A 123,343-nucleotide genomic window follows, 5' to 3' on the forward strand; every position below is an offset into this window, starting at 1 on the left:
ATTTAGTGATAACTGAAGGATTTTGGGTAGCATGACAATGATAAAACATGATAGTATATTAACAAACAAACATATTAAGAAGTATTTAAGAAATATATAGGAGTTGTATAAGAAAGTATACATTTAGTGTTAATTACAGGATCTTGGGTATCATGATAATGAAAAAACATGGTAGTGTTTTGGCAAGTAGATATAGTAGAGGCAGTTTTGGATGTGCATATAGGAGTTTATATTTGTTGATCATTGTTGTATGCCTTGTCAAAGAGATGTGTCTTCAGTAGAACTCGGAAGTTAGCTAATTCATAGGTCGTTTTTAATGTGCGCGGCAGCGCATTCCAGAATTGTGTGCTCAGGTAGGAAAAGGTTGACGCATGCGTTAGTTTGTATTTGAGACCCTTGCAACTTGGGAAATGAAGATTGAAGAATGTGCGGGATGATTTTTTAGCATTCCTGGGTGGTAGATCTATCAGGTCTGATGTGTAGGTTGGTGCGTCTCCGTGAATAATTTTATGAACTAGGGTGCATACTTTGAACGTGATACGTTCTTTAAGTGGAAGCCAATGCATCTTTTTTCGTAGGGATTTAGCACTTTCGTATTTTGTTTAGTAGGAAGCAAAATGTCACTTACTGTACAGTATTTGAGATTAGCGCTTCAGGGAGTCTCAGGGTTCTGAAGGAAGTGAGATAAGCTGGTCCTGGACAGAGGTGACATCCCCAGGAAGTTGGTTGCTGTGCATTGCTGCAGTACTATGCACATCCTCAGAATGATGTTCCAAGACCCTAAGTACAGGGCCCTGGGCACTCAGCTGGAATTACACAATGAGGCATATTTTCAAAGCACTTAGCCTTCCAAAATTCCATAGGTTTCAATGGAACTTTGGAAAGCTAAATGCTTTGAAAATGAGCCCCAATATGCCCAACTTCTCTCTCACCACCAAGCTCTAAGAGTGGGTGCAACAGATTTCCCATTTACACTGGCCCACGTACAGCGCAGAGCTTGAGCAGCTTCTGATTTCTGTATCTGCTCCTAGACTTCTCCTTATTGACTGCCCTTGTCAGGGTAATCAGGTGTCTACCACTAAAATTGCATGGGTTTAATTAGTCAGGGCCTTAGGCCAGAGGCTTCTGCTTTCATATGTGTGGTCAGAGGCACTGGAGGCAGACCCTAGACAAAGATTTGAAATTTACAGTGGGGGAAATAAGTATTTGATCCCTTGCTGATTTTGTAAGTTTGCCCACTGACAAAGACATGAGCAGCCCATAATTGAAGGGTAGGTTATTGGTAACAGTGAGAGATAGCACATCACAAATTAAATCCGGAAAATCACATTGTGGAAAGTATATGAATTTATTTGCATTCTGCAGAGGGAAATAAGTATTTGATCCCCCACCAACCAGTAAGAGATCTGGCCCCTACAGACCAGGTAGATGCTCCAAATCAACTCGTTACCTGCATGACAGACAGCTGTCGGCAATGGTCACCTGTATGAAAGACACCTGTCCACAGACTCAGTGAATCAGTCAGACTCTAACCTCTACAAAATGGCCAAGAGCAAGGAGCTGTCTAAGGATGTCAGGGACAAGATCATACACCTGCACAAGGCTGGAATGGGCTACAAAACCATCAGTAAGACGCTGGGCGAGAAGGAGACAACTGTTGGTGCCATAGTAAGAAAATGGAAGAAGTACAAAATGACTGTCAATCGACAAAGATCTGGGGCTCCACGCAAAATCTCACCTCATGGGGTATCCTTGATCATGAGGAAGGTTAGAAATCAGCCTACAACTACAAGGGGGGAACTTGTCAATGATCTCAAGGCAGCTGGGACCACTGTCACCACGAAAACCATTGGTAACACATTACGACATAACGGATTGCAATCCTGCAGTGCCCGCAAGGTCCCCCTGCTCCGGAAGGCACATGTGACGGCCCGTCTGAAGTTTGCCAGTGAACACCTGGATGATGCCGAGAGTGATTGGGAGAAGGTGCTGTGGTCAGATGAGACAAAAATTGAGCTCTTTGGCATGAACTCAACTCGCCGTGTTTGGAGGAAGAGAAATGCTGCCTATGACCCAAAGAACACCGTCCCCACTGTCAAGCATGGAGGTGGAAATGTTATGTTTTGGGGGTGTTTCTCTGCTAAGGGCACAGGACTACTTCACAGCATCAATGGGAGAATGGATGGGGCCATGTACCGTACAATTCTGAGTGACAACCTCCTTCCCTCCGCCAGGGCCTTAAAAATGGGTCGTGGCTGGGTCTTCCAGCACGACAATGACCCAAAACATACAGCCAAGGCAACAAAGGAGTGGCTCAGGAAGAAGCACATTAGGGTCATGGAGTGGCCTAGCCAGTCACCAGACCTTAATCCCATTGAAAACTTATGGAGGGAGCTGAAGCTGCGAGTTGCCAAGCGACAGCCCAGAACTCTTAATGATTTAGAGATGATCTGCAAAGAGGAGTGGACCAAAATTCCTCCTGACATGTGTGCAAACCTCATCATCAACTACAGAAGACGTCTGACCGCTGTGCTTGCCAACAAGGGTTTTGCCACCAAGTATTAGGTCTTGTTTGCCAGAGGGATTAAATACTTATTTCCCTCTGCAGAATGCAAATAAATTCATATACTTTCCACAATGTGATTTTCCGGATTTAATTTGTGATGTGCTATCTCTCACTGTTACCAATAACCTACCCTTCAATTATGGGCTGCTCATGTCTTTGTCAGTGGGCAAACTTACAAAATCAGCAAGGGATCAAATACTTATTTCCCCCACTGTACATAGGGTTTTATACTCCTAAGCAGTTCTCTCCAACACTAACCTCCTCCCTAATTAGAACTCTGGATACAGGAGGTCATACCTATGTTTCTAGAATCTGTTTAGTACTGGAAAGGTCAACAGAATAATGGTCCTGCCCAGCAACTAGTGATATCAGTGTAAAGTCCAAATGATACTGCTTCTGGTAACGCCTTTGGAATTCTCTGCAGACACCCCTATGGCAGGATTCCCAAGGATTCTCTCTCTACATTAGCTTACATCTGTGGCATTATTTATACAAGGAGTGGAGGAGTGGCCTGGTGGTTAGGGTGGTGGACTTTGGTCCTGGGGAACTGAGTTCGATTCCCACTTCAGGCACAGGCAGCTCCTTGTGACTCTGGGCAAGTCACTTAACCCTCCATTGCCCCATGTAAGCCACATTGAGCCTGCCATGAGTGGGAAAGCGTGGGGTACAAATGTAACAACAACAACAAAAAAAAGATGCGTGTGTTGTGTACGCATACCCTCCGGCACCTTAAAATCATCTCTGCTGCAGTCCTCACCTGGGCAGTGGCACTCATAGGCTGCCTGTGGCCTCCACTGGGAATTTCTCTCAGAACCATCCTGCCGCCTCTGATGTAACTTCCTGTTTTTTGAAAGGCCTATGAGTCCTGCTGCCACAGCCCAAGTGAAGACTGCAGCAGAGATGATTTTAAGGTCCAGGGCTGGGGTGGGGGGGGGGGGGGGGGGGGAGGAAAGCATGCAGAAGACGAACACCCTGTAAAAAAAAATCCTGGCTACACCACTGGCATACACACACATTAAGTACACACTCACCTGCTGCATATATGCTAACATGCCACCTAAGAGATGTGTTTTGCATAGCACACATATGCAAATGGAACATATACATGGGCAGGACCCAAATTTACACACTTATAAAACATTAACTTACACGTGTTCCTGCAGCACTTAGGCACTAACCCCTTTGCACCAGCGCTGTACGTAAGTGACTGCACCTGTTAAGCACAATACCTAGTTAAGACAATATTTTATAACTGAATATAGGCGCCTACCTTCCTTCACAGAATAGGCTTCTACAAAGTGCCCTAGGGGCATTTCATTGCAGGTGCCCTATTATCTTATTTGCCCTTGTTATGACTAATTTAAAAGGCCAGAACCTTCTTCCTCAGGTCAGGATAATATGAACAAAAGATGAAAATATCAGAATATAGAAGTGAACATAAATTGGTCTCTAACAAAAGCTGTTACAGTTTTAACTTAGGTGATATGATGTCGTTTCCAGGCTATTGTACTTTCTAGGGCAGAGATTAATAGGAATCTAGTAAAAAGACTTCAGTTAATGCAGAATACTGCGGCATAACTGATTTTTGGATCCAAGAGGTTTGATCAAGCCGACACCATTGTTGAGACCTGTACATTGGCTACCAGTTGAAGCCTGCGTAGAATTTAAGGTTGTCTGTATGGTCTTTAAAATTATCCATGGTTTCTGTCCGAGTACCCATTTACAATTATTACCTATTACATCTTTTAGATTAACATCTCGTTTTTGTTCTACTTTTAATTTAGGTTATCCCATAGTTAAATGAGTTTTATTGAAAAAATGTCATGAAAGTTCATTCTGCTATCAATCTACATAAGTATTGCCATACTGGGACAGACTGAAGGTCCATCAAGCCCAGCATCCTGTTTCCAAAGGTGGCCAATTCAGGTTACAAGTACCTGGCAAGATCCCAAAACAGTACATTTTGTGCTGCTTATCCTAAAAATAAGCAGTGGATTTTCCCCAAGTCCTTTATAATAATGGCTTATGGACTTTTTTTTAGGAAGCTATCCAAACCTTTTTAAAACCTCACTAAGCTAACTGCTTTTACTACATTCTCTGGCAACAAATTCCAGAGTTTAATTACATAGTAACATAGTAGATGATGGCAGATAAAGACTTGTATGGTCCATCCAGTCTGCCCAACAAGATACACTCATTGTATGTGATACTTTATATGTATACCTGTCCTTGATTTGTCCTTGCCATTTTCAGGGCACAGACCATAGAAGTCTGCCCAGCACTAGCTTTGCTTCCCAATTACTGGTGTTGCTGCTCAATCTCCACTAAGCTTCTGCAGATCCATTCCGTCTGAACAGGATTCCTTTGTGTTTATCCCATGCATTTTTGAATTCTGTTACCGTTTTCATCTCCACCACCTCCCATGGGAGGGCATTCCAAGTATCCAACACCCTCTCCTTGAAAAAATACTTCCTGACATTTTTCCTGAGTCTGCTCCCTTCAACCTCAATTCATGTCCTCTAGTTCTACCACCTTCCCATCTCTGGAAAAGGTTTGTTTGTGGATTAATACCTTTCAAATATTTAAACGTCTGTATCTTCATCAGGAGAAATACATAGCAGTGCATAAAAACTGCTTTACAAATTATCCATAGCAAACAATGTGCTCAAAATGGCTAACGTTTGTATGAGACGCCTTCAGAGAAACTCCACTCATAGATGACATCACTCACTTACACCATTGCTAGCCTGCTCAATCTTAAAGCAACCACAACCTAGCAGACAGAAAACATTTATTTCTCTGATAGAAGAGAGGAACATTTCAAAATGTATAATGTCATTCAATAAAATGCCTCCCATTCCATAAGTCCATTTAATCATTTGGGAGATACAGTTTGTAAGTAATAAATCCACTTTTGTTCTTTTTGGTGCAAGACCCTAGATATATCTCCTCTTCTGCAATTAGGTTCCAGATATTCTATAATCACACATCGCAACTCTGCAAAGGCATGATTTTTTTATGTACTGCTATGTATTTCTCCTGATGAAGATAGCAAAACAGAAGGGTTTCCTACTGTCGAGAAACAAGGAAATTGGACATGTTTTGCCAGAAGGATAATATGAATTGGACACTTTAATTTTGGCGAAACCCCACAGACTGTGAAAATCCTATGAGGCTGCACTTCTGACAGGACAATTTGGATGTTCTGAGCTAAGTAAAGTTTACTTTTTGTCAGAATTAGAATCCATTCATTAGTAAGGATGGAAGTTTAAGCAATTCTAGTAATGTTATAAGAGTTTTTGCTCTATTTTGAGTTTTCTTTACTTGCAGGAATGCTTCTCTGTTTGAATGAGGATTTTAGTCTAGTGAGGGATTGCTAATTAGTTTCTATTTGGGTGATTTATATTCATAGTGAGATTTAGTGTTGTGGGTATTTGGATCTGTATTGTGTTAAATTGTGTTACCCTCCCTTCTGTTTTTTAAACACAGATTTTTCTCCCACTTCTTTAGAATTTTTGAAATATTCTGGGAGTTTTTCTCTGTTTTTTTTCAGAAGGTGGTGGAAGCCTGTGATGGTAATATTTACAGTGGAGCATAAAAGTCAGGCTCCCTGTTATACTGAGGCTATTTTTTTAAATTTAATATATTTTATCCTTCAGATCTGAATCCCCAGTGTGACACTATATTGGAGTGATGTGTTTGATAGTTTCTTTCCAAAACTGAACACAATACTCCAGGTGGGGCCTCATCAACACCTCCTTTCTTCTGCTGGTTACACCTCTCTGTATGCAGCCTAGCATCCTTCTGGCTTTGGCCACTGCCTTGTCACACTGTTCCGTCACCTTCAGATTCTCAGATACTATCACCGCCTAACACATACATCTCCCATGGATTTCTACACCTTAAGTGCATCACTTTGCACTTCTTTGCATTGAATTTTAATTACGAAACATTAGATCATTCTTCTAGCTTCTGCAGATCCTTTTTCATGTTTTCCATTCCCTCCAGGTTGTCCACTCTGTTACAAATCTTGGTATCATCCGTAAAAAAACTAATTTTAGCTTCTAACCCTTCAGCAATGTCACTCACAAATATATTGAACAGAATCGGACCCAGCATCAATCCTTGAGGCACTCCACGACTTACCTTTCCCTCCTCCGAGTGAATTCCATTAACCACCACTCTCTGGCGTATGTCCATTAACCAGTTCCTAATCCAGTTCACCACTTTGGGTCCTATCTTCAACCTGTCAAGTTTATTCAAGAGCTTCCTATGAGAAACCATGTCAAAGGCTTTGCTGAAATCTAAGTAGATTACATGTATCACACATCCTCAATCCAATTCTCTGGTCACCCAGTCAAAGAATTCAATGAGATTCATCTGGCACAATTTACCTTTTGTAAAACCATGTTGTCTTGGATCCTGCAACTTATTGGATTCTAGGAAATTCACTATCATTTCCTTCAGCATCGCTTCCATTATTTTCCAGTAACCGAAGTGAGGCTGTAGTTTCCATCTTTTTCTCTGTCATCACTTTTCTGAAGAGAGTCCATGTCCACTCTTCTCCAATCCCACGGAACCTCCCCCATACCCAAGGATTTATTAAACAAATCTTTAAAAGGATGTGCCAGAACCTCTCTCAGCTCCCTCAATATCCTGGGATTGATCCTGTCCAGTCCCATGGCTTTGTCCACCTTTAGATTTTCAAGTTGTTCATAAACACTCTCTTCTGTGAACGGTGCTATATCCGCTCCATTCTCATATGTACTTTTGCCAGTCAATCGTGGTCCTTCTCCAGGATTTTCTTCCATGAAATCTGCACTTCCCCAGCTGTAAAGGTCTTAAATACAAGCTGATACATGCCTCCACCTTCTCTTACATGAGCACACGGTTGTGGAATGCATTGCCTACAGCCCTGAAAACTATTGAAGAAATAACCAACTTTCGCAAATCCCTGAAGACACATCTTTTTAACAAGGCCTACAAAGATAACCCTTAACTGTATAAAACTACCTTACCAACCCATCCAGTTATTAAAATCCACCGTCTATATCACCCAGCCTATCACCTCCGCTCTCTCTTCCCTTACTTAACTTGGCACATTATCAATTGTATCTGATTTAATCTTTGCACATTACAAACTGTATCTGATATCCTATAGACTATGTCATAACCACACTCTGTAAGCCACATTGAGCCTGCAAATAGGTGGGAAAATGTGGGATACAAATGCAATAAACAAATAAGGATTTATTTAGCACATTTGCATTTTCTTCATCACTCTCCACATAGCGGTTCGTAGCATCTTTTAGTCTCACAATTCCATTTTTAGTCTTCCTCCTTTCACTAATATAGCTGAAAATTTTTTTGTTGCCCCTCCTTACATTTCTAGCCATTTGTTCTTCCACTTACGTTTTCATCATATGTATATTTCTCTTGGCTTCTTTCAGTTTCATCTGGTACTACTCTCTGTGTTCCTCTTCCTGAGTTTTCTTTGAGTGAATTCCTTCAAAAAGGCGATAAATAAATCCTAATAAATAAAATTTCATGAACGCCAACTCTTTAGCCTTTATTTTCTCAGCCACTTGCTAGGAGAACCATATTAGTTTGCTTTTATTTACTCTCCTTACATAAAGGTTTGTAGCTATATTTATAGCTTCTACAGGTTGTGAAGAAACATTTTCTCTAATTCATTTTAAATTTACTACTTTGTAGCTTCATTGCGTGCCCCTTAGTCCTAGTATTTTTGGAAAGTAAACAAGCCATTCATGTCTACCCATTCCAATTATTTTATACACCTCTATCGTATCTCCCCTCAGCTGTCTTTTCTCCAAGCTGAAGAGCCCCAGCTGCTTTAACCTTTCCTCAGAGGGAAGTCATCCCATCCCCTTTATCATTTTCATCCCCCTTCTCTGTACCTTTTCTAATTCCACTATACTGTATCTCTTTTGAGATGTGGTGACCAGAATTGCACATAATATTGAAGATGCAGTCACATCATGGAATGATACAAATCTAGCAAGATGTGGAATAACCTTCCAGTATCCATAAGAAGTAAACTTAATTATTTAGCATTTCAAAAATTGCTAAAGGCCCATCTATTCAATGAGTATTTAGATTGATTTCATTAGTTCTTTGTTCTATTTAACTGACTATTTTACTTGTAACCTGCTTTGATTCTCTGGTTGAAAAAGGCAGATATAAATGCTGGTTTGGATTAGATTGGATTGGATAAGCAACCATGGTCCACAGCCCAGTCGGGTTTTCAAGATTTCCACAATGAAGATACATGGGATTCATTTGCATGCACTGTTTCCATTATATGCAAAGAGATCTCATGCATATTCATTGTGGAAATCTTGAAAACCCAACTGGGTTGTGGCCGAGGACCCTGGTTGCCCACCACTGTTCTAGGGATGTTACTAAAGTATGCCATGTGATTAGCATGTAAATTAGCACACATTTACCACACTCATCTGCTAACAGTTACTGTTACTATACTGACAGCACACCCTAATTCAAATGCTAATTGCAATCCATGATATGGGGCATGAAATAGGCTTGTTTTGGGGGAATGAGTGTGGACTGCACATTGCAATTAGAGCATGGCACCATATCTCATGCTGACATTACAGGCGGTGAGTGCATTCACATTGTTAATCTTACCGCACAGAAGTATTTTTCTGTGCTGTTACACCTCCAGCAGGTATCACACAGATTTTGCACTTACTGCATGGTAATTTGGACACTTACCCCGATTCCATAAAAGCCGACTATAGTTGCAAATGCAAATTAGCGCATGTAGCCAATTTGTGCACACAAATTAATTGTTCAACAAGCTAATCAGCACCGATAATTGGCCACTAGCCAACTTTCTACACATATTCTGTAAAGTGGTGTGCATAAATTCTAATGCGTGGATCACAAAAAGGGGTGTAGCCATGGAAGAGTCATGCATTTCTAAAAATTGTGCACACTGTTATAGAATACACATGATCTGTGCCTAAATTAGGCACAAGTATTTTTAGTTGGTATAAAAGGTTGCGCCTTTTAGTCACGGGGACAGGTGCTATATGTATTCTGTATATCGCACCTAACTTTAGGCGAGGTTTCTAGAACAGCGCTGTACTTTTCGGCACTGTTTATAGAATTTGGTCCTTACCATGTGGTAAGTATAAATGTACTTGATCATTATTAAAGGGACCCCTTAGATTATTTCTAATCTTATATTTCAAAATAAATTACTGAAATTATTGTCTCTGCTTTTAAAAATTGGGAAAGCATAGATGCTTAAAGCAATATTTATATTACAGTATACAGTGCTGTCCGCTAAGCAGTCCAAAAAAATAAAGCCACAAAGTTGCTTAAGCATTTAGGTTTATCTGGTCTACCTCATGGATTCCTACTGGAACACTTCAATTAATGTAGTGATATAAAAACCCATTACCTCATTAGAAACGCAGCTGTCCCAGTATGATACATTTTGATCATTTGATCTTTTTTTTTTTTACAGGCACTTAATTACTATATATATAAAGTACAAAGCAGAGGCAAAGATAAGACAGGAGGCAGATAATTCTATTATAGGAGATGAAGTAAGGAAGAACTTGCATTTGGCTGATAGTGAACCATACAGTAAAAATATTTGTCTGAAATATGTTATTCAAAAAGAAACACAACTGTTATGTTTAATGATTGTCCCTAAATCCAGGAATTTTTATATCATTTTAAAAACTTTTTTTATTGTTCCTTTGAGCAATAAACACACATTACAAAAATTTTGCAATTGGATTAATACATGTGGAGAGCAATTTTTACATCAGCTAGATCAGGGGTTATAAATATTGTAGTTTGGAGAGGAACTAAATGAAGCTGCTTAGCTTCTCTAGACAGAAATAATTAACTGCAGGCAGGCTTGGGTATGGAGACTAAACTATGCTTGTAAATTGACAGTTGAACTTTCAAAAGTAATGATTTGTCCAGGTAACTCTTGAAGTTGCCCAGACAAATAAAAATGTCAACCCCTGAATTTTCAAATATACTCACATAAGCCACCTTCTGCTAAGCTGCATTAAAATATTAGTTACCATGTTACTGGTAAAAATTAACTGTGCAGTAACAACAAAGCCTCTGCATTAACTGTTCAGGGACATGCCCGGCATTATCCCATATAGTTAACCCAGAGATAATGCAGTTGCCAGTTACTACACATTAAGCACATTATAGATAACTCTACCTACCGAGTTGGCATAACACAGCATTATCTACTGCACTAACAGCTGACACATAGTACTATATATAAGTGTATGGTGTGGTCCCTAATCAATCCACGCTCTTTCCCTGCACTATTTCACACTTGTCAACTAATGTAGGAATTAGGATACAGTAGGAGGCATGTTTACTAATCAGTGCTAAGCAGCTAGTGTGGGTGTTTGCATGTGGTAGCCATTAGCACAAACTTGTGCCAATGGCTACCGCATGCTAGAAACAAACACTGCGTTACAAATACCAAGCTAGCTGCTTAGAATGGGTAGGGGTGGGATTTGGGCAGGTTATGTGCAGAGATGGTGGGGCTTTGTCACAGCTGTACACCACCTCAAGAAATGGTGTTACGTGCAGTCCCAGTAGTACGGCCACAGAACAGTGGAAAACACCTCTGATTCAGCCTAATGTAATCCCACCTGATTGAGGCCTCTCTCTCCCCCCCCCCCCCCCACCAAGGTAAGCCCCCTCAGGATCATTCTCCCCCTCTCAACAGATCCCTCCAAAGAGCTGGACCCCCTATAGGATGTTGCCACTTCCCATAAAGGATACTCCCTCACAGTGTCAAAGCCACCTTAAAACCCATAGTCCCTCCCAAGGGGGAAGAGACATGGGGGGGGGGGGTGGGGGGGGGGTTGGTCCAGGAAGTATAAAAACAAAGGACACAGCTAGATTAAGGAGGCCCAGAGGGAAGCAGCAATGCCCAACTGCATTTGCCTCCACCACCTACAGGTGAACTGCAACTGCTACAGTCAGTTAGGCCAAATTCAACTTGGAAACTTGCAACTTTGGATTTTGACCCAAGTAGCTGCTAGAGACTATATTGGTAACTCCAGGGAACCACACAAGAGACAAGTGTACTTCCATGCTGAGAGACAGTAACATATGCCATGACCACCCTGTAGGAACAGGACCCCTACCTAATAATAAATAGTAGTTTCCTTTATCTGCAGCTGTTGTGTGGCTCCAGTTTGTCCATCCTGGCTCCAGGCCCACCTTCGCTCACATTACCACACTCCTCAACAGAAAAAGCTCTGGAGCTGAAGCTCCCCACCATGCACATCATCACAATCCCTTTTGGGAACTATGAACTCTTTAAATCACAGATCAGGAACCTTGAGTTACAGCTGGACTCAGCATTTACACTGCTCCCCCCAAATCCAGACAAACTTAAGGAACTGCCTCAAACATCTGTGACAACTAGGCTCTCTCCATACACTGAGAAAGGCAAACGTTTTGCTGTACTGGCTCAAGCCATGATAACATCAAAGCTGGATTACTGGAATGCATTCTGCATCAGCCTAATTACAAAGGGTTTGTAGCTAGGGCTGTACATCGATTAAAATTTTTAAATCGCATGATCAAAACACTTCTAGCATGTACCAATAGTTGTTTATATATTTATTTTTATTGATCCTAAACATTCAACCAATAACTTTGATTCCAGTTTCCTTAACAAAACACAATTCCTTCAAGCATGTGAGAGGCAATTCTATAAGCTTGCACACAGAGATGTGTGCCAAAGTGACTTGTATGAATAATATATTTTGGGGATTGAGCTGGCATTTTTCTCAGTAGTAGCTATAGGTGAGATACATTCAGGTACACTAGGTATTTTTCTAATTTTGTACTTGAGGCAATGGAAGGTTAAGTGACTTGCCCAAGATCACAGGGACCAGCATCAAGATTTCAACATGGCTTTGTTGGTTGTCAGCCTGGTACTGTAACCACTAGGCTACTCCTCTACAAAGCTGCACTTACATGATTCAAAATCTCAGTACTGCTGTCACAGAGTACACTAATGAATTAGTTACCCATTAAGCCAGTTACTTAGACAAGAATGAAAAGCAAGAACAAGGAGCCTTCAAGAGCCGGGGGCATCAACACAATATTTTATTGAACAGACCCAACATGGTCCATGTTTCAGCGAAACTGCCTGTGTCAGGGGTCTGTCAGATAGAGTAGTGAAAGTCTGCCAGCATGTAATGAACTTTAGAGAAGTGAAATGTGGATTCAAGTCAGCAAAGGAGCTCTTGGATGCTCTGTGGTAAAGTGCTGGTCAAAGCAGTTGATTGGCACTCTCAGGGAGCTGAGCTGACCTACGTTTGTCAATAATAAAGGCTGCTTTTGAGAACAAACATTCTCATGGAACTGTGGTTGCTGGAGTACAAAGATAACGTCTTGCCAATTTTGAGAGAGCTGGGTATTCCGTGAAGCATCTTATTTATTTATTGCATTTGCATCCCACATTTTCCCACCTATTTGCAGGCTCAATGTGGCTTAGAGTTTTGTTATGACATAGTCATTCCAGGATGTCAGTTACAATTTGTAATGTACTGAGATTAAGAAAGAGAAGTGAGAAGGAGAGTATTAAGCAGGATAGTATAGAGGTGGACATTAATAGCTGAGTGAGCTGGTGGGTAGTTTTGTAAGGCTATGGGTTCTCTTTGTAGGCCTTGTTGAAGAGATGCGTCTTCAAAGATTTGCGAAAGTTAGTTACTTCATCAATAGTTTTCAGGGCTGTAGGTAATGCATTCCACAACTGCGTGCTCATGTAGAAGGTGGTGGCGTGTATCAGCTTGTATTTTAGTCCTTTACAGCTGAGAAAGTGCAGATTGAGAAATTTGCGAGCTGATCTTCTGGCGTTTCTCGGAGGCAGGTCTACGAGGTTTAGCATGTAGATTGGGGTGTCTGCGTGAATGACTTTGTATGTAATCATGCAGAACTTGAACGCAATGCGTTCCTTGAGTGGGAGCCAGTGAAGCTTCTCTCGTAGGGGTTTTGCACTTTCATATTTAGTTTTTCCAAATACGAGTCTGGCGGCGGTATTCTGGGCTTTCACCTTACAATAATTTTTTGGTCAGGCACTCCAGGAACCAAAGGTTTTGATGAGTGAAAAGGATGTTTGCTTTTAAGGTGGTAGGTTAGAGTAGTGAGGCTTCAATGGTATTTGAAATCTTTACCCCAGTATTTGCAAACAACAGTTGTCTTGTCCTTGAAACAAGTGACCTTTCAGCAATTGTCCATTGCCATTTTTTCTCTTCAGTTGTGAATGAACTAAAGTTCTTGGTGCAGTACAAGGGACCCCACAATTCACTTGAACAGTCAGTTCCACGCAGCTATTCACTCTCTCCTCCTCTTGCATTAGTAGTAATGGCAGCTTTGAGTGGGGTTGGCAGCTCTGAGGAAGGTCAACAGCAAGGATGGCTCTCAGTTGTTACCTTTGAGGGTCCTGTAAAGAAATAGTCAATCTATGACCACAATATATGAACAAGCAGCTCTGTCACAAACAAATGCGATATGCTTAACACAGTGGTTGCAGTTTTTCAGCTTTGGGATGGAGGCATCTGCAGTGGGAAGCAGCAACACACAATGTAAGTGCCTCCACCCCGAAGCTGAAAAACTACAACCACTACGTTCTACATATCGCATTTGTTGTGACAGAGCTGCTTGTTCATATATTCACAGTTTCCATACAGGACCCCTGAAGAAGGCTATTGTGCCGAAACACAACCTTTGTCAGGTTTTTTTCCTGTATGTACTATTGATGAATAAAGTTTTGAACACTAAAATTGGATGTCCTCAGAACTTGTTGTTTTTGGACTTGTGGATTGGTGACTTTTACAATTTTTGCTTGTCATTTGCAACTCTCTGTAGAAGGCTTTTGTTCTTCTTGTTTTTTTTCTATATACACAAAGCCAACAGAGATACACACATAAGGATTAGAAAAACTTCCATGAGCTATGATTTGCATGCTATCTTCATTTTGACATATAACCTGGATTCTATTTTTGTTGATTGACTAGTCTACAATTCTGACATGTGTTCAGATTTTGTATCATGTAAATTCTCTTCACATTTTTGAATAGTTTTTAGCTTGTAGCTCTGTAAACTAATAGAGGAAACCTTTCCTCCATGTTTTTCTCTGAAAAATCTACACACAGTTTGATCATACTTTTTCTATGATACATGCAATGCTCAAACACAGCATATCTTTAAAAAGACTAAGTTTTTGTGTGTTTTTTTTTTTTAAACAAAGTTGTGTTTGCTTTTTGAAAATTGATGTGGTGCCATTTGTGGTACAGAAACTTTTTAAATCATTTGCATTTTATTTTACTTACATATAATTGATATACTGCAAGGGCCTAAGAGATTGCGATGTGGTTTACAGACAATCTAAAAAGGAAAGAGGGGGGTTGAGGGGAAGAATCATGATGCATGATTAAATTATATACAATAGTACAGCCAACTCTGCGATACTTCTGATATTCAGAAAGGAATGGGAGAGCTCTATAGTCCTAAAACTTATCAGGCATTTTGAAGTACTTGACCAAAGTATTTAATCAAATAATTTTTTTTAAAAACATTTATTAAAAATACATTACAGATATCAAAAGGCAAAAAACATACATACACATCTTCAACACACAAATCAGTACATCCTGACATACATATATTAAACAATGTCAATTAAACCCTAGTTATTCCTACATGCTGAATGTCACTATGAGCTTCCTCATAGGAAATTTAAAAACCAAAACTTCAACCACCTAATTAGGTCATAAGCATTTTTATAACCCAAACCCTAAAGAAACTGCCACCTTCAAAACAACTTGAGAATATTACAAATGGAAGTAAATAAATATTTTACTTGTATTTCTTACATGTCTCAAAACAGTGCATGTTTACTAGAAAAATTGTTTTTATCATTGCTTCATCAGGCATGAAGGCTGGCTCCTGGTCTGCCAGGGTTTCAAGGGCTACCCTTACCCATTAAAATAATATTGTTAGGATGTTGCACAACAGCAATACTAATATTACTTAGCATAAGCATTACTATGCTATACTGATGTCTTGCTGCACTTTTTTCCTAGAACAGTGGTTTTCAACCCAGTCCTCAGGGACAACCTGGCCATTCATGTTCTCAGGATATCCAACAATAAATATGCATATGAAAGATTTGAATAACTAGAAAACAGTGCATGCAAATCTACCTTATGCATATTTATTGTGGCTATCCTGAAAACCCAACTGGTCAGGTAGTCCCTGAGGACTGAGTTGAAAACCATTATTCTAGAAGACCTATTAGATCAACTTTTATCCTTTAAAAAGGTTTCCCACTACTGGAAGAAGTACCAAAGAAGTCCCTTGGGGACACCTGCTCGTATTGTAAGCAAGATGCCCAAAAAAGTCAGTCTAAGCAGCCACCTCCATTTTCTTTTCCATGTAGTCATGATACTAAAAAGCAATCTAAGGAAATCTTCTGTTTGCTCATGCTTATGTGATCTATAGACAGCCTCCCTGGAGTTCAGAGTTTGTTGAGAGTCATCCAGCTCCCCTGCTATTAACCACAGTTAAAAAATCATCTTTATTAAACCACTCTTATGCTTCTAACAGATTTCAGAAACTTAAATTGGATTTTATTTCAGAAGTGTTCTTGAATAACTTTTCAATCTGGAAGCTGCATAGTTGGGGCAATTTTCAGGTGCACCTAATTGCAGGGTAAGCAATTTAGCTGAAAATTATTTGTATGCCCATACAAATGAAACAGACATGCTTACTTTACACCTATTTCTGTAGGTCTCTGATCAGGGGGAAAAAAATTGAAAACGGTAAGTTATATATGTGTAGTTTATTCCTCTGATCTAAACACACCCCAAAGAGTCTTGTAATTCACATAAATGAAGTCTGAGAATACTTTTAGATGGACTAAGGGCTAGTTCCAGTCAAATCAATTTCAGAGTAAATAGGTACTGCATAAAAAAAAATTACTCCTCCCCCATTCAACTTCCTTCTCTTACACCCGTCAGCTGTTGGTTGACTGGCTGTTCTTCTCCCTTGGTATTCCCTGTTTGCCCTGCTGGTTTTAAATTTTTTTTTAATGAAAGGTTTGTTGGGGGGGGGGGGGGCATCATTGAAAGGATTTTTTTTCAGCTCTGAAACTGAGGATATAAATAAATCACTGAAGTGTTCCTAATCCCACTCCTATATGACTTGGCAGGGTTTAAGTCACCCCTAAGACTATGCAAAAAGTGTGCCCTTTTAACAGTCATAGTGCTAGTCGAATAAAACATGATATTCCCCTTCTAAATATACAATTGCCCTATGCAATCCTGAAACCTTCAAACCAGTTATATTTTTAGGATAATCTTAATGAATAAACATGAGATATATTTGCATTCAATGCATTTATATTTCATGCATATTCATCAGGAACAATCTGAAAGCCAGACTGATTTACAGCTCTCCTGGACTACAGATTGATACTCCTGACTTAAAGGTTTTCCTTTTCTTACGGGGTCCTTTTACTAAGGCGCGCTGTAAAATGGCTTGCGGTAGTGTAGGCGTGGGTTTTGGGCGCGCGCCAATCCATTTTTTTAGCGTGCCTGTAAAAAAAAAAAAGAAGGCTTTTTTTTGCCAAAAATGACGTGTGGCACAATGAAAATTGCCACATGTCCATTTTGGGTCTGAGACCTTACCGCCAGCCACTGACCTGACGGTAAAGACTCATGCGGTAACCAAGTGGTAATGATCTACATGCGCCAAATGCCACTTGGTGCGCGTCCGTTACACATGCCCGAAAATAAAAAAAATATTTCGGATTCGCGACAAAAATGAAATTAGCGCAAGAGCCACGTGGTAGTTAGGCGGTAACTCCATTTTGGCGCATGTAGACGCTTACACAGCTTAGTAAAAGGGCACCTCTACTCAAACTGAAAAAGTTTCAATGAATTCTTCAGTGGACAAAAATTAACCGCCACTAGATGGTACAAAGTTAAACAAAATAACTTTATGCAAAGCTTTTAATGCATACTCTGCCTATTTACACCAATTGAAAACAAAAATATTGCAGCTACAAATATTTGGACACCTTTCAGTTAGTACTTTGCAACTCTTTTGGTAGAAATAGAAGTTTCCAAATGTTTCTTATAGCCAACAAAGGGCTCCATTTACAAAGCTACAGTAGCAACTCCTGCATGACAAACTCAATAAAGCCCATAGGAATTGAATGAGCTTTGTCACATTTGCCATGCCAGAATCACTAGCATGGCTTTGTAAAAGGAGCCCAAAGTCTTTCTATCTGGCTTTTGAGTTTTTCCCACTATTCCTTGCAGAACCCTTCTAGCTCTGAAATATTCTTAGATCTTTTTGCATGACCTGCCAGATAATATTCAAGTCTGGGGACTGTGAAGGCCACTCAAAAAAAAAAAAAAAATTAATCTTTCCTATAAGCACTTCATGGTGGTTTTCAGGCAAGTTTCACTGTCTTACTGGAACACTCAGTCTCTCTTCAGATTTCAATTTCACTAACTGTGGAACATTAGTCTCTAGGAGGGTATGTTGGATTCAACTAAATATTCTTCCTTCCACCCACACAATAGTTACTATGGCACTGGCTGCCACATATTGCCAACTCATAATATGTGCCTGCTTTTAACAGCAGCCAAGGTGTTCTTTTCTCCAAATACTTTGCCTTTTTTTCCCTCCAATACATCTTGTGGTGTTGTGGCTGAACAGTTCAACTTCCATTTCGTGAAAGTAATTTGTTTCTAAAGGTTTCAAAATAACCAACATTTTCTTTTGTCCACTTTAGGCAAATTTGAAAAAAACCTCCACCCACAGTATTGTTGTATAAGTAACATTGTACTGTGGACAACTATTCCAGTACCAACTAAACTTTGCTGGGTATGTTTAATGTGACCCATGGGTTCTGTTTTGCAGATCTGACCAATTTTCAGGCAATTTATCAGATTTTCTTTTCTTAGCCTTCCAGATCTTGCCTTGACTTCAACAGTTTCACATTAGAGAAGTTGCTTACCTGTACCTATGTGTACAGCAAGAATAAATCAGCCACACGTGATTGTCATCATCCCCAACAGCGCCAGTTTGGATCCACCCTCCTAGAGCCCAGAAAAGTGCACAGAAAAGATTTCTGGGCACGCTCCAGTGTGCCTTCCTGCCCACACATAGTTCCTTCCTCTCAGTCCACCTCAATATTTAAACAATTTCAACCATAAGGGGAGGTAAGAGGGTTGTGTGGATATTTTACCCTGCTGTCCAAGGAGAACCTATGTTACAGGTAAGCAATTTCACTTGCTCCATGGACAAGCAGAATATAATCAGCCACATACAGTGGGGGAAATAAGTATTTGATCCCTTGCTGATTTTGTAAGTTTGCCCACTGACAAAGACATGAGCAGCCCATAATTGAAGGGTAGGTTATTGGTAACAGTGAGAGATAGCACATCACAAATTAAATCCGGAAAATCACATTGTGGAAAGTATATGAATTTATTTGCATTCTGCAGAGGGAAATAAGTATTTGATCCCCCACCAACCAGTAAGAGATCTGGCCCCTACAGACCAGGTAGATGCTCCAAATCAACTCGTTACCTGCATGACAGACAGCTGTCGGCAATGGTCACCTGTATGAAAGACACCTGTCCACAGACTCAGTGAATCAGTCAGACTCTAACCTCTACAAAATGGCCAAGAGCAAGGAGCTGTCTAAGGATGTCAGGGACAAGATCATACACCTGCACAAGGCTGGAATGGGCTACAAAACCATCAGTAAGACGCTGGGCGAGAAGGAGACAACTGTTGGTGCCATAGTAAGAAAATGGAAGAAGTACAAAATGACTGTCAATCGACAAAGATCTGGGGCTCCACGCAAAATCTCACCTCGTGGGGTATCCTTGATCATGAGGAAGGTTAGAAATCAGCCTACAACTACAAGGGGGGAACTTGTCAATGATCTCAAGGCAGCTGGGACCACTGTCACCACGAAAACCATTGGTAACACATTACGACAGGATTGCAATCCTGCAGTGCCCGCAAGGTCCCCCTGCTCCGGAAGGCACATGTGACGGCCCGTCTGAAGTTTGCCAGTGAACACCTGGATGATGCCGAGAGTGATTGGGAGAAGGTGCTGTGGTCAGATGAGACAAAAATTGAGCTCTTTGACATGAACTCAACTCGCCGTGTTTGGAGGAAGAGAAATGCTGCCTATGACCCAAAGAACACCGTCCCCACTGTCAAGCATGGAGGTGGAAATGTTATGTTTTGGGGGTGTTTCTCTGCTAAGGGCACAGGACTACTTCACCGCATCAATGGGAGAATGGATGGGGCCATGTACCGTACAATTCTGAGTGACAACCTCCTTCCCTCCGCCAGGGCCTTAAAAATGGGTCGTGGCTGGGTCTTCCAGCATGACAATGACCCAAAACATACAGCCAAGGCAACAAAGGAGTGGCTCAGGAAGAAGCACATTAGGGTCATGGAGTGGCCTAGCCAGTCACCAGACCTTAATCCCATTGAAAACTTATGGAGGGAGCTGAAGCTGCGAGTTGCCAAGCGACAGCCCAGAACTCTTAATGATTTAGAGATGATCTGCAAAGAGGAGTGGACCAAAATTCCTCCTGACATGTGTGCAAACCTCATCATCAACTACAGAAGACGTCTGACCGCTGTGCTTGCCAACAAGAGTTTTGCCACCAAGTATTAGGTCTTGTTTGCCAGAGGGATTAAATACTTATTTCCCTCTGCAGAATGCAAATAAATTCATATACTTTCCACAATGTGATTTTCCGGATTTAATTTGTGATGTGCTATCTCTCACTGTTACCAATAACCTACCCTTCAATTATGGGCTGCTCATGTCTTTGTCAGTGGGCAAACTTACAAAATCAGCAAGGGATCAAATACTTATTTCCCCCACTGTACATGGGTGATTCCCAAGCTGAGGGTGCAAGGGTGGGTGGTATATTGAATAGGAGACCCTTGTAATCCAGTTGCTAGAGTTGTGGAAGGTTAAACAATTAGGTAAGCATCTGCGACATGACTAGTTGTTCATGTGAATATGTTGTAAAGCAGATTCAATTGACTAGATGTTCTGGCAACTACAAGAGCAAACAATTCATCTTAGCCTAGAAGACAGCATTTGCTGCAAAATCCCAAATGAAGAAGACAAAACGCATTGTATTGGGAGACTATGGACAGTTTCTAATAGTTGAATTTGCTAGGTGAAAGTGTTTAGAGATTGTTTTTTTCACAGTCATCTGCTGCTTTGTAAGAATGAATTGCCTTTATTTTCAAATGTTTCAACAGCTAATAAGAGCAGCCCATGGTTATAGTAAATAGAACAGTTTCTCACAGAGATTAAAAAAAAAAAGATTAAATGCATTCAACTATGAAACAACTGTTTTTATCTAACTGAAAAGCCTACTGATCACCAAATTTTTGGACCTTAATTTTTTTTTTTTTTAGTAGTAAGAATCATCTGCATGTCGAACTGTTTGAACTGGACACATTCACTTATTTTCAATCTGTCAAAATCAGCAAATAGTAGTTTTCCATTAAAATATGCAGAAAGATGCATATTTAACTTTGTACTATGGTGCCAGCTTCTATTCATTAAGGGATTCACTGAAATATATAATCTACCCAGGGTGCTTAAAACTTTGCACATAACAATCAGAAGTTGACTTACAGTGGTAAGTTAAGTTCCAGTCTTTGTAGACTTCATTCTGCTTTGGTTGTCAGGATACCTAGGATGCATAAGATTAACCTGCATACAACTGAAACAGTATGTCTGAAAATCTCTCATACATATTGTTATGTTTTCACCTTCCTATCCCTGTGAGAAATTTCTTCAATAAGTTACAATTCCTATATTAATTCTCCTTAGTAACTAAGATATTCCCCTCTAGCCATAGAGGGGAATTGGATTCCTAATCAGGACAATGAAAGAAAGTTTCACCTAAAAAGTAGAACAAATTGTGAATCCGAATGTGTTATATATGCAGTTCAATGCCCGTGTGGCTTAACATACATCGGACAAACTGTAAAGAAAATTAAACACAGAATTGCACAACACCTCAGCAATATCAAATTGGGCGAGAAGCCCCATTGGTGGACCATTGGATTCAATCAGGACACGAAGTGGAGGAATTAAAATTTGTAGTGCTGGTACAATTAGACACCACCAGGGGGCGGGCAATATAATGTATAATATGTTAAAGATAGAGCAATGTTTAATCTTCCAATGGAAGACAGTTTCCCCCACAGGATTGAACAAAGCTAACGAGTGGGCGGGGCTATAAGAGAGGAAATGATATCCACAGGGTGAAGGAATTGAATTGTGGGAACACGCACGCACGCACGCGGCATCCCAGGAGAGTTGTTCTTCATTTTCTACAGGCGGGTTGGCGTTCTGACCTGACCAAGCTGTAAAGCAGAGCAAGTTTTAATAATGATAAGGTATGTGCACAATATAGATAAAATATATCATATTTGAGTTAAGTGTTAGGAAGTAGGAGAGAATTCCTCACTGTTTGTTCTTTTTGGATCACAGTCATCGCCCCTGATGACGCTTAGAGCGAAACGCAATTGTGTTGGACTTGATTATACAAATCGCTGAGTGAAGCGCACAAACAGAAGAGGGATTGATAATCGAGGAACTGCTTGGCCGGAGTTAATAGAGCAGAGCTCAGCATGACAAAGTGAAACGGCATAAAGAGCAGTCCTTTGATTGAAGTCCTGTGTATTGGAAAAAGGACAGAGTCTGAGAGGAGGAGGCAATTAACAACTCGATGTGAATTGAACAAACAAGATAAGAGCTTGTTTACAAGACTAAGCAGAATTTGACTGTTAGATTTAACACTGAGAATTGTGGGCTGTATAGAGAATCCCAGCGGATATAACAGAGACAGGAATAATCAACAGAGTTACCAATGCACAAGTTGAATTTCAATCATGAATATGAATAATTAGGATTTATTCACACTGTGATGTTGATGGATTTTATGTTTGAATGCAGTTAGTATGAAGAGAGGTGTATGGTATGTATGTACTAGCCGTTAAGCCCGTTAAAACGGGCGCGTATTGGAATGTTTTTTTTTCCCAAGGCCCCCCTCCCGTTGCAGCTGCAAGGCCCCCTGCCATCCTCCTTCCCTCCCAGCTCCAAGGCCCCCTCTGTCCCTCCCTCCCAGCTCCAAGGCTCCAGTCCTCCCCCCTTCCCAGCTGCAAGGCCCCCTGCCCGCCCTCCCTCCCTCCCTCCCACCCAGTTCCAAGGCCCCAGGCCCTCCCCCCCAGCTCCCAAGGCCCCCTTCCCTCCCTCCCAGTTCCAAGGCCCCCTGCTCTCCCTCACAACTGTAAGGGCCCCATTCCCTCACAACTGTAAGGGCCCCCCTGCCCGCCCGCCCTCCCTCCCAGTTCCAAGGCCCCCTGCCCCCCCCCCGTGCCTTCTTCCCAGCCAGCTGGAAGGCCCCCTTCCGTCCAGCCCTCCCAGCCCCAAGGCCCCCCCTCCTTCTGAGACCTCCCATGTCCCCTCCCCCCCCCCCCAAGGTAGCCGTTACCGCCCCCCCCACCTCGGAGTCGCCCCCGCCCCCCCCCCTTCACCCAGCCCGGGCCCTCTCTTCGTTATTCAACTTACAGCAGCGCCAAAACAGCAGCAAGCAGCAGCTCCCGTTGGCCTTCCTTCACTGCCTGTGCCTCGCCCTCGTGTGACGTCATGTCGGCGAGGGCGGGGCACAGGCAGGGAAGGAAGGCAGACAGGAGCTGAAGCTGAGCTGCTTGCTGCTGTTTCGGCGCTGCTGTAAGTTGAATAACGAAGAGAGGGCCCGGGCCGGGTGAAGGGGGGGTGGTGGCGACTCCGGGGGGGGGGGGGGGGGCGGTAGCGGCTACCTTGGGGGGGGGGGAGCAGTAGTGACGTCAGCGGTTCCCTCCCTCCCCTTGCGCGCAGTTTCTCTCTCTGTCCCGCCCCCCTCCCCCCGTCATCACGTCTTGACGCGGGGGCGGGACAGAGAGGGAAGTCTCTACTGCGCATTTGCAGGTGAGTCGGTCACTTGCCATTTATAGGTTTGATGTGATTGAAACAGTGATAAGGAGGATTTTAAGATTTTGTAAATTGTAAAAGAAATATTGAATAAAGTTTTGTTAAACATTGAAAACAGTTAAAGTTACTAAGGAGAATTAATATATATTGTATGGAGATCCTGACAAACCAAGTTCTGATTTATTGCTATGCTCTTTGTCTAATTGATATTCTTACTGTACAGTTTTGAAAATCAGACTTATGTTTAGGGAAGAAATGTCTAAGAGGCTGATTCTCAAAACATACTCAAAACCCACCTCCCCACTCCCCCCGTTTTCTGTTGATGGCTCTCTCATTCTCCCCGTCTCCTCAGCTCAAAACCTTGGGGTCATCTTTGACTCTTCTCTCTCCTTCTCTGATCATATCCAGCAGATCGCCAAGACCTGTCGTTTCTTTCTTTACAACATCCGTAAAATCCGCCCCTTTCTTTCCGAGCACTCTACCAAAACTCTCATCAACACCCTTGTCATCTCTCGTTTAGACTACTGCAATCTGCTTCTTGCTGGCCTCCCACTTAGTCACCTCTCCCCTCTCCAATCGGTTCAAAACTCTGCTGCCCGTCTTGCCTTCCGCCAGGGTCGCTTTACTCATACTACCCCTTCTCCTCAAGTCGCTTCACTGGCTCCCTATCCGTTTTCGTATCCTGTTCAAACTTCTTCTACTAACCTATAAATGTACTCACTCTGCTGCTCCCCAGTATCTCTCCACACTCGTCCTTCCCTACACCCCTTCCCGTGCACTCCGCTCCATGGATAAATCCTTCTTATCTGTTCCCTTCTCCACTACTGCCAACTCCAGACTTCGCGCCTTCTGTCTCGCTGCACCCTCCGCCTGGAATAAACTTCCTGAGCCCCTACGTCTTGCCCCATCCTTGGCCACCTTTAAATCTAGACTGAAAGCCCACCTCTTTGACATTGCTTTTGACTTTTGACCTACAGCGCTGCTTAGTAAACAGATCCCTTACTGTTAAATTATCAGAGGAAGTTACTGATTTCCAATATGAGCTTTAAATAACTAGTGTACAAATTCCCACAAAATGAAAACTAAAACTAAGATTTTCATTTATAAAAAGTAAAATACAATTGAACCTCTGGTTGCTGGGTTTAGCTGAACTTCAAGTGTGATTATAATCCTTTGAGAGAAGGAAATTGCTATTGTTAAACCATACCACTGTTATGCTATATAGTGGTCCTATTTATTTATTGGTTCTTATGACACGCTGAACGGAATGAAATTCAGACAATGTGGCTTACAATGAGAGAAAGGTAGAAATTACATAGTGTATAGTTAAGTATGGAACAGTACAGCACTTAATGCAAGACTGGTTAAGCAAGTAGTCACCTCTAGTTTTCAAGCCTGATCAAAGCAGCTCTGACTACTTTATGATTTCTACATTGTGCCAAGACAAAGCTACTACAAGTTTGCTCTTATTGATGACAGTTTGTCATAAATACCAGGGACATTTTTGGACTGAACAATGAGGGTGGCATTTGCTCATGCCATTAACTCAAGACCGGAAGGATGAGGGTGAAGAGGGGTGCCTGCTTATCTCCTGGCTCCTCCTTTACTCTGCCCCCAAACTGTTCTGACAGCGAGTGCCACAGAGCAAAGCCAATATTCAACAGCATCATCCTGTTAAGTGCCACTGAATGCCAGTTCCTTGGCCATCTAGCACAATTTAACCATGCCTCTCCTGCCCAGTTAAATCACTGTATATCAACCCATGTATCACTTGAAACAAGGGGACAGAATCACCTTCCTGAGGAGTGTCAACTTGACTATAGCCAATTTTGTATGCCGAACTGGTTGAGGCCATATAAAAAAAATGTTCATGGAAATCTAGCTCCACAGCCAGTTACAAAAGAAGAGCAATATTCTGCTACTTCTGTGTTGAGTTTTGCACTTTATTACTATATCTATTTTATATATTAAGTGATACTTCATAGTTATATGAATGTGACCCCTACAATCTTTAAACTCCAATAAAGATGATACTCACCTTTGATGGAATGATCAAGGCTACAAGTAACTCAGAGGGTAATTTTATAACTCTGCACAATAAAATATTGTGCGCACAGGCATACTTTCAAAATTAAAGCATGCATATACTTCTGCTTTGAAAATGACTCCAGGAAATTTATGCACTTACATTTATACCTGCCCTTTTGCTATGCACACATTTCCTGATTTTACAAGTATGTTTTATAAAGTATTTGCACAATCGATAACCCTTTCAACATTCTCATCTCTCCTGGGAATACCTCTTCTTAGTCCAGGTAAATATGTGCAAACAGGTTAGAAACATACTGTACAGGTAAATTTATAAAAGCCTAATTCAGCATGCAAAACTCCACCTGTAGGAATGCCCTTTTAAAAATAATTCTGTCAAACATTTTAGAACACAAACACACAGATTACAACAATTAGGATTTCTACATAACACAATACGTTTACAAAGGTAAATTTAGTAAAGAAAATTGGCATAATTTGGCTGAGAATGTTCAATAAATAAAGTAAAAATGTCACTATGTACATCTGCCATTCGAAAGTTCTCTTAACCAAAGTAAGTGCTACTATTCTGAACTATAAACCGTAAAAGCTGCTAATTCGATACACAGAATTAAAGCCTTTACATTTCACATCAAACGTAACTTCAAAAGACTAGAAAAATAAAAAAACTTAGGCTGTGAAAAACTCTACATTAAACAGCAATAAGTCAAAAACCTTTCAATTTCTGGAAAATAAAATGTAAAATAGTGTAACAGTATACTACAAGTTTATGTTAAATACAATTCTATATTCAAATACTGAAATTAACAATATAACACCAAAACCTAACAGGATTCCAGCATTCTGCAACAGAAAGTATCCCCAACGGCTGCAGCCATGATCACTAGCATCATTATGCAACATCTCGGGCATCTGAAGGGGGGGGGGGGGGGGGGGGGAGAAAAAAAAAAGAAGTTGATATAGATATTTCACAGCAAAACATCACTTTCTTTGGATGACTCAGTCACACCAGTCTTCATTTTATAGTCAGGCCACTACAGAGTTGTTCCAGTGCAGATGTTGCCATGCATGACACAGCAAGAGTTTTCCCTTTTCCTGAAAGTTCTGGAAATGTATATGTCCATTTGGATATGTATGGTAACTGGACAACTGTCTTTTAAATTTGCTCATCTTCAGAAAAATATAACCCATTTTATTTGCTACATACTACATGAAATAAAATTACAAGTACTAATAGATTTTTCTAACATATTTCTGGTGCTATTTAACATACTCAATTCCAAGTGATTATGCTCAACACTTCCCTGTTTGTAAAATAGTTTATGGATTGTATTTTTTTTAGTAGTGTCACATCCTTACATTAGAAAGACAAAAATATTAGCATTGGAAGTTCTATACTTACCATGTCCACAAGAGCTACATACATGAATAAGCCCGCAGTAAGTGCAAATATCCATAATGTAACATTTTCTGCATAGTGGCCAACAAGAATCCCAGTAACCATTCCAAAGTATGCCAGCATAGCTGACAATAAATTATAGAAAAATGCTTGCTTCACAGTCATGCCAGCATTTAGAAGAACAGCAAAATCACCTGCAGAGAAAATACAAATTGTATGTATTTTGATAATGTGTTAAAAACCAAGCATAAATGATTCTGTTGACAAGATCCCCTTTTTGCAGTGAAACTTAAACTTCATTAATGAAAATATTATTTAAAACCATTTAATAGCTCCTTCCTAGTCAGTCCTATCATTGTAAAACAAAACCAGGGAATGATGATGCCCATCTAAAGTCCAAACAGGAATCACACCGATACAAATAAAACAACTACAGAATAACCAAGTGAACAGTGGACCTGAGGAAAGCTTCTTTTTAAAAAATGTTTAAACAAGTATATGGTCAGAAAAAAATTGGCTGTTTTCTTTGAGGCAAGGGTGGGGAGACAACAGTTCTGCCAAATCTATGCAAAGGCTATTCCTTGAAGGACAGAAAGGAACCTTTGAGTATATGATCAAGAGAACAACTTAATGATCCCTTTCGTATTTCTTAAAATATACTGGTTAACATGACATTTAAAGAATACTTGTTTCTGCATTCCAGACCCTCTTTAAAGCAGTCATTCTCGGTCTTTTGTGTATACCCAATAAGGTTTTTAGGATATCCACAATGAAGATGTACACAATTTACAAATAATGGAGGTCATGTATGCTAATTATCTCAGCATATTCACAGTGGACATTCTGAAAATCCAACTGGCTGGAACTTCTGTTGAGAATCGCTGCTTAAGAAGTGGAAGTACCCTCCTCTGCAACATATCTTCTTCTAGAGACGGAAGATGAAGTTTGGTCTGTCTTGATCATTTCTTTTACTTGATTCCTGCTAGGGATGGGGTCATTACTTTAAAAGTACTTAAGTAAAAAGTAAAAGTACTGGCTTCAAAAGTAGTGAAGTAAAAGTAGAAAGTCTTACCCCCCCCCCCCCCCCAAAAAAAAAAACAACAACAAAATACTCAAGTTAAAGTTAGTTATTCGTACTAAGCTACCCTTTTTTTTTAACTACAAAGTAAACCACCAAATCTAGTATGTTTTCAAACAAATTTCCACACTAGGTCTTTCCTAGAAAAAAAAAAACACCCCCCTGAGCATTCGGGGAACATTACACCTACTGGAAAACAAAACAAGCTGTCTGAGTACAAATTAGTCCTACATTTGATGCTAACAGAATACCTGCCCTTTTTCACACATGAACAGAGGTAGGCCCTCATGAAGTATAGAATAAGTAACCACAAACTAAAAATAGAAATATATAGATAGAAACTAAACTGAACCCTCAAGAAGCCATACTCTGCATACAGTGCAAAACCAAAAAAACAGAAACATGCCCCTTTGTACCATGCAAAATATAAAGAAAGTAGATGTAAATTTTAAAAACATCTCTCTTCCCGCTGACATCACCAGACCTACAAAAAGCCTGCTAGTGCCTGGGGCACGGCCATAGAGCGTGGCCTAAGCTAGGCCCTTTGAGAGCCCCTTTGGAGCCATGGTAAATCAAGGAACCAGGTTTGAAGTGTCCGTCTTTATTTTAGAATGTGGTAATTTGGGTTTTTTTTTGTTTTGTTTTGTTATTTACTGCTTCTACTAATGGAGAAACTAAAATCAAACCTAAAATACTTCAAGCTAGTACTTCAGTAGCAGCAGGGCCAATGGACGAACATCTAGTGACCTTAAGTAAAGATTTCCCTCCACCTCTTTCCTTGAGACTGGACTCCAGAGCTTCACCCGAGTTCAGGGGAAAGGCCTACCCCTAATTCACTTATATCCTCAAGTCTAACCCCCCTTGGGGGCTTTGTCCAGACAGTATTTCTCCCCAGATAGGGGAGTCAGAATCGCAACAGCCGATTATGCTCTCTCCAATTTCATCACATATTCAATTGATGCCTGTTATGTTTCCCGAAGAAGTAGTTGTTAATTTAGTATTTATTTATTTTGTTACATTTGTATCCAACATTTTACCACATATTTGTAGGCTCAATGTGGCTTACATAGTACCAGAGGGCGTCTGCCAGCTCCGGTGAGAACAAATACAAAGTGATGTTGTGGTAGGATAAAGTTCATGTGGCACAGTCACATTTAGGGAAACGTACAGCGGAAGAGTTATGTCCATTGCGCACTTTAGTTTTGCTGTGTCGCAGAGATCAGGCATTTAGGTTGGATCGGCAGGGTATGCCTTTTTGAATAGGTTAGTTTTTAGTGATTTCCGGACGTTTAGGTGGTCGTGCGCCGCTTTCAAGGCTTTTGGTAATGTGTTCCAGAGTTGTGTGCTTATGTAGGAAAAGCTGGATGCGTAAGTTGATTTGTATTTGAGGCCTTTGCAGCTTGGGTAGTGCAGATTTAGATATGTTCGTGTTGATTCTGATGTGTTTCTAGCTGGTAAGTCAATCAAGTCTGTCATGTATCCAGGGGCTTCACCGTAGGTTATTTTGTGAACCAGGGTGCAGATTTTGAAGGCACTGCGTTCTTTGATTGGGAGCCAGTGTAGTTTTTCACAGAGGGATTTTGCGTTCATATCGCATTTTTCCAAATATACGCCTAGCTTCCGTGTTCTGAGCGGTCTGAAGCTTCTTTAAGGTCTGTTCCTTGCATCCCACGTAAATTCCATTGCAGTAGTCTAAGTGGCTTAGTACCACTGATTGTACCAGGTTGCGAAATGTATCCCACGGGAAGAATTGTTTCAAGCGTTTGAGTTTCCACCTTGAGTGGAACATTTTCTTTGTTGTGGATGCCACTTGGCTCTCTAGCATTAAGTTAATGAAACAGAGAATTCTCAAATATCTCCATTAGATGTTTGGAGAGTTGTAAAACGGACTGAGGCTTTGTTGCAGGGCCCAGTACAGCAACTCTGTAAATTTTCTCAACAAGTTGTTCCTAGATTGAAAACACTTGAACAGAAATCTCAGCAGTTGGATGGTTCTATTAGAAAGCTTGAATCTCAAACTATTGTATTACAGCAAGCTGGAACATCAGGGATTAAAGAGTTTGTTGTTACACAGACAGATGGCAATGTTAGAAAATCAATATAAATTCCCTAATTTGAGATTTTTGAATTTTCCTGCATGTTCTTTATTGTCTGCTGAGATTCTATTGAGGAAATATTTCAAAGTTATGTTAACAAATACAGATACTATTATTATTTCCAAACATTATTTGCCTAAGATGGTTTTGAAAGCTAGACAACTGGAAGGGGCGTCAGAGAAATTAACTATCAAAGGGAATGAAATTTCAGATTTAACTGTTTTTCTTGGAAACTACTCAGGATAATTTCACTGAGCGATCTACTTTATAGGTTTCCTTTGTTTCAGATCTGGAAAAGTTTTGGTTTTGAAAACTTATTTTAAGAAGAAAGATTTATTTTGTGGTGCAAAACTTCAAATATTTCCAGATGTGGCTAGAGCTACTCAGCTTCGGCATAGACAGCTTTTGCACTTTTTTTTTTAATTTATGAAATTTCAAATTATATGTATTACAACACATGAACAAATGGAAATACAATAGGCAAAAGGAAAATTCTCAAACAAAAATAAAAATAGTCCACAAATAACAGATTCAAGTTTAGAAATAAGATTAGAAGAAAAATAATCTAGATAACCCAAAAATATATCAAACAGCAGTGTGCAAGAGAGATCAAACTAGCCAGCAAAGGCAGATAACATTCTAATTAACAATGCCATTATTAGTTGAGGAACTTTCCCTAGAAACTTAAAAAAAAAAAAAAAGAGGCCCTTTTACAAAGGCACATTAGGCACTACGCGCAGGCAGCATGCACCAAAATGAGACTACTGCCAGGCTACCACAGCCCCTGGTGATAATTTCAGATTTGCCGAGTGCCCATAATGCCTGGATGATTTATTTCCTCCCACGCGCGGCCTTTCCAGCAGTAATCAGCAGTAGGCGTGCACCGATTGGTCACCGCACGTGTAGCGTGTGAGCCCTTACCTTAATAAAAGGACCCTAAAATCAGTTGTTCAGGCTCAAAAAATAGAAAATTAGTAGACCCACGAGTTATAAAGCATCTACATGGAAGTCTTAAGGAAAATGTTGCCCCTAGAGCCAAGACTTGAGGCCACAAGGCCATAAATCCTTCCTCCTTCTCTGGGTCTCACTATTTAAATCATGAAATACCTGTACTTTAGAGCCTAAGAAAAAAAATGTATGAACATAAAATTAAATGTCTATCATGTTCAAGTGCAAATATGATGTTCAATGTTATTTCTTTAGTCACAGCTTCAAGAGAGCTTTCTAAATAAGCTGTCAGTGCCATAGTCTTATGAGATCGTTCTTCCAGGTGTTTAATTCTTGATGACAAAGAGGTAAGTAGCCTCAGTTACTGGTGGTGAATTATTACTAGGAAACTTCAAGGCCTCCATTAAATACTTCCGTAGCATGGTCATTGGGATTGGAAATTTTTGAAATCGGAGATTCAAAACTGTACTGCGGTTCTCTAAATACTCAAATTTCTTTACCAAACCAGCTTGCACAATAGTATGAATTTTAGCTGTAGACTGAAGATCTTTAAATTCCATCTCCAACTTGCTAACTCGTTGAGGCGTGCTGGGTATGAATCACCACCAGTTCTTGAACAAGTGCACTAACTTTGCCCAAATCCTCAGAAATCTTAGCAGAAAATGATGTTAAAGAATGTTCCAAGACCCCAGTGGCCTCTCTTAACACACCTTCATCTCCTCCCGTTCTTATTCTTCCAGCTGCATCCAAACGTGGGATAGAGAACGCTGCTGGGTCTCCCTCGATGACAGGGAGACACATATCAACACTCTTTGCGTCTGCCTGCATGTCCCATGGCAGGAAGGAGAAGCTGCTGGGTGAAGGAGGGGCTACTCACTCTTTGGGGCTCAAGAAAACCTCATTCGCACTCCTCTCAGTTGGAACTGGAGACAATGAAGAGAGACAGTCCCTCACTGGAGCAATTCCATATGCCTCCAGCATCGACTGGAGCGAGGCAGTCATCGTACCTGAGACAAGAGGGACTTCTCTGGTTTTAACCCATCTCTTCTTCTCCCTAACACCGGGAAAGATTCTAGTCAGCGCTTAGATGTAAGAGAGCTGCTCAAACACTGTTGCCTATGGTGCCACCTTGGATAAGAGTCACTAAGTACAAAAGTACAGCTTAAATGTAACTTGATAAAAAGTATAACTCATTACAAGTACTGCCAATTGTACTTAAGTACTGTAACAAAGTACAAGTACTTTGTTACTACCCATCTCTGCTGCTAGACCAATCCTGACCAAATAGGTTAAGCTCCCTACCAACAGATGTAGACTGAGAACCTGAACTGTCCCAGCGACATCGCTGATATAAGAAACAGTACAGCCTAGAACTTATCTTTTTATCCTTGCTTTGGCATAAGCATACTAATTATATACCAAGATCAACATATCCCCTGAAGGGTTCTCTGCAAATTTAAACAGATACTGAGAAAGAAAAAGCAGAAGTGTAGTTATTTGCTATTCTCCGCCTTAGAATAAGTGGGTTATAAATACAGTAAATAAATGCCCACCACCCCAAACATCACAGTGTTCCCAGGTGGCCCTGGACTGGTCTACTAGGAATCAATGAAAGGAAATTCTCAAGACCCCAAGTTTCGCATTCCTTTTCATCCTGCTATACTAGTCCAGACCAACATAATACAGAAAAGCTCTACCCTTCAGGGCAGGAAGAAAAAACCCCCCTCAATCCTATAGTTCTCACAAAGGAATGCAGTGATGAACATTTGATCCAATTCAATGGTCAGAACTGAATCACTTGTTCTTAAGATATGTGTCATCTTATTGTACACTTGATGAAATCTACTCCAATGAGGAGTGGCCTAGTGGTTAGAGCACTGGTCTTGACATCCAGAGGTGCCCGGTTCAAATCCCACTGCTGCTCCTTGTGATCTTGGGCAAGTAACTTAACCCTCCATTGCCTCAGGTACAAACTTAGACTGTGAGCCCTCCAGGGACAGTGAATGATACATACCTGTAGCAGGTGTTCTCCGAGGACAGCAGGCTGATTGTTCTCACGACTGGGTGACGTCCGCGGCAGCCCCCACCAACCGGAAAAAAGCTTTGCGAGACGGTCGGCACGCAGGGCACGCCCACCGCGCATGCGCGGCCGTCTTCCCGCCCGTGCGCGACCGCTCCCGCCAGTTGAATGACTAGCAAAAGATGAAACACACAACTCCAAAGGGGAGGAGGGAGGGTAGGTGAGAACAATCAGCCTGCTGTCCTCGGAGAACACCTGCTACAGGTATGTATCATTCACTTTCTCCGAGGACAAGCAGGCTGCTTGTTCTCACGACTGGGGTATCCCTAGCTCTCAGGCTCACTCAAAACAAGAACCCAGGTCAATTGAACCTCGCAACGGCGAGGGTATAACAGAAAATTGACCTACGAAGAACAACTAACTGAGAGTGCAGCCTGACCAGAATAAATTCGGGTCCTGGAGGGTGGAGTTGGATTTACACCCCAAACAGATTCTGCAGCACCGACTGCCCGAACCGACTGTCGCGTCGGGTATCCTGCTGGAGGCAGTAATGTGATGTGAATGTGTGGACAGATGACCACGTCGCAGCCTTGCAAATCTCTTCAATAGTGGCTGACTTCAAGTGGGCCACCGACGCTGCCATGGCTCTAACACTATGAGCCGTGACATGACCCTCAAGAGCCAGCCCAGCCTGGGCGTAAGTGAAGGAAATGCAATCTGCTAGCCAATTGGAGATGGTGCGTTTCCCGACAGCGACCCCTAGCCTGTTAGGGTCAAAAGAAACAAACAATTGGGCGGACTGTCTGTGGGGCTGTGTCCGCTCCAAGTAGAAGGCCAATGCTCTCTTGCAGTCCAATGTGTGCAACTGACGTTCAGCAGGGCGGGTATGCGGCCTGGGGAAGAATGTTGGCAAGACAATTGACTGGTTAAGATGGAACTCCGACACCACCTTCGGCAGGAACTTTGGGTGGGTGCGGAGCACTACTCTGTTGTGATGAAATTTGGTATACGGAGCATGAGCTACCAGGGCTTGAAGCTCACTGACCCTACGAGCTGAAGTAACTGCCACCAAGAAAATGACCTTCCAGGTCAAGTACTTCAGATGGCAGGAATTCAGTGGCTCAAAAGGAGGTTTCATCAGCTGGGTGAGGACGACGTTGAGATCCCATGACACTGTAGGAGGCTTGATAGGGGGCTTTGACAAAAGCAAGCCTCGCATGAATCGAACGACTAAAGGCTCTCCAGAGATGGCTTTACCTTCCACACGATAATGGTAAGCACTAATCGCACTAAGGTGATTCCTTACTGAGTTGGTCTTGAGGCCAGACTCTGATAAGTGCAGAAGGTATTCAAGCAGGTTCTGTGCAGGGCAAGAACGAGGTTCTAGGGCCTTGCTCTCACACCAAACGACAAACCTCCTCCACTTGAAAAAGTAACTCTTTTTAGTGGAATCCTTCCTAGAGGCAAGCAAGACACGGGAGACACCCTCAGACAGACCCAACGCAGCGAAGTCTACGCCCTCAACATCCAGGCCGTGAGAGCCAGGGATTGAAGGTTGGGGTGCAGCAACGCTCCGTCGTTCTGCGAAATGAGAGTCGGAAAACACTCCAATCTCCACGGTTCTTCTGAGGACAACTCCAGAAGAAGAGGGAACCAGATCTGACAGGGCCAAAAGGGCGCTATCAGAATCATGGTGCCGCGGTCTTGCTTGAGCTTCAGTAAGGTCTTCCCCACCAAAGGTATGGGAGGATAAGCATACAGGAGGCCGGTCCCCCAATGAAGGAGAAAGGCGTCCGACGCTAGCCTGCCGTGTGCCTGAAGTCTGGAACAGAACAGAGGCAGCTTGTGGTTGGTCTGAGAGGCGAAAAGGTCCACCGAGGGGGTGCCCCACGCTCGGAAGATCTTGCGTACCACTCTGGCATGGAGAGACCACTCGTGCGGTTGCAATACTCTGCTCAGTCTGTCGGCCAGACTGTTGTTTACGCCTGCCAGGTACGTGGCTTGGAGGAGCATGCCGAACTGACACGCCCAACGCCACATCCCGACGGCCTCCTGACACAGGGGCGAGATCCGGTGCCCCCATGCTTGTTGACGTAATACATTGCAACCTGATTGTCTGTCCGAATTTGGATAATTTGGCAGGACAGCCGATCTCTGAAAGCCTTCAGTGCGTTCCAGATCGCTCGGAGCTCCAGGAGGTTGATCTGCAGATCCTTTTCCTGGAGGGACCACAGACCCTGGGTGTGAAGCCCATCGACATGGGCTCCCCACCCCAGGCGAGATGCGTCCGTCGTCAGCACTTTCGTGGGCTGCGGAATTTGGAATGGACGTCCCCGGGTCAAATTGGTCCGGATGGTCCACCAGAGCAGTGAAGTGCGGCAACTGGTGGAGAGGCGGATGACATCTTCTAGATTCCCGGTGGCTTGAAACCACTGGGAAGCTAGGGTCCATTGAGCAGATCTCATGTGAAGACGAGCCATGGGAGTCACATGAACTGTGGAGGCCATATGACCCAGAAGTCTCAACATCTGCCGAGCTGTGATCTGCTGAGACGCTCTGGTCTGCGAAGCCAGGGCCAAGAGATTGGTAGCCCTCGCTTCGGGAAGGTAGGCCTGAGCCGTCTGGGTATTCAGCAGCGCTCCTATGAATTCCAGAGACTGAGTAGGCTGGAGATGGGACTTTGGGTAATTTATCACAAACCCCAGCAGCTCCAGAAGTTGAATAGTGCACTGCATGGACCGGAGGGCTCCTGCCTCCGAGGTGCTCTTGACCAGCCAATCGTCGAGATATGGGAACACGTGCACTCCCAGCTTGCGTAGATACACCGCCGCCACCACCACGAGGCACTTTGTAAACACTCGTGGGGCAGAGGCGAGCCCAAAGGGCAGCACACAATACTGAAAGTGCCGTGCGCCCAGGCGGAATCTGAGATACTGTCTGTGAGCTGGCAGTATCGGGATGTGAGTGTATGCGTCCTTTAAATCCAGGGAACATAGCCAATCGTTTTTCTGAATCATTGGCAGAAGGGTGCCCAAGGAAAGCATCCTGAACTTTTCTTTGACCAGGAATTTGTTCAGGCCTCTCAGGTCTAGGATGGGACGCATCCCCCCTGTTTTCTTTTCCACAAGGAAGTACCTGGAATAGAATCCCTGCCCTTCCTGCCCGGGTGGTACGGGCTCGACCGCATTGGCGCTGAGAAGGGCGGAGAGTTCCTCTGCAAGTACCTGCTTGTGATGGGAGCTGAAAGACTGAGCTCCCGGAGGACAATTTGGAGGCAGGGAGGCCAAATTCAGGGCGTATCCGCACCGCACTATTTGGAGAACCCACTGGTCGGAGGTTATGAGAGGCCACCTTTGGTGAAAGAATTTTAACCTCCCTCCGACCGGCAGATCGTCCGGTACGGACACTTGTAGGGCGGCTATGTTCCCGTGGATCCAGTCAAAAGCCCGTCCCCGGCTTTTGCTGTGGAGGCGCAGGGGGCTGCTTAGGCGCACGCTGTTGACGAGAACGAGCGCGCTGGGGCTGTCCCTGTGCCTGACGAGGCCTTCGGGCCGGCTGGTTGTACCTACGCTTCGCAAAAGAATAGGGTGCAGCCTGCCGGGCCCGGGAAAAACGTCCACCTGTGGAGGTGGATGCTGAAGGCGCCCGGTGGGAGAGCTTGTCGAGAGCGGTTTCCCGCTGATGCAGTTGGTCCACCATCTGCTCGACCTTCTCGCCAAAAATGTTATCCCCCCGGCAAGGGACGTCGGCCAGTCTCTGCTGGGTGCGGTTGTCCAGGTCAGAGGCACGCAGCCATGAGAGCCTGCGCATCACTATACCTTGGGCCGCAGCACGAGATGCCACGTCACAGGTGTCATAGATACCCCTGGACAGGAACTTTCTGCACGCCTTCAGCTGCCTGACCACCTCCTGATAAGGCCTGGACTGCTCCGGCGGGAGCTTCTCGACCAGGTCCGCCAGTTGATGCACATAGGTCCGCATGTGGATACTCATATAGAGCAGGTATGATTGGATGCGGGTCACGAGCATGGAGGATTGGTAGGCCTTCCTCCCAAACGAGTCCAGAGTGCGAGACTCCCGCCCCGGGGGCGCCGAGGCGGTATCCCTCGAACTCCGTGCCCTCTTGAGAGCAGAATCCACGACCGCTGAGTCATGGGGCAATTGTGGCCGCATTAGCTCTGGGTCAGAGTGGATCCTGTACTGGGACTCTGCTTTCTTGGGAATGGTGGGGTTAGTTAATGGTCGCACCCAGTTCCGAAGCAGCGTCTCCTTAAGGACATTGTGCAGCGGCACCGTGGAGGACTCTCTAGGTGGTGATGGATAGTCGAGGACCTCGAGCATCTCGGCCCTCGGCTCTTCCACAGAGACCACGGGGAAGGGAATGCTGATAGACATATCCCGCACAAAGGAGGCAAAGGAGAGACTCTCAGGAGGTGAGAGCTTCCTCTCCGGTGAAGGCGTGGGGTCCGAGGGAAGGCCCGTAGACTCCTCTGAGGAGAAATATCTAGGGTCCTCCTCTTCCCCCCACGAGGCCTCATCCTCGGTATCGGACATAAGCTCATGTAGCTGAGTCCTGAACCGGGCCCGGCTCGACGTCGAGGCACCAAGGCCTCGGTGTCGTCGAGCGGTGGACTCCCGCGCCGGCGGGGACGAAGCTCCCTCCATCGACGTCGACGGGGACTCCACCTGCGTGGCAGTCGAGACCGCCACCGCAAGCGGCAGCGGTGTCGACGGCCCCGGCGCCGGGCTAGAGCTCGCCGGCGCCACAGTCATCGGCGCCGGGGGTGCTTCCCCGGCGCCGGCACAGCCTGGCGCATCAGCCCTTCCAGGATCCCCGGAAGGATGGCTCTGAGGCACTCGTCCAGGCCCGCTGCCGAGAAAGGCGGTGGGGCCGGTAGGGGTGTCGGTGCCCGGATCTGGTGGGAGCCAGGAGACTGCACCGAGGTGCCAGGACCCTGTTGCGTCGGCACCTCTATCACCGACGGGGATCTCTCCTCTCGATGGAGACGCTTCGGCGTCGACTCCTCTCCGACGTGCATCGAGGGCGACCGGTGACGGCGCTTCTTATCCTTCTTCCGATGCCCGTCACCGGCGCCGGGAGGCATGGAGGAGGAGGATGACGATCCCCCTCGGTCTCGAGGAACCGGGTCAGACAGGGTTCGGTCCCGTGGGCCACGGGCTGAGGGAGTGACCGGGGCCGACTGCCCACGCGGCCTCTCACCTCTACCCTCACCGGAGGACCGGCGGGCCGACGGGACCTGTTCTCCTGGGGTCGATGCCATCGGTGCCGATGTCTCGGGCATCGATACCGGTACCGAAGGACCGGGCGTCGATACCGATGCCGTCGAGGTCGACGTCGAGGGGCCGGCGCAAGTTCCAAAAATACGGTCCCGTTGAACTTGCCTCGCAACCTGAGTCCGTTTCCGGAGACCGAGACACAGGGGACACGACTTGAAATTGTGCTCCGGCCCGAGGCACTGGAGGCACCAAGCGTGGGTGTCGGTCTGCGAGATGGGCCGGCCGCACCGACCACACTTTTTAAATCCACTCGGGACCTTCGAGGACATCGACGGAAAAATCGCGTCGGCGAAATTAAAGTCGTCGATGGTGGCGGAAATCACACCTCGAAAATGAAAACGACCGTGCGGCCACTAGGCCGCAATGCTACGTCCCCGCTGGAAGCGAGGGAAAATGGGAGCGCGTGCTCCTTTTTTTTTTTTTTTTTTTTTAAGGAAAAGAAAAGTGGAGCGCGCGGCGATAAATTAAATATAAAAGAAAATAAAAAGGTTCGCGTAAACGCGACGGTTTTTCCGGGGCTGAAACAGAGAGAGCGGCACAGGCACGACTCTCTCCAGGCGCGGAAAAAAAGGAACTGGCGGGAGCGGTCGCGCACGGGCGGGAAGACGGCCGCGCATGCGCGGTGGGCGTGCCCTGCATGCCGACCGTCCCGCGAAGCTTTTTTCCGGTTGGTGGGGGCTGCCGCGGACGTCACCCAGTCGTGAGAACAAGCAGCCTGCTTGTCCTCGGAGAAAGGGAAATACTCTGTGTACCTTAACTCACCTTGAGCTACTACTGAAAAAGGTGTGAGCATAATCTGCTGGATTGGGTTAACATCTCTTTGTGAGGATAGTTTTCCAATCACTATGATGGAGATAGTTTTTACACCTATTATTAAGGATCTTAAAGAATCCCCTTCATTTTTGTCCAACTATAGGCCTGTGGCATCCATTCCTTTGTCAATATACTGAAAGGCTTGGTGGCTACTCAGTTTTTGGAACTTTTAACATCTTACATAGTTCCCCATCAGGGTTCCGTACTAATTACAGCACGGAAACTGTTGTAGGTTCCAGTTTTTATACAGCTAAATCCACGGTGAGAGGTGGTAAAGAGGCTGTGATAATGCAGTTTGATTTGTCATAAGCCTTCGATCTAGTTAGTAGACCATGATATATTGAAGGGTGCATGATTATCTAGGTGTCTCAGGTCATGTGTTATGCTGGTTCCAAGGTTTTCTAATCTAGAATTTATAAGGTAAAAATGAATAATAATATATTATCTGGCTACGTCATTTCATGTGGTGTGCTGCAAGGCTCTCCACTCTCACACACCCTTTTTAATGTGTACATTCAGTCTTTGGGATATACCTTGGAAAAGGCTGGCTATTTGACATACATCTATGCTGATGACATTATTGTATTAATTCCTAATCTTCTTTTGAGGCTGCTAAAGAAATTGGAAATAGAATGCATTTAATAAGTGATTGGATGGCTCATTATCATTTGAAATTGGAAAACAAAAAACAAAATTCATGTTATTAAGTAGGAATGTGAAGTCTCTAACTATGAAACCATTCAAACTTGTAATTTAGAATATTCCAGAATTTTGGGAATAATAATTGATCTAACATTGTCGTTAGATGCACAAATTAATTCTGAAGTCAAAAAGTCTTTTTTCCTAATGAGGAAATCATGAAGGGTTCGTAAGCTGCTTTTTTTTTTTTTTTTTTTTTTAACAGTGCCCATTTTAGACAGCTGGTTCAGTCTCTTTTATTGTCTCAAACTGACTACTGTAATATCTATTTGATCGTGTTTCTCCATTCTTTTTAAAACTTTACTGGTTACCAGCTGAGGCTAGGGTGGTGTTTAAATTTTACTGTTTCTTGTATAAGGTTTTGATTGGCTTAGCTCCATTATATATGTATGCTTTATTCAAATCTGTTTTGTTAGCAAGGGTCAGGTCATTAAGACAGCTGTGTCCTTTTGTACTCCCTAGTACTAGGGAGATGAAATTATTCCTGTTATTTGAATCTACTTTCTTTTCAGGCAGTGAGATTTTTTAAAATTCTTCCAACTGATTTAAGGTCTATTAAATTATAAGACTTTTTGAAGATTTTTAAAGACTTTTATTTCACAAATTTGTCACAGATCAGTATGGGAAAATTATGTCTCACCTGATAACTTTCTTTCCTTTAGTGCAACAGATGAATGCAGAAATTGATGGGTTGTGTCCATCTACAAGCAGGTGAAGATAGAGATCACTGAACTCAGCCTTATAGCATGGCCAGCACCTCCCTCAGTCAGTATGTCTTGTACCAAAGCAGAAGATAGGTCCATGAATTCCTGGCAACCTTCCTAGAAGATTTACTGCCAATTCAAAAGACAATTCAGGAAACAAAAAAGCGTACACTACCTAGGAACAGAGACGCCCAAGGGCACACAGAGCAGGGCCAGGGCAGAATCCTGGATTCATCTGCTTCACTAAAGAAAATTATCAGTTAAGACATAATTTTACCTTCCTTAGAGTAGCAGCAGATGAATCCAGAAACTAATGGGATGTACGAAAGTAGCCACAGCGAGGGAGGGAAGCCACCACCCCCGCAGAAAGGACAGCCACCCCAAAACCAGCATCCGACCTTGCAGCCACATCCAAACGGTAACGTCTAGAGAAGGTATGCAGGGATGCCCAAGTGGCCGTACTATAGATCTCCTCCAGGGTCCACCCAGGATGTCGCCATCGCAAGAGTGGAATGCGCCCCCAGTGACACACCCCACCAGCAGAAATGCCAAGGTAATTACGTCCCGAATCCACCACGCAATTGTCACCTTTAATATATGACTGCCCCATTGGGTCCTGACAGCACAAAAACATGTCCGACGGCCGGAAATCATTAGTCATCCAAAGGTAACGAGGCAAAGCCCTGCAAACATCTAAGCACCGCAGAACCCCAAAGTCCGTCAGGTGATCCTCCTCCTGAAAGAAAAGAAAGAAGATGCCAAGATGACCTTTAGCAAAAAAGACAGCACCATTCGTACAATCACTCCCGATTCTGTGAACCAAATGAAAGGCTCCTGACATGACAAAGCCTGTAGCTCCGAAACTCTCTGCGACGAGGCCATGGCCACCACAAACACCATCTTGTGAGTGATATCCTCCTCCAAGACCTTGTCAAACTAAGGTTCCATTCCGGGTAAGGCCGACAAAGGGGCAGTTTGAGAGTACTGACTCTCTTCAGAAAATGCACCACATCTGGATAAGAAGCCAGACAGGACTCCGACATGCATCACGTACAATAGGCGAGAGCCACGACCTGCACTGAATTATAGGCCAAAACCTTCTGTAGACCTTCCTGAAAAAAGGCCAATAACTGTGGCAAGGATGCTGAAAAGAGATTCCACAACCAGAAGTACACCACGCCTCAGGTGTGCCACACATGCGAATATGCCATAGTACGCTTCAGCATCTGCAACAAAGTCGCAATGACCAGATCTGAATAACCTTTCTTCCTCAGTCTAGACCTCTCAAGGGCCAAGCCGTAAGACCAAAGTCGGAAATGCCCTCCATCCGTACTCGCCCATGGCAGGGCAGATCGGAAGCTGTGGGCAAACGCAGCGCAGCACCTGCCAGAAGACGAATCAACTCTGCTTACCATGGATGCTGAGGCCAATCCGGAGTTACCAGTATCACCAGACCCAGACATCTGATCCTGTGAAGGACCATGCCTATCAATGATCAAGGGGGAAAGATGCAGAACACCTATCCCAATGGCCAAGGCTGAACCAGCGCATCTAAGCCCTCCGACCCAAATTCCCTCCTACAGCTGATAAACCGGCAAACCTTCACTTTGACTCGAGTCGCCACAAGATCTATCGCTAGCATGCTCCACTGCCGCTTGATCAGGTGAAATGACTCCACCGATAGTTCCCATTCCACCTGGTTCATTCCACATGCCGGATGAGAAAATCCGCCCTCCCATTGAGATGACCTGTAATGTGTGCCACCGATAGGCACAACAGATGCCACCCTGCCAGTTCACATAGGCCATCGCCGTCGTGTTGTCTGACCTTGAATAGTTTTGAATCATCTGCAAATTTGAACACCTCACTCGTCATTACAATTTCCATATTTATAAATATGTTAAATAGTACCGGTCCTAGTACAGATCCCTGCGGCACTCTTACTATTCACCCTCCTCCATTGAGAGACATGACCATTTAAACCTACCCTCTGTTTTCTATCCAATAACCAATTTCTAACCCACACCAGAACCTTGCCTTGAGCCTGGGATTATGTTCAAGTCCTCGAATCAATGACAGCCACCCTGGAGGTGGTACCATGTGCGAGGGCTCATATGTGTCCGCTCCAGCGTGCTCTGTTGCTTCGTTGGTCTCTGGTGTCCAAGAATTATCAACAGTCTGCCTTGGCTTCCTCTCGCGAGGACAGCATGGCCTGGTGGCTGTATGCCTCCAAACTATGGAAGGGAATGCCTTTGGCATCTCCACAGTGGGTGATGGTAGTCACGGATGCCAGCCTCTCGGGGTGGGGAGCTCATTGTCTCCACCGAGTAGCACAGGGATGTTGGTCAGAGACAGAACCGTGGCCCATCAACCGGTTGGAATTGAGAACAGTGATGCAGGCTCTCAGATCCTTCAGGAACTACTGGAAGGTCAAGCAGTTCAAGTTCTCTTGGACAACACCACAGCAGTGGCTTACATTAACTGCCAGGAGATACTAGAGCGTGGCGCTGGCCACGGAGGCGTCTGGCCTACAGCAATAGGTGGAGACATCTTCTCTGCTTATCAGCAGCTCACATTGCAGGTCAGGTCAATGTTCAAGCCGATTTTCTCAGCCGTCATCTCCTCGATTCGGCGGAATGGGAATACTGGTGACAGAAGCATTCCATCTGATCTGTCAATGGTGGGACACACCAGAAATGGAGCTGATGGTGACCAGGAAGAATGCCAAAGTAAGCAAGTTCTTCAGCAGAAGAAAAGAGGTCACTCTGCAGGACTGGAAGCTCTGTTACAGCCCTGGCTGACCTTACGCCTCCTGCACATCTTCCCTCCTTGGCCCTTAATCGGGCGTCTTCTGCATCGGATCAGACTTCATCAAGGACCGGTGGTGTTAGTAGCCCCAGACTGGCCACACTGTCCGTGGTATGCGGATTTGTTCAACTGCTAGTGGAACCTCACCTCCTCTACGGCTGCCAGTCATGCGTGAACTTCTACATCAAGGTCCGGTGCAGATGGTGGACACCTCCCGCTTTGGTCTTACGTCTTGGCTCTTGAGAGGGCGAAACTGAGAAAGAAGGGCTATGATGATTCAGTCATTGCCACTTTGCTTCGAGCCTGGAAACGTTCCACTATGACGGCTTATGCCAGAGTGTGGCGCACTTTTGAGACGTGGTGTGCGGATCGAGCTTGCCCCCCCCTGAAGCGTCTGTTTCCCAGATTTTGGCTTTTCTGCAAGAAGGATTTGGCCTATAACTCCGGGTTCAAGTCGCGGCTCTACCCTGTTTCCGAGGTCGGGTGTCCGGCTCCTCCTTTGCGGCTAATTCGGATGTGGCACGGTTTTTGAAAGGTTCACCTTCGACCTCCGGCACGGCATCCGTGTCCTTCCTGGAAGTTGAATCTAGTGCTTAGTGCATTAAAGGGCGCACCTTTTGAACCTTTGCGTTTGGCTTCTGATAAAGATCTAACACTGAAGACAGTGTTTTTGGTAGCCATTGCCTCTGCGTGCCGGGTCTCTGAACTTAAGGCACTGTCGTATAGGGAACCCTTTCTTCAGTTTTCGGAATAAGGTCATGTCAGCTTTCATTTGAATCAGCCACTTTTTCTACCTTCCTTTCAAAGGTCGGATTTTCCAGAGAACTTTTCTCTGCTTCAGCTTTTGGATGTTCGTCATTCTCTCCTCCGGTATCCGTTGCTCAGACCATCTTTTTCTGCTGTTGTCGGGTCCCAGACAAGGTTATGCTGCATCCAAGGCGACCATTGCTTGGTGGCTTAAGGAGACCATTTTCTTGGCTTATCTCATGAAGGGTTGGGTTTCTTCTGATGCATTGTGTTCAAATTCAACTCGAGCACAGGCTACCTCTTGGGCAGAAACCTGTGTCTTTTCTTTGAATGACATTTCTCGAGCAGCTACTTGGGCTTATTGGCATTCTTTTGTTGATGTGACGGCGCAGGGAGATGCCCATTTTGGGGCAACAGTACTCTCTCGGGGAGTGGCAGCTTCCCACCCTATTTAGGAGATTGCTTTGATATATTCCACCAGTTCCTGGATTCATCTGTTGTTGAGGCTAAGGAAGGTAAAATTATGTTTTACCTGATAATTTTATTTTCATTAGTCGCAGCAGATGAATCTAGGATCCCTGCCCTTTATTGCTGTGGCCGCGCGTTTCTTTTTTAGATTTCGGACTCATGGTGTCAGAGATGGTTCAAAAAAAAAAAAAAAAAGACAGAAAAAAAAGCATGTTTCGGATATTTCAGAGAAGACTCAATCTGTTCTTATGAGGAGTGTTTTCCTTAAAATTCCACTTTTGTGTGTTCGGCTGTTGCCGATTTGTTGTGAGGATGTTTTTTTTGTTTGTATTACTTCTATTTTATCCTAATCCTGTGCTTTGGGGATGCGACCTATACTGAAGTGATAAGGAGCTGGACGTCCAAGCTCACTGCTTTCTCTTCAGTGTTCTCTATCTCCACCTGCTGGTAGGTGGATACAACCCACCAGTTCCTGGATTCATCTGCTGCGACTAAAGGAAAGACAATTATCAGGTAAGGCATAATTTTACTTTACTAGTGTTCCATTTGTTTATTCATTTGTCATCAATTCTATTAAATGTGAATTTTGAGTCTCCCTTATTTGGTAGAAAACAGTTTCAGTACAGCCACAGGTTTACACATCAGGATATACTTGGTAAGAAGACCTTGTAGAGGCCTGAATAATAAATTTAGGAAAGGGTTAGTGGGTTACAAGATTTCTCCCAGAGAACTGGTGGATAAGGCGCTGGAAGAGGAGAAGTGGAAGACGAAATATTGGAGGCAATGGGAAAAGGCAAGATAAAAGGAGAGACAGCCAAAAATAGCAAAATAAAGGGAAAAAAAGCAAACAGAAAATAGACACAGGAGTTAAAAAAAAAAAGACCATACACACTATGACCACCACCCCCCTTCCGATTTATAAGGACAGTGTATATTTCAGGCTGTCTTATATGCTGGTCAATACAGTATCAAGTTGTGAAAAGCATATACAATGTCTTGTCACTGAAAATGCAGGCCCAACAGATTCTCACTCCTTATATCAATTATCACAGATTGCATAGTATCAAATACTAACCAGAATACTGACTGCTGGGGGATCACTACACTCATGGTGCAATAATACGAGTCGTCCTGGTATCTCACAGGCTGAATTTACTACTCATTCTGACCTTTACAACTATAACCATAAGGTCAATAAATAAATTTATAAATTGTTCACAATGTTCGAAATAACCTAGCGTTCTCAAAATCATTACATACCTAATTCATGAGGTAGTTCATGAAAAAACACAGCAAGAGACGTACTTAAGCCACTTGATAAACCTTCAGTAAAGGCAGCTCCTAAGAAAAGGCAAAAACAAAATGAAATTATTTTATGAGATGTAATCCACCTAAAAGGGTATAAAATGGGCAGAATAGAAATACAATAATCAAGTATCACATGAATACACTGACAACAATTTGAAAAGCGCACACACACAGTGTGACAAAATGGTCCCTTTACCCTTCCTCTATTTACAAACTTATACTACTACTACTTATCATTTCTATAGCGCTACAAGGCATACGCAGTGCTGATGTTTGGGGACTGAGAGGGTCTGCGTGTACATCACCGAAGCATCTGAGCCCATGTGCACAAGCAAACAAACCACAGCTCAGCAGCAACAAAGATCTTTATTACTATAGTTTGCATTCAAACACAAAGCAAAACAGTTTTCCTTCTCAGACTGTCAATTCAGGTTCAACAAGATTATTCAGTTCAAATAGAAGACCGGTTCCCTAACAGGCCAACAGGTCAGTCTCAAAAAGATTCTCTAAGCAATCTTTGGCACCATATAAAGCCTGTCTAACCTTGCAAATAATGAAGTTACTTACTTGTAGCATGTGTTCTCCAAGGACAGCAGGACTTAAATCAGTGATGTCACAGAGTCCCACAGAGGAAATAGCACCCCTGCAACTTTATCTAGAAGTTTTTGGGTAGGCTCCCCATGCATGAGTGTCTGTTCCAGGCTGTCTCTGTTGCACGGTACATTCTCAGTCTATTATACTAATGAAATACAACTCCCTGGGAGGTGTTGGGGAGTTTGAAAATGTAAGTATTGCTGTCCTCAGCAATACCTTCAAGTAACTAACTTTTTCTCTGAGGACAAACAGGACTGTAAAACCCTCACCTATGGGTCTCTCTAGCTACTGGTTGCCTTCAACAGAAAAAGAGAAGGAACACAACTGATACGTTTTGGTGGCAACAGGCCATATTTATCGGGAGGGGGGGAGCCTGGAACAGAAAGAAGGGGCTGGTGGAAATGAGTTGGAAATTAAACCTCAAGCAGATTCTGAAGGACTGCCTGGACATATTTACAGTTCCATCAGAAGTGATTCTAATAATTGAATGTAACATAGTAAATGTTAGCAGAGTTGAATCTGGCATTCTGCACAGGTTCCACTTCTTCATGATTTAACACTGGTATACTTAGCCTGCCTCTCCCTGCCAATTTTGGGGCACAGACTGTAGAAGTCTGCCTGGCAACGGTCCCAATTACGAGTTGCCAAAGCCCACTTCAGCTTTGATCTTTATTTTTTTTTTTTTTTTGCCATTTATGGGATCCAGACTGCCCAGCAATGGTCTTACTTCCCAACCTCTGAAGCTGCCATCAAAGCTCACTCTAGCTATGAGGTCATTTAAGTTATGCTTTAATTGGATTCCATTCTTTTTTCTATATGGTGGGAAGTACATAGGATCTCTAAGGGAATAATAGGGAGAGAAGATGGCATGGATGGGCAGACTGGCTAGGCCATATGGTCTTTATATGCCTATACATTTCTATGTTTCTTTGTTACATCAGAGGGCGGGACTCGGAGACAGTGAGGGAAGGCCGGCCAATAAGGCGATTTTTCTTATTTTACCATGAGACGCGAGGCATCGTAGATTTTTTTTAAAGGCTGGGTCAGGTGGCAGGAGAAGAGGGTTGTCTGGCGGCATGGAGTACGCCACTGAAGGAGAGACCCTGTAGGCTAGCTCGGGGGAGGGAGGAGAGCCGGCTCGCCCTCAAGAGCAACCGGCTCTTGCGAACAGGCTACAGCACACTACCGGACCTACAAAAAAGGTGCTGGTACACCGTACCAGCACGTACCGGCACAAAAAAAAGCACTACTCCTATCCAATGACTTTTTAATTTTCTCAGGAGTCTCTCATGAGGAACTTTGTCAAACATTTTCTGAAAATCTAGATACACTACATCAACCAGTTCACCTTTATCCACATATTTATTTACGCCTTCAAAGAAATTAAGCAAATTGGTGAGGCAAGACTTCCCCTGGCTGAACCCACGCTGACTCAAACCATGCTTGTCTATATGTTCCATAATTTTATTCTTTATAATAGTTTCCACTATTTTGCAGATACTGAAGTCAGGCTTAACAGTCTGTAATTTCCTGAATCACCCCAGAAACCTTTAAAAAAATAAAAATCGGTGTTAAATTGGTCACACTCCAATCTTCAGCTACTACTGACAATTTTAACAACAGGTTACAGATCACTAACAGCAGATCAGCAATTTCACATTTGAGTTCTTTCAGTACCCTGGGGTGTATGCCATTTGGGTCCATGTGATTTATCACTAACTTGTCGATTTGGCTCATTTCGTATTGCAGGCTCACCAGGATTTTCCAGTTCCTCTGCATCTCCACCCTTGAAAACCATTTCTGGTACAGGTAGATCTCTTTCATATTCTTCCATAAAGACGAAAACAGAGTTCTAATTGTTGTTATACACAGATGAATATAAATTGTTAGCTTTTTGCATCTAGCATTCGTTTCCATATTACAATACTTAATCCTAGTTTACTTTATTATTTATTTATTTATTGCATTTGTATCCCACATTTTCCCACCTATTTGCAGGCTCAATGTGGCTTACATAGTACCGTGATGGCGATTGCCAATTCCGGTAAGAGAAATACTGAGTGGTCAAGTGTTAATGATCACAGATGAGAGAGTATATTAAGTATTCAAGGAGAGAGAATAAGTTTTGTCCAGTTCTGGTAGGAGTTTCGATTGTGATGCAGGGTTCAGGTACTTAGGTTGGATCATTCTGGTATGCCTTTGTGAACAGGTTGGTTTTTAACGATTTCCTGAAGTTTGTTAGGTCGTGCATTGTTTTCATGACGTTTGGAAGTGCATTCCATATTTGTGTGCTTATATAGAAGCTGGATGTGTATGTTTTATATTTTAGTCCTTTGCATTACTACTTAATGAATACTACTCGGAATTACTTTTTGTACTGTTAATTACAATAAGTAGCTAGCCACACTGAACCTGATCTATTGGGATAATGTAGGATATAAAAGAAACAAATAAATAAATAAATTCACTCAGCTATGGCCTTGTTTTCCCCGAGTACCTCTTTTGCTTCTTCATGAACAAACAGTCCCACAGATTCCCTCACAGGCTTTCTTCTTGTGATGTACTTGAAAAAGGTGTTAGTATGAGTTTTTGTCTCCACGGCAAGTTTTTCTTCATGATCTCTTTTAGACTTCTTTATCAATGCTTTGTATCTAGCTTATGTTGTTCCTATGTTCTTCATTTGGATCTTTTTCCATTCTTTGAAAGATGTTAATTTGGCTCTAATAGCCTCTTTCACTTCACCTTTTAGCCAAGCTGGCTGTCGTTTTCTCTTCTTTCCACCTTTGTTAATACTTGGAATACATGTGGTCTGGGCTTTCATGATGGTATATATTTTTTTATATGTATCTTTATTAGAAGCACACAATGTCAAGAACAATAACATCTATTTAGAGCATGGTACTTTTTTTCAAGTTTCATCCCCCCCATCACCCTCTTCCCACCCCTCATACATTCACTGCATGAGATAAGACCACACATCATGTTTCTTCATATCAATCTCATCCACAAATAGTAACAAAACATAACCTTAACATCTTCCTCCCTTCCCCAAAGTCAATACTTCAAGTTATAGATTCAACAGACAGCTAAGAGCACGGTGTGGAAAACGATCCCACACTGGGCATCAAATTTGTTGACAAGATTTCCAGGCTCTTGGAGACCGCTGACTAGCATCCAGTCTCTCCACCTTCATTAAATTGAAAAGTTAATTCCTCCAAGCAGTAACTGATGGGGTTGCAGCCTGTCTCCAACACATCAAGTTATTTATTTTTTAGCCAGAAAGAACGCCTTATGCAGCAGAAGATTAGGCCCTAATCTCAGACCCAAGGAAACAAAGTTCGAGAACAGTTGAATGTCCGCTCGGAGAGGCAGGCATCTACCCAATATTGCTGAAAGGTGGGAATTTATTTGTTGCATTTGTATCCCACATTTTCCCACCTATTTGCAGGCTCAATGTGGCTTACAATTTTCCGTCATGACTTATGCCATTTCAGAGTACAGATACAATTGGCAATATATATAGAACACAGATATAATGAACAATCAGGTAAACAAGGGGAAAACAAACATTTGGTATCATATATTGGAAATGGATTATATAATAAAAATAGACGATACGATATAGGGAGAAAATAATCTGATTGTTAAGTAATTGATGGAGAATTACGGTTCTAATTATGAGTCATTATGTTATGTCATGTTAAAGAGATGTGTCTTCAGTGCTTTGCGGAAGTTGATTAGGTTGTGAATTATTTTCAGGTCAAGTGGTAGAGAATTCCACAATTGTGAACTCAGGTATGAAAAGCTGGACGCATGTATTACTCTATATTTTAGACCTTTACAGCTGGGGAAGTGAAGATTTAGGAATGTGCGTGCTGATCTTTTAGCATTCCTGGGTGGTAGGTCAATAAGGTCTAACATGTAGGTAGGGGCATCACCGTGAATTATTTTATGCACCAGAGTGCATATTTTGAAAGCTATACGTTCTTTAAGAGGAAGCCAATGCAAATTTTCTCTTAGGGGCTTAGCACTTTCGTATTTAGTTTTACCAAATGTAAGTCTGGCTGCAGTGTTTTGGGCAGTTTGAAGTTCGCATCTAGGAAGGTCTCATTAAGGGGCAGGTCCAGAACATATGCACTATTGTAGCCGGCTCAGCTCTACAATGCGGGCATTCTGCCATTGCCGCAATTCGAGCCAAAAGGCCCGATGACAGGAAATGCATAAATGGAGCAAAAACTTATATTGTTGTTCTTGGAAAGCTGATGAGCGTGTAAGTCGCTTCGTGTTTCATAAGCAACCGCAGCTGGTCACTCGTTACTCATTCTTCCATCGATAAAGTTCTGTTCCAAACACTAGCCAAAGCGTCATAATCAAAAGCAGGATAAAGGAATAAACTTGCTTTAGAAGATCGGGATAAGAGCAAAGTTTCAGAAAGTAAGTCTACATCATCTTCATTCAAGGTAAAAGAATCCAAGCTCATGAACATAGTGGCACAACTGATTGTTAAGAGAGCCAGCCTCCAGGTTGCAGACCCCTCCCCCTCCTAAAGCTGTTCAAAGGGCTTAATAGATCCTGCATCTGTCACCAGGTCGTGAACATAAGTTAATCCATGATGTGACCAACGTTTTAAATATAACTTGGTCCTGTCAGGATCCAAGTCTATTACCCCAGAGAGGAGCAACATGGTGGGAAGTTTCAGCCGCTTACAAATCCATTTACAAACTTGGAACATAGTTTTTAGAATAGGGTGTGCTGCAGTAATCACCAGTCGCGCAGGGTGTGAAGTATGAAGATAATATAATAGATATGTTGGCGCAAGCAATTGTTGCTCCAGTTCAGTAGGGGTTAAGTGAGCTGTTCCTTTTATCCAGTCCACTAGATGTCACACAATGCAAGCCACATTATAACATATCAAATCAGGCAGTTTTAACCCCCACCCCCTTCTCAAAAGGGAGAGAGAGTTGAGATAAAGAGACTCTGGGCCTTTTATTATGCCAGAGAAATTTGTTAAGACTCTTATGAAAGAGAGCCACATCCCAGTTAGTAAGGTACACAGGAAATGTCTGTAAGACAGAGCCATTGCGGGAATAACACCATTTTATACAAGGCTAGTCGGCCCATGAGGGACAGTGGCAATGGTGCCCATAAAGCAAAAACATCCAAAGTCTTTTTGAGCAATACAGTATAGTTTTCCCAATAGGCCTATGTCACCTTACTGGTGAAATAAACTCCCAATTCATTTTATGCTGCACCTTCAAAGGAAATTGGCCACCTCAATCAGCATATTGATACTCTCCCAGGGCCATGGCCTCAGATTTACTAAGATTGAGACACAATCCAGACAAAACGCCATGAGGGTGTACCAGATGAAAAAGCCTCCTCAGTGATCGGGCTGGATGTGTAAGAACACACAGCACGTCATCCACAAATGCCACACACTTTACAACTTCCCTCCCAATAGTAAGACCACTGACCTCTTAGTCTGCATGCAGTGCAATCAATAGGGGCTTCAAAGTTAACACAAAGAGAAAAGCAACAGAGGGCACCCCTGACGGGTACCCCAGACCAAAGGGAAATAATCAGTGTCCCCCATTGACCAGCACTGCCCACAAAGGATTAGTGTACAAAAGTTTTATGTCCAAAAAGGGACCCCCAAATTCATTTATCCAATAAAATAAATAGTCCCAGTTTACACAGTCTTTTGGGCATCTAGGTTAAGAGAGCAGGAACATTTTTAGTAGCACAATATCCCATAGCCGCCATAACCTTACGGACATTCCAAACCACTTGTAAGGATTATACAAAGACCACCTGATCCTGATGGATATCTGGCAGCACGCCAGACACCCGAGTCACTAAGATTTTAGCTACCAGCTTCACCTCAAATTAAGCAAAGAAATAGGTCTATACGAGTCCAGCTGAATGGAGTCACGACCAGGCTTAGGCACCACCACTATTATTAAACGATTTGCTTGAGCCAGTAAAGCAGCGGTAGCACAAACTCGACCAAGATATGCTTCCAGTGGTAACGAAACATGATCCTGAAGAAGCTTATAAAATTCAGTACTCAGGCCATCAGGGCCTGGAATCTTTGCCAACTGGGACTGCTTTGTGGCCTGAAGGATCTGCTGAAATCGGCTCATGCAAATGACCTACCTGTGGGTCAATCCTAGGCAAAGCCAGGGTAGAGATATAGGACTGAACCATTGCAAGTGGGACAGAAGATTTCTGATAATCAAGTAAAATATTGGGAAAATAAATGTATCACATGGTCCTTATTAGACTCAGGTTTATCCTGATGACCTATACCTTTACAAAACCGGGGACCCTCCCAGGGATGGACTAAGTGAGCTAGCAACCTCTCAGCCCAATTCCCATGTCGACATAGCTTATGCTTATAATACACAAGGGACTTAACGATCTGGTCATGAACTAGAGAACCGAGGGCCACCCAGCTGCTTGTAAATTGTATTTGGCCATCGTGGAAGGACATCTTATTTACTCTCTCTTACATTGGTCAACCTGAAGTTCCAAATACAAGTCCTTGGACCATTTCCGTCTCCTAGCAGTCACACAGGCAATGGTTTCCCCTCTCAAAACAGCCTATGCTGTTTCCCAAAATAATACAGCATGGTGCTCATTATTCGCCAAATAATGTTGCCACTTCTGAACAAGATAAGATCTAAAGAAGAATCCCAGTACAAATATGATGGAAAATGCCAAAGTCTGGGGCCCTGCTCATCCAGTACACCCTGCAGATCAACTTGGATAAGGGAATGATCAGAAAGTGTAGGGAGGTCTATATTTGCCTGTGGAAATGGGATGTCACAAATATATTAATGTGAGACACGATCGAATGTACCCTAGCAATATGGGTAAAATCTTTGTTTAAAGGATGAAAAATCCGCCAGGGATCCACCAAATCTAGGACTTTACAAAAATATCGAAGGCCCCAACTGGGTCCAAAGTCAACATGGCTCCTTACACCCTTATCTACAGAAGGATTCATTGCAATATTAAAATCCCCCAGAACTAGAAGAGGCAAATGTAGATATGGCGCCACAACTTTCATAAGTGTCTGAAAGAAGGATATAATGAAAACATTAGGGGCATAGACATTCAAAATGACCAGCTCTGAGCTCTGACCAGTCAAATGGGCCAACATATATCTACCCTCCCGTCCCACCAGCACCTTATGAATCTGATATGGTATTGATTTACTGATCAAGCGTGCCACCCCTACACTATGGGTAGTACCAGACAAATAACGTACTGTTTCCATCCAGCTATGCTTCATCATTTAGGTGGGTTTCCTGAAGACATGCAATGTGAATATGCTTTTTCTTTAGCTCTTGTAAGATCTTTGTTCTCTTAATGGTGAAATTAATAGTAACATAGTAAATGACAGCAAATAAAGACCTGAAGGGTCCATCCAGTCTGCCCAACAAGATAAACTCATTTTACATGGTATGTGATACTTTATATGTATACCAGTTTGATTTGTCCTTGCCATTCTCAGGGTACAAATCGCAGAAGACTGCCCAGCACTGTTCTTGTAAAATTTACACTCCAGTCCATCCATATCTATTCAGTTATGATCAGGGCATAGACTGTAGAAGTCTGCCCAGAACTGATTTTGCTTCCCAATTACCGGCATTGCCACCCAATCTCTGTTAAGATTCTGTAGATCTATTCCTTCTAAACAGGATTCCTTTGTGTTTATCCCTTGCATGTTTGAATTCCATTACCATTTTCATTTCCACCACCTCCCGCGGGAGGGCATTCCACGTATCTAACACCCTTTCCTTGAAAAAAATACTTCCTAACATTACTCCTGAGTCTGCCCCCTTTCAACCTCAATCAATTCATGTCCTCTAGTTTTACAACCTTCCCGTCTCTGAAAAAGGTTTGTTTGCAGATTAATACCTTTCAAATATTTGAACATCTGTATCATATCACCCCTGTTTCTCCTTTCCTCCAAGGTATACATGTTCAAGTGCAGCTCCTTGACCACTGTGACCAAAGCAGATGATGCTGGATCTGACTTGGATGATCTTTATGGCCATGAAGCCTCCCCACTCTTCATCATTTGGAAAAGAAAAAACTAAAAACAAAACAAAACAAAAAAAACCCAGATGATACTGATTTCTGATCGGGTCCTAGGGAGGGACTGCAAGCACCAAGTGTGAGTACCTGCACCAAATATGATCTTGCCACACAGCCTGTATTTTCTTACAGCTTCTGGGGGCTTGTTTCTGGGTCATGCATCAATAAAATAGCCACAACAAAAATCACATCATTCAATGTTGAGTTAAAAAAAAAAAAAAGGCAAAAGGAGAAAAACACACACAAATAAAACAGCCAAAAACACTAAGACAGACAAAAACATGGAATATCGTAGTAATTTAGATGTTGTCTTACCAGTTCTACAGCAAAACAAACTGAGGTGGCCTTGTGCAACGACAAGATGAGAGAGGCTATGCACATGCTGATAGCACCATTTCAAAGCTTCTAGAAATTGTACTAAAACTGGAGAAGATTTTTCCCTGCACAAGCACTACTGGATGAAGTCACCCAGATGTGAAGACTTGCCATTCTACTTGTCTTCAAAGGTAGTATGTTTCTCTACTTTCTAGAATTAATATTCGTTAAGGTTCATCTATGTTCTTGCCTTACCTAGTTTCTAAAAATGCCAGTCTTTGCTGTATGATAATATCTCTGCATAGCTTTCACTGTAAACTACAACAAAAGTTTGGTCAACATAAACCTTCCTTTATGTCTTATCAATGAAATTTTAATTAGCATGGGGCCATTGTTAAGTAAATCACCCATCTGCATTATGGCAGGTATCGGAGCTACCTTATTTCCACCTCTGACACTGCATATAGTTTATAAAGCAATTTGTAAAACTGGAATTTACCACCTAAAGTAAAAGCTGTCTGACACAAACAATTATAGTTCCAGGATTGCTATAGCACTTACCTATTGCCAATCCATCACTCAAGTTGTGCAATCCATCGCCCACAATCACCATCCAGGCTAAAGTGGCAATGCCAGCCTCCTTCAACTCTTCTCGTGAGTAACGCTGGGTATGGCTATGGGGGTGGTGGTTCTGGTGATGATGATGGTGCAGAATATGATGATAGTCATGATGGTGGTGAATGAGGTCATCTGACTGGCCAAGCGTGTCATGCAGATGTGAATGGCATTTGTTTTCACACCCTCTGGGCAAATATTCATTATAACTTTCTTCTGGATGGGAATGAGCAATCATAACTTCCTCCTCCTCTTCATCTACTGGGGTAGGTGTGGACTGTGACTTGCTTTGCGACTCGGGCCGTAGTAAGCTTTCAACATCTTAACAAAAGAGAAATGGTTCAAATGAGCAGAATGCAACAATTGTTACTAAACTATTATATATATGCAACAAAAAATCTATCACATTAGCAGATACTGTTCTTAAAATATTCCATTTTAGCTAGCTTGATGGCCCGATGGCATTGCTATGCACTACAGGTAAGAGGTGTGTATGTGTGTGTGTGTGTGTGTGTGTATATATATATATACACACACACACACACACACACTAATTTTACAATATATCCCAACAATTAAGATAAACAAGAAATTAAGAAAAAAGCATCAATTAAAGAAAATGTTTAATACAGGAAAAAAATAATACACATTCATCCACAATAAATTCAAAAATATCCAAGAGATAGAAATTAAATTAACAAAGTAAAATTATAGAAGTAAATCCCAAGACTGTCATTTACCCATAAAGCCCTCCCCAGTCTGCCCCTACAGCGTGCTTATGAGACTATACAATGGCATTTATTTCCTCAACAAGAAACTCTTCTAGTTGCTTGGGTTCAAAAAACTGAAATTGTTTACCCTGAAATATCACAAAGCATAAACAAGGAAACTTAAGCACAAAACTGGCGCCGAGCCAGTATCCTCGGCTGAAAGGCCAGGAAGCCTTACGCCTTATCTGTGTCTCTTTTGAAAAATCAGGAAATGCTCAAACTTTTGAACCCAAGAACTGTGTCCAAATGTCTAAAGGAAAGTTTCAGAACTGCATTGCAATCCAGCTCCAAAGCAAAGGATACCACTATAGTAGTTCTCTGTGTAATTACTTCCAATGAGGATTCAAAAAAGGATGTAAGATTCATATTATCCCCGTCTTGACCTCAAGGGGCTTCACCAACAGATCTCCCCAAGACCAGTATACTGGGCAATGAATCACCAGACATCCCCAGAACCTCAGTTAAGTATTTCTTAACCATATCTACTGGAGCAATTAAGAGGAGACCTTGGGAAATTGAGCAGTCTCAAGTTATGTCTCCTAATTTGATTTTCTAGGTATTCCAATCAAAGATGAGTAAAATTCTTATCTTTAACTGAGGCTGAACCCAAAGATTCCAGGGTTTGAATTTCAGTCTCTAAGGAATCCAATTTAGAGGACTGCTGGGCAGATGTCAGCACCTGGAGAAGAGAAGCCTCAGATAAAACCTTAATATCCTTAGTATTTTTCAAAGTCAAGGTTTGTAAAGAGGAGTGCATATCAAATGCAAGGTCCCACAGCGACTCCAATTCATAACAGCTGGTTTAACAAAAACCTGCAAAGATAAAGGAGTAGGCAAGCTGGTAACCTTGGAAAGAGTACTCACAGTTTGTAGTGGCAAAATTTGAGCAGAATTTTGCAATAACTCTTGGCCAGAGTCCAAGCTTCCAGGTGCTGTGAAAGCGTGCCCTCCCTGTTCACCCAGATCTTTACACAGGAGAGAACAGGGAGGCAGAACTATCCAGAGCCAACTACTTCTTGGTTGCAGGGGTGCCACCCATTCAACAGGGCTTAGAGAAGCCCCGTCAGTGCTGCTGCCCAAGCCAACAAGCCGGTACTGACAGAGGGAAAGGAAGCTTGTACGGGTCCCACTGCAGCCTTAAATCTGTCGAGAGTTGCTTGCTTCAGGGCTGGGGCTGTAGCGGGAGTCAAGGGAAACTCCTGCACCTTTCCTCTCCTCTTGCCCATACTCAGACAGGCAGGGAGATGCAACAATACGGTGAATCAGCACAAGGTCCAAGGAGCTGTAGGTACAATCAGTTACTACGATGCCATCTTGGATCTCCTGTTGCAGGTAAGCGTTTTAAAACTCATATATATGTACAAACACATCAGCTGTCCTTCTAGCTTCCAAGCATTAATCCAGAAGGCCAGAGACAGTTGCCAATCCCAAACTTTGAATACTAAGCACATCTTACAGGGTATTCTTGAACACTGCACCCTAGGCAAGTGCCTAATAGGCCAATGCCTTATTCTTGCCCTGCCAACAGCAACAGACTACTTCAGCATATACTTAGGAGACAATAAGAAAACTGTACGATTCAGTCGGTTTCCATAGTACAATTAAAGGAAAGGGATTTGGGGATCTAGCTCACATTTTTCCAGTAATTCAAGTCAAGTTACATTCAGGAACAGTAGGTATTTTTCTATCCATGGAGAGCTCACAAACCAAACTAGTACCCGAGGCAGTAGAGAATTAAGAGGCTTGCCCAAGATCACAAAAAACAGCAGTGCTATTGCAACCCCAATTTCCTTGGCTCTAATCCCATTGCTGTAACTACTAGGTCATGCTCCCACTGAAATTAAGAAGGAAAATAAATTACACACCAGAATGCTAACAGAAATGCTGCAAATCACAGATAGGGAATTATTTGTAGAGAAAGAGTGCATTTGTAATATGGAGCGCAGAAGAGTAGTTTGGGGGGGAATAGGCTGTGCAAACTTGGATGTCTCTCTTTTCACTGGTTTCTCCCCATGCCAAGACTCATCCTATTCTGTTTAATTTTTGGGAAGTTATTTTGCACCAGACATTGTTTAACTTCTTTTGAATAATTCTTTCTAACTTCTGTTGGGTTGGAAAGAATAAAAAGGGAGTTCCATGCTGACCAGTGACAGGTTAATGCTCTGGATCACGGCAACAAGAAGTGCTAAATTTTAGAAAGAAAAAAAAGAATTGAGGATTAACTCCAAAAGAAATTATGAAGTAGATGGAAAGAAAATGGCTGGACCTTCAGAGAAGCATGAACTGCAAAACTATTTTAAAAAACAGCTATAACTAAAGTAAAAAGACTACAGTAAGGTTTTATTTGTAATGAGAGGTGCGTAAAATTCACATTTTAAAAAGACTTACGAACTGTCGCATCCGAGTCAGATTTGTCTTCATTACTTGAAGGACGTAAATCAAAATTAGACAACTGCTTCTTAATTTCCAAATCATCTTCATTTTCTGTTTTTTTCTGATGCTAAAAGAACAGCAGCAAAGGAGTTTACTTTAGGCCATTCATGCTTAAGAACATGGTCATCTGATTAATACAGCTATTACACAAAACACAATCAGGAAGTAATCAATAAATCTGTCAAGCAGAAATACAAGTAGTAAATTAGTAATAATAACTCAGACACCAGAAAACACTAAGGACAGAGAACATTTTTTTCCATAAACCTTTTAAAAGTGCCAACCTCGTTTTTAGAGCTGTAATAAGATATACATTAACCATGGAAGAAATTATCTGCCTACATATTTAAGTAACTCACCAAATTTCCTGGCAAGGTATGGTAGTTCATTTTAGGTGGCTAAACAAGTAAAAAAATATATTGAGCTATTTAAAACCAACACCTGAATAAGTTTTAGTATGACTGCCAGAAAAAAGTTCATATGATCCATATACCATACTGGGAGTATAGTTCTGGTATAATGAGAGCTCCACCTCAAAACTTTTTTTTTTTTTTAAGACTGAATCTTTCAGCTCAACTAAACATACTGTGAACCATAAAATGGGGCCCTAACAATTATATACACAAACCTAATATTATGTGCACCCATGATGATCCAGGACTGTTAAATTTTAATTGTTACAACCCCCCAGAGGCAGTCTGGGTCAATAAGATAGTGTACTATCAAAATCAAACTATCTAGAATATTAGTAACTATTTAGACAACTGCAAAACTCTGTGGTTAGATAGAGGAAGTGTGGATGGGAACTAAATAAGAAATCCTGTGTTCTCATCCACCCAGTGTAACAAAGTTGCTTACTGGTGACTGATGTTTTCCATGGAAAGAAGGTTCAGTCACACAAGTGCATGACATTGTCTCATGACACCAGGATACTGTAGCTCTCTCAAAACTCAGAACTACTAGATAAAGCTTCAATGTTTATGTAGCTTAACATTAATGCTCGAGGAGGTTGGAAAGATTGTGTGAAATTTATCCTGTTGTCAGAAAGCACCTACACGATATTGTCCTGCACCACTCAGGGGTTGCATGCTTTCAATGGTTGCGTGATTTGGGGTTGCAAAATTGGTAAGCACTGACCTAAATACTTAGTATATACTCCTATGAGGCATGCACCCGTCGTAATCCCAAAAGCAGGTATTATGGCCCCTATTTAGAGTACTGATCCACAGTTTGGGAAACTGTGATCTAGGTGATTCGTGGGAATTGCATTTTAGCGTAAATTCTCTTAAATATCCTTTCATTGCTCTACTGTCCACTCATTCTACAATTTCTCGACATATGTGGCGCCCAGTGAAAAGATTTTATTCAGCTTAACCATCATCCCTCTGCTACTCACAGATTTTACAAAATAAGTCTTCCAATGGAGCTGATTTTCTCAGAAACCTGCCTCTGCGGGCACGTAGTGATCCAGTTGTATCAAAGAAAATACTTAGGCATACTCCCATATATACTGACAATATCTGCTCTGGATACAAAAGAACTCTGCCTAACCTTAATTAGTTCTCTATAAAACAGCACAGAGAGGGTCCAAAGCACAAAACAAAGTACAAGAAGCAAACAAAAGCATCAGGAGCCTTCAAAAGCAGGACAAGTCCTTTTATTGCACAGCATAAATCAATGTTGTACATCAATCTTGCATTATTAACCGACATGTGCCATGTTTCTCTGGTGCCTGAGATCAGGGAGGCAAACTCCTCCCCTGTGAAACAGACGCAGCACCCGAGAGTCATCCCCCTCCCCCAGAGGGAACTCACCCTCTTCCAAAGGTTCCGTATCAGTGAGGGCTTCTCCTAACAGAGACTGGACCTGCAACTGAAGAGAAACTGTTTCCACGGGATCATCCGCAAGTTCCTTCCAAGATCTCTTAGGAGCCAGAGGGGACACTCCCGGCACACACCAGAGCAACAGAGCCTGCCTGAGAAGACCCTTGCTTCAACAGACAGGCTGGCCTCCCACTTAGTCACCTCTCCCCTCTCCAGTCGGTTCAAAACTCTGCTGCCCGTCTCATCTTCCGCCAGGGTCGCTTTACTCATACTACCCCTCTCCTCAAGACCCTTCACTGGCTCCCTATCCGTTTTCGCACCCTGTTCAAACTTCTTCTACTAACCTATAAATGTACTCACTCTGCTGCTCCCCAGTATCTCTCCACACTCGTCCTTCCCTACACCCCTTCCCGTGCACTCCGCTCCATGGATAAATCCTTCTTATCTGTTCCCTTCTCCACTACTGCCAACTCCAGACTTCGCGCCTTCTGTCTCGCTGCACCCTACGCCTGGAATAAACTTCCTGAGCCCCTACGTCTTGCCCCATCCTTGGCCACCTTTAAATCTAGACTGAAAGCCCACCTCTTTAACATTGCTTTTGACTCGTAACCACTTGTAACCACTCGCCTCCACCTACCCTTCTCTCTTCCTTCCCGTCCACATTAATTGATTTGATTTGCTTACTTTATTTATTTTTTGTCTATTAGATTGTAAGCTCTTTGAGCAGGGACTGTCTTTGTTCTATGTTTGTGCAGCGCTGCGTATGCCTTGTAGTGCTATAGAAATGCTAAATAGTAGTAGTAGTAGTAGGAGAACAAACTTCAGAGAAAAGGGCAGGCCCTGATCAAGAGCGCCCCCCCCCCCCCCCCCCCCGAGAGGACCCACTACCACCTCAGCTGCCTGGCACATGCGCCTCCCGCCTTGCAGAATCCACAATGGCCACTGTTCCAACCTCCCGCTGAGGCAAGGCACTGCAACGCTGCTCCGGGGACCCAGAGCCTGATGAATCCAGCTGCTGCAATGGAGGACACCCCATTGACGCAAGCCCCAAATCCACCCCTCCACTTGGTACCACCGGCCTACAACAACGTGTGGTGGCCCAAGGAGCATCGACCCCTCCCCCCCCAACAAGAAAATCAGTGTTTCCAACACTCCATAGGGGCTGCCATGATCAATGTCAACAGCTGCGGCAGACAAGCAGTTTTTTTTTTCTTTTTAAAAACCCTGATGTGCAGTGTCCCCAATGATATCCCGAGGCCCAAAACTGGGAAAGACTCACCCCGCACATGTCCAAACTCCAAAAGCCACAGACACCCCTGCACCAGCAGGGAACAGCACAACACCCGGCACACCGAAACTCTCCGTTTTTTGTTTTGTTTTTTTTTTAAACCTGACTGCCGAATAGGCTCCCACACGGAAAATAGAGAAGAAGAGACGGGAAGAAGCTTAGGACACCACAGGCAGAAGGCACGAGAGGGACCCAGCAACACCAGGTATGTCAGCCCTACAACTTCCCACCATGCTCAACTGGGGACTAGCTGACCAACAGGACCAGGAGTCTAGGCCTCAGAACCAGAGACAGAGGTAGTCCGTCCGTCCATCTGCTGGAGACAGAAGATACTGAGGAACTGGGCTGGTAGCAGAGGGCTATAAAGAGGTGCTCAGTTCTGTATTCTCTATCTTCACCTGCTGGTCGATGGACATGGCTACCCACAAGTCCTGGAACTGTGGGAAGTAACATAATGGAAAAATAAAAATAATGAAAAAAAAAACGAAGAAGAAAAACAGTCAAATCCCACAGGGAAGGCACTAAAAAAAAAACCCAAAAGTGAACGTATTAAGGAGAGATCAAAACTACAACCTCTCTTCTCTGTGGAAAAACAAAACTGATAGTTTGAGAGGTTTACTATCCCCATTTGATCTGCATTTCCGATACTGTGGTCAATGGGGGTTTGCCTGCAGGGAATCTGCTGACTTTCCTGATCTCCTAGTTTGTTTGGGCTCCGATTCTCACATACCTCAGATGGGCTGGAAAGTGTATCCGAGTTATTTGGGGTTACAGGTGTTGCAGGACTGTGTGCTCCAAGATGAGATGTTTTTCCTCTCTGTGGTTCTACAGGAGAGACACAGTTTTATTTCTTTTTTTTCGGATAGCAATGTGTTGTGTTTTCACTTGGATATTTTGCAGGCCATCCTTTAGTTGGCTCATAAGGTATGATTTCATCTCTTTGGGTTTTTATCATTTTCTTCTTCTTGTAGAGTTGATGTACAAGTTACATACGTACATAAGCATCGCCATGCTGGGACAGACCAAGGATTCATTTCTTAGTTTCTGACTAGTGCTTTTACAGATTGTCTGCACATTCAGAATTGTAAATACTGAATACAAAGCAAGATTTCTTTGGCCAAAAAAAATAAAATAAAAAATTGAATCTTGGATTTTATTCACACATTCCCCTCTCCCTCATGATGTACCGTATGCCACCTCTTCTCTCCCTTCCCTGTGGTGTCACTCCTCTGCCGCTGCTACCTCTCCTCCCCAAACCAAAAGAGCTCCCCCTTCCTCCCTCCAAACAGAGGATCCCCCCCACACACACTACCCTGGTGGTCTAGTGGTGTGTCAGGGCAGGAGCGCTATCTCCACTCCCTCCTACCCATGCCATCTATGCAGTCAGAATGTCTGCCACAACTTGCAGCAGCAGTCTAACAAGATAAGCTGCTGCGACCTCCAGCAGCAATCTGACTGTGGAGACAGGATGGGCAGAATCAAGTGGAGATAGCTCCTGCCCCGACTTACTAGTACTAGACTGCCAGGATGGTAGGTGACAGGAGGAGCGACAACACAAGGGAAGAAGGGAGGGGAGAGGAGGCATGAGGAATGTAACATACTTAGTTTATATTCAAGTTAACATTTCTCCACTAAAAGAGGGGGGAAAATGTTATCTCAGTTAATATTTGTGTATATATGTTAAATGATCGACTACTGCTGCTAAGAATTATCTACACTGCATTTTTATTGGTGCCTGGCCATAAAGATTGATAAGAGCCAATAAAAACAATGCCATACCATTCTATTAATGCTTTGCTAAATATTGATTTTGACTCATTGAATTCTAGGCTTTGAAGGTATGAAACCGCATAAATATTAAGTCGCAATAGCGTGTCTAACCACCATTAAACAAGAATTTAAAGATAGATTATACCACTACCCATAAGTGTGACTGAACCCACTTGCTCCAATAATAAAACCATTAAAAACAAGTCAAAATTTTTCTTTATTCTAGGTAACATCACAATGCATACCTTCTTATACAGAGGAAGCTTTCCTACCTTTTGCTTCTTGTCCTTATATTGTTTGACCAATGTGATTAAATGTTCAACCAGAAACATGAAATAAAGACCTCCAAGAGCAGTCAGGCCCTTCCATGTGGCATCTAGAGGACCACCTTTATGGCCACCCATAAAATGAAAGCCAACTTTCGTACCATCTTCCTTTGCAAAGAGTGCTGCATCATGGTGATGGTGATTTCTTGCATGGGACTAGAGGGGAAAAAACATAAAAGGTTCCTAAAAAAACTGCTTTATAGAATTTACCACAAACATTGTAATGCCCATAGCATCAACCTAGAAAAGCAAATACACATTTTCTACACCACTGCAAACTTGAACCTGAGTGTTTAGTTTTGGGAAGGTGGGGTTGACTTTAGTAATCAGTAAATGTGATATATACAGACCACCTTAACCTGTAGCCATTAACAGATTCAGGACTCTTACTGTATGTAATTGTTATTAGTCTGGTTTTATTTTATGTTCTATTGTTTGCTATTTTTTGTATAGTATGGTCAAGCACTTAAAATTTTCTGCAGTAGACATCATACTTTCATCATTTACATATAAAGGTCTTTCACATTAGAGAAGTGAGGGGTTTGGGGTTTTTTTGTACCTATTTAATTTCCTTTCATACTGTCAAACAGCCCAGATGAGATGGGTTAGGTCTTCCTGACACCAGAAGACAGTGAAACCTTCACTTACTACGAGGAAAACTAGCATGTATCTTTCAGCTCTTCGGTACACCCATGTCAAAGCTAAAAACCAGGTTAAAAAAATTGAGGCCAACAAATACTGTGCTTCTAGACCACCATCAAAACAAAGCTTATCTGTAGTGAGTGCTCTTTTGACAGTAGGATACAAAGTCCTCACAGATGGATGCCATCACCTAACAATGTGTGGGGAAAAGCCTTTCCAACTAGAAAAGCTCTGGAAGCCTTGGAAAGGCCCTATTGTGCGTGCATGCAACTTCTTGCTTTGCATTATTACACAGGACCTCTTCGGTCTCTGTAAGAGCATTAAGGGGAGGGAGGACTGCAAGAGGAGATACACAGTATGTAGAGGCTTGTATCCTGCTGTCAACAGAGAACACCCGCTACAGGTAAGTAACCGGTTTTCTCTGAGAACAAGATATCACATCCTTACAGATGAGACTCCAATTACAGACTACCTTCAACTAGGTAACAAATATATATATGAGAGGGAAAGACATAATAAAGACACAGTAGGAGTGGAGGAGTAGCCTAATGGTTAAAGCACCAGTCTTGACATCCAGAGGTGGCCCAGTTCAAATCCCACTGCTGCTCCGTGTGATCTTGGGCAAGTCACTTAACCCTCCATTGCCTCAGGTACAAAATTAGATTGTGAGCTCTCCAAGGACAGAGAAATACCCAGTGTATCTGAATGTAACTCACCTGGAGCTACTACTGAAAAAGGTGTGAGCAAAATCCAAATAAATAAATAATGACGACAAAGACCTGCACAGTTGTTCTTATGTTCTGTTCTAACTTACACAGCCCGGAAACAGAGCTGAGGTGATCAGAGTTAAAAACACAACTGAAAAGATAAACATTTGGTTCTTTCGGTGAAATGACAGCTGAATGTTCAGCACCAAATAGAATTGTACAGTTGTGAATACATCTTAGTTCCTAAGCCCAGGAACACAGCTGGTGATTTTTTTTTTTTAACTAAAAATAAGGGTAACTTGACCAACTGTGGAACATGGCTGACTTTCCTAGCTGAGAAATGTAAGAGAGCTACAGTTCTGCAGCAACCCTGAAATTTAGCCACGTTTTCTAGGTGAGAAATATATCTGCTGCTGTACAGGTCTGAACTATAGCTACGTCATGCAAGGTTCCACGTTAGGAGTTACGGACCAAGAAAGGGATCTGGGTGTCGTCGTCGATAATACACTGAAACCTTCTGCTCAGTGTGCTGCTGCGGCTCGGAAAGCGAATAGAATGTTTGGTATTATTAGGAAAGGTATGGAAAACAGGTGTGAGGATGTTATGGTAAAATTATGTATAATCATACCTGATAATTTTCTTTCCATTAATCATAGCTGATCAATCCATAGACTGGTGGGTTGTGTCCATCTACCAGCAGGTGGAGATAGAGAGCAAACTTTTGCCTCCCTATATGTGGTCATGTGCTGCCGGAAACTCCTCAGTATGTCGATATCAAAGCTCCATCCGCAGGACTCAGCACTTAGAGAATTACACCCACGAAGGGACACTCTGCCCAGCTCACCACCGCCGAAACGGGGGAGGGGAATTAACCCAGCTCATCCCCACACAAGTGGGGGAGGGGAATCCGTCCAGCTCATCCCCGCGGAGCGGGGGAGGGACACCACACCCGCCGATGCGGGGGGATCTGGCTTATCCTGCAACCGCAACCGCGGGAGGAGCTGACTGACCCTAACACCGCCGAAGCGGGAGGGGTACAAAGCTGCCCTACAGCCGCACGAAGCGGGAGGGAGTGCCGGCAGAATTTATGTCTCAAACCAGCCCCGTAAAACGGAGAGGAGAGGAATGCAGCAGCTCACTGTAACACAAACTCGTCTCAACTCTTGAAGAATCCAAGTGAAAGAAGAACTTGAACACGAAGTCCTCCTGAAGTAACTGAAGGCTAAACTTGAACCTAAAATTCAACCAGAATATAAACAGTACAGATATCTGGGAGGGGCTATGGATTGATCAGCTATGATTAATGGAAAGAAAATTATCAGGTATGATTATACATAATTTTACCTTCCATATCATCAAGCTGATCAATCCATAGACTGGTGGGATGTACCGAAGCAGTACTCACCAAGGGCGGGACATAGAAATCCCTGACCTCAACACTGAAGCTCCAAACCGGGCCTCCGCCCGTGCAGCCACAGTCAAACGGTAATGCTTGGAGAATGTATGAGCCGAAGCCCACGTTGCCGCCTTGCATATCTCTTCCAAGGAGACGGATCCGGCCTCTGCCAACGAGGCCGCCTGAGCTCTCATGGAGTGAGCCTTCAGCTGGATAGGCGGCACCTTCCCCGCGGCCAAATAAGCCGCTGCAATGGCTTCCTTGACCCATCTTGCCACTGTAGGCTTAGCAGCCTGCAGACCCTTACGAGGACCTGCAAACAGGACAAACAGATGATCCGATTTCCGGAAATCATTGGTCACTTCCAAGTATCTGATGATGACTCGTCTCGCATCCAGATATTCAAGAGCGGAGTACTCCTCTGGGTAGTCCTCCCTACGAAAGGAAGGGAGACAGAGCTGCTGATTCACATGGAAGCGAGAACCAATCTTGGGCAGGAAGGAAGGCACTGTGCGAATAGTCACTCCTGCCTCAGTGAACTGCAGAAAAGGCTCTCGACATGAGAGCGCCTGGAGCTCGGAAACTCTTCTGGCTGAAGTGATAGCCACCAAAAAGACTGCTTTCAACGTCAGGTCTTTCAGAGATGCCCTCGACAAGGGTTCCAAAGGCGGCTTCTGCAATGCTCTTAGCACCAGGTTGAGATTCCACGCAGGCACCACTGAGTGCAGAGGAGGGCGCAGGTGATTAACTCCCTTGAGAAAGCGCACCACATCTGGCTGCGAAGCCAGGGAAGCACCCTTCAGGCGGCCCCTGAAGCAAGCCAGAGCCGCTACCTGGACTTTAAGGGAACTGAGCGACAGGCCTTTCTCCAGACCTTCTTGCAGGAACGCCAACACTGAAGAAATTGGAGCAGTGAAGGGAGAAAGTGAGCCTGCTTCACACCATGCTGCAAAGATACGCCAAACCCTGGCGTAAGCAGTAGAAGTAGAGCGCTTCCTCGCTCTCAGCATAGTGGCGATGACCTTGTCCGAGAAGCCCTTCTTCCTCAGACGCTGCCGCTCAATAGCCAGGCCGTAAGACCAAAGGGAGAGGGATCCTCCATCACCACGGGACCCTGATGTAACAGGCCCTGCTCCACTGACAGCCGCAGAGGATCGTCGACTGAGAGCCTGATCAAGTCCGCATACCAGGGACGTCTGGGCCAATCCGGACCCACCAGGATTACCCTGCCGGGATGCTTTGCCACCCGGTCTAGCACCCTGCCCAACATGGGCCAGGGCGGGAACACATAGAGGAGCTCTTGTGTCGGCCACTGTTGGAGAAGAGCATCTACTCCCAGGGATCGAGGGTCCCGTCCTCTGCTGAAAAAGCGCGGCACTTGGCAATTGGCCGATGACGCCATCAGATCTAGGCTCGGCTGGCCCCAGCGCTTCGTGATGTCCAAGAACGCCTGAGCAGATAGTTGCCACTCTCCGAGCTCCAAGGTATGGCGACTGAGAAAGTCCGCCTTGACATTCATGACTCCGGCAATGTGGGCCGCTGAAAGCTGCTCCAGGTTCGCTTCCGCCCACTGGCAAAGACTCATAGCCTCCTTGGCTAGAGGGGCGCTCTTGGTACCTCCCTGGCGGTTGATATAGGCCACAGCCGTGGCATTGTCCGACCGGACCCGTACAGGCTTCAACACCAGTACCGGGATGAACTCCAATAACACCAACCGAATGGCTCTGAGTTCCAGGAGGTTGATAGACCACTTTGCCTCTGCAGGAGACTAGAGCCCCTGCGCTGTCCTTCCCAAGCAGTGGGCTCCCCAGCCCATCAAAGAGGCGTCTGTCGTGACGACAATCCACTCCGGGGTCACCAGAGGCAATCCTGCAGACAACTTGTCTGTCTGCGTCCACCAGCTCAGCGCCTTGCGCACTGCTGGGTCCACGGGAAGGCGCACAGCATAATCCTCCGACATCGGAGTCCAGCGCAGCAGCAGAGATAGCTGTAGTGGTCTCATATGAGCCCTGGCCCAGGGCACTACTTCCATCGTGGCCGTCATAGAGCCCAACAGCTGCCCGTAGTCCCAAGCCCGAATAGGAGAGGCTACTAGGAACTAGTCCACCTGAGCCTGAAGCTTGACAATCCGATTGTCTGGCAGGAACACTCTGCCCACTTGGGTGTCGAATCGAACTCCCAGATACTCCAGGGACTGAGTCGGGCGCAGCTGGCTCTTCTTCCAGTTGATGATCCATCCCAGGGAGCTCAAAAGAGCAACTACCCGGTCCACAGCTTTGCCGCACTCTGCATAAGAGGGGGCTCGGATCAACCAGTCGTCCAGATAAGGATGGACTTGTACTCCTTCCTTTAGCAGGAAGGCCGCTATGACCCCCATTACTTTGGAAAAGGTCCGCGAAGCAGTAGCCAACCCGAAAGGGAGGGCTCTGAACTGGAAGTGTCGTCTCAGGACTGTAAAACGCAGAAAGCGTTGGAGAGGAGGCCAGATGGGAATATGCAGGTACGCTTCCTTGATGTCCAAGGAAGCCAAGAACTCTCCTGCCTTCACTGCCGCTATAACAGAGCGGAGAGTCTCCATGCGAAAGTGCCTCACTTTCCAGGCCCGATTGACCCCTTTGAGGTCGAGGATAGGCCGGACAGAATCTCCTTTCTTTGGAACCACAAAGTAAATGGAGTAACGTCCCTTGCCAATCTGATTTTTTGGCACCGGAACGACCGCACCCAGGCGGATCAGGTTGTTCAAGGTCTGCTGCACTACCACAGCTTGACCGGAGACTTGCAGGGAGAGAGTACAAACCCATCTCTTAAGGGTTGGCAGAACTCTAGCTTGTAGCCGTCTCTGATGACTTCCAGCACCCACGCGTCTGAAGTTATAGTGGTCCACTCGCCCAGAAACGAGGACAGCCGTCCTCCAATCTGCACTGGGGCGTGGACCAAGGCCCCGTCATTGGGTACGAGACCCTGGGGGAGGACCGGAGGGAGCACCTCCGGGACGGCGGTCTCTGCGAAAGGAATGCTGCTTGGGGGAGAAATTCCTCTTGAAGGAAGAGGGGGCAGAGGAACCCGACTTGCCCGGGCGGTACCGACGGGCTTCCTGCAACCGTCCTCTGGAGGTACCGGGACGAGTACCAACCCGAGCCCTGACCTCTGGTAATTTCTTGCCCTTAGACGTGCCGAGATCGGTCACGATTTTGTCCAGCTCGACCCCAAAGAGCAGCTTGCCTTTAAAAGGCAACCTAGCCAGGCGGGATTTAGAGGCGTGGTCAGCAGACCAATGTTTCAGCCAAAGCCACCGCCGAGCAGAGATTGTCTGAGCCATGCCTTTCGCTGAGGCTCTCCAGACATCATACAGTAAGTCTGCCAAATAGGCTAAGCCCGATTCCAGGGCCGGCCAATCAGCCCTCAAGGAATGATCCGAGGGGGAAGCCCGCTGCACCATAGTCCGGCACGCCCTGGCCACATAGGAGCCGCAAACTGAGGCCTGCAAACTTAAAGCAGCTGCCTCCAAGGACGACCTTAAGGCCGCCTCCAATCTTCTGTCTTGGGCGTCCTTTAGGGCCGTGCCACCTTCCACCGGCAACGCCGTTTTCTTAGTCACCGCAGTGATTAAAGAATCCACGGTAGGCCACAGATAGGCCTCACGTTCACTCACAGCCAAAGGATAGAGGCGGGACATAGCCCTAGCCACTTTAAAGCTCGTTTCCGGGACATCCCATTGAGCCGCAATTAAGGTGTGAATGGCATCATGCACGTGGAAGGTTCTAGGCGGGCGCTTCGTCCCCAGCATAATGGCAGAGCCAACAGGGGCTGAGGGAGAGACGTCCTCCGGAGAGGAAATCTTCAAAGTGTCCATGGCCTGTAACAACAGGTTGGGCAAAACCTCTGGGCTAAAAAGCCGCGCTGCAGAGGGGTCATCCGCTCCAACCGAGCGGGGATCTATCTCCTCCAAGGAATCCGCAAAGGATCGTTGGGAGACCTCAGACACGCTGACCTCATCTACATCGGAGGAGACAAAGTCCTCCAAGGCCTGGAAATCAACCCGAGGGCGTTTACCTCTGGGAACCTCAACCTCTTTATCAGAAGAGGGAGCAGGGGCAGCGTTTTGCATGAGGAAAGCCTGATGCAGCAGCAAAACAAACTCGGGGGAGAAACCCCCCAGACTGTGCACTTCCGCAGCTTGGGCAACAGCCCTAGACGCACTCTCAACCGGCGCTCGCAATAGCGGGGGAGAGACATGCTGCGCATCCAAAATGGCGTCCGGCGCGAAACTCCGCGAAGGAGCCGCGCAGGAAGAACGGCGCTTAACTTTAGCCGCTTTTGTGCCGTCGCCCAAATTAAGGGCGTTCATGGCATTAATGTCTCCAACCTCAAGGGCGGCCCACGAAGAAGCCGTCCGAGCCGCGTGGCCGGCCAAGATGGCGGAGGCGAGGAGCGGGGGATGGGCGATTATGGCGGGAAAAAACCGCCCCGCCGGAGGAACGACCGGGACATTCATCGGTCACTAAACTGTCACCCATCAAGGGCGAATCAGGTTGTAAAACCCCCGCATCCCCTCTAGAAGCGCTCCAGCGATCCGGGGAGCGACCTTTGCGCCCTCGCCCTCCGACGCCATTGCCACGAGGAGAAGAATCGGGGAACCCCCTGCCCGCTATAAAAAGGTAAAATTACCTGCTTGCCGCTCCGAGCTGTAACGAACTGGTGTCCCAGTGAGTAGCTGCAATGAACGTTTAAAGAAACGTCGAATTAAACGCCTTTAAAGACGTTTAAAATTTTTTTTTTTTTAAACGGAGCCAGCGGGAGGGGGGAGAAAAGGAGGGACCTGGCACCACCAGGTTTGCACTTGCTCAAAAGAGCCCTCAACCCCAGGCCTCAACAAAACCTAAGGATTAGGCTTGGAGGCCTAGCCAGAGCTGCTGCTGTGTGTGACCACCACCTGCTGAGATAGAGAACATACTGGGGAGTTTCCGGCAGCACATGACCACATATAGGGAGGCAAAAGTTTGCTCTCTATCTCCACCTGCTGGTAGATGGACACAACCCACCAGTCTATGGATTGATCAGCTTGATGATATGGAAAATGCCGTTATATCGCTCCATGGTGCAACCACACCTTGAGTATTGTGTTCAATTCTGCTCGCCGCATCTCAAGAAAGATATAGTGGAACTGGAAAAGGTGCAGCGAAGGGCGACTAAAATGATAGCGGGGTTGGGACGACTTCCCTATGAAGAAAGACTAAGGAGGCTAGGGCTTTTCAGCTTGGAGAAGAGACGGCTGAGGGGAGACATGATAGAAGTATATAAAATAATGAGTGGAGTGGAACAGGTGGATGTGAAGCGTCTGTTCACGCTTTCCAAAAATACTAGGACTAGGGGGCATGCGATGAAACTACAGTGTAGTAAATTTAAAACAAATCGAGAAAATTTTTCTTCACCCAACACGTAATTAAACTCTGGAATTCGTTGCCGGAGAACGTGGTGAAGGCAGTTAGCTTGGCAGAGTTTAAAAAGGGGTTAGACGGTTTCCTAAAGGACAAGTCCATAAACTGCTACTAAATGGACTAGGGAAAAATCCACAATTCCAGGAACAACATGTATAGAATGTTTGTACATTTGGGAAGCTTGCCAAGTGCCCTTGGCCTGGATTGGCCGCTGTCGTGGATAGGATGCTGGGCTCGATGGACCCTTGCTCTTTTCCCAGTGTGGCATTACTTATGTACTTAACTGTGAAAAAGAAATTGATTCCAGAACCCTGATGCAGCAGAGGGAGACAGAAAAAGAAAAGTTCCTCATGAGTTGCCCTTTAAGTGCATCATGCAGTCACAGGATGCTCAATATGTTGCATAGCCAAGCAATGGTGCTCAATGGTACCTCACCTACCAAGGTATACAACTGAAAACAAAGTAATATACTTTGGGAAGCTTGCAGCAATCCACTGTCATGCAACACTGACATGCAACATAAACACTGATTCAGGAGACAAGTGAGTCATATGCTCCACTGAGATGTGGCATAACCACCCATTCAGGAGGTAAGATAGGTGTAACAGACTGAAGAGTTCAGACTACAGAGAATAAACTCTGAGAAGAATAGAACAAACATATTCAGAGCAGGACTTTGGACTGGTCTGGTAGGACTAAAGGAAAAAAATAATCATCAGGTAAGACAAATTTTTCTTTCCTTCATATCCTTACCAGACCAGTCCAGTCCATTGGGATGTAGCAAAGCAGTGCCCTATGTGGTGGGACTAGAAGAAATAGAAAACCACATGAAATGTGTCCAAGAAAGACATCACATAGAATAAAACTGAATGGAACACTGAAGCTCTAACGTTTCCCATAATAGAACCAGCAGAGGAAGAGAAAATGGATATTCCCTGTCAGCATGCCTCGTCCCCTGCCAGCAGAATAAATGCAGAGAAGCAGCACTGGCAAATAATTCAAAGCAAAAATGCAGATGATTGCTACTTACAGATATCGAGCATGTGACTTACCTAGACACGGGCTAAACTAGTGGTTTGAGCATCTGTGATTTCAGAAGGCCAGAGCCCGAATGCCAAACGCTGACCAGGACTGCCAAAACTAGGAAATATTTAACTTATGTATAGTTCGCCTATCCAAACATCTGGGCAGGATACAATAAAACATGCATAAAAGAAACATCACAAACAGAAAAACAGTCCCTCACAATAACCAACAGGCATTCAAAAACACCCCAAAAGACTTCAAGAAAAGGCCTTACAAAACAGAAAAGTTTTCAACTGTTTTTTTTAAACAAAAATATGTGGGAAAAAATCTGTATGTTGGAACCTTATCAGACAACCCGAAGCTGCAACCGAGACACACATAGCTCACTATGGACCACCCGACATCTTATGGCTGGTGGGAGAGGTACACTGCTGGATGCCTGACAACGACATATAGCTGGGACCTGACATACTATACCATAAGAAAGGGTGCCTTGGAACCAATACTCCTGAGGTAGTTGCTGTAGAAGCTAGGACAGCAACTGAGCACCAGAGTAGCCAAATAACTGCATCGGGCGCTAAAGCTGCTGAAGGCTAGAGCTGGCTACTAGCTTCGGTTGAAACCTTTAACCTTAGGAGCAGAGAAAAAAATGAGATTCCTGAAATGGCCATGGGAAAGGACAGGGTGTCCCTACACATGCTACAGACCGTACTTTTGCCACAGCTATGCTGAAGGACTGAGTGATAGCAAAAAAATTGAGAAAAAAGTGGCTAGAGAAGCAGCTAAGCACATTGTCATAAAAAAAAAAAAGAGGAAACACTGGCCCCCTGTTCAATCGCTGAAAGGCGCTATAGCTATGGCCCAGAAAAGCTCACAAGAGGCTACATCAACCAAAAGCGAGATGGAGCATCCAAGCCATGGTACAGAATTCTACAGTGGCCACCCTCATACAGGTGATTACTGCCGAAACTCTGACCTACATATCACTTGCTGGCAGAGTCAAGTCCTCGGCTGCTGCTATGCATGCATCATCACGTAAGCAGCTGCTGATGCAGACAGTGTCTATCAGGAGGCAGAAGATGCCAACAGAGCGCCATGAAAAAGGCTCCAGATGCTGAAGACCTGTTCTGCAAATAGTCACCACTTTTGACACAGTGGAATACAAGTGGCTGATGGAGGTGACACAGTTTTATATTTATATATTTTTTTACATTTGTATCCCGCGCTTTCCCACTCATGGCAGGCTCAATGCGGCTTACATATTGTATACAGGTACTTATTTGAATCTGGGGCAATGGAGGGTTAAGTGACTTGCCTAGAGTCACAAGGAGCTGCCTGTGCCTGAAGTGGGAATTGAACTCAGTTCCCCAGGACCAAAGTCCACCACCCTAACCACTAGGCCACTCCTCCACTCCACTAAGCTAGTTCATGTCGGGTACTGCTGAAGGTGACCCAGTGCTCCAGAAGTGGCTACCGAACTTGAAGAAACGCAACAGAATTGACAGGTAATACTGAATTGTGGCAAGAAGGCAGCTGTTGTTACTGAAGCCATACTTTGCTGCTAAGTGCTGTGGCTGTGCCATATGTTTGGCATCAGTTGCAGCTGTTCTACACTGCTGGCTGCCACTTAAAGCGCAGTACAGTGCAGAAGCTACCACAGCACAGCAGGCCACTGCTGTTAGAGTCAAACTATGTAGCTAGCTATTGTCAATGCTGAAGCATAAATCTGGGTTCAGCCAACACCAATCCCCAGCACTGAACCTGTCCAAGAAGCTGTGTTCTGCAACTGGCTTCTGCTGGTGCTGTGCCTCAAATCAAATGAATGTGGGTGAAATTGGGCCATGCAGCAAGCTGGTGTTGTTAAAGCCACGCTATGCGATTGGCTGACTCTGCAGAAGCCAAGCCATACAGAATTGAATGGCTGGAGATGGAGAAGTCAGTGAGAAAAAATATTAAAGAATAATTCTTCCCATAAGACGTCTGACTCACAGAAAGGTATTTTAACCTTTATCTGCAACACTGGAGGGAGGAAGGAGGGGACTCGGCCCCATCGAGTACCATCCAGCACCAGATATGCCCTGAAGCTTAAATACAAGGCAGGCTAAATATAAATAACCTGAACCCCCCCCCCCCCCCCCCGCCCCCCAGATATCGGCTGGGACAAGAGCCAAATTAAGAGCAGCAATGAAAAGCTGCGCGATCGTCCATCATCCACTTAGCGAGAGAAAATACTGAACTTCCTGTGGTTGCATGATATCCTAAAAGGAACTTTTTTCTTCGCTGTTGTACACTATGGTAACTTCTGCAACTACTACAAGCTACATGGAAGCACTCTACTGCAGGGCACAGATTTAACAGTGGCAGACAGCAGTGTAGAACAGCTGCAATTGCTGCCAACCACATGGCACAGCACTTAGCTCACCAACAGCTGCCTTCTTGTCACTGCTTCAAAGTCAGCAGCTGCTTCTGAGACACTGGGTCAACTTCAGCAGTACGTGACATGAGCTGTGTCACCTCCAGCAGCAACTTGTATTCCACTGTGCCAAAGGCCACCCAGCTATCGAGTTGAAGGGTACTGAATAAACTTGGAAACGTTTTCTGTCTCAATCCGCTGGTTGACAGACAACTATCCAATGGTCTGGACTTGTCTGGTAAGGCACAGAGGAAAGAGTTTCAAGAAGCAAAATTAAGTGCGTGAAGATAAACCTTTTCAGAGAAAATCAGAGGAAAGGTAGTACCCTCAAGTAACAGTGCAAGCAGTTTGTCACATACAGAAGGGCAATATGAAAGCCTTTAGCTTCTTCAACTGAAACTGCAATGCAGAGAAAGGGTGGGGGGAGACTTGGCACCACCAAGTGTCACCCTGGCTCCAGAAAAGCATTCAACATATCAAAAAGAGCATAAATTGTCCATTAGGAACCCCCTATTTGACTGACAATATTACCAACTGGTTCAGGACCTCTGTGATCAGCACCGATGAGGACATTTACAGTCTGTCCACCATCCACTTGGAAACAGAGAAAAATACTGAACATTCTATGGCAACACAATATCCTTAAGGGGCAAGCAAGTCCATCTGGAAACAACCCACTGGTTCTGGACTGGTCTGGTACAGACAAAAGGAAGGACACATCAATAAACATTAGCAAGGAGGACACATCTGTAAACATTAGCAAGAACCACAAAAATAAGAGGAGAGGTATCTTGCTTTTTCAAAGATTCCAACACTGTTCTCTACCACAGCACACACTTCTGTGCTTACTTCCTAGGAGCACCTCGGCAGCAATGCAAGGAGCAACCATTGTCAGCATAAAATGGGTCAAAACAGAACATGCTAGATGGCTCACTTCCACATTCCCCTGGGCTTTGGCTACCATCTTGAACTAGAACAGCACACTAGTATCACAATCTGTCTACAGGGAACTGTATCAAACTTGTTCAAGTCACAGTATCTAGCATACAAGAAGCGATTTCCAACTTCTTACAAAGCTATCTGTTCATAAAATGACAAAGAAAGTGTACAAGCTTTTTAAAAGATCTAAAACATTAGGCTAAACACTATACAACCTTGGTACATGTATAAACCTTTAATATACAGCAGAGTGCACAAGGAACATAGCTTTGAAAGTTTTAATAAGTGGGGAAAGCATGCAGAACATGGCTCATGAACTCTTGCCAACCCCTCTGATGAGTGCATGTGCGTTTCTCTGACCTGGAAGTAAGAGGAAGGAATATTTGAATAGAGCAGTTCTCAAACATTCCTTTGATTTAAAGGAAAAATAAAATCGAAAGTGTGATATTATATTAGATGTCACTGTAAACAGATTTCAACAGACTGATTTTACAGTTTAACCACTGGCACTGGGTACTCCTGTGCTTCAGGGGCGTAGGTACGGATGGGCCCAGGCCCACCCAATCTCGGCTCAGGCCCACCCAGTTTTACAGCAGCAGAACAGCCACAGCCTTAGATTCTGCCATCCAGGGGTGTAGCTATGAGTGCCAAAGAAAGAGAAAAGGACTTCAAAGGTATTTTACCTGTTTTGCTTAATCAGGCATTTACATTTTTTATCAAGTATATGCCATTGCTGTAATTATATTGCAGGATCCTGTTATGTGTGTTGACATATCTGCCATTATAGTAGACTTATCTGGTCAAATTTGATATGGCATAATGTAACTATATTTAAAAATATTGTTATCTCCCATTAAGTATGTATGTGGTTTATGTTGATGCAGACGAATGGACAAACCAATAGGGAGATTATATCAAAAAATGTTTATTCAAAATATTCACATCAATGACCCGACACGGTCTGTGTTTCGGCGCCAAAGCGCCTGCTTCAGGGGTCACAAACAACTAAGGTGCTGACTATTGATTGGTTAGCTGTTTCTCTCCGAAAGTTATTTGTGATCCCTGAAGCAGGCGCTTTGGCGCTGAAACACGGACCGTGTCGGGTCCTTGATGTGAATAATTTGAATAAATATTTTTTGATATCTCCCTATTGGTTTGTCCATTCGTCAGCCTCTATTTTTGTTGTTTCGTTCTGATTCTGCGTGGAGGCTCCTCCTGTTTTCTTGGTTATGTTGATGCAGGACAGCTGTTGGACAGACTACTTAGAAATCCATCATCAAGTGCATTCTAAGGCATTATTTTGTAGTATCTCAACACTACTCATACATAGTGCCCACCCATATTAGGTCTGAGTCCACCCCAAATGTCAGGTCTGGCTACGTCATTGCTGTGCTTATCCACCACTAGCTGCTGATACAGCAACCAGCAGAAAACTACTCAGCTGAGTCACTAGGTGCCACTGTACATAAACATGAAGAAAGCTGTGCTGTTTGGTCAATAAGTTTCACAGAACAATTTACAAAGAAAATGACAAACAGAATCACTAAGAACCAGCCCAGCACGGATTCCAGTGTGGCAAAAGGTAGGGTAAAAGGAGAATGACTTATACAAACAAGAAACAGAATAATTCTATATGACAAATAGTTTCCTCAACTCTTCATGGCTAATACTGTAATTGTTTTTGGACTTTTCTTCTAGGAACTTGTCCAAATCACTTTCAAATCCATTTATATTAAATGCCTTGACCATATTATCTGGCAACAAATTTCATAGCTCGATTGTTTATTACTGGTCTTATGAAATGTCCCCTAGCCATAATACATATAAAAGCATAAATAACCATTCCCTATTAATCTGTTCCATCCCATTCATGGACTTTACAAATCTCTTATATTAGTGTTTATTTCTCCAAACTGAAGAGCCCTAATCTGTTCACAGCTTCTCTTCTTAGTAAGCCATTCAATACCATTTTATCATCTTTTGCTCTTCTCTTTACCTTTTTCAATTTCTATCTTTTGAGATAGAGCAACCACCTCAATGTGCAGTCAAACCATAGATCCATTGGAGAGGCATTATATTATTCTCCATTCCTTTCTTAAGCCCTAATAAAGAACCCAGAACTGAATAACTACAAATAGGGCTGCTTTTCCCTAGGTGCATCACTTTGCACACAACCACATTAAATACCTGCCATTCTGATGTCCAGTTCTCCAATCTAGCAAGGTCTTTCGGCAGCTCTTCAAATTTGGTTGATAACTAGAAACACAGGCTAAATAGGAGTGGCCTAGTGGTTAGGGTGGTGGACTTTGGTCCTGGGGAACTGAGGAACTGAGTTCAATTCCCGGCACAGGCAGCTCCTTGTGACTCTGGGCAAGTCACTTAACCCTTCATTGCCTGCCGCATTGAGCCTGCCATGAGTGGGAAAAAGTGCGAGGTACAAATGTAACAAAAAAAAAAACCCAAAAACTAATTATTATAGTCAATAACATATTAAGATGTTTCATTTTAGTAGGCTCAATCTATTTATGATCAGTTTTGTTTTTTGTTTTATTTTATCATAATGTATTTTTCTCTCCTGTACTTTACTCGAGTCATTGTCATTTAGTGATTATCAAGCACAATACAATAAAATCATTAATTTGCATGCATAGTAAGAAAGCGTTAGAATTATGCTCTATTAAAGAATACCTAAAGGGAATGATGGCTAAACTGAAAGAAAGTAATTCACTTACATGTGGAAGGAGATGCAAAAATGCATCCCCACTAAGGGCCCCCACTGCCAATGCCACAAGAAAGCTTTGTAGAAACTTGAAAAATACACGATTCATCAAACGTACAAAAATGATTCCCAACAGGGACAGGAAACTGATGATGGAAATGGCTATGACACCACCAATCCAGGCTGCAACGAGAAAAATAAAAATAAAATTAAAAAAAAACATTTTTGTGATACTGCTTGTGTTTATAGGCATTTTGAAATTGTACCTGCTGTATATATCAATTCTTGCTTCCAGCAGGCATTTCACAGGGACCTGCACTCTGTGTTGCTTTTTTAATCAGTATTCAGCAGAGTTTTGTACAATTATCATCAAGTCTGTGAGTGGGCCATAGATTGTATGCTGACATCCAGACATGAAAATAACTGAAGTCTTATTTATTGGACAGAAAGATTTCCCCTTAGCTTAGCAACTGAATTAAGGGTGATGACTGGATATCCCTATAGTTCTCCAAGTTAAAGATCTTGGTGTGCTGGTTGACTATGCATTAATGTGAAGCCCCAGATTAGTGCATTCAACAAAAGTGCCTTTTATAAACTGTGGTTAGTTAGGAAATTAAGGGTTCCTTTTACTAAGAAGTGCCAGGCTTCGTCGCATTTGCCACACCAGGAATCACTAGTGCGGCTTAGTAAAAGGGCCCCTAAAAGTTTTCATCCAATGAAAATTTCTCACATTGTTCAATTTTTGTACCTTGATCTTTCCAAGCCTACCTTACGTGCAATTCAAAACACAGTTACACACATACTAACCAATCAAATCAGTGTGTGATATGATGCCCATTCTTTGACAGTTACACCAATTACCTATTTGGAGAATTTAAATTTTTTATATTGGTATTTAAGACACTGAGAAGTGAAGCTTCATGCAGAATTATTAGCTTGATGTTAAAAGCATTACCACCCCTCACATTTATTACGCTCTTAGGGATCCTGCATATTATATGCTACTTCTTTAAAAACAGGCTTGCTAATGAGAGACTAGAAATTGCACATTTTTGTTGCAGGACCTCAACTTTGGAATGCTTTACCAGTTGAATTACACAGCTCAATCTTTAGAAAAAGGTTCAAGGCACATTTGTTATAGAGAACATATGACTGGTAGCCTCTTAATGACTTACCAGTGCATTCACTTTACAGCATCTCAGTATCTCTCCGTGCTTCTCTTCCTACACTCCTCCCAGGAACTCTGTTCATCGGGTAAGGAAAAGTTAGGTCTTACCTGATAATTTTCTTTCCTTTAGTTCTTCCCACTATTCCACAACCTGTGGAACAGTTGTGTCCATCAACCAGCAAGTGGAGACAGAAAACTGGAAACTGAGCCAAGACGTATCTCTCTTGGCATCCAGACCAGCTCCTCAGTATTTACGTAGACAAGTAGTAAGGAGAAACTCAGAATAAACACAACCACCATACACAATTCGCTAACCTAACATTAACCAGACGAGCAAACGTGTGGACCTCTCTCATTCCTGGACAACTTCTAGAGAACAAGAGATATGCAGGAAGTACCATGCAAGATGACAGTCGTTATTTCACCCATTACTTCGTACCAACTAAACTGACAAAGCATCTCAGAAACCTCTGGAATTGTGGAAAGAAAATCATCATCAGGTGAGAGTTAATTTCTTCTTCTATTACGTAGCTTCACACTATTCCAGAACTTGTGGGATGAACAATCCCTAGAGTAGGTTAGGTCCTGGCACCACCGCCCTGAGGGCCAAAGCCTGCTGTAACATACACCCTCTAGTCCTTGGCAAAGGTGTGAAGCATCAACCACAATGCCACCTTACCAATATCCGCTGTAACATACACCCTCTAGTCCTTGGCAAAGGTGTGAAGCATCAACCACAATGCCACCTTACCAATATCTGCTGGAGACAGTAAAAGGTAGTCTCCACCCAGTATGAACGCTGTATGCCTTGTAAAATGAGCCCTCAAAGCCTGAGGAGCATTTCTCCGCAAGCATATAGGCAGATGCGGTAGTCTCCTTCAGCCATCTAGCAACTGTGGGCTTGGAAGTCATAACACCAAGCTTCTGTTTACCAAAAAGCACAAACAGCTTGTCCGATCTGCGAAACTCATTGGTGCCTTCCAGATATCTAATGAGGACTCTATGAACATCGAGAAGCTTCAAGAAGTATACTTGGTTGAGATGAAATGCTGATCCAATCTACTTTATAATTTACTTTTAACATTTATGAATTATTACAGTCCACCTTATATCTTGCCTAACACCTTCCTTCTCTCTTACCTCACCTAATCTTTGTACATTACTAATTGTATCTGATAGCATGGAATGATTATGTCACAACCAAACTCTGTAAGCCACACTGAGCCTGCAAATAGGTGGGACAATGTGGGATACAAATGCAATAAATATTGTAACATTACTTTGCATTTCTCACTCCGGAAATGGCGATCGCCATTACGGAATAATGTAAGCCACATTGAGCCTGCAAAAAGGTGGGATAATGTGGGATACAAATGTAATAAATAAATAAATATCACTTCTAGAAGAAAAGAAAGAAACTGCGGCCAGGGAGACCCCCACCTCTGAAACACAAAGAAAGGGAACCAGACAAGTCAGCCTCAAGCTCGAAAACCCTACGTGCCAACGCAACAGCCACCAAGAACACAGTCTTTATCATAAGATCTTTCAAGGAGTCCTTCCAGAGTGGCACAAAAAGAGGCTTCTGAAGAGCCTGAGGGGCTAAATTATGGTTCCACTCTGGACATGGGATAGAGAAGGGAGGTCACAAGTATGCCACTCCCTGCAACAAACCGAACAATATCCAGGTGAGCCGAAAGACATCTTCTGAAGTCACCTCGAAACAGGCCAAAGCCACAATCTGAACTTTTAAAAGAACTTAACGCCAATCCTTTCTGAAGACCTCCTTGCAGAAATGGTAGGACATGCGCGATCTGAGCAGAGCAGAGAGACACGCTCAGAACACCGTCATATGTCCTCCATACCCTCACATGCACCACAGATGACAAGCATTTCCGAGACTGAAGCAAGATAGCAATGACCGAAACAGAATTACTTTTTCTTCTCAACTGAGCTCTTTCAATAGCCAAGCACTAGGACCAAAGCGGCACGGATTCTCCATGAGCACCGGACATTGCTTCAGTAGGTCGTGTACCTGCAGAAGACGGAGAGCACCCCCATCCAGCATCAAATCAGGTCCACATACCATGGCCTCTACAACCAGTCTAGGGCTATGAGAATTATCTACTCCAGTGCAATGCAATCCTTTTCAACACATAGCCTACCAGAGCCAAGAAAGGAAGACACAGTAGATGTGTCTCCAGCCCAAGCTGCAGTAATATATCGATCCCAGTTCTTTCTGACTGCTGAAAAACTTGGCCACTTTGGTATTCCTTTTCGTAACCATTGAGTCCAGAAGCAGAGAACTCTATTGGTCCACTATCAGCTGAAACCCTGGCTGGATAATTCCCATTCCTCCAGGTCTAAGGAATGCCTGCTGGGAAAGTCCACCTCCAGACTCAAGGTCCTGTGATGTGAGGCGTCGACAAGCGGAGAAGATTTTTCTCCACTCAACTCATGAGGGAGGCCGCCTCCACTGCCATTGAACAACTGTGGGTTCTGCCTTACTTGTCAATATAAGCCACCATCATTGTACTGTCTATATACAAATGCTAGAAGCCTAAAAAATAAGATGGGAGAGCTGATGAGTCAAACAAAATAAATATTCTACATAAAACAGCAGTGTGGAATCCCTGTGGATAGAAATTACATGTATGAAGGGAAAGAGTATACTGATAGGGCTATACTATCATCCGCAAGGACAGAACAAACAGACAGAAGAAGAAATGTTTACAGAAATTAGGGAAGCTGGCAAATTGGGTAACATTATAATAATGGGTGATTTCAATTACCCTAATATTGACTGGATAAATGTTAAATCAGGGAGTGCTAGGAAGGTAAAATTCTAACGAGTGCTTCTTGGAGCAACTGGTCCACAAACAGACAAGAAGTAGGAGCTATTTTAGATCTAGTCCTTAGTGGAATGCAGGGTGCAGCACAAGAGGTAACAGTATTGTATCCACTGGGAAACAGTGATCATAACATGATCAAATCTGAGCTGATATCTGGAGTGAAGTCACTAAGGAAATGGTTAAAAAGAAGCTAAAGGGATCAGTCACAAAGGTTAGGACTTTAAATCATGCATGTTTAAAAATAACATTGTGGAAGCCCAGACCAGATGTATTCCATACACCAACAAAGGTGGAAAGAAGAGCAAAAGACATGCAGCAAGGTTAAAAGTTGAAGTGAGAGCATCAAAGAATGGAAAGGGATCAGAATGAAGAAAATAAGACGCCATATAAACACTGTCAAGCTAGATGCAAAGCACCTGATAAAGGTGGCTAAAAAAAGAATATGAAGAAAAACATCATGGGGACAAACTCATAGCAGCACCTTTTTCAGGTAGATCAGAAGCAAAAAGCCTGTGAGAGAATCCATGGGATCATTATATCATGAACGAGCAAAATGGGCACTCAGAGAGGACAAGGCCATAGCGGACAGATTGAATGAATTCTTTAATTTGGTTTCTACAGAAGAAGATGTAAGAGATCCACTTGTAAAAAAAAATGGTTTTCAAGAGTGACAATGTGGAGAAACTAAAAGAAATCTCAATGAACCTGGAAGATGTACTGAGCCAAATCAACAAGTTAAAAGTGATATCTGGACAGGGTACTGAAAGAACTCAAACATGAAATTTCTGATCTCCTGTAAGTGCTCTGTAACCTGTCGTTAAAATTGTCCGTATCTGAATATAGGAGGGTGGCCAATGTAACACCAATTTTTAAAAAGGGTTCCAGAGATGATCTGGGACACTACAGACTAGTAAACTTGACTTCAGTGCCAGGCAAAATAGTGGAAACTATAATAAAGAATACAATTATGGAACACAAGTCCTGCCTCACCAATTTGCTTCATATCTTTGAAGACATGAACAAACATGTAGATAATGTTGAGCCGATTGATGTAGTGTATCTAGATTTTCAGAAAGCCTTTGACAAAGTTCCTCATCACAGACTCCTGAGAAAATTTAAAAATCATGGGATAGGAAGCAATGTCCTGTAGATTAGGAATTGGTTGTTGGACATTTTTCTCAATGGAGGAGGATAAATAGTGAAGTGTTGCAGGGATCTTTACTGGGATCAGTACTATTTAACATATTTATAAATGATCTTGAAATCAGGATTGCAAGTGATGTGAATAAATTTTCAGACCCAAAATATTCAAAGTTGTCAAAACACATGCGGACTGTGAAAAATTGCAGGAAAACCTTAGGAAACTGGAAGACTGGGCATCCAAATGGCAGATGAAATTTCATGTGGACAAATGCAAAAGTGATGCACACTGGGAAGAATAATCCCAATCAGTTACCTGATGCTTGGGTGTATCTTTGGAGTCAGCACTCAAGAAAGAGATCTAGGTGTCACTGTAGACAATATGCTGAAATCTGTCTAGTGTGTGGCAGTGGCCAAAAAAGCAAACAGGATGCTAGGAATTATTAGGGAAGGAATGCAAAGTAAGAGAAAGAATATTATAATGCCTCTGTATCACTCCATGGTGCAACCTCACCTTGAGTATTGCGTTCAATTATGGTTGCAGTATCTCAAAAAAAATATAGCAGAAGTAGAAAAGGTTCAAAAATGAACGACCAAAATGATAAAGGGGATGGAACTTCTCTCATATGAGGAAAGGCTAAAGAGGTTAGGGCTCTTCAGCTTGGAAAATAGACGGCTGGGGGGGGGGGGGGGGTGGATATGATTGTGGTCTATAAAATCCTGAGTAGTACAGAAGGATAAAAGTGAATCGATTTTTCACTCTTCCAAAAAGTGCAAAGACCAGAGGACGCTCAATGAAATTACATAGAAATACTTTAAAGTCAAACAGGAGGAAATATTTCCTCACTCAACAAATAGTTAAGCTCTAGAACTCGCTGCCAGAAGATGGGGCAACAGTGGTTAGAGTACCTGGGTTTAAAAAAGATTTGGACAAGTTCCTGGATGTATGGAATAGTCATTGGGTTTCTTGAGAAGATATGTCTTAGTTCATTTCTTAAATGAAAAGATGTGTTACAATTAGAGGCTGTGTTGTGCATGGTTGTTCCAGTAGATTAGTGCATATTTTACTCACAGAATTTCCTGAAGAGGTAGGAGGTCTTTTCTGAACTGGAGATAGTGTGTGATGCTTATGACTATGGGAATTGAGTTCCACCATTTTGAGCCCAGGTAACTAAAATCCCACCGTGTAGGTGGACTTGTATAGTATATCTTTGCAGTTGGGCAGGTGAAGTAGTAGGTAACCTCTGGTTCCTGGGTTTGCATTTCTTGATGATAGATTGATCATGTCTAGCACGCAGTCCGGTGACATGTCAAACAGTATTATGAAGATGATTGTGTTGGTTTTGAAAAATAGTCTGGCCTTGATCAGGAGCCAATGTAGCATTATGAGTAGTGGGATTCCTCTATCATATTTCGACTTTTGAATATGGATCTCGCTAATGTGTTTTGGATGGTCTGCAACGATCGTAGCAGGTTTTCTTTGCAGCCTATGTATGCTGCATTACAGTAGTCTAGTTGGGACAAAATCAGCATCTGTACTATAAGACGGAATGACTGTTTGGGGAAATAGTCTCTGATTCTTCTCAGTTTCCACAGTGTTTTGAAACTTTTTGACATGATTGTAGTAACTTGGTATTCAAGAGTCAGATGTTTGTCGAGAATAAATCCTAGTATTTTTGTGTTTTGATTTTGATTTTATAAGATTGTTGATCTATTAAGAGGTTTTACTAAATCGTGGGATTGTGCTGATTGGATAAAACCAGGCGTTTGGTTTTGTCTCAGTTCAGTTTAAGTTTGACACCTGTGGCCCAATTTTCCATGAGATTGAGTCCTTTTTTGGCCTAATCCAGTATCTGTGATGCTGTTGTTGAAAGGTATGTAGATGGTGACATCGTCTGCATATATGAATAGGTTTAAATTCCACTTTTTCAAGTTTCTTGCCAAGTGGAGCCATCAGGACTTTGAATAATAATGGTGATATCGGGCAACCATGAGGGGACCCTGCATTCAGGGATCCAGGAGACTGAAAATTCATTGGACATCTTGACAAAGTAGGATCTAATTCTTAGAAAACTGCTGAACCAGGATGATATTGCTCCAGTTATTCCTACTAGGAATCTACTAGGTCGAAGGCACTTGACATATCGAATTGTAGTAGTAATATTGACTGGCCTTGGCTTATTATTCTTCTGAATTTTGTGATCAGGGTGGTTATGACTGTTTCAGTGCTATAGCATGGTCTGAAGCCCGATTGAGAGCTATGAAGTACCGAGTAGTGCGTTAGGTATTCCATTAATTGTTGTGCTACTAGTCCCTCCATTGATTTTGTCAGCAGTGGTATTGATGCCACTGGTCTGTAATTAGTGAGTTCACTGATCTTCCTGGTGGTGTCTTTAGAGACTTCAGCGAGTATGATGTTGCCCTTGTCAGAAAGGAAATGGCCTTTCAAGAGCATGTATTCTATGTATTTATGTAAGTGTTTGATGAACCAGTCTAGTGAGTTTTCTATCATGTAGTTTGGGCAGCTGTCTAGTAGGCAATTTGCGTGTGCCTATTTTGTCAGTAGTGCTTTAACCGACCTGGTTGTTGGTATCTTAAAAGGAGGACCAAATTCTGTCTGCCTTGATGTGGTCCTCATTGATTGCACATTGGTGTAGGAAATCTATGAGTGTTGTGTTGTAGCTAAGTTTGATCTTGTTTTTATATTTTTACTTCGAAATATTGTGCAAGCTCATCTGCTGTTGGTGGTTTTTCGTTTGTCAGACAGGGTATGGAGAAGTTCTATGGATCCAGATGATTATGAGTCTTTTAAGATTAAGCTATACATCATTATGTAAAATTGAAAGACATAAGTACTTCTCTAATAAAATACGGGCTTCTATGAATAGACCAAAAGAATTACTTGATATGGTGCAGTATCTTTGTGATGATAGAAAGACTTTGGAGGAGTATGCAAATTTTTTGTGGATAGGAAAGCACTTCTGGAAGAAAGGCTGGGTAAGGAAGTTGGAGTTAGCGTATCCCCACAGAGTTATAGGGGGGGGGGGGGGGGTGGCAGCTTTCCATCAAGTTTCATTGAAGGAAGTGTCACATATTTTGCAATCTATGAAGCAGAAAATCTATTGTAGGCCCTTGATCATCAGGGGTTGTTAAGTAAATGTCATCTTTTGCTGTACCTTAACAGCAATTGTCAACAAGTCTTCTCAGGGTGGAGTTTTTCCCTGTTTGTTAAAGTCAGCCACAGTGAGACCCTTATTGAAAAATTCTGGGTTATCTCAGTCGTTAGCAACTATCAACCAATTTCTGTCCTTCCTATTTTTGGTAAAATAACTGAGAAAGCAGCTTTAGGACAGATTGATGATTTTATAGAAAAGGTGGGTGGGTTGAACTCCTGTCAGCATGGTTTTAGGAAAAATCATAGTGTGGAAACTTTGCCTGTCTAGACTGTAGATAAATTAAGACGAGGAATGGATGGGAAAGTGGTCTATTGTTTTGTCTCCTTGGATGTTTTGTCAGCTTTTGATACTGTTAATATTGATTTGGATGAGGTGGTGTATGAGTGGTGCTGTTCATATTTGAAGGATAAAACTATGCAAGTTAAAATAGGGCAACAAAAATCGATTTCATATAGGCTGTCCATGGGTGTTCCCCACGGGTCAGCTTTATGAGCCCTTTTTTTTCGATATCTATATGGCATCAATAGGGCAAGTTTTTGATGAGCGCAAAGTGAGTTATAGATTGTATGCTGATGTACAATTATTTTCCTGTACCAATGGATGATGTTTCTGTTGAAATCAATCGCTGTATGATGAGTACTGAGTCTTGGACAAAGAATAATAGACTTTTGCTCAATTTAATGAAAACGGAAGCTGATAAGGATAAAGTTGAACTGCTTAACAATTATTTCTGTTCTGTGTTCATGAAAGACCCCGGAAACTCAGGAAACAAAATGCAAAAGGGGACGGATGTATGATAGACCAAGACCCGTTCTCGGAAGACAGTGTTCGTGAGAAGCTAGCTACACTAAAAGTAGACAAAACGATGGAGCCTAATGGGATACACCCAAGGGTGTTCAAGGAACTCAGAGAAGTTCTGGCCACTCTGCTGACTTCTTCAATGCTTCTTTAGAGCCTGGAGTGGTCCCAGAGGATTGGAGAAGGGCAGATGTGGTCCCTTTACACAAGAGTGGAAGGAAGAGGTTGGGAGTTACAGACCTGTCAGTCTGACCTCAGTGGTGAGTAACTAATGGAAACGCTTCTAAAGCAGAGAATTGTGAGCTTTCTCAAACTGAATGGATTGAAGGACCCGATGCAGATTGACTTTACTAGAGGCAGGTCGTGTCAGACAAATCTGATTGGTCACCCAGTTGAAAAAAATCAAACAGTTGGACATGGGAGGGGCTCTGAATATGGTGTATTTGGATTTCAGCAAAGCCTCTGACACGGTTCCACACAGGCGATTCATAACCTAGACCTAGAGTAACTGACTGGGTTAAAAACTGGTTCAACGGAAGGAGACAGAGGGTAGTGGTAAATAGAGCTTGCTCTTAAGTTAAGGATGTTATCAGTGGAGTACCGCAGGGCTCAGTCCTAAGGCCTGCTCTTTTTAACAACTTTGTAAGAGATATTGTGGAAGAGCCATCTGGTAAGGTTTGCCTCTTTGCGGATGATACCAAACTCTGCAACAGGGTTGACACTTAGGAGGGAGTGGATGACATGAGGAAGGACATAGTGATGCTTGAGGAACGGTCCAATATTTGCAACTAAGATTTAAAGCTAAAATGCAGCATCACGCACTTGGGTTACAAGAATCCGAGGAAACGGTACAATATAGGGGGTGAAGTGCTTCTGTGTATGAAGGAAAAAAGGGATGATTGTGTCTGATGACCTTAAAGTGGCAAACAGGCAGAAAAAGCAACGGTCAAAGCCAGGATGCTTGGCCGCATAAGGAGAGGGATGACCAGCAGGAAGAAAAGGTGATGGTGCCCTTGTATAAGTCTCTGGTGAGGCCCTATTTAGAGTACTGTGTGCAATTCTGGAGACTGTACCTATGGAAAGACATAAACAGGATGGAGTAGGTCCAAAGGGCAGCTACAAAACTGGTAAGTGGTCTTGGACATAAAACATAAAAGGACAGGCTTATGAACCTCAACATGTATATGCTGGAAGAGAGGAGGGAAAGAGGAGATATCATAGAAACATTTAAATATCTCAAGAGCATTAACGTAAAGGAATAGAATCTTTTTCAAATGAAAGAAAACTCTGGAATGTTGGAGAATACGATGAAGTTAAGAGGAAACAAGCATAGGAGGAATCTAAGAAAGTATTCATTTACAGTAAGGGTGGTGGAAGCGTGAAATGGCCTCACAGTGGAGGTTGTGGAGACGAGGACTGTGTCATAAGAAAGCATGGAACAAGCATGTGAAATCCCTCAGGAAAAGGAGGCGTTAAAGGTCACAGAGAATGGGCCATTTGGCCTTTATCTGCCATCATATTTCTCTGTTTCTAATGGCTCCTCTGAATTGACCATCCCACAACAGATAAGGAGGGAAAAGCAGAGATAGCCTCATCTGCCCACTCCTGGAGGTCTAAACAAGATCTCTTAGAAGCCGAAGGGGCTGCAGAGCAAGAAAAACTGAAGCACCTTGCAGCAACTCTGACTGTCCCTCATTCATTAAATAGGCCTGGTGTAAGAGCAATATAAAATCCAGAGAAAACAAAGATCTCAAAGCAGCTGAATGCTCTGTCGGGTCCTGAGGCTGTAAAACAGCAGTTGTGCTCCATGCATGATCAAAGGCTGCTCCTCACTGCCAGCTGACCCCCACAAAATGGCACCTGGTCCCATGCTCTCCCTGCATCAAAATGTGCACCGGCCCTGCAAGAGAGCCCAAGACCCCAGCATATTTGGATGCTGCGCTATATCTGAAGATGTGCTGCCACTAACCGTTTCCTCCACATCCTGCAGCTTGCACACACAACAATGCCCCGACACCGGCCAACAGGTCCCACAGCAGGAACACTCGCAAAGCTCAACTGGGGACCAGTTGACCAACTGGACTAGGAGCAAAGCACTCAGAACCAGAAGCTGAAAAGTGTGTCCATCCACCTGCTACAGATGGATGCCAAGAGTTGTCTCAGCTCAGTTTTCAGTTCTCTATCTCTACCTGCTGGTTGATGGACACAACTATCCCACATGTTCTGGAATAGTGGGAAGCTACATAATGGAAATTTGTTACCTGTACCCTTCTCCTCCATTGCCAACTGTTCCTTTTATCTTGCTGCACCATATACCTGGAATAGACGAGTCAGTACATCAAGATCCATCTGTGGCTGAATATCTAGGCTTAAAAGCCACCTTTTTGAAGTTGCTTTTAACTCCTACTCACTTGTTCAGTACCAATATCTGTTGTTATTCCCACCATAAGTAATTCTCTAATCCCTTATGTCCTGTTTGTCGTAATTAGATTGCAAGTTCTGTCAAGCAGGGATCTTCTCATACAGATTAGTGTACAGCGCTGCATACATCTAGTAGCACTATAGAAACAGTAGGTAGTAATAGCAGTAGCAGCCTTTCCTTTTTTGTCAGGTTTTTTTTTTTTTAAATTGGAGGTTTAATGCAATGTTTAAAAAAAAAAAAAAAAAAAGCATACATAAGAATAAAAATAGAGTACTTCATCCAGATTTTTTGATAATGCAGTAACAAATTTCAGAACCATTTTTACTGAATAGTTGTAGTCAAACTACATAGGTATTACCAGGTTTTGGGAAAAAAATGGCATTGTTAAATAGAAAGTCTACAGTTAAGGTGGTCAGGGATACTTAACAGGCAACAAAAACCACCCTCAAGGACCTAAGTTTCACCTATGCAATGCAATACCTTGTTTTGCTCCATACTCAGAGAATAAGCATATTATTTTCAAGACAAATGATTGTCACTGCAATTGCTGGGTTACACAAAAAGCAACTAGAAAGGGTTGTGGTCTCACAAAACATCAACTGCCAACACCTCCGCAGCTAAGGCTCATAGGTCAAGGCTTCTCTCCATCTCAATCAAGGCAAAAGTCTGTAGAGTGATTTCTAAGAGCTCACCCAGCCATTGATTTGAGCCCAGTCTATGGCCTCTAGCCTATGGAAGTGAGTCAGACCCAAAGAAATTCATCCTGCTGTACCAAAACATCAGCTAGAGGCAAAGAAATACTGGCAAATTCCAGGGCTGCATCACACCTTATACTAATAAAGTCACAGGATTGTCCATGTTCTTTGCCTCCATCTGCTGGTACGGGGGGGGGGGGGGGGGGGGGCATAAATCACTGGTCTGGACTGGCAGAGTAAGAAAACATTTTAGATTAAGACTATTCATGTTCTTTTATAATAAGAAAAGCAAACTAATATATCCTTTATATGAAATACAGTTCTCGCTAGGTTGCACATTTCTCCCACTTTCTCTGAATATTTAGTAGGTTTACTTAAGCTCTAGAATTTGTTGCCAGAAAATGTGGTAAATGCAATCAGCATAGCAGAGGTTTGGACAAGTTCTCAAAAGAAAAGTCCATAAACAATTATTAAGGTAGACTTGAGAAAATCCACTGCTTATTCATGGGATAAGAAGCATAAAACTTATTTGACACTTTTGAGATCCTGGCAGTACTTGTGACCTGGATTGGCCACTGTTGGAAACAGGATACTGGGCTTGAATGACCTTCGGTCTGTCCCAGTATGGCAATGCTTATGTACTTTTACATTGCCTACATAATCCCAATCAAGAAGTTGGCAGAAGTCACTTCCTTCAATAGATATATCCCATGAGGAAGAAATCTGATTTACAATACTTCGAAAGAACTCAGAAATCCACTAATGGAGCAGACAGCTATAGTTTACCAGATATGATATACCACCATGACTAACCAGCATATCTCGACAGCTTACAAAAATCAAAACAGGTTAAAATGGAAAGGAACCACAAATCAGATAGGAAAGATAACAAATCATACCAGAAGACACTTTCAGACAGGGAAAAGAGATTGTAGGCTCTTTTGAGCAGGGACTGTCTTTCCTTCATGTTCAATTGTGAAGTGTTGCTTACTACTGGTAGCACTATAGAAATGATTTATAGTAGTAGTAGTAGACAAGGACATGGGGAGGGAAAAGAGATGGCACAGAAAATGGGGACAGGCCAAAGGGGGAGAAGGGGAGGGATGGCAAAAGTACAGCAACAAGAGTAGACTACCTCATGAACTGCAAAATTTTGAGTAAAAAACCAGGCCTTCAGACCGGATTTAAAGTTTTTAAAGACAGGCTCTGTATGAACATGTAGAGAAAGAGAATTTCACAGATATGGAGAAGTGAAAAAAAAAAAAGGCATGATGCCCGGTTGATTCCCGTCAAGCAAGTTTAGGACTAGGCAAGACTAGGCAATGGTCATTTAAAGGAGTAAAGAAGGCAGGCAGGTGAATAAGGAATGGAGAGAGGATAGGTACTAGCGGAATCCGACTCAATAGGCATTAAATATGAGTGTTAACAGTTTGAAGATGATGCGCTGATCCACAGGAAGTTAGTGATATTTCTTCAGTAAAGGGATGACATGGTTGCGGTTGTTGTAGGCATGGCACAGCAGATGAATAGCTACATTTTGGAGTGACTGAAGTCATTTAGTGTTGGACTGAGTACAACCTAAGGGCCCTGTTTACTAAGGCATGTTAGCGTTTTTAACTCACCTACAATTAGGGCACAGCTAATCATTTAGGCATGTACATGGTTAACGTGCGTTAAAGACACTAACACGCCTATAATGTGGCTTAGTAAAAAGGGCCCTAAATATGCTATATTACAATAGTCCAATCTAAGATACAAGTGTTCTCTTGGTACAGAAAAAGATTCCTGCAAGTATATCTACCTTCAGTACTCTGATCTCAAGAGTGACTGACTTCTACAATAGCTTGGAGCAACCAACCAAAAGCAGTGCCAACATTCTAAGAGAAGGTACAACTGTCTGCTGGCAGGCTGAACACACCCATTGGAATCCAGGGGCTTAAAGCATGAACGTCTGCAGAGAGAGCGCCGCAATAAAAAAAAAAAAAACTATACTCTCCACTCCAACACCACTTGAAATGATAAAGATGGAAAAGCCCTCATAGCAGACTAAACATTCATGACCCTCTTGAGGTGGGAGAACAGCCCAGAGTGAACTTGATGCAGAAGTATGAGTTAAATTCCAAGCGTTATTTGCTTTGGGACATGTCCACACTACTCAAAAAGGAGTTTCTATTTGAGGCTCAATACTTACTCCCTTTGGCTTTCAGTGGCTTATCATTTGAGCTTACTCAGACTAGCCTTGAAAAAAACTTCTCCAAGATAAACTTGGAGAAAGATGCAAAAGAAACTGGGGATCTCTTCAGCAATGCCTGGCCACAAGCACAACCACGATCTGCTCCCTAAGCAATGTCAAGCCTTCAAAGCCAGCTTCTTGGAGCAGGATTTAAGATAAAGGCAGACACAGAATGTGCAGACACAGAATGTACATCCACGAAGTGCATTACTAATCAGATATATTAGAGAGAGTCAAATTCTTCATGGTTTTTAATCTCTCTTTTCTAAACCTAAGTTTAAACACACAAAATGCCTGTAAAGGAAAGTGTGGCAGTATACAAACAAATTAAATATTTTATAATACCTCACTATAGTCTACAACTTAAAGAGATCCATACAGATAATTAGCAAGAATTAGAGCAAACAAAAAGAAAAGTGAACAGCATTAGTCTGAATCCTATGATCAATTTCACCAGCTTCACTATCACGAAGTAACAGAACTAGACAAGAGCTCCCAGTTTTTTTAGCAGCAAGGAGAGAAAACAATTGTGACAGAATTAAAAAAATACATACTTCACAGCCCTGTAGGTAACGCATTTAACAAGGAAATGTGAAAAAAGAGAGAACATTCTTAACTCAAGGTCTCAATAGTAGAAATTCCCTCCTATACCACCAATTGTCTTCATCTGGCAACATCCCAATTTTAAAAATTTTTAAAGAGTTCTTGGTGATGTGTGTGTGTGGGGGGGGGGGGGGGGGGGGGGGGGGGGGGGGAAATCCAAAGCAGCCAATCTGATTTCAGTACCAAAAAAAAAACTATCAAAGTTCCAGTAATAGCCAAAGCCATATCAGAAGTTTCTAAAATATCAGTAATATTCAATGGCACTATAGAAACGTCATCTTCAGTAGCGGGTGGTTTTCTCTTTTTTGATGTAGGTAGATAGAAAACCTTAGCTATAAGGAGGTACAGCCATCTCTTCCACCTTCAAAATCTCAAATATCTACAAAATATTTCCCTTGGCGATAACACAAGTAAACAGAGGAAATCAAATTAAAAGACCTATTTCATTCTAATCCATAATGCTGATACATCCTTGATTATTGTTGTTTCCACTTGTTGTACAGAATTGATTTTAGTCTCTAAATCTGTACTCTGATTTTCACAGTAGAATTTTCAATCTCCAGTTTATCAATTCTTGTTTGGCACTGCTTCACTTTATGGGCCAGGCCATTAACGTGAGGAACTAAGGCCTTCTCTATTCAAGGGCTACCTGCCAAATAGCTTCCAGCATATTCACGGCAATAGAGAGCAAAAGAAACTGACGTTAACTGACCTGGGGTCCCAGGGAGATTCCACTACTTCCAGAGCTGACTACCATTAAGTCTCCCCCAATCATCAACAGAGTAGGAGTTCGGTCTTCACGTCCTTGAGACAGCTTCCCCAGAACTGCAGCACTTGTGGCCGAGAACCATGGATCCATCATCACAACACACTCTATTTGTCCCACCTCAGGCTGCTTGGGCACCAACATATGTATCCTTATAGTATCTTTGGCACACTCAGCTGATCCAGGCTTAAGCTGACATCCGAGCAAATAAAACTGAGCGGTCCACCTGGCTCCATCCTGGCTCCCAGCAGCTGAAGCCCAGCAATATCCACAGGTTGCTCCTGTTGAACAAAATGATCCATGGGGCCAGCAGCCAAAACCAGTCAAGGGCTCAGAGGATACACCTGCAGCTTTCATTTATGCTTCTTCATTGCAAACAACTCTAAGACAAGACGCAGGCATAAACAGATCTCATGCTGATTCCAGCTTTGATCTCCAGTCACACCAGCTCTACACTTTAATCTTAATTGTGACAATCTCTGGGAAAAGGTGACTAAAGTCTCCAGAAACAAAAGATGAAATTTTAGTGAATACTGTTAGAACAAACAATTTGTAATGCTACAGTCCAAACCCTATCCTTTTATGTGAAAAAATTAAAAAAAAGTTACAGAAGTTCAAACATGTAATTTTTGCAATCTGCTTATGGACCCACAGCATGAGGAGAAAAAAAAAGTCATTCTCAACATTTTGGATTCACTACTTTAGTCACTTTTATGTACCAACACGGTAACATAAACCAAGGTAAAACAAAGATCAACGTGCAATGCATTAAGCAAGACATCAAACAAATGGCCACTCAATATTGTAAATGATTAGTTTCTTATTTAAAAATCAGAGGTATATATGCTTTAAAAAATATATAAACAAGTTTTACCTATATGTACAGAGTAGACTTTTTGAGGGCCTTCGGCTATGATCTCTTCAGTTGCATGGACCAGACAGAACTTACTATCAATCTGGTTAACAATAGCTGGGCAAATGTAGCCAAAGTCCAATGTAGTCATGTGTTTATGCTGTTCCATTCCATGGGAATGCAGAAGTCCAGATGCATTTAAACACTGTGGAGAGGGAAAAAAAAAAGGAGGAAAGAGCAGTTCACATAGCTTAATTATTAAAATTAAAGATTCTCTTTCAATAAAATTAAAACAAAGTTGAGAAGGCATTTTCTATCCGAGAACTTGGCGTGTTTTTTTTAACCCATAGGAAATTGGGAAAACATCAAATTTTCAAAGTTAACAGAATGGAATGAAACTTGGAATGGTGGGGGGGGGGGGGGGGGGGGGAACCCAGTGAAAGGACACGCTGAGTTTGAAACTCAGCCAGATCGAATGATGCCCAGATGATCAAAAGCAAACACGGGCGCTAGAGGCCAAAAGCACTGCACTAGCACCCGCCCAATGATCTGAGCAAACGAGGGTCTCCTGCATTACTCCCTAATGATCAGCGGACTGCAAACCCTATGCAAACTTGGAGTTGGTGTAAGGATTTGGAGGAATGAGGGAGACCAAGGTTTGACAGGTCCAGGATTTTCTCTCAGACCTGTCAAACCTAAAGCTCGCATCCTCAAACACAAGGCCTGGAGGTGTGGTGGACCTCCAGGCCCCACCCCCCACCCCAACAGAGCAGACCTGCCCAGCCCGAGTATACCCGACAACTCAACCTGACGGAAGACAAACCCCACTCCCGATAGAAGAAACCTGGTAGTCCCTCCTCGGTACAGCGCTGCCTCCAAAAGACAACACCCTGCCTAGTGCACCTAGGGTGCGCTGGGCAGGGTTTCCTTACCGTATATGGTAAGGAAGCCCCGCTCAGCAAATCCCAGGATGAACTGGGCAGGGCGCCACCATTTTGTAGGGAGTGCTGCAGGGCTTCCTTACCATATAAGGGAGAAACTCTCTTATATGGTAAGGAAGCCCCGCTCAGTAAATCCCAGGATGCACTAGGCAGGGCGCCACCATTTTGGAGGGGGCACTGAAACAGGGAGGGAATGCTACTCTCTCCTCATCATCAAAGGTAATGGGAGGGGTGAGGGGGCCAGTAGACTACCAGTTTGGGGGGGGGGGGGTCGGGTAAGGGAGAGATGCTAGACAACCAGGGAGGTCTTTTCTGTCAGGAGGGTTGAGGGGTCAGGTCGTCTTCCATTGGGGGGGGGGGGGGTCGCCGGATCAGGTCTGGCCTGGCGGGTCTTATCTGTCGGTGAGGGGAGAGGAACCTCCAGCCTCTTGGAATGTTTGACAGGTATAGGCTTTTTTTTTTTTTTTTTGACAGCCTGAACCTGTCAAACAACTTCTGCGGTATGAAAGGCAATCCTCCTGCAGAAGTACCCCTATGATCAGAACTAATAGCATGCCTATATTTGCATGCTATTAGCTCTGATCAAAGGGGTGGTATAGCCCCATGCTGTTCCGGCACTATTTAACTATTTAGCTACAACTGTCTCACCCCCCCCTCAAATCTATGTCCCAGAGCTGCCCTACCACCCTACAAACTACTCAACTTTTCCACCTTCCTCCAAAAATAGCCACCACCCCTCAATATTCTCCAGAACTGCCTACCTCCACCCACTAAACCTTTCCCTGTAACTAGCCACCCTACTCTATACTATCTACCCCAACTCCTAAAAAGCTATTCCCCTATCCCCATAAATAAAACTGCTGCAACTTTTCTAAATCAGACACACACACACAGCACAGCTACATGCACACGCATGTGTGCTTCTAAAAAGATTGGAAAGAGTTCTATCGGGCAGATTTTGTTGTTGGTTTTTTTTTAGGGGTGAGGCAATAATAGGAATTAGTGTTTTAGAGTGGGGCAGCTTTTAGAGGTTAGGAGATTAAAAGACAGACAGTTTGAAAGGAACAACTGGTTTTGCTTCAGTCAGATCTTAAAATGAATGTTGGAGAAAGCTACAGCAGGTAACAGTGTGCAGTTAGCAAGAGATTAACATGGGATTATTTACATGTGGTCTGCAATGTACATTTAAATGTTGATTTCAGTTTGGGGAGGCATGCCATTCTACTGATAACAGTGCTTACCATGGGAACAATATACGAGGACAACATATATTTAATACAATATATATATGAAAGCATTAAATGTATTAAGTTGGGCATCTGAGTTCAAACTTAACAGAAATAAAACCAAGTTCCTGGTCATTACCAATCCATTTAAGTCTACTCCTTTCAATTCATTACCTACTAATCAAATATACCATCGCATCAAACCCACGCTAAAGATTCTAGGTGTAACTATTGATCAGCAGCTTACATTCAAGCAACATGCAAACAAGGTCATCACCAAATTATTCTCAACCCTCTGGAAGCTTAAACGCACCAGGCCTTACTTCCCACCTGGTATCAGACTTCTTGTTCAAACCTTAGTTCTCTCCCAGTTGGATTACTGTAATGCTGTTTATTCAGGTTGCAAGAAGTGGGTCCTAAAGAGTCCAAACTGCCCAAAATACAGCCACCTGATTCATTTATAAAGTTCCACGTTTTGAAAGTGTCTCACCTTTGCTAATTAGATTGCATTGGCTTCATATTAAAGGTAGGGTTTCATTTAAGATATGTACCTTTATCTTCCACATAATATATAGAGTAGCTCCAGATTATATGCACCATCTTATTGATCTACCTCCTTGTAATGCCTTCCTTACAGCCAGACATTTACTCAGACTCCACTTGCTGAATCTTAAAAATGTCTGCTACAAATCAGTGTTTTCCTCAGATTTCTCCTACATTGGAACTAAACGTTGGAACTCTGCCCCTAAATCTGTTAGAATCCATTTTAAAAGAAGTTAAAAACTAATCTCTAAAAATTCATTTCAAATTTCTTCACATTAGTCTAACACTACGGTTTACTAAGCAGCGCTAGCAGCTGGTCCATGCGCTAGTGCCAACATGGCCCATTCACTTTGAATGGGCCGTGTTGGTACTAGTGCACGGTCATCCGCTAGCGCTACATCGTAAACAGATTCCCTATGTTTTTTTATCTAATTAACTGGTCAACAACCCTATCTTCTGTTTGTATTATATCATTATCAAATTGTACATTGTTATAACCCTTCTGTTAATTTGTTATTCCGTGTTACTCAATCCAACGTATTATGACCAATGCAATTTTTCATTCTATATTCAATCTATATTGTCAGCCACACTGAACTTAAGACTTTTTGAGATGTGGGATATGTGTGTCACAAATAAATATATGTATGCTCAATTATTTGTTTCATGAAATGCAAATTTTCATAATGTAGTTCAACTAGCAATACAATGCATAGCCACATAGAATCAGACAGCATCCTATCCCTCGTTTTGCTCAGATGTTTCACTTGGGAGTCAGTGGAGAAAAAGGTATAAAAACAGAGCCAAGATTACAGGAAAATGCAGGGGAGGGGCGAAAGCATGGGGACATATTTTTCTTTATCCAATCAACACCTATTTAAGCTGTTTTGAATACGGGTATCTTTTACCAGTTAAAACTTGAAATCAGAAGCCTCCCCTCTCACCACCAGCTGAACTTGTTTACAAAGTTCAGAACAAAAATTAAGGACAAATTCCTTATCTTAATCCACCTAAAATCTCTCACACATTTTCTGTAAAAAAAAAAAAAAAAAAAAAAAATATATATATATATATATATATATAGCGTTTTCTTGGCTGCCCTGCAGTAAAACTTCTACCATCAGCTTTCTTTAATAAAAGTTCCAGTTCTTCTCTAAAAATTACTCTCTTCAGGATTCTCTTTAACATGATTATCAAGATAAAAACTAGCTATCTGAAAATCTTTCCCTCTCGAACAGCCAACTTTGGAGTTAGATGGAAAGGCATTCACTAAGGTGTATTTCAGACAAATTCCAAATGGATGTGCATTATTTTCTTTTTTCTTGTTTTTCTGTTTAAATCTATTTATTAACTTTATATTTTAACAAGCATTCTACTTGTACAGAAATACAGCGTTAAATATAAACCAAGAAAAAAAAAGTATCATACATTGTTATTCACGACATAATATTCTATATATATAAAAGGCAAGACCAACGTTCTATGAAGCCTCCAGCCGGAAGTGTGAAGCGCCAGAGATATCCAGTTTCCCCATGAGTGAAGGAAAACAGCACAGCACGAAATCTCACACAGTGAAGGACTCAGAGGGGGGAGGGGAGAGAGATGCCCTCACTCTCTCTGTAACAAAAACATAGAACAGCAGGAAACTTAACACTGAAGGACTGGACTTGGAGGGGGGAGGGGGAGGGAGAGAGGGCAGGAACACACACTCCCACATGCACACTGTGAAGAAAACCTTGCTAGCCCCCCCCCCCCCGTTTCATTTGCATCAGAAACGGGGCTTTTTTACTAGTTTATATATAAATTCAACGTTTCCTTAGACCACTATTCGGGGACATAGTCAAAACTTGAGAAGAATTATTTGTGGATTAACTTAGCATATAATAAGGCAGGATTGCATTATTTTCAGCTAAAATGTATCCAGGTGAAAAGTAGAACAAACATCTATAGGCAATTGCTCTCTATGGCACTTTTCAAATGGAAATTACATAGTAGTTTTCAGTAAGCTTGAAGTCCAGGAGAACAAAGAGGAAGAAACTGGCAGACTAACAACTACCTGAATTGCAGCATTTTTCATGATTACACCAGAATTTGAGATCACTAGTTAAAAATAAATCAAATATCCTTTAGCCATTCTATACTTTCTTGATTCAGCCTGGCCAATACTACAGCCTGTGTTTCGGAGCTTTTATCCAATGACCAGTCCTTAGTTCCTTAAAATATTACCCGTAATTCTTCAATCTTTTTGATTTTTTTTTTGTTACATAAACATTGCAATCAATTATCTGCACCATTTCCTATAGACTAACATTCCATTCTCTGAAAGCTGCTTTAAAATAAGCCTTCCACAGGCACTTCCTGTTCTGGCATTTCAAAGCCTCCTGTGGTGCTGGCTGAGCAAAGCAAGAGAGCAGCTGGAATAAGTACAAGCCCCCACAACTGGGGGACTGATGTAGGAACTGGGGTGGGCAATTGCTGATGTGCTGGCTTGGAGAAGGGGGAGGCTGTTGCCGAGGGCTGTGGTGGGGAGCTTTTGCTGGAAAATTATGTTCTGGGTCACTGAGGGGCTGATGCAGAAAGCTTAACAGTGCCATTAGCACAGGCTGTACGCCCACATTACCTGCTGAGCGATGCAGAAAGAAGTTGAGCACAGGTGTTAACTCATGTGGAAGACATAGCTAAACACTACTAAACTGAATGTTAATGAGGCCACTAAGACTTTGCATACATTGCAGCAAACAGCGAGTTCCAAAATACTTCATAATGCAAGAATTTTTTTGCAAGCTCTGGGGCAGCATAGAAGGTTGGTTGAAAGGAGTGGTTGTCTAGCAGCACCCCTCCCTCCCTCCTACCCAAGACTGACTTTCTGCATTGGTCCCTGGTATCTACTGGCTCCCTTCCAATCCCTGACCGAACTCCCTGCCCTCAAACAAAAATAAAAGTCCATGGTAGCCTAGTGGCTCATTTCCCATGCCAGACCCAATCCCACACTCTTCCCCGAAATCAAGTGGCTCCCTCCCTAAACCAACCCCCCCTTCTCCCCAACTTATAAAAATTAAATCTTGAGTGTCAAGGACTGAAGAGTTATCTCCGTTTATACCTGCCCACATCTCTACCACAAACAACCCCCCCCCCCCCCCCGTCCACACAAACCTAATACCCATAAACGTCCTCCAACCTTCTAAATAATTATATTAGAAAACATTTCTAAAGCTGTACCCCTACATGCTTTTCCTTTATTATTTGGTACTTTTTTTTTCAAGGAGGCAGGAAGGAGTATAATGGTAATGTGTTACAGTTTACTTCGGGAGGCAGTTGCTTTGATTTTGTTTGACCCCCCAGATTTTCTCTCCAGCATTTTAGGCTGCCTTGGGTCACAGTTCCAGCCTTTCATAAGATGACAGCAAGCAAAGTTTGCCCACGTGACCAAATGCATGGGATTTTTCTACTCCAGGAAGAATACTATAAACTGGATTACAGACATCTGCCAGAGGCAACAGGGTGGCACCATAATATGCCAACCTTTTCATAGCAGAACAAGAAGAGACATTTTTTTTTTTGGGGGGGGGGGGGGGGGGTAGATACCAGACCAAACCTTTCAAGGATTCTCAGTATATTAGTCTGAATTTATAGATAAATTATCAACTGTACAACTGTTAGGTCATCTCACATTCAAAATGCAGTACTTGAGGGTTGTTGTTTTTTTTAACCATAGTTTCAATTAGTGTGTCCTGTATATGACAAGAGAAATTGGGATAGACCGGAGTGGACATCAACAGTAACACCAGTAGTTGGAACGTAAGGACAGTGCTAGGCGGACTTCTATGTTCCAGAAAAGGCAAAGAAAGATCAGAATCAAGTTATTTCATACCACATTCATTGCTAGTTTAAACATGAATTGACAATGAGTGTGACTGTTGAGCAATTTGAAAGGATCATTTAAGTCTTTACCTGTCATTACCTATTATGTTACAAATGTCTATACCTCAAAAGACACCGAGGCCTCGGTGCTCAAAAGTAAACACGGGGCTACTAGCACCACATTTACCAGCACAGAATGTTCAGAGACCCAGAGCGTGGGAGCAAACGAGCATGCACATGAACAGAGTCAGTAGTATGCTAATACAGTCAAGCTCATGTTAATGAGGTCATTTTGTATTCCTCTCCAATCCTCAGAAAAGAACGCCCAAAACAAAACTGCCTTACCACTGCAAAAAATAACGCCAGGTTGGAGCAGGCATTAGGGTGTTGGAAGAGAGGATTTCACATGATTCTCATGCTTCTCTCGTGATTCTTTCTTAAAAACTGCTGGTTTTGATTGCTTTTGGAAGCAGAAGGAAGCCCGTGCAAGCGCTGGTTGTGAGAAACAGCAGACCTAAGTGAAAGCACACATTGGCATCTGTTTCCTGCATCTAAATATAAGTGCCAAGCTAAAAATACAATTAAAAAATGCTTATATTTAGGCTGCAGAAAACAGATGTCAATGTGTGCTTCACATTCAGGTTTTTCACCAGATGCATAAGCAAAGGAATATCAGGGTTTGACTGATAAAGCTAACTTCACTGCTCATATTCCTACCATTTACATCAAAATGTTAATTATATACAAACTACAGAGATAAATGCCTCAAAATTAAATCCTTCAAACAAAAGTGTTAACACCCCAAAACCAGCTCCAAGAAAACGGCGCCTCTACTTAATATCTAGGAAGGGCCTGCTGCCTGTGACCTAGGTGCAAAAACACAAATATCTCAACAGTCACTATGACAACAGTATTATAAGACTGCATTTTTCAGGGCAACATTTTTTTTCCAAGTTATTGAATAATTAATCACTACAAGAAATATTTCCTGCTCTTTAATGACAGCTTTCTGGCATCCATCTAATCTGAAGTAGCACTGCTAAGAAGCATGCTTCAAATAAATGCAAAAAGAACATGACAAACCAGGCTGGAAACTGTGCCAGCATGTCAATGATACCAACGATTTCCAACATGAGAAAACACTAATAAAAAAAAAATTTAATATGGGGGAAGGGGATGGGACTTGATATATTGTCTGTCTGTGGTTACAATCAAAGCAGTTTATAGACTGCTACTTATTTTGTAACTGGGCAATGGAGGGTTCAGTGACTTTCCTAGAGTCACAAGGAGCTGCAGTGGGAATGGAACTCAGTTCACCAGGATCAAAGCCCACTGCACGAACCACTAATCTACGCTTATAAAATTTAAAAAAAAAACACAGATAGCCTCCTCAGACACACAAACAGTAAGATGTATAGTCTAGATTAAAAATGTTTCTCCACAGCACTGCAACTGAATCAATAACTGGATGGTTCAGGAATGTGATTTAACTGCTGGACACAAGCTATAAAGGGAAGGGAAATGGGACTTGACATACCACCTTTCTGAGGTTTTTGCAACTACATTCAAAGCGGTTTACATATATTCAGGTACTTATTTTGTACCAGGGGCAATGGAGGGTTAAGTGACTTGCCCAGTCACAAGGATCTGAAGTTGGAACTGAACTAACCACTAGGCTACCCCTCAACGAAAGAAAGTTTTAAAGATATATATCAAATATCTAATGGTTATATTGTCATGCTGATTTGAATATGACATCCGTGTTTTGAATGGTGTAAGAAGTTATGAAGTGGGAAAATGGGCTGTTGATATTTGTGTTCTGTTTGCCTATCTCATCTAAATTGTAAGCTCTTTAAGCAGGGACTGTCTTTTTTGTGTATGGTGTACAGCGCTGCGTATGCCTTGTAGTGCTATAGAAATGATAAGTAGTAGTAGTGATAGATTTATGGAAGGGTGATGGAGACCGTACAAAAACCGTGCACGTTTTGAAGTCTCGCTCTTGTTTTTGGAGAGTACCCTGAATAGAATGTTTCATTACTACAATATGCATCTCTCTGCTCTGCTGCCTGCACGTCAACGAACATTCCCCTTAGTGGTCTTCGACTTAACTCAAAGAAAGCATGTATCGTAGTCATAAGGTTTAAGCCATTACTGCCCTACGCTATCAAATCACAATTATGATGCTGTAGGTGCTATAATTTTATTTTGGCAAGGCCACAGCTAGCTTTCGCTTTTAATTTCCCCGAACACTTATAAGTATATATTATATATATATTTAACGTGCACACATCCAAACTTTTGTGTTTATAGTCAAGGGTTGAAAGGGAAATGGGACTTGATATACCGCCTTTCTGTGGCATTTTGCAGCTACATTGAAAGCTGTTTACATATATCCAGGTACTTATTTTGGGGCAGTGGAGGATTAGGTGACTTGCCCAGAGTCACAAGGAGCTGCAGTGGGAATCGAACTCAGTTCCCCAGGATCAAAGTCCGCTGCACTAACCACATGGGGGGGGGGGGGGGGGGGGGGTCAGAGGAACAGTGTCACGGGCAAACGATGAATTAGTTTAGGTACACTCAGTGTCTCACCTCCTTGGTCTCCGCGGAAGCAGCGGCCTTGGGCTGCGTGTTGTTCGTTAGTGGTTCGGAGGTTGCGGGAGCCGCCAAGGCCAAGCTGCGGTGGGCAGCAGGAACTAGGCAGCCAGAGCCATGAGCTGCGTGGTGCTCGCCTCGGTGCCAGGCCGCCTCCTCCTCTTCTTCCTCCTCTCCCCCCGGTAACCACTTGACTTGCCCCAAGCCGATACTGTGTAGGAGCCGCCGAAAGCCCTGCACCGTCAGCGAGCTGTTATCGCCGTAGCGCGTGAAAAGCACGTGCAACTCCTGCTGCCGCCGCAGCTTGGCAGCGTCCACATCGCCTCCGCCACCGGCCGCACGGCCGAGAAACGAAAACAAGAGCAGCAAAACCAACATCCACAACGCCAACCCGCTGCCCATTGTGCTTCTCGGCCGCACGCGCCACACAGTGCACACAGCAACGACCACTCCGACGGACTGACGCGCAGACCCAATGCGCAAGCGCAGACCCGCCCAACTCCGCTGTTCCCAGTAATGCTTACGTTTCTGATTTGGGGTTCTTTCTTCTGTTGGTTTACGCAAAAGGTAGACAGAGATCGCTGAATCGTCACGGCGGCGGTGAAAAAAATCTCTCTCAGGCAGTAGATCTCAAGCCTGTCCTGAGGGGGGGGGGGGCTCTCCAGCTAGTCAGTTTTCAGAATATCCACAATAAATATACATGAAAGATGTCAATGCACTGCCTCCTCTGCTTGCAAATATCTTCATGAATATTCATTGATGATAGCTTTAAAATCCCACCGGAAGTTCCGCAACTACTGCTCATTCTAAGGAGTTCTGCCATACATGACGATACACACTCTCCAAGACGGAGGGAGTTGAGACTTTTGTGTCGTGTGACCAAGGGGAAAGGAGGGTTGAACAGTGATGATGTCTCAAAAGTCTTAATATAATGGCTATTATGATTTTGGCACTGCTCAGCCCAGATGGATGTCCAACGTTGAACTCATTATAAGCCTGGATTAAGCGTAACTTGTACTACATGTTATAAATCTTAATCAGTGGTCAGTTGGAGGGTCTTGTTACAGGGACACCCTAGCACTGTTATATTCTTGCAGAGATTTTTTTTTTCTCCTGGTAATGGGCTACTAAAACAGACATCATCATGGTATGAGAATCGGGTGCTTAACATTCAGAGTTTCTATTTATTTATGACAGTCATATCCCACATTTAACATGTATAAGGTTAAAACCTGGGAGCATTTGAAAGCTTTTTTTTTTTTACCTGTGCATAGATGGTTTGTGGGCACTTGCTCCTTCTATTTTGAAGAATGCAGTAGTATATTATAAAAATGCACTTAATATTGTTTATTACTATTATTTACTACTAGTAAAAAAGGCCCGTTTCGGTATGAAATGAAATGGGCGCTAGCAAGGTTAGCCCGCCCTCCCTCCCGCCCTCCCTCTGTCCCCTCCAAGTCCCACAGCCCCCTTTCTTCCCTTCCGATTTCCAGGCCCTCCCTCTCTCTCCTTCCCTCTGTCCCTCCCCCGAGTTCCAGTACCCCCCTCTCTGTCTCACAGACACGTCCTTGCGATGCCTCCACCCGCGGCTCTCCCCTCCCCGACACTGCCCCCCCTCCAAAATCGCCAACCCCCCTCTGCTACCCTCCCCTCTCCCCCTCTTACTGGGGTCCCGGCGGCAGCAGTGAAGAGCCTCGCGAGTCTGCTGCCTTCCCTTCGCTCTCAGGTCTGACTGATCCCGCCCTCATTTCCTGTTTCCGCAAGGGCGGGACCAGAGTCAGTGCTGAAAGCGAAGAGAAGGGAAGGCAGCAGACTCATGAGGCTCTTCACTGCTGCTGCCGGGACCCCGGTAAGAGGGGGGTGAGGGGAGGGGAGCAGAGGGGGGTTGGCGATTTTGGAGGGGGGGGCGACATGCACGTAGGGATGTCTCTGCCCGCTCCCGCTGTTCTTCAATGCGCATCTCTCACTGGGATCGTAACCCCCTGCTGACGTCAGTAAAGCAGGGTTCTACTGCTGGCCAGTGACGTCAGCAGGGGGTTACGATCCCAATGAGACACTTTAGCAAATTATTATATTAGATAGTTGATATACAGCAGAAGTTAACCAAGTCAACTTCATGCTTTGTTATATCATTTTTAATAGCATTTTTCTCAATTACCCAAATACTCTAGGACTAGGGGTCATGCGATGAAGCTACAGTGTAGTAAATTTAAAACGAATCGGAGAAAATGTTTCTTCACTCAACATGTAATTAAACGCTGGAATTCGTTGCCAGAGAATGTGGTAAAGGTAGTTAGCTTAGCGGAGTTTAAAAAAGGTTTGAACAGCTTCCTAAAGGAAAAGTCCATAGACCATTATTAAATGGACTTGAGGAATATCCACTATTTCTGGGATAAGCAGTATAAAATGTTTTGTACATTTTTGGGATCTTGCCGGGTATTTGTGACCTGGATTGGCCACTGTTGGAAACAGGATGCTGGGCTCGATGGACCTTTTGTCTTTCCCAGTATTGCAATACTTATGTCCAAATAACATTATAATGTTAATTATACAACTGTGTATATCTCTTATGGTAGCTTTTGTTAATTAAAGCCGTGTCAGAAAAATATTTACAAGTGCAATTTTATTATGCAGGCAAACAATACACCGCCAAAATACAAATTAGCAAGCAGCACAGTATTAGTCACCAAGTTTATTATTTTCAGTGGAAAATAAATCTGTTGGCTGCCTGCTATGTGAATATTCCATCACTGTTTAATTATTGATACCAAGTATTACATATTTAGGGCATATGCCTTAAACATAGATTGTTTACATTTGTTTATCTAGACCTTACATGCACATGGTATTGTTTATTAAACCCGAAGGCAAAACCAAAGTGTGGTTAAACAATTTGGTATAAACTATGTTGTTTATGGCTTTATTTGTTACTAGTAAAAAAGGCCCGTTTCTGACACAAATGAAACTGGCGCTAGCAAGGTTTTCCTCGGAGTGTGTATGTTTGAGAGAGTGTGTGTGAGAGTGACTGTGTGAGAGAGAGTGTGGGTGCGTGTGTGTGTGTGAGAATGAGAGTGTGTGTGAGTGCGTATGTGAGCCACAGTGAGTGAGAGAGAGTGTGTTTCACACAGATACACTGTGTGTGAGAGAGAGAGAGTGTGTGTGTGAGACAGTGAGAGTATGTGAGCAATACACAGACTCTCTATGAGACCGAGAGAGTGTTTGAGAGTGACTGTGTGACACATAGAGAGTGAATGTGATACAGTGTGAGACATAGAGTGTGTGAGAGACAGTGTGAGTGAGAGAAAGACACTGACTGTGAGAGAGTGTGTGTGTGACAGAGATACCTCCCCCTTCCCTCTCTGGTCTCAGGACCCCCTCCCTCTCCCCTCTCTCCCCCTCTCAGGTCTCTGGACCCCCTCCCCTCTGGTCTCAGGACCCCTCCCCCCCCCACTGAACTGGGAGGAGGTGGAGACATAGCAGCCGAGAGGGGGAGGCAGGGGGGACAAAATTCCCAGGGCTCCAAGGGGGGCCCGGCGCCGCAGTCCCACCCACCCTCCATAATCGACCGTCTGCCCTCTGCATTGAAATCGCAGTCTCACCTCTATGAAAGCAGCGCTGCAAGCAGAACGCCTCCCTTCGGGCCTCCTTCCCTCCCTGTGTCCCGCCCTTGTCTGACGCAACTTCCATGAGGGCAGGACACAAGGAAGGAAGGAGTGCTGAAGGGAGACATTCTGCTGCCTGCAGCGCTGCTTTCACGGAGGTGAGACTGCGATTTCAATGCATGGGGCCCAGCCCGGTGGCGGACGGAGGGGGGGAGCAGCGGTGACCTCGGGGGGGGGGGGGGGGGGGGGGAGCAATGGCTGTGGCAAACTCGGGGGGGGTGGAGGGGTGAGCGGCAGTGACCTCGGGGGGCAGGGGCGGGGCGGCCCAGTCTTTCGGCGGTCCTGGGTGGAGATGGTGGTGCGAACTGGTAGCGCGGGTGCAGTGGCGATGGAGAGCTAAAGCGGCTCCTGCATTGCGTTTGAAGGAATGGCTGAAGCTGCGTTCATAACCATCTCCTGACGTCAGGCAAGCAGACTTCTACTGTGGGAGAGTGACGTCAGGAGATGGTTACGAACACAGGCAGAGACATTAGAGCATTGCAGGAGCAAATTATTATATTAGATGAAATGCTTTGAGTCCTACTGATCTGTACATCTGTTGTGTTATTTTGGCAGGTGGAAACAGTCAGGTGGGCTTACAGGGAGGGAGGGGAGTATGGGAGGGGAAGGGCTCTTGGGATAATAGTAAAAGTTTTTATTGTGCCATCTTGGATGGTTTACTGCTTTTTTTCCTTGATCTGTATGAAGCTTATCAACCAACATGTTTTGCTTTTAATAAAGATGATTAAAACATAAATAAGTTTTGGATGTTACTGAATTCTATTATTCTGTCTCGCTGTATTTCCAATTTTGGCACAGTATGAGCCATCACAAGAACAAAATATAAGAAAACCAGTGGGCTGCATTAGGGGCTTATAGCCCATTTAGTTATGTTTCCACAAATGAGAGATCTGTTTGACAGAAAATATTTTTATTATTTTGACTTATAAACCACTTGTCCCTGAAACATGCTCAAACAACAGAATAATCCATTTGTGTATCTAAAAGATAAAATTCTACAAAACAGATGAAGATGTGATTCCATGTGCCCCAATGAAAGGAGAATTTAATTCAACTTCTATTTAATTTCAATATATTCAATCATCTTTATAACATCATGCTTCCCAAGGCAGATTACAACAACACTTAAGATGAACCCATCAGGAAACAGGATATCCTCACTGAAATTTGGCCATTTGTATTGTATACAGTGTATTTATTTAATTTTTAGTGTAGAAAAATGAGTACAGAATACAGTTTAAAACTGCTGTTTCTAGCAGCTATAATAATTTTTAAGCTGTTTTAGTGATATAAATATCATGAAATAACAATTGAATATCTACATATGGGAAGCTTTCAAATACTACTACTACTACTACTATTTAGCATTTCTAAATTAAGAAGCTGTTCAAGAAGTTAAAAAAAACCCACAAAAACAACTTTTGTCCTCCATATTTTAAGGCACTGCCTATCCAATTGAAACAGCTTTAGACTTGTTACAGATGGACCAATTAAAAAAACCCGACAATGTGGATGCAGCAGTTCGGCGGGGATAATGCTGGGCAGACATACGGTCTGTGCCAGAGCTGGTGGTTGGGAGGCGGGGATAGTGCTGGGCAGACTTATACGGTCTGTGCCCTGAAGAGGACAGGTACAAATCAAGGTAGGGTATACACAAAAAGTAGCACATATGAGTTTATCTTGTTGGGCAGACTGGATGGACCGTGCAGGTCTTTTTCTGCCATCATCTACTATGTTACTATGTTTGCTTGCATTATTTTGAATAACTGGGGATGATGGCTGCGCTGAAAAGGGGAAACTCAAACAGTCCTTATTGGTTTCATTGCTTACAATGGACTAGATAGGCTCACTCACTTCCACTCCTGTTTATTAAAAAAAGTGATGTAAGAGGCTAGAAATCATGAGTGGTAGCTTACAATCACAGGATTTTAAGAGTTCAGAAGCAGAGGAATCAGAGCTCACCAGCACCTCCCCCCCCAAAAAAAAATGTCCTGTTTTATTAGTATTCTTCAAGGATACTCTACACTGAACCATGCGCTTGTGGGTGACTGCTAGCTTCCCCTCCCCCCACTCATGGCAGGTTCAATGCAGCTTACATGGGGCAAGGGAGGGTTAAGTGACTTGCCCAGAGTCACAAGGAGATGCCTGTGCCTGAAGTGGGAATTGAACTCAGTTCCTGAGTTCCCCAGGACCAAAGTCCACCACCCTAACCACTAGGCCACTCCTCCAGGTGTTGAAAATGGTCTAAAAATAATTGTGCAATTTTGTCACTACGAGTATGAATAGACCCAGATAAGGCGCATAATGTAGGCACCACTCTGGATCCTCCCCTCCATTTTTAACCACCTTAGCCAGGTATTTGCCAGTCTTGTTCACAAATTTGTAAAATTTGTAGCAACAATATAGGAGGCCTCTAGAAGTCTGTCCATAAATATAAGAGTATTAAGGGAAATTTGCATAGCTACAAACTAATCTTTGGCTACTTGTGTTCACGTACAAATATATTCCTGTTTATCATTCCGCAACTGCCGCTCTGAATTCAAGATGCCCGCTGCCAATTTTTTATTCTGGAAACTAGTATAAGAGATGATACCCCCCTCCCCCCGGTATCCCAGAATAATTTGTGGCTGATCCAAGTGCTGAGAATTATAGAATAAAAATTGTTCCCATTTCTCTACCAAATATTTCTGAAACTCCTCATTAGCAGATAAATATGTGGGAAACCGCCATCCAGCCTTAGCCTGATACATACTAGGGGCAGATAGATCTATCCACACCATCAAACCTGTAACAACTATCTGTACTGACCCAAATAAACTATGTTGAATCAAAATGTAATCTAAGCAGGAGAGAGGGTATCGTGCACTTGAGAACGATGGGTAAAATCAGCTCCAAGCATCTACCAAATGTAACCCAGTTGCAAAAGTAGAGAGCATCCCCTTACCAGCTAAATCTCGAGCTGAAGTCCGTGTTACAAAGGTACTATCAATATTGACATGAAATAACAAATTTATGTCTCCTATAACCAGCAATGTTGTCTTCAAACATGGTGATAGCTGTTTAAACAGTGCAGGGTAAAAAGACTTTTCATAGGGTGTAGGGACATACACTACTCTAAGTGAAATTCTCTACCCTGAAGCCACAATTTAACACAAAGATACCTCCTCTATATATCATGAAAAATAAGTTTAGCATGAGAGGGCAAATTCTTTCAAAATAAAATAGCCACCCCCCCCCCCCCCCAACACCTAGCACCCGAAGATGCATAAAGCACCTCCCATACCCACTGTCTTTGCAGTTTTTGATGTTCTATATCAGTGATCCTAGTCTCTCAAAGACAGGCTTTAACTATTTTCTGCCTTTTTAGAGCTCATAAAAGTTTTGCTCTCTTGACGGGGGAAGGAATGCCCCCTACATACCAGGTGGCTATTCTACTGAAAGGTACCGCCATACATGGAGGCTGACTGACTAGTACAAGTGACGATACCATTGGAAGTAAGGAACCCCGCGTGCCCAGCCTTTACAACAGGGTAAGAAAATGTTTTGCCCACATCCTCCAGCACATCCTCTTATTTATTTTAAAAGTATATCCGTGCAATTTCATTGAGTGACCCCCGGTCTTTGTACTTTTCGAAAGAGTTAAAAATTGATTCACTTTTACCCATTCTACATAACTCAGGATTTTATAGACCTCAATCATATCCCCCCTCAGCCATCTCTTTTCCAAGCTGAAGAGCCCTAATCTCTTTAGCCTTTCCTTACATGAGAGGAGCTCCATCTCCTTTATCATTTGGTTGCTCTTTTTCTAATTCCAGTATATCTTTTTTGAGATACGGCGACCAGAACTGAACACAATACTGAAAGTGAGATTGCACAATGCAGTGATACAGAGGCATTATAATATTCTTAGTCTTATTTTGCATCCCTGTCCTAATAATTCCTAGCATCCTGTTTGCTTTTTTGGCCACTGCTGCACACTGGGCAGGTTTCAGCATATTGTCTACAATGACACCTAGATTCTTTTATTGAGTACTGACTCCTAAGGTGGATCCTAGCATCAGGTAACTATGATTCGGATTATTCTTTCTAATGTGCATTACTTTGCATTTGTCCACATTATATTTAATCTGCCATTTGGATGCCCAGTCTTCCAGTTTCTTAAGGTCTTCATGCAATTTTTCACAATCCGTATGTGTTTTGACAACTTTGAATAGTTTTGTGTCATCTGCAAATTGAATACCTCACTCATTGTTCCATTTTCCAGATCATTTATAAATATGTTAAATAGCACCAGTCTCAGTACTGATCCCTATGGCACTCCACTATTCACCCTCCTCAATTGAGAAAATGGCCATTTAACCCTACTCTCTGTTTTCTGTCCAATAATCAGTTCCTAATCCACAGAAGGACTTTGCCTCCTATCCCATGACGTTTACATTTTCTCATGAGTCTCTCATGAGGAACTTTGTCAAAGGCTTTCTGAAAATCTAGATACACTACATCAACTGGCTCACCTTTATCCACAAGTTTATTCACACCTTCAAAGAAATGAAGCAAATTGGAGAGGCAAGACTTCCCTACATGATCCATAATTTTGTTCTTCATAATAGTTTCCACTATTTTCTCCGGCACTGAAGTCAGGCTTACCAGTCTGTAATTTTTTGGACCACCCCTGGAACCCTTTTTAAAAATCGGTGTTACATTGGCCACCCTCCAATCTTCAGAGTACTGTGGATGATTTTAATGACAGGCTACAGATCACTAACAACAGATCAGAAATGTTTGAGTTCTTTCAGTACCCTGGGGTGTATGCCATCTGGTCCAGGTGCTTTATCACTGTTTAACTTATCAATTTGGCTGAGTATGTCTTCCGGGTTCACTGAGATTTCTTTCATTTCATCCGCATCATAACCCTTGAAAACTATTTCCGGTACGGGTAGATCTCTTACATCTTCTTCCATAATACCGTAGGAAAGAATTAATTCAATCTCTCCATTATCGCCTTGCCCTCCCTGAGTGTCCCTTTTGCTCCTTCATGATTTAATGGTCCCAAGGATTCCCTCACAGGCTTCTGCTGCACAGCTTAGAGGGAACATTAACATTTACTTACACATGCATATGCATCCACATATTTGTAGGACATGACTCACAAACAGAAAATGCTTTAACAAATTGCATTCAAAGTGGTTAAAAGGGCAAAACATTTGTTAAAATTGCAAAAACAGTAAAATAAAGCTACAGAGTATACAAAGATCTTGCATTTACATATTCCAGGTCAGTATGTGTGAGAACATATAGTGCATGTGCTAGTTCATGCATATGTGCGTAAATGAGTGCAATACGGGAGTCTAGGAGATATCCTTTACTGGACACACACAAGGCATGTGGCTCGGAAAGGGACGGGAGCTCTCTGCTTAGAGATTTTCAAGGATGGGTCCTGCGCCCTTCCAACACAGGGATTCAAGGGGGTTGAAGCCAGTCTGAGGTATCAATGTTTCCTAGGGGCCAATGCTCAAAACTAATGCCAGCATTAAAAAGTGGTTAGCACTGATTTGTGTGCATGTTGTTGTGTGCAAAAGGTTTGAAGGGCTCAAGCACAGGTGTTAACATGAACACTAAACACTGCCGCAAATGCATCTGCGGCAGTGAAGTCAGTTAATATTAGTGCACAAAGAAAAGCGCTGTAATGCACAAAAGGAAATAATGAACAACAAACAAAAAGAGTGAAAGTCACCCAAAAAACAGAAGTTCCAAAGACAACCAATAAAAATGTCCAAGGGTGTTTATTCTTCAAATGCAATAATTAAAAACATGTTCTTCAAATCTGCATACAGGCAATACCTAACACGGGCTACGTTTCTGCACACAGGCCTTTGTCAGGGGACTTCATCAAAAAGGAAAATATAAATGTAGCATAATGTTATGATATATTCTAATAGAAAGCATCAGTGCACCTTAATAGTATGTGGAAAAAGTTGTACCCAAAGAATAAAAATAGATTAAAGGCAAACACTGCACGAGGATGGCCAACAGAAAGAAAAAAACCTGTGTCTGTGAATAGGAAGATTGAACAGTGAACGTGTCTTGCAGCCCAAAAAATAGATAGATAGATAGATAGATAGATAGATAGATAGATAGATAGATAGATAGATAGTGACAGGGGCTCATTTTCAAACAACTTAGACTTACAAAGTTCCATAGGTTACTACAGAACTTTGTAAGTCTAAGTGCTTTGAAAATATGCTGTGTCCGTGAGAATACATGAGAGACCAATATAGCATAAACAACTAGCATAAAAAACTAACACCAGAGTGCATTTAAATATTTGAGAAAAAAACGGGAAAGACCCAACTTGGGATATGATGTGAAATGAAGTAATAAGTAGATGCCACGGAAAGGAGGCCATACCTGTAAAGCAGTAATTAAAGCTTTCAACAGTGAGCTCAAACATTTGGTCACTGTGAACAGGCATGTATGTAAATGATGATGCGTTCAAAACCGAGTTATCTTAAATGAATGGAGGAACCAGCAATGGCGACATACTGTATTTTAAACGAACTGAAAATAAACTAAAAATTGAAGTGAAACCACAAAAAATGGTGTCTTAATTATTCCAATAAAAATATATCATGGATACTATGCTAATAGGCTAAAAGTGCAACCAATCCAGTGGAAAAACAAATGAGGCAAAGGAAACAGCCTATATGAATACCAAGTTGCATACAAATACATTTTGATTACATCAACAGTGAAATGTTTAGTGGGATGCATGGAATATAATTTAAACAGCAAACTATAGGGTCCTTTTATGAAGCTGCGGCAAAAGAGGCCTGCACTAGCGTTGGCACGTGTTTTTCATGCATGCCGAGGCCACCTTTTACCGCAGCAGGTAAAAGGCAGGTTTCCCTTTTCTTAAAGAAATGGCCATGTGGCAAGTGAACCATTTTCCATGCGGCCATTGAGGTGGCGGTAAGTGCTCCCGTGCTAACCTAGTGGTAACCGGGCAGTGTGGTACACACTGGCGCTATAAAAATTGAAATATGTTTGCAGCGCTGGAAATGGCATGCGCTGGGGAAGGGAACTACTGCTGGACTTCTGCAGTAGCCCGGCAGTACTTATCTTTTAGCGAGCGGTAAGCCCGCATTGGGTTTACCGTCACTTTGTAAAAGGGCTCCTATATACTGAAAACATGCTATTAGAACAGCAGTAACCTGATATTCAAAAAATCCTATAAAAATGTCTTTTGAGTTTTTTTTTTTACTGTTTTTATCACTCAGATTCATACATCTATTTATATATATATTTGTCAGCTCACCCCTTACTTTTTACTCCTTTTGATGATATCACTCCACGTATGTACAGGTTTTGGGTTTTCAAGTTTTTAGTTTTTGACGTACACGTGGGTATCTTCCTGACCATTGCTTTTTTTATTTAGTTTCTTTACTCCACGTTTTTGTGCTAACTTATTTTTAATATTCACATTGGTTTTACACTTCAGGGTTTTGATATACAACGTCACGATGATGTTTTATTAATACATATTCAGTAGTTTTGATGTCACTGTAATAGTCTTAAAACACTAGAGATGTGAGCATCTCTTTTCTTATTTTTGCATATGAGCTATGCAACCACACGACTGTAGAGCTTCATACTCAAGGTAAAGTTTTGGTACTCTTTTTAGACTGCTGTATGGCTTGGCTCTTACAAAGTCACACAGTATACACATAGACATATTTTCTCTCGACTCCGGCACTGTACTTATGGTTGGCTTTTCGTCCCGCATGCGCCTTACTTTGCGTTCATAATTATTCATCAGCGTTTTGCTACTGGCACAGACATTTTGATAGGATTCTTTGCATATTGGGTTACTATTGTTTTTAGTTAGTAATCGCATGTTTTCAGTATATAGTTTGCTGTTTAAATTATATTCCATGCATCCCACTAAACATTTCATTGTTGATATAATCAACATTTATTTGTATGCAATATGGTATCCATACAGAATGTTTACTTTGTGTTCTGTATTGTCTCCTGATAGGCTCCCTCTACTCAGGAGATTAGAATGCAGTTAATCAGAGTATAGAACGTCACTGTGAAGACTCATAACTCTTGAACCAAAATCTTCTTTAATGCAAATTCAGACAAATGAAATAACTTACAGTTCTCGAGTGTTGAACAAGACTCTTTGCCCTGCAGATTTGAGTCTGTCTTTACCATCTCTCTCTCTCACTGCAGAGCAGGGGCGTAGCCAGCCTTCCGTGGGAGAGGGGTCCGAGCCCGGGGGGAGGGGGCACATTTTAGCCCTCCCCCCGGCGCCGCCCCCCCACCGCCGACATTGCCGCCCCCCCTCCCGCCGCGAACCCGCCGCCGCTGCATCCTACCTTTACTTTTGCTGGCGGGGGATCCCACTCCCCGCCAGCCGACGTCTTCTTCTTAGTCGCTTCCCGCTCTTCAATTTGTTTGCTGACGTCCTGCACGTTGTACGTGCAGTACGTCAGACTCAGAGAACAGAACTGTTCTCTGAGTCTGACGTCCTGCACGTATAATTACGTGCAGGACGTCAGCAAACAAATTGAAGTGCAGGAAGGACTGAGAAGACGTCGGCTGGCGGGGAGTGGGATCCCCCGCCAGCAAAAGTAAAGGTAGGCGGCGGCGGGGGCGGGTTCGCCGGGAAGGGGGTCCTGGGGTGAATCTGCGGGGGCCCCGGCCCCCTCAGGCCCCACGTAGCTACGCCACTGCTGCAGAGATAAGCCGGGAGCTTTCAGCACTGGCTGAAGAGTGGATGCTGTAAATACTTTTAAACTGGTATATAGAATCTCTAGAAGGGAGTGATAGGGAGAGTAGATTGCATGGATGGGCAGACTGAAAAGGCCATATGGTTTTTATTTGCCTACATTCTTCTAATGTTTCAACCAGAGAGCTGCACGGGGACAGAAATTTCACCCATCCTCGCCCATCCCCACAAGTAGTCTCCTCCATCCCCACCCGTATCCATAAACTTCAGAAGTAGTTACTGTATTTCATTTAATTTTGTTACTGAAATACATTAGAGGCTTTGGCAGAGACCCATTTACAAAGTATGTATTCTTCCCAATTAATATTTCCAAATAAGCAAAGGCACTTTATTAATTTGGAAATATTAATTGGAAAGAGTACAGAATACATAATTTGTAAATGGGTCTCTGCCAAAGCCTCTAATGTATTTTGTACATATAAGGGTTCAATCTAATTCTCCCTGAAGAATAATGTTGCATTTCTTTGAACCACATATTTAATTTATGTTCACTCTAATTGACTGTATTTTTCACTACATCAAAATACAGAAATCTTCATGCAAGCAAGGCAGATCATATATAAAAAGAAAAAAGTGGAAGAAAAATTAAGGGCCCTGTTTACTAAGCCACACTGTAGGTGCGCAAACCTTTTAGCGCACGCTAACGCTAAAGACAACCATAGGAATATAATGGGTGTCTCCATCATTAGCACACACTAAAAGATTAGCGCACCTACAGCACAGCTTAGTAAACAGGACCCAAAGTTATTGCATAGTACAATTGCTTAAGGAGAACACCACTGTACCTGAATGAACCACCAGAAAACGAAATCCTTAATCCTATAGGAAATTGGAGGAACAGCAGCTATGGAAAAATAAATATGTTGGGTCCTGCCACCAGGCCAGAACTATAATCTGAGCAGAAACAATACTTCCACCAACAGAACTTGGCACTATCTTTGCCTTTATAAATTCATTTTTAATGTTACTATTATTACTTATAAATTATTTCTTTCTATACCACTAGCTCTTGTCTTTATGCTCATATTCAGTGGTTCCTTCCATTCATTTAAATTTCTACACTTAGGGCCCTGTTTACTAAGGTGTGCTAGCGTTTTTAGCGCGTGCACAAAATTAGTGCTCGCTAACTGTGTAGGTATCAGTGTGAGCCAAAAAGGTTTGATAAACTTCACTTCCTTGGTGTGAGCCAAGGAGGTTGGAGAAAGGCTCATGCCATCTCAGAACATTATGTGGGCTGAAGCCAGTAGGCGGAGCTTGCCGCCACACTGAGTCACCCAAAACAATTGCAAATGCTATTGAAATCATTAGCAAACACTTATTATAAATAAGGGACTGCCTATTTGTGGTCCATCTGTAAAAAGTCTAAAGCTATTCAAGTTGAATAGGCAGTGCCTTAAAAGGTGGAGGATAAAGGATTTTATTTAATTTTGTTATTTATTTGTGTATTTGAAAGTTTCCCATATGTAGATATATATCAAGAAATAAAATTGAAAATCACTAAAACAGCATAAAAGATTATTGTAGCTGGTAGAAACTGCAGTAATAATCTCTGTATTTTATGCTCATTTTTCTACACTGTTCTATAGAATACAGTAATTCATGACCAAATTTCAGTGAAGATATTCTGTTTTCTGATGGGTTGTAATCTGCCTTGAGAAGCCTGGTGTTATAAAGATGGAATATACTGAAATCAAATGGAAGTAAAATTAAACTCTCCTTTCATTGGGACACATGAAATCACATCTTCACTTCATCTCCTTTGTAGACGTTTACATTTTAGATACACAAATGGTTTATTCTGTTTTGAGCATGTTTCAGGGACACATGGAGGCATATTTTCAAAGCACTTTGGGAGGCTAAGTTCCATAGGTTTCTATGGAACTTTGGGAGGCTAAGTGCTTTGAAAATAAGCCTCATGGTTTTATAAGTCAAAATAATAAAAATAAATATTTTGTTTCATGCAGATCTCTCATTTGTTTAAACATAAGTAAATGGTCTATAAGCCTCTAAGCAATCCATTGGTTTTCTTATATTTTGCTCTTGTGATGACTTATCCCATGCCAAAACTGAAAACTCTTATTTCTTCTATCTGGCCGATAATAAAAAGGAGCTCATTGTGAACACTATCCACCCTAAAAGGTTGTTTTGTGGTTGTACATGAGGAATTGTGATTTTGCATAAATAAGGGGGTCTTTTACTAAGACGCGATAGTGTTTTTTAGAGCATGCTAACGATCAGCACGCACTAAATGCTAGAGATGCCCATAGGAATATATGGGCATCTCTAGCATTTGCTAATCATTAGTGCGTACTAAAAACACTACTGCAGTTAAGAAAAGACCCCCTAAATGTGTATTTTTGTTTCTAGTCATGCATCCAAAGGTTATATAACCCTTTCAAGAAAGATAGTGTATAGTACTGCTAATAAATTAAACTATGTGAATCTCGTATGCACAGTTACAACCACTGCGTCAGTGCATGTGTGCTGGGAATGAGAGGAAAAACCTCATACTACTGTGGCTCCACTCGGTTGCCTTTAACCGGAAAATAATTGTCTCACAGTGAAAACTCTAATTCTTCTCTCATTAATCACTCATTAATCTCTTAATGGAGGAGTAGCCTAGTGGTTAGTGCAGTGGACTTTGATCCTGGGGAACTGAGTTCAAGTCCCACTGTAGCTCCTTGTGACTGTGGGCAAGTCACTTAACTCTCCATTGCCCCTGGTACAAAATAAGTGCCTGAATATATGTAAACCGCTTTGAATGTAGTTGCAAAAACCTCAGAAAGGCGGTATATCAAGTCCCATTTCCATTTCCCTATTTGAGATTCTACACAGAATGTTGCTACTATTGGAGGTTCTAGATGGAATGTTGCTACTATTGAGATTCTGTTGCTACTATTTGAGATTCTACATGGAATGTTGCTATTCCACTAGGAACATTCCATGTAGAAGCCTGCCCTTGCAGATCAGCAATGCGGCCGCGCAGGCTTCTGTTCCTGTGAGTCTGACGTCCTGCACGTACGTGCAGGACGTCAGACTCACAGAAACAGAAGCCTGCGCGGCCGCATTGCTGATCTGTAAGGGCAGGCTTCTACGTGGAATGTTCCTAGTGGAGGAGTAGCCTAGTGGTTAGTGCAGTGTACTTTGATCCTGGGGAACTGAGTTCGATTCCCACTGCAGCTCCTTGTGACTCTGGGCAAGTCACTTAACCCTCCATTGCCCCTGGTACAAAATAAGTGCCTGAATATATGTAAACCGTTTTGAATGTAATTGCAAAAACCTCAGAAAGGCAGTATTTCAAGTCCCATTTCCCTTTCCCTATTTGAGATTCTACATGGAATGTTGCTATTCCACTAGGAACATTCCATGTAGAAGCCTGCCCTTGCAGATCAGCGGTGCGGACGCGCAGGCTTCTGTTTCTGTGAGTCTGACGTCCTGCACGTACGTGCAGGACGTCAGACTCACAGAAACAGAAGCCTGCGCGTCTGCAAGGGCAGGCTTCTGCATGGAATGTTGCTAGTGGAGGAGTAGCCTAGTGGTTAGTGCAGTGGACTTTGATCCTGGGGAACTGAGTTTGATTCCCACTGCAGCTCCTTGTGACTCTGGGCAAGTCACTTAACTCTCCATTGCCCCTGGTACAAAATAAGTACCTGAATATATGTAAACCACTTTGAATGTAGTTGCAAAAACCTCAGAAAGGCTGTATATCAAGTCCCATTTCCCTTCTAACAATGTGTTACAATAATTTAAAAAAAAAAACACATCTTAATTTTATCAGTGCTCCGCCTGCTCTCTCTTGAAGAATATTCACGGAGCAGGCGGAGCACTGATAAAACGAAGATAAGTGTTTTTTTGATTATTGTACCACATTGTTAGAAGTCATTAATGAGAGAAGAATGAGTTTTTTTTGTCTATGATTACTTTTTCACTGCGAGCCAATATTATTTTCCGGTTAAAGGCAACTGAGTGGAGCCACAGTAGTATGAGGTTTTTCCTCTCATTCTCAGCGCCCGTGCACAGACGCAGTGGTTGTAAGTGTGCATAAGAGATTCACATAGTGTATAGTTTTAGAATGAAGGTGTTGTGAATCTGACCTAACTTTGAAGCGCACTAGTGTAATTTATTAGCAGAACATAACCACAAAGGCATGGTATGGTCGCATTTTCAATATGGTAATACTAGAGCCCAGCTAAGAAGTAAGTTATTTTGAGTTAATCTTCACTGGACCAAACTTACTTTCCTTGTGCCATTACCATCCAGTTGGATAGGCAGTGCCTTAAAGGGGGGAGGATAATGGATTAAAAAAATTTTTTTCACATTTATATCTCACATTATCCCAAGCAAACTCGGGTTCAGTGTTTCTTACATTTGAAAATACAGTGAAACAGAATAATAGAATTCAGTAACATCATGAGAGCAAGTCGAGGGATATGTCAGAAACATTTATCAAAGTTGAGGTTAGCATATATACCCAACTGGGCATTTAAAAGTCTGTCCTTTAATGATGCCGTATGTTCAGAAATCATAGTCATTAAGTATAGACAGTTATTCAAACATTATCACATGAACACAGCAGAACAGGCATCCATACACATACTGCAAAAGTAAACAACAACTTCTACAGAGTACATCCAAAACTTAATTTTTATGTTTAAATCATCTTTATTCAAAGCACAACATGTTCATACAGAACAAGAAAAACCAGTGAACCATCCAATATGGAATAATATACATTTTTTTAAGAGAAACATACCTCAAGAACTCTTTCCCTTCTGCTCTCCCCTCCCTCCCTATAAGCTCACTCGATTGTTTCCACTAGCCAAAATAAGAAAGTAGGAAAACATAAGAATAGCCATACCGGGTCAGTCAAATGGTCCATTTAACCCAGTATCCTGTTTCCAACAGTGGCCAATCCAGGTCACAAGTACCTAGCAGAAACCCAAATAGTAGCAACATTCTATGCTACCAATCCCAGGGCAGGCAGTGGCTTCTCCCATGTTTGTCACAATAACAGACTGTGGACGTTTCCTCTAGGAAATTGTCCAAAACTTTTTTTAAACCCAGATACACTATAACTATTGTTACCACATCCTCTGGCAATGAGTTCCAGAGCTTAACATTTCTTTGAGTGAAAAAATATCTCCTCCTATTTGTTTTAAAAGTATTTCCATGTAATTTTATTGAGTGTCCCCTGGTCTTTGTACTTTTTGAAAGAATGAAAAATAGATTAATTTGTACCCATTCTATACCACACAGGATTTTGCTGACCTCTAACATATCCCCCCTCAGCTGTCTCTTTTCCAAGCTGAAGAGCCCTAACCTTTTCAGCCTTTTCTCATATGAGAGGAGTTCCATCACCTTAATCATTTTGGTCACTCTTCTTTGAACCTTTTCTAATTCCGATATATCTTTTTTGAGATACAGCAACCAGAATTGAATGCACCATGAAGTGATACAGAGGCATTACAATATTATTGGTCTTATTTACCATCCTTTTCCTAATAATTCCTAGCATCCTGTTTGTTTGTTTTTGTCCGCCACCGTGTAGGGCTATTTCTACAATTACCTAACCTCCGGTAGGAGCAGACAATCAGGGACAAATA

The 123,343-nt window shown here is 43.0% G+C and overlaps 1 protein-coding gene across 1 annotated transcript; it reads right to left on the reverse strand.

Annotated features, from left to right (window-relative positions):
* Nucleotides 1–26,270: 26,270 nt before the first annotated feature.
* Nucleotides 26,271–105,742, reverse strand: SLC39A6 (solute carrier family 39 member 6). The gene is made up of 9 exons (XM_030204870.1): nucleotides 105,282–105,742; nucleotides 96,143–96,326; nucleotides 79,432–79,601; nucleotides 64,085–64,294; nucleotides 58,887–58,998; nucleotides 55,675–56,049; nucleotides 46,051–46,131; nucleotides 27,115–27,305; nucleotides 26,271–26,624 (listed from the first exon to the last, which is right to left on the reverse strand). The coding sequence occupies exons 1-9, from the start codon at nucleotides 105,684–105,686 to the stop codon at nucleotides 26,472–26,474; spliced, it is 1,881 nt and encodes a 626-aa protein (XP_030060730.1). The 5' UTR covers nucleotides 105,687–105,742; the 3' UTR covers nucleotides 26,271–26,471.
* Between the last annotated feature and the right edge of the window lie 17,601 nt (nucleotides 105,743–123,343).

The sequence above is a fragment of the Microcaecilia unicolor genome, chromosome 1 (genome assembly GCF_901765095.1).
Source record: "Microcaecilia unicolor chromosome 1, aMicUni1.1, whole genome shotgun sequence".
Lineage (NCBI taxonomy): Eukaryota > Metazoa > Chordata > Amphibia > Gymnophiona > Siphonopidae > Microcaecilia > Microcaecilia unicolor.

Coding starts and splice junctions, on each gene's coding strand:
- SLC39A6 (XM_030204870.1), bottom strand. CDS start 105,686: ATGGGCAGCGGGTTGGCGTTGTGGATGTTGGTTTTGCTGCTCTTGTTT. Junction 58,999..64,084: donor ATAAGGACAAGAAGCAAAAG/GTAGGAAAGCTT, acceptor CTGTTCTTTTAG/CATCAGAAAAAAACAGAAAA. Junction 26,625..27,114: donor ATGTAGCTCTTGTGGACATG/GTAAGTATAGAA, acceptor CCCCCCCTTCAG/ATGCCCGAGATGTTGCATAA.